The 144,179-nt window shown below is 45.7% G+C and overlaps 2 protein-coding genes across 2 annotated transcripts in view; both read left to right on the forward strand.

Annotated features, from left to right (window-relative positions):
- The window catches only part of HEPHL1 (hephaestin like 1), a 174,248-nt gene extending 158,247 nt beyond the window's left edge, over positions 1 to 16,001 (forward strand). The window contains exons 18-20 of the mRNA XM_068266810.1: positions 2,476 to 2,638; positions 13,007 to 13,033; positions 13,119 to 16,001. Of these exons, the coding sequence (XP_068122911.1) occupies positions 2,476 to 2,638; positions 13,007 to 13,033; positions 13,119 to 13,324 (396 nt within the window). The 3' untranslated portion in view covers positions 13,325 to 16,001. The remainder of the gene's footprint in view (positions 1 to 2,475; positions 2,639 to 13,006; positions 13,034 to 13,118) is intronic.
- A 14,233-nt stretch (positions 16,002 to 30,234) lies between these two features.
- PANX1 (pannexin 1) lies at positions 30,235 to 94,021 on the forward strand. Its single transcript, XM_068266819.1, has 5 exons — positions 30,235 to 30,572; positions 80,136 to 80,275; positions 84,925 to 85,145; positions 88,001 to 88,659; positions 92,002 to 94,021. Exons 1-5 carry the CDS (start codon positions 30,392 to 30,394, stop codon positions 92,079 to 92,081), a joined length of 1,281 nt encoding a protein of 426 aa, XP_068122920.1. The 5' UTR covers positions 30,235 to 30,391; the 3' UTR covers positions 92,082 to 94,021.
- The last annotated feature ends 50,158 nt before the right edge of the window (positions 94,022 to 144,179 follow it).

Genomic DNA, 144,179 nt, shown 5'->3' on the forward strand with positions numbered 1-144,179 from the left:
ATGCTACCCTCTACTGAGCTTTACTGGGGAAGGGAAACTGCAGCCATGCTACCCTCTACTGAGCTTTACCAGGGAAGGGAAGCTGTAGCCATGCTACCCACTGCTGAGCTTTACCAGGGAAGGGAAGCTGTAGCCATGCTACCCTCTACTGAGCTTTACCAGGGAAGGGAAGCTGTAGCCATGCTACCCACTGCTGAGCTTTACCAGGGAAGGGAAACTGCAGCCATGCTATCCTCTACTGAGCTTTACCAGGGAAGGGAAGCTGTAGCCATGCTATCCTCTACTGAGCTTTACTGGGGAAGGGAAACTGTAGCCATGCTACCCTCTACTGAGCTTTGCCAGGGAAGGGAAGCTGTAGCCATGCTACCCTCTACTGAGCTTTACTGGGGAAGGGAAACTGCAGCCATGCTACCCTCTACTGAGCTTTGCCAGGGAAGGGAAGCTGTAGCCATGCTACCCTCTACTGAGCTTTACTGGGGAAGGGAAACTGCAGCCATGCTATCCTCTACTGAGCTTTACCAGGGAAGGGAAGCTGTAGCCATGCTACCCACTGCTGAGCTTTGCCAGGGAAGGGAAGCTGTAGCCATACTACCCTCTACTGAGCTTTACTGGGGAAGGGAAACTGCAGCCATGCTACCCTCTACTGAGCTTTACCAGGGAAGGGAAGCTGTAGCCATGCTACCCTCTACTGAGCTTTACCAGGGAAGGGAAACTTCAGACATGCTACCCTCTTCTGAGCTTTACCAGGGAGAGGAAACTGTAGTCATGCTAACCTCTTCTGACATGGACAGTAATGGAATCCTTAAAGAAGTTCTGTTTCATTTCCGAAACAAAACTACTATGTTGTCAATTCACCAAGCATTACCACATTCGGTAACAATGAATACAGCTGATTTTACCAAGCACTTTGGAAAATGTCAATTCATAAAGGCTGTTACCGCCTGAAAAGCTGAAATTACCAAGCAGTGAGGTATATTACCGACTTGTGCGGTAATTACCTCAACATATGTCAGTAAATGTCAATTCATGAAGGTTACAGCATGCGGTAAAACACAGTTCCATTTCCGACAGTTCTCCTCTGTCGGTGTCAGTGCTGGACTCGCAGAACTAGAGATGATTACCTATGACTGACAGGAGCAGAAGCCAATAGAAACAGCCCCTGTCTCCTGAAAGTCCTTGTGATGCATCTTGATAGGACCCGAAGGCTTCTCCGGTGGGTCTAGATTTTTATACCCCCCAGACAGAGCGATCACAGAACAAAAGAAGAAGATAGGGAAGGAGCTAGTGGGGAAATCACCTAAGCATGACATGTGTAAAGTTTCCTGGAAGCTCTTCTAAGCTGTGACTACTAAATAAAATGTTAAGAAAAACTAATGGACAGATTCAGAGCGAGCAGAGGCAGTATAACAAAACATGTACATCTAAAGGGATGTCATGCCTCTTACTATTGCAATGCTGTCTCTGCACACACTCTTTTGCTGTTACCAACAATGGACTTCGGTAAATTACCGAACTTCTACTGCACCTGTGAAAATATTTATGAATTAGCACACAAAAGTCTAAAATACCGAATGCGAAATTTTCCCGACTTGTCTTTTGTTTATTGAACAGCCTTGATGAATTGACTCCTATGTATATGGGTTCAAGTCTTGGCTCTTCCTGTTCCATAAGCTAGCACCGATTAATTGAGGAGACCTTGGGCAAGACTTTCTAACACTGCTACTGCCTATAGAGCGCACCCTAGTGGCTGCAGCTCTGGGGACTTGAGTCAAACAAGAGAAAAGTGCAATATAAATGTCTGTGTCTTGTCTATAAATATATTTTGGAAGAGCTGTGCTTTAAAGGACCACTATTGCGAAAATTGTAAAATTGAAAATACATGTGAACATATACAAATAAGAAGTACATTTCTTCCAGACTAAAATGAGACATAAATGACTTTTCTCCTATTTTGCTGTCACTTACAGCAAGTAGTAGAAATCTGATATTACCGACAGATTTTGGACTTGCCCATCTCTCCATAGCATGGCCTTTTTTCTTTATAAAGACAGAAAGACAGTCCCTGAAAAAGATTTATACAAATATGCTGGCCAGCCTCCCTGCTCACTGCACACTTTTTTGGGCAGTTGGACGGAGCAACTGCCTTTCGCTAAGTGTTTTTGAAACTAAACCAAACCATGAAAATCCCCCATGAGGAGATGGGCTAGTCCAAAACCTGTCGCTTCTGTCAGATTTCTACTACCTGCTGTAAGTGGCAGCAACATAGGAGAAAAGTAATGTATGGCTCATTTTCCTCTGGAAGAAACGCACTTTTTATTTGCATGTGTTTAAATGCATTTTAAATGTTTACGATTTTTCGTGATAGTGGTCCTTTAAGTGGCCTTTGTGAGTTTGACACACTTGCAATACTTTCTATAGACGGCTGTAAGTTGCCTCTTTTCACTGACTTTGATGTCTTGTCTACTATTCTTGCAGAAGGACAGCGAGCACCGAGCAGACGTGTTTGACCTTTTTCCTGGGACATTCCAGACCATAGAGTTGGTGGCTAGTAACCCTGGAACCTGGCTACTCCACTGTCACGTGAATGATCACATCCACGCAGGAATGGAGACAACCTTCACCGTGAAGGAGAGATCGGGTGAGTATGAAGGCTTAATAATCTTCCCTCCTTCCTCCTGAACTGGGCATGCTCAGTTCAAATGTGCTTTTTCTCCAGGGCTAGTTCTAGACTTTTTGCTGCCTGAGGCAAACTTGTGAGTGTACCCCCCCCCCCCCCCACCCCCCTGAATTGGAATGATCACACAGCACCCGACAATTTGCACCGCATGTTATACCTGTGGCGAGACCCCTAAAAGACACTTTCAGTATAGGTAGGTAGCCAGGTACAGTTGCCCCCAGTGTAGGTTAGCCAGGTGCAGTTGCCCCCAGTATAGGTTAGCCAGGTACAGTTTCCCCCAGTATAGGTTAGCCAGGTACAGTTGTCCCAGTATAGGTTAGCCAGGTACAGTTGTCCCAGTATAGGTTAGCCAGGTACAGCTGCCCCAGTATAGGTTAGCCAGGTACAGCTGCCCCCAGTATAGGTTAGCCAGGTAAAGTTGCCCCAATATAGGTTAGCTAGGTACAGTTGTCCCAGTATAGGTTAGCCAGGTACAGTTGCCCCCAGTACTAGTAGCAAGGTACAGTTGTCCCAGTATAGGTTAGCCAGGTACAGGTGCTCCCGGTACTGGTAGCTAGGTACAGTTGCCCCAGTACAGGTTAGCTAGGTACAGTTGTCCCAGTATAGGTTAGCCAGGTAAAGTTGTCCCCAGTATAGGTTAGCCAGGTACAGGTGTCCCCAGTACTGGTAGCTAGGTACACTTGTCCCAGTATAGGTTAGCCAGGTACAATTGCCCCAGTATAGGTTAGCCAGGTACAGTTGCCCCAGTATAGATTAGCCAGGTACAGTTGCCCCCAGTATAGGTTAGCTAGGTACACTTGTCCCAGTATAGTAGAAAGGTAGACAGAAGTACCGCTACACCGTACTGGGTGGGACAGTGCAGGAACACGAGTGGCCAAACCCAATGAGCAACAATAGTAAAAGAAGGTCCGCACTGATGTCTCCACTCCAATGTAGTTTATTCAGGACATGTCCAGTTCAGGTAAAACACTTAGACTAACATGTTTCGGACTCCAAGTCCTTAATCATAGTCATGTCACAGCATTCTGATTGTGAATTTAAAAGGGAGGGTAGTAAGAGCCGGGGCACAACCCCACCCAAGCGAGGGAGGGAGCAGATTGCCCACCAAAAACTAACACCTCGTTAAAAATGTAGGTAAACATTAATACAATTAAAAACACATACAGATAAGGAGCAAAAATAATGAGAGCAATATATGCAATGTATGCAAGAATCAAAAGGCAATCCAATTCTCAGCCTGTCACCAAAGCCAGGTCCCACCTCGCATTTAAACCCTTAGGTGATCTAGTGCCAAGCCGGAAAATCCAAAGTGCCTCTCTTTTACGGATCAGTGCCTGAAGGTCACCTCCTCGCCTAGGCAAGGAGACCTTCTCTATTCCATGAAAGGAGAAGCCAGACATATCCCCATCATGAACCTGTCGGTAATGTTTGGCAACATTAGAAATATTTTGTACCAAGACAGGGCCACCCCTCCAGACGACTAGAATGTCACACTAGAACAAAAATTGTGGAATCACTCCACAATGGTTCTAGATTCAATATCAGGCATTTTATTAACTGTGGCTCCAAAAACGTGATTTATGTGGTGACATGTCATATCTGTTCTCTCCAGTATGTGGGCTGCACTACCAGACCCCTTAGAGCCAGGATATCGGAACATTTCTTGGGGGCTGGGTGGTCCACACAAAATATTTCTAATGTTGCCAAACATTACCGACAGGTTCATGATGGGGATATGTCTGGCTTCTCCTTTCATGGAATAGAGAAGGTCTCCTTGCCTAGGCGAGGAGGTGACCTTCAGGCACTGATCCGTAAAAGAGAGGCACTTTGGATTTTCCGGCTTGGCACTAGATCACCTAAGGGTTTAAATGCGAGGTGGGACCTGGCTTTGGTGACAGGCTGAGAATTGGATTGCCTTTTGATTCTTGCATACATTGCATATATTGCTCTCATTATTTTTGCTCCTTATCTGTATGTGTTTTTAATTGTATTAATGTTTACCTACATTTTTAACGAGGTGTTAGTTTTTGGTGGGCAATCTGCTCCCTCCCTCGCTTGGGTGGGGTTGTGCCCCGCCTCTTACTACCCTCCCTTTTAAATTCACAATCAGAATGCTGTGACATGACTATGATTAAGGACTTGGAGTCCGAAACATGTTAGTCTAAGTGTTTTACCTGAACTGGACATGTCCTGAATAAACTACATTGGAGTGGAGACATCAGTGCGGACCTTCTTTTACTATTGTCCCAGTATAGGTTAGCCAGGTACAGTTGCCCCAGGTATAGGTTAGCCAGGTACAGTTTCCCCCAGTATAGGTTAGCTAGGTACAGTTGCCTCCAGTATAGGTTAGCCAGGTACAGTTGCCCCCAGTATAGGTTAGCCAGGTACAGTTGCCCCAGTATAGGTTAGCCAGGTACAGTTGCCCCAGTATAGGTTAGCCAGGTACAGTTGCCCCCAGTATAGGTTAGCCAGGTACAGTTGCCCCCAGTATAGGTTAGCCAGGTACAGTTGCCCCAGTATAGGTTAGCCAGGTACAGTTGCCCCAGTATAGGTTAGCCAGGTACAGTTGCCCCCAGTATAGGTTAGCCAGGTACAGTTGCCCCCAGTATAGGTTAGCCAGGTACAGTTGCCCCAGTATAGGTTAGCCAGGTACAGTTGCCCCCAGTATAGGTTAGCCAGGTACAGTTGCCCCGGAATAGGTTAGCCTCACTTGGCATCATAGGCGGACCGGGTCTGATTTTCTCATGTAATAACAATGCAGGCATGTGCTGTTTGGAAACCTGTGCATGCCCAATTCAAAAGATCTCCTTCATGGCAACGTGGGCATGGGTCCCAGTCACAGCATTAAAGCAAACCTGAAGTGAAAAAAAACCTATGACATAATGAATTGTATGTGTAGTACGGATTATGAATAGAACATTAGTAGCTAAGAAAAGAGTCTCATTATTTTCAGTTATATAGCGTTATTTAAAACATTGCTTCATAGTCACAGTTGCAGTTTTAAAACCCCACTTTTTTAAGCTATAAAACAAAGCAGAAATAATGACCCTTTGAACTTTCCTACAGTAAAACCTTATCTCAAGCTGTCTCTCACTGTTTCTTGTCTGTTTAAGTGTTTCAGAAAATAGGACTGTATTTCAACCTAATGGGTTGAATAGCTCAGAGAAGCTGTTTTGCATAGATAACTGAAGTCTTTTTTTTAACTCTTCCTGTACTGGAAAACAATATGAGACTATTCTCTTTGCTACTAATGTTCTATTTCTTAGCTGTACTACACATACAATTCATCATTTCATAAATGTATTTACTCTTCAGGTTTGCTTTAAAGTGAACCAGAGACGAAGCACCCTCATGTATTTCACCATATATATATCAGTGGGAACATTAGAGAAAACACGTACCCTGCTCTCTGTTTCATTCTTCACTGTTTAGCCTGCTTGTTATCAGCCCCGATAAAATCCCAGACTGAGCATTCAGTCTGGCTTTGTTCAGGAATCATTATAGCTGAGTCTGTCTTCTCTGATGTCTTTTCAAGCCCAGGCCTGTCCCCTTCTGGCTCTGCTATAATGACTCAGCTATAATGATTCCTGAGCAAAGCCAGGCTGAATGTTCAGTTGGGGATTTTATCAGGGCTGATATAAAGCAGGCTGAGCAGTGAAGAAAGAAACAGAAAGCAGGGTAAGTGTTTTCTCTAATGTTCCTACTGATATATATGGTAAAATACATGAGGGTGCTTCATCTCTGGTTCACTTTAAAGACTGGAATAATGGGGCAACAGGAGTTTCTGGAGCCACCAAACTTCACTCCAATCTTCTTTGACAAGTAATAAAATGTGGCACTCTTTCTGTTAGATTTTGGGCCCTGATTCAGGTACACGATTCCAGTTAGAGCAGCCTCGGGCCTCCCATGAGGCGGGGTGAGGCAGGTTCCTCAGGCGGCACTCGTGGGAGGGTGCGGTGCTCGTCTAGCCGTGGTTGGGGAATGGACAGCTGAGCTGGAGGGAGTAGCAGCCAGGAAGGGGGGCGGCGAGGAGGGGGGTCGGACCTCCCCCCCCCACCTCACCTGGGTTCCCCTGTCCGCTCTCCCCCTCCAGCTATCAGCTCTGTTTAAAAGCATTAGGCAGCAGCAGGGAAGCGTTGACTCACTCACCTCCCTACATTCGTTCCAGCATTGTGTTCCACCGCTCGTCACTTCCTGCAATGTATGGTGGGCGGCTTTGAAGGAAGTGACGAGCGGTGGAACGTATGCTGGACGTAAGGAGGTGAGCGAGTCATCACTTCCCTGCCGCTGCCTAATGCCTAATAGCTGGAGGGGGAGAGCGGACAGGGGACACAGGTGAGAGGGGGGTCCTTCCTGGCTGCTACCCCCTCCAGCTACCTATACTGGGGGTAATTATACTAACGGGGGGCAGTGGGGGCGGCTTCCTTACAGTTTGCCTCAGGCGGCAAAAAGTCTAGAACCGGCCCTGAGTTAGAGATGTGTTTTAGTGTGGTAAAAATTTAGAACCACTTTACCATTTGTATTGCTGGCCTGTGACCTCATGAGTGGGAAATTCCATGACTTCCTGCTCAGACAGGAAATGTGAAAATCATTTCAAGAATGACACTTAAAGGGAAGGTTCACGGACATGTTTAAAAAAATAAAACTACTAATCCACTTACCTGGGGCTTCCTCCAGACCGTGGCAGGCAGGACGTGCCCTCGACGCCACTCCGGATGCTCACGGCCTTCTCCGGTGGCTCACCTGACCTGGCTAGGCAGGCTTCCAGGTCGGGCTCTTGTGCGCTCCAACATGCATCTCACGTGGTCGCGCTGACGTCATCGGATGTCCTCCAGGCTGTACAGCGCAGTACGTCTGTAGGACGTCCGATGACGTCAGCATGACCGCGTGAGACGCACGTTGCAGCGCAAGGAGAAGCCCGACCAGAAAGCCGGCCTGGCCAGGTCGGGTGAGCCACCAGAGAAGACCGGGAGCCTCCGGAGCGGCGTCGAGGGCACGTCCTGCCTGCCACGGGCTGGAGGAAGCCCCAGGTAAGTGGATTAGTATTTTAATTTTTTTAAACATGTCCGTGAACCTTCCCATTTAACAATAAATAAAAGTAAGACACACTGGTCCTCTGTATCATCATTAGTGCTCCTTAATTTTATCATTTGTAACAAGAAATATATAAATTTAAATGATAGACATAGGGGTTGATTCATCATCCTTGTAGCTAACGGCCGCTCCACTGAACCTGCCCTGAGCCCCAAGGGTCCAGGGGCTTTAATGGACGCGATCCCCGCACTTTGATTGGCCTAATAGGCTGCCTTACAAGTGACAGCTTGATGAATCAACCCCCCTAATGTTTAAAATATATTAACCACTTCGGGACCTGCCGCCTAACCCCCCTTAAGGACCAGGGCAATTTGCATGGAGGGGGGGCGTGTTTGGGGAGGTCGGGCGGCCGGATCCCCCCTGTAGCTAGCAGCCATCACACACCTTCCAGGCTCCAGCGATGAGCCGCAGTAGCCACCTCTTCTCCAGCCAGCATCTCCGCTCCAAATGATGCTCAGGTCCGGGTCGCGGCTTGAGGACGTCATCAAGCCGGGACCCGGCGCTGGCGTCAGACGGAGCCGAGATGCCGGCCAGAGCAGAGGGGGCGCCGATCGTCGCTGGAACGGCAGGGAGGTGAGTGGATCCTCTTCTTTCCCCCCTGCCGCCGCCACTGTCAAAGTGATCACTACGATCCACAAGCAATCGTAGTGATCACATGATCAGCAGCCATACGTGATGGCTGCTGATCACTCGGGGGAGATGCCAGCTGTCATATGACAGCTTAATCTCCCCCCCCGGGTGCGCACGATCGCGTCGGGACGGTTTGTTAGCGCGGACGTTGAATCAACGTCTGGTCAGAACAGTAGCACCACCTGCTGGACGTTGATTCAACGTACCTGGTCCGCAAGTGGTTAAACAAATGTTTCAGTAGCAAAATACATACACTTACATAGATATCTGTATAGAAGTCCTAAAAGAGGTACAAATAAGGAAGAAAGAGGGACAGAGGGATTTACCGTATTTTTCAGAATATAAGACTCACTCCCCCCCCCCCCCCCCATTGGGGGTAAAAAGTAAGTGTGTCTTATATTTCAAAGGTGTGGCTAGTTGTCACCCCTCTGCCTCCTCCATCTGTTTATAGCCGCTGTATACGGGCAATGCTGGGAGTGTAGTGAGAGTAGCTGGCAGTGTAGTCAGTGTAGATTGTAGCTGGGAGAGTTGTCAGTGTAGCTGGGAGAGTAATGAGAATAGCTGGTAGAGTAGTCATTGCAGATGACAGTGTATTCAGTGTACCTGGGAGTGTAGTCAGTGTAGCTGAGAGTGTAGTCAGTGTATCTGAGAGTGTAGTCTGTGTAGCTGGGAGAATAGTCAGTGTAGCTGGGAGTGTAGTTGGTGTAGCTGGAAGTGAAGTCAGGGTAGCTGGGCATGTAATCGTTGTAGATGACAGTGTAGTTAGTATAGCTAGCAGTGTAGTGAGTGTAGCTGGGAGTGTAGTCAGTGTAGCTGGGAGTGTAGTCAGTGTAGCTGGGAGTGTAGTCAGTGTAGCTGGGACTGTAGTCAGTGTAGCTGGGACTGTAGTCAGTGTAGCTGGGAGTTTAGTCAGTGTAGCTGGGAGTGTAGTCAGTGTAGCTGAGAGTGTAGTCAGTGTAGCTGAGAGTGTAGTCAGTGTATCTGAGAGTGTAGTCTGTGTAGCTGGGAGAATAGTCAGTGTAGCTGGGAGTGTAGTTGGTGTAGCTGGGAGTGAAGTCAGGGTAGCTGGGCATGTAATCGTTGTAGATGACAGTGTAGTTAGTATAGCTAGCAGTGTAGTGAGTGTAGCTGGGAGTGTAGTGAGTGTAGCTGGGAGTGTAGTCAGTGTAGCTGGGAGTGTAGTCAGTGTAGCTGGGAGTGTAGTCAGTGTAGCTGGGACTGTAGTCAGTGTAGCTGGGAGTTTAGTCAGTGTAGCTGGGAGTGTAGTCAGTGTAGTTGGGACTGTAGTCAGTGTAGCTGGGAGTTAAGTCAGTGTAGCGGGCAACATAGTTAGTGTAGCTGGGCAGTGTAGTGAGTGTAGCTGGGCAGTGTAGTCAGTGTAGCTGGGAGTGTAATTAGTATAGCTGGTAGTGTAGTGAGTGTAGCTGGGACTGTAGTCAGTTCAGCTGGGAGTGAAGTTAGTGTAGCTGGCAGTGTAGTTAGTGTAGCTGGGCAGTGCAGTGAGTGTAACTGGGCAATGTAGTCAGTGTAGCTGACAGTGTAGTGAGTATAGCTGGCAGTGTAGTGAGCGTAGCTGGTAGTGTAGTCAATGTAGCTGGGCAGTGTAGTGAGTGTAGCTGGGCAGTGTAGTCAGTGTAGCTGACAGTGTAGTTAGTATAGCTGGTAGTGTAGTGAGTGTAGCTGGGACTGTGTAGGTGGGTGTGTAGTCAGTGTAGCTGGCAGTGTAGTTAGTGTAGCTGAGCAGTGTAGTGAGTGCAGCTGGGAGTGTAGTCAGTGTATTAGTTGAGCTATGTAGCTAGGATAGAGACGGTTGGGGGGGGGGGGGGGGCATAAAACACTCCTGCACCATGACGCACCAGGTTTAGTATTTTTCTTTTTTTGCCCTGATTCTAAACCTAAGTGCGTCTTATATGCCAGAGCGTCACATTGTCTGAAAAAATTGTAGTACCCAAAGATGGACTGTCCCTCGGCAAAAGGGACAGTTGGGAGCTATGGAATTGAAAATCAGTTTTGTATAAGGGGCGCTTATTAATGTAAAACATACCGTTTGTTATAATAAAGAACCATACACATCATAATACAGCCTCCATACACGGTTGCAGTACATAGATACAATATTACCTGGCTTTCCCAGCTGAGATAATATCAGTTACACAAACACAAGCCTACATATTGTAAGCAAACCAAAACACAGAAGTCAGACCGCAGACCGGCACACATACTGCAGATAACATCTGCTTCTTTCAACACAGTTCAGGTAATGATTTATTTCATCTGCATTTGTGCCGCAATATATTCCAGAAACACTTTTAGGCTGGATTCGCACCGTACTGGATGAAAAACTGATAATATAAAAACTGATTCATTTTTCGCTTAAAGGACCACTATCACAAAAAAAATGTAAAATTTTAAATACATGTAAACATATACAAATAAGAAGTTTCTTGCAGAACAAAATGAGCCATAAATTATTTTTCTCCTATGTTGCTGTCACTTACAGTAGTTAGCAGAAATCTGACAGAACTGACAGGTTTTTGACTAGTCCATCTCTTCATGGGGGATTCTCAATATTTCATTTATTCCTTACAAAAGCTCTCCCTGGAGAGAATCTGTACAAAGCCCCCACCTCCCCTTCCCTCAGCCCCGAGAATATCCCATGAGAAGATGGGCTAGTCCAAAACCTGTCAGATTTCTACAACCTACTGTAAGTGACATCAACATAAGAGAAAACTAATTTATAGCACATTTTACTCTGGGAAAAATAAACTTTTTAATATATGTGTTTTCATGTATTTTCAATTTTTCGCAATAGTGGTCATTTAAAGGGAACCCAAGGTGAGAGGGATATGGAGGCTGACATGTTAATTTATTTTTAAATAATGCACATTACCTGGCTGTCCTGCTGACCCTCTGCCTTTAATAATTTAAACCGTAGACCCCGAACAAGCATGCAGACCAGATGTCTATGACAAATCTGACAAGATTAGCTGTTTGTTTTAGGTGTGATTTAGACCCTAATGACCAGAAAGATCAGCAGCACCGCCAGGCAACTGGTATTGTTTAAAATAATTAAATGTCAGCTTCCATAGGTCTCACACCTTGGGTTCCTTTCAAATAAATGTGTTTGTTAAATTGGGCATCAGTTTTTCACCCAGTGTTCTCCTGCAGTTTACTGGTGAAACTTGAAAAATTACTATATCATGCAAAAGTCCATTTATTTTAGTAATTCATCTTAAAAGGTGTAACTAATATATGAAATATATTACAGGCAAAGCAAGATAGTTCAAGCCTTTATTTGTTATTATTTTTGATTATGGCGTATAGCTTATGAGAACCCCAAAATCAAATTCTCAGACCATTAGAATATTGTGAAAATGTTCGATATTCTAAGCTCAAAGTGTCAGACTCTAATCAGCTAATTCATTCAAAACACCTGTAAAGGGTTCCTATTTCATGTATTAGTTTCACCTTTTAACCACTTGCCGACCGCGCACTCATAACGCGCGTTGACAAAGCGGCAGCTGCAGGACCAGCGACGCAGATCTGCGTCGCCGGCTGCAGGCTAATTACTCAGGAAGCAGCAGCTCGCGCGAGCGGCTGCTTCCTGTCAATTCACGGCGGGGGGCTCTGTGAATAGCCTGCGGGCCGCCGATCGCGGCTCGCAGGCTAAATGTAAACACAAGCGGAAATAATCCGCTTTGTTTACATTTGTACAATGCTGCTAACAGTAGCAGCGTTGTACCAGATCAGCGATCCCCGGCCAATCAGTGGCCGGGGATCGCTGTCACATGACAGGCAGGAGCATGTTAGAGGCTGCACAGGACAGATAATAATAATAATAATGGCAGTATTTGTATAGCGCCTTTCTCCTGTCGGACTCAAAGCGCTTGCGAGGCAGCCACTACAGCGCACTCAGTAGGCAGTAGCAGTGTTAAGGAGACTTGCCCAAGAAACTCCTTACTGAAATAGGTGCTGGCTTACTGAACAGGCAGAGCCGAGATTTGAACCCAGGTCTCCTGTGTCAGAGGCAGAGCCCTTAACCATTACACTATCCAGCCACTTACACTGTGCAGCCTCGGATCTCCGGGGAAGGGAGGGAGGAGAGGGAGAGGGGGAATCCTGCGGTGGAGGGGGCTTTGAGGTGCCCCCCCCCGCCAGCCACAAGCAGGCAGGAGCGATCAGACCCCCCCAGCACATAATCCCCCTAGTAAGGAAAAAAGGGGGCGATCTGGTCACTCTGCCTGGTGTTTGATCTGTGCTGGGGCTGTAGAGCCCACCCATCACAGATCAGCGAAAACAGCGCTGGTCCTTAAGGGGGGTAAAGGCTAGGTCATCAAGTGGTTAAGTTGAATTACCGAAATGGACTTCTGCACAATATTCAAATTTTTCCAAATTCACCTGTAGTGATGCCACTTCCTGCTACCGGTTTAGTGATGTCACTTCCTACTACTAGTATAGCGATATTACTTCCTGCTACTGCATTTTAGCAATTATCATTGTTGCATTGATTCAAGAGCTATATATTAGAAGTATGTAACAATAAACTGAATGCAATAAAATTCACTAGCGCAAGATACTGTAACTGTTACTCCTTTTTTATTTCAGGTAAAAAAGAAAGTACTCCCTCATCAGGTAGGTGAAGGGGAAAGTTCACATATACTTGGGGTTTTATTATCAGAATTTTCTGCCAATTATTTTTTCCTGATTTGTATTACAGATTCTGTTAACCCGACTGGGGTGCCATTTTTGGGAAAAGTGCTAACAGCGGATCAGGCATACGTAGCTTTGGTCTCTCTGCTGGCCATCGGCTTGGTCCTGTTGGCTCTCCTGGTGGTGGTCCTACTGGGTTTTAGCTGTACAAAGAAGAATAAGAAGCAATACAGTACAATTTATAATGGGTCAGTGCCACTGGATGTCATATGAGAACTCCCATGATGCACTTGGCACTCTACGAAGGGACGTGCTTAAGAACTGTAGCACTACTACTATCATGGAACCCATGGGAGCTCCCTGTGCCCTCCTGACCAAGACTTTTTACACAATATTCATCATGGAAGCATCCCGGGGCATGTGGTCAAATGCTTCATAGTCATCATTTGAGGGTGCCGTGAGGTCTAAACTGGCTGTTATACAAATCTGGCATTTACCAGATCTGTTTGCTCTTCCCAAAAGAATATAAAAAGAATAAGAATATAATGAAGCATCTTCTCTGCACTTGATCTGCACACTGATCTAAATGTAACTTTTGTGCAATTAAATAGCTCTTTAAAGTGACACTGAAGTGGAAACGAAACCTTATGATATAATGAATTATTTCTTATTTTTATTTTCAGTTATATAGCTTTTTTTTTTTTTTTTTATAACATTGCATCATACCGTCACAGTTGCAGTTTTAAAACCACACTCTGGGGTTGATTCACAAAGGTTACTTATTTTTCACCTTAACTGTTAGGAGTGCTAATGCAGGAGATAAACAAATAAGGAGAGATAATTCATGAGATAATAGTTAAGGAGAGCTAAACCATGAGTTATGTCCAATAAGGAGAGCTAAATCATAAGTTATGTCAAATAAGGAGAGCTAAACCATGAGTTATGTCAAATAAGGAGAGCTAAACCATGAGTTATGTCAAATAAGGAGAGCTAAACCATGAGTTATGTCAAATAAGGAAAGATAAACCATGAGTTATGTCAAATAAGGAGAGATAAACTATGAGTTATGTTAGATAAAGAGAGCTAAACCATGAGTTATGTCAAATAAGGAGAGCTAAACCATGAGTTATGTCAAATAAGTAGAGCTAAACCATGAGTTATGTCAAATAAGGAGAGCTAAACCATGATTTATGTAACATAAGGATAGCTAAACCATGAGTTATATCCAATAAGGAGAGCTAAACCATGAGTTATATCCAATAAGGAGAGCTAAACCATGAGTTATATCCAATAAGGAGAACTTAACCATGAGTTAAGTTAGATAAAGAGAGCTAAACCATGAGTTAAGACATTTAAGAAGAGATATAATTGTGAGTTAATAAATATGGTGAGACAATTTAACAGAAAAACTTTGTGAATCAGGCCCTCTGTCTTTTAAGCTGTAAAACAAAGCAGAAATTATGGCTATTTTAACTTTTCTGCAGTAGAACCTTATCTCAAGCTGTCTCCTGCTGTTTCTTGGCTGTATAAGTGCTTTAGAAAACAGGACTGTATTGGACCCAGTGGGTGGAATAGCTCAGAGAACCGCTTTTGCATAGATAACAGAGGTCTTTTTTTTTTTTTTACTCTTTCTGCACTGGAAAACAATATGAGACTCATATCTGTGCTACTAATGTTCTATTTCTTAGCTGTACTTCACATACAATGCATTATCTCATAAGTTTATTTTCACTTCGGGTTTGCTTTAAATATACTTACATATCAGTTCCTGGTTGGCGCTAGAGGGGCCCAATGGAAACTCCCAACAGGTTGGACGTGTCTGAATCTGTTTCCAACACTAAAAACCAGGATTCTCTTAAAGGGAACCTGAGGTGAGAGTGATATGGAGGCTGCCATATTTATGTCCTTTCTAAACAATGCCAGTTGCCTGGTAGCCCTGTTCATCTTCTGTTATAAGTAGTGTCTGAGTCAAAACCCTGGAACAAGCATATGGCTAATCCAGTAAAACCTGAGTCAGCTGAGTCAGAGTACCTGATCTGCTGAATGCTTGTTCAGTGTCTATGGCTAAAAGTATTAAGAGACACAGGATCCGGAGAACTGCCAGGCAACTGGTATTGCTTAAAAAGGAAATACATATGGCAGCCTCTATATCCCTCTCACCTCAGGGTTCCCTTTAAAGGGAAGGTTACTTTGAACAACCTAAAAATAAAAAATCCACTTACCTGGGGCTTTCCCCAGCCCCTGGCAGCCGTCCTGTGCCCTCGCCGCAGCTCCGGTGGCTCCCGGGCCCCTCCAGTGGAGATGCCGACCTCGACAGGTCGGCTTCCGGGTCCGTTTCTTCTGCGCTCCATGCGGCTCACTGGTCGCGCTGACGTCATCAGGACTGTACTGCACAGGCGCAGAACTACTGCACCTGTGCAGTACAGTCTGGATGATGTCAGTGCGGCTCTGAGAGCCTCTCACACATGCGCAGAGAGGATCTTACGCCAGAGGGGACCCTGGGTCACTATCGGTGAGCGGAGCTGCGGTGAGGGCACAGAACGGCTAGCAGGGGCTGGTGGAAGCCCCAGGTAAGTGGATTTTTTATTTTCCTTGTGCTCTGATGTGTCCTTTAAGATGCTGATTTCCCATGATCCTTTGCTCCTGGAAATGTGAAACTGTTGCTGCCCTAACATGTGACACATGGACACTTGCACACCCTGGCACAGGAAGCCCGGCTTCCGCAGAATGTGAAGGATCATGCCAAAAAGGACTATGAACGGAATGGACAAGGTTTAATACTAAAGACAAAAATAATTCGTATTTTTTTTTAGTGTTACTTGCAAGAAGCCGCTGAACAAACTACATATGGATTTTCAAGCTTTCCATTTCATAAGTGCTGACAAGATGTCTTTTGATGGTGTTACTTTTTTTAAGATGACAACATGTTTTATTAAAGAACTGAAATATTTGGACTGGTTTTGTTTCTGGAACATTGTTGGGACTAATGTAATAAACATTTTGGATAGGAAAATATTGTCCATAGTCCAAAGATTGGCAGCTCAAATACCTGGCCTAAGAAGTGCTCAGAACGCTGTGTCTATAACTGCGCAATCTCCCTCCAGCCACTAGAGCTTGCAGTTTTGAGTACAGAGTTTCACGTTCTCATTCAGTATGACAAAGTAGTAAAAAGAATGGTGGATACCACCTGTCACACGCCCCCTAGTGGCCGGACCACTCATTGCCTTCCAATCTATTTCAACACACAAACTATCCAACCTTGTGGATGCAATCAGTGCGCTGAAACCACTGGAATGTGGCAGCAAACAGGCTAGGAGGAAGCGTGTGAGCTACAGCAATACAAAACGACACAATATTTCAGGTATCTGCCGCCACTCTCATGTACTGACTGAGAGAAACCGTCTGACTATTCTAAACCTGCAAATAAAAATTGTTAATACACTCTACTCTGGTAGCAAATCTTCAGAAAGGCTAGGATTCTTTCTGGTTGGCTGAAAGGCAGGGTTGCAGCTGAGACAAAATGGCTCAAGGTGTTTTTTATATAAATTCAATATAAATAATTAATATATACATAAAAAGTATTAAAAGTAACAGTTGGAAGAAATATGTCCTTTGTGGAAACTCCAAGCGACATGGGAAAAGTCCTTTGTTTCAGAATAAAAGTTAAAAGCCAGCTTAATGAACCAGAGACGAAGCACCATCATGTACTTACCATATGTCAGTGGGAACATTAGAGAAAACACCTACCCTGCTCTCTGCTTCATCCTTCACTCCTCAGCCTGCTTGTTAACAGCCCGGATAAAATCCCGACTGAGCATTCAGTCTGGCTTTGCTCAGGAATCATTATAGCCGAGTCTGTCTTCTCTGATGTCTTTTCAAGCCCAAGCCCGCTCTGTGGCTCTGCTTTCCTGTTCTGCATATTTGCAGCATCACAGAGAGCTGTGATGAGATGGGAGGAGCTGCTAATGTAATGGTATATTGAAAAACTTTTTTTTAATATATATTTGTTAGTCATAAGAAGTTTTTAGAAATTGTGATTTCATTTTGCACACAGCCCACTAAATAATATGCTTTGAATAAAACTGTGTTTTGCATGGAGTTGTAGTAAAAAAACTAAAAATAAACAGCACACCAGAGGGGCGAAAATACCAGGTATAGTATTTATTTTGTAAAATCTATCGGGGGATATGTTTATTTTGTGCCAAAGCGTTCATCTCTGGTTTCCTTTAGGTCCTCATGCTTGCTGCTTGCCTCCCTGGAGAACAAATGTCATCACATTAATAGGGTCTTTTACCTGCTAGACCCCAAGATTGCACCTCCTGTCCCCAAATATGCAATCAAAATTGGAAACAATCAGAAAACTGATTGATTGTGTTTCTTCCTGAATCAATTGCGTTTACTCACAGTTCATCCATGACACTGCCCCACACAGTCCATGGACTGTGCTCGACCTAGGTTAGCTAAACCCCGAAACAGCAGTAGAAGAAAGAGGACGGTCCGCACTGGTCCAAAAGAGACTGCTTTATTATTGGACGAATCCAAAATTATTAAGATAGACTGTACAAAAAAACAGTGACCTCTAGTGGCTGGAATAAACAGGACTGGAACCATACCAACATCACTCTACCTGCACGCTTCTGATGCTGAATCTGCTTGTTTTTAAATGCAGGCACTTGGAAGAATAATGTACGTTAGGGGCGAAGGTGAGGATTAAATGGGATAAAACACTTTATAAATACATTTCCTACTTGAAGTGAAGGTCCTCATTTGTTAAAGAAAAAATAATATTTATCTCCAGGTGAACTCTGTAAAGTTATCAGGCTTTTACATGTGTGAAGACCTACTGAAAGGTAATCACTGCAGGTAAGTTGGGTTGGGGGAAGAGAGGTTTTGCCTGCTATGACATAATCAGTTAGGCGGGGGGGGGGGGGTGAGTTGTTTGTTTTCCTTAAATATCAGTTATCATGTACAGGAACTTCTCAAAAAATTAGCATATTGTGATAAAGTTCATTATTTTCTGTAATGTACTGATAAACATTAGACTTTCATATATTTTAGATTCATTACACACAACTGAAGTAGTTCAAGCCTTTTATTGTTTTTCTTATTGATGATTTTGGCATACAGCTCATGAAAATCTAAATTTCCTATCTCAAAAAATTAGCATATTTCATCCGACCAATAAAAGAAAAGTGTTTTTAAAACAAAAAAAGTCAACCTTCAAATAATTATGTTCAGTTATGCACTCAATACTTGGTCGGGAATCCTTTTTCAGAAATGACTGCTTCACTGCGGCGTGTCATGGAGGCAATCAGCCTGTGGCACTGCTCAGGTGTTATGGAGGCCCAGGATGCTTCAATAGCGGCCTTAAAGGGATACTGTAGGGGTTTGGGGGGAAATGAGTTGAAGTTACCCGAGGCTTCTAATGGTCCCCCGCAGACATCCTGTGCCTGCGCAGCCACTCACCGATGCTCCGGCCCCGCCTCCGGTTCACTTCTGGAATTTCTGACTTTAAAGTCTGAAAACCACTGCGCATGCGTTGCCATGTCCTCAATCCCGCTGATGTCACCAGGAGCGTACTGCGCAGGCACAGACCATACTGGGCCTGCGCAGTACGCTCCTTGTGACATCAGCGGGATCGAGGACACGGCAACGCAGGCGCAGTGGTTTTCAGACTTTAACCTATTTTGGTTCCTGGACGTAGTTTCTACGTCCAGGAACCATGCGCGCTACCTTGCGCCCCCGCGGCCGATCATGCGCGTGCACGCGCACTCCCGGCCGCGGATTCGGTAGCCAAGGAATCAATGTATCGGGCTACGGAGCCCGATCATTGATTCCTCTCCCCCGCTGAAAAAGCGACAGCTTCTCTCGGAAGCTGAGCTTTTTCTGGCCGTCTTCTTCCTGATGCGTCACTCTAAGCGCGTGCTACTCTTAGAGTGACGTCATGTAAACAAACTCATGGCCGCCATCTTGTGGCCAAAAAGTAATACTACACCTGAAAAAAACAAACAGAATTAAAGAGAACCCGAGGTGTATTTAAAGAATGTTATCTGCATACAGAGGCTGGATCTGCCTATACAGCCCAGCCTCTGTTGCTATCCCAAACCCCCCTAAGGTCCCCCTGCACTCTGCAATCCCTCATAAATCACAGCCATGCTGCGAGGCTGTGTTTACATCTGTAGTGTCAGTCTCAGCTGCTCCCCCGCCTCCTGCATAGCTCCGGTCCCTGCCCCCGTCCCTTTCCTCCAATCAGCAGGGAGGGAAGGGATGCAGGCGGGGACTGGAGTTCTGCAGGAGGCGGGGAGAGCAGCAGACTGACACTATAGAGATAAACACAGCCAGCTCTGACAAGCTGTTTGTCAGCAGCGTGGCTGTGATTTATGAGGGATTGCAGAGTGCAGGGGGACCTTAGGGGGGTTTGGGATAGCAACAGAGGCTGGGCTGTATAGGCAGATCCAGCCTCTATATGCAGATAATATTCTTCAAACCCACCTCGGGTTCTCTTTAACACACACTTACATTATAAATCTATTGTTTACCTCCCACCCTCCCAAAAGTACCCAAATAAAATGTTTAGTATAAAAAAAAAAAATATTACAATAAAAAAAACAAAAAACATGTAAATATTTACCTAAGGGTCTAAACTTTTTAAATATCAATGTAAAGATGAAATATTTCTATATTTTTTTTATTTTAAACTTGTAAATAGTGATAGATGCAAAATGGAAAAAATGCACCTTTATTTCCAAATAAAATATTGTCGCCATACATTGTGATAGGGACATAATTTTAACGGTGTAATAACCGGGACATATGGACAAATACAATACGCGAGTTTTAATTATGGAGGCATGTATTATTTTAAAAATATAATGGCTGAAAACTGAGAAATAATGAATTTTTCCATTTTTTTCTTGTTCTTCCTGTTAAAATGCATTTACAGTAAAGTGGCTCTTAGCAAAATGTACCCCCCAAAGAAAGCCTAATTGGTGGCGGAAAAAACAAGATATAGATCAGTGCATTGTGATAAGTAGTGATAAAGTTATAGGCTAATGAATGGGAGGTGAACATTTCTCACGTGAAAACGACGGAACCTGAATGGGTTAAAGTCTGAAATTCCAGAAGTGAACTGGAGGCGGGGCCGGAGCATTGGTGAGTGGCTGTGCGGGCACAGGATGTCTGCAGGGGACCATTAGTAGCCCCGGGTAAGTTCAACTCATTTTCCCCAGACCCCCCTACAGTATCCCTTTAAGCTCATCCAGAGTGTTGGGTCTTGCGTCTCAACTTTCTCTTCACAATATCCCACAGATTCTCTATGGGGTTCAGGTCAGGAGAGTTGGCAGGCCAATTGAGCACAGTAATACCATGGTCAGTATACCTTTTACCAGTAGTTTTGGCACTGTGAGCAGGTGCCAGGTCGTGCTGAAAAATGAAATCTTCATCTCCATAAAGCTCAACTCACCTCAATGCACCTCAATGCAGCGCATTAAAGGGGTTCTGTGGGGCTTCTATCGGCCCCCAGCAGCTGTCATGTCCCGCGCCGTCCTCCTACGATCATCCGTTCCCCGCCGCCGGTCCCAGTCTAATTATTCATCTAAGTAGATGGCGGCTGCGCGCACGTCATCGGGAGCTTACTGCGCAGGCGCAGTACGAGAACACCTCCTACTGCGCTGTAAGCTCCCAGAGACGGAAGCGGGAGTGAGCATCATTTGTCTTGTTAGACGAATAATTAGACCAGCGGCAGGGAACGGAGGCTCGTAGGAGGACGGCGCGGGTAGAGTTGAGCCGAAATTTTCGTAATTTCGCATTACTAAAATTACGCATGCGAAATTTGCGATTACGATGCGAAATTACGGTAGCGTAATTGCCATTAAAATCGTAATTGAAAATACCGTAAGCGTAATTTTCAACGCGTAATTTCGCGTTTCGTTCATGCCGTAATTTCGCATTAAACGCTACCGTATTTTCGCGTTAAACCGTAACGCTCCGTATACTATAAAAAAGCCGCCGACTTTAAGGGTTAATAGCAAAGCCCCCTTAAATGCTAAGAGCCTCAAATTTGGAGAATATATTAAGGAGATCAGAAGAAATAAGAGGAAAAATTTTTTTTTCAAAAAGACCTTATAGTCTTTGAGAAAATCGATGTTAAAGTTTCAAAGGAAAAATGTAAACATTTAAAAACCCGCCGACTTTAACGGTTAATAGCAAAGCCTGCTTAAAGTTTAGGAACACCTTTAAATCAGAAGGAACCCCATTGGTCTGCTAAGGACCAATGGGGCTCCTTGGAGCCCAAATACAAAGATGCTTAGAGAGCTCTGAGCTATAGCTCAGAGCTCTGTCGGGTCCTGCAGCACAGACGCGGCGGCGGCGGCAGCGGTGAGTGACGTCGGGTGCGGCGTAGTTACAATGTAACAAAGTTGTTACATTGTAATAACTTTGTTACATTGTAACTGATAGAACATTTCCGAGGATATTGCGAGGGATCATTTATTTAAAGGGACAGGCAAGTATTAATGGTTAATTAAGAATATTAAAGGACTTTTTTCGTGGTTATGTTTTTTGTTCAATTAAAATACTTTTTCTAAGTGTCTGTGTGTTTATTTACTTTAACTCTTAAAGGAAATGGGTAAGGGGAACAAGTACCTCTATACTCATTTCTCCTGGGAGGGGGGGTGGGCATCTGGGGGACCCCTTTTTAAAGGGGACTCCCAGATTCCACCATGAACCTCCCCCCCAGGAAATCGCGGCCTCCACCTCCACCGCCCATCGGAGGTGGAGAAGAGCCCCTTGTCCTTGGATTGGACAACGGCTCGGAGGGGGAGGGGAAAGCTTGGCTGCCCCTCCCCTTCCGAGACCCCCCAATCCATGGACCATGCGGGCTGGTATAGTCAGGGTGCGGAGCCTCACGCGGCCGGTGCTCCGCATTCTGGCTATCCCAGCCTGCATGGGGGACAAGGGGTTAAAGAGGTCTGGGAGGGGGGACCCCACGTCGTTTTTTTTTTTATATTTCCCACACTCAGAACGAAGTAAGTAAAACTCTTCCCACTTGGGGGAATCTATGAAAATAATACACTATTGTTACCTGTGCAAAAAAAACTGACATTTTCCGCATTTAAAAGACATTTTCGCCCTTGAAACTTAAAAATCGATTTTCTCAAAAACTATAAGGTCTTTTTGAAAAAAAATGTTTTCCTCTTATTCCCACTGATCCCCTTAATATACCCTGGGAATTTGGTGTTCCTAAACTTTAAGCAGGCTTTGCTATTAACCGTTAAAGTCGGCGGGTTTTTAAATGTTTACATTTTTCCTTTGAAACTTTAACATCGATTTTCTCAAAAACTATAAGGTCTTTTTGAAAAAAAATTTTTTCCTCTTATTCCTCCTGATCTCCTTAATATATTCTCCAAATTTGAGGCTCTTAGCATTTAAGGGGGCTTTGCTATTAACCCTTAAAGTCGGCGGCTTTTTTATATTATACGGAGCGTTACGGTTTAACGCAAAATTACGGTAGCGTTTAATGCGAAATTACGACATGATACGACTGTAATGCGAAAATTACGCGAAAATTACGCTTACGCGAAATTTCGCGAAATCCTTCTTCATTACGATTATGTACTTACGGCCATAATCGTAATTACACTAATTACGCGAAATTTCGCGAAATCGTAATTAGGTCATTACGCTCATCTCTACCACATGACAGCTGCAGGGGGCTGATTGAAGCCCCAGGTAAGTGTCACTTTTGTCTTTTTTTAAGCCTCCACAGAACCCCTTTAAGTGTAAATAGGGCCTGAATGTCTTTATGCCTGGAGAAGCACTTTAAGTTGCTTCTCAGAAATGTGGCTGTGGGAGGCGGACTTCCCCTCCTGCGCTGGACTCATTTTACAGTAACAGCCGCTGCATTGACTTGCTTTCCTCTACTTCTGTTGATTACGTGAAGGGCCATTAAAGAGTGGAAAATGAAAGTGGAAGGTATTAGCAAGGTCAGAGCTCGATATGGGAATGTGGAAAACAGCTGCTGTCATATACTCAGATGTACTGTATACTTCTCCAAGCTCTGCATGCCACTGTACTTTGTTTATGGCAGTTTGTTATACTGTATTGTCTTAAAGGACACCACAGGTGAAAATAAACAAATGAAATAAATGATTGTATCTATCTTCCTTCTCATAAAAATGACTTTTTAAGATATGCCACAGTTTTATTTTATGTTTAAATCTACTTTTTAAGTTTTAACTGTTTTATTGTTTTTACTAGGAAAGTGTTTTATGGCTGTAATTTCTTATCAGTGAGGGTCACACTGTAGTCACTTCCTGTCTGAGTCAGGACTGAGTCAGCCACTTGCATACCTGATATTTAACTTTTTCAGACATAGAAAGAAAAAAGGAACACAGCATAGCGGTGGCTGGATGGTGTAATGGTTAAAGGCTCTGCCTCTGACACAGGAGACCGGGGTTCAACGCTCGGCTCTGTCTGCTCAGTAAGCCAGCACCTATTCAGTAAGAGACCTTTGGCAAGTCTCCCTAACACTGCTACTGCCTATATAGCGCGCCCTAGTGGCTGCTGCTCTGGTGCTTTGAGTCCGCAGGAGAAAAGCGCGATATAAATGTTATTTGTCTTAGTTGTGTGCTAGGCACTGTACATACACATGTCTATCTCATCATGTCACGTCACCTCAGGTATCCTTTAAAGTGAATCCGAGGTGAACCTTGGGTAAAAAAACATAGCTAAGAAGAGGGAAGCCCCTGAATCTGTATCTTCCTCCTTGCCGCCGCCACTCGGTGGGACACACTAGAAGGTCCGAGCTGTGCTCCTCTTCATACAAAGGACAACTGACATGAGAGGGATATGAAGGCTGCCATATTTATTTCCTTTTAAACAATACCAGTTTCTTGGCTGTCCTGCTGATCCTCTGCCTCTAATACTTGTAGTCACAGACCCTGAACAAGCATACAGCAGATCAGGTGTTTCTGACATTATTGTCAGATCTGACAAGATTAGCTGCATGCTTGATTCAATCTGACATGTCCGATTCATGATTCGATTCAATTTGAATCGAATCATGAATCGGACATGTCAGATTGAATCAAATCAAATCAATGAATCGAATCAAATTGAACCGAATCTGAAAAAGAATCATATGGTGTAGATGGGACTGATTCTGGCTGATTCTCCCAGCAGCTTATGAGTCTTTGCACAAGACTCCCTGCAGGGGTCTGTGTGGTTGCCTGGCAACAATGTAAACACATATTGAGGAGCTGTTACAGCTATAACAGCGATTCCTGCTGGCAGTGGATTATACCACTGAAAACTAGGTAGGCAGGAGTTATGGTTGTGAAATTAAAGTAAAAAAAAAAACACCCCTAACAAATGGAGGAGCCTCCTAGTCCGTCATCCGTCACTGTTTACATTACATGTTGTATTGATTAAACCATTCATTTTTTAAAAAAATGTTTTAAACTATTTTAGAAGGATGTTTAATAGTTTATGCATAAACCACTTTTTATTTTTTTCCTCATTCACGAAAGAACTCCTTTAAAGGATACCCGAAGTGATGTGTGACATGATGAGATAAACATGGGTATGTACAGTGCCAAGCACACTAATAACTATGCTGTGTTCGTTTTTTTCTTTCTCTGCCTGAAAGAGTTAAATATCAGGTATGTAAGTGGCTGACTCAGTCCTGACTCAGAAAGGAAGTGACTACAGTGTGACCCTCACTGATAAGAAATTCCAACTATAAAACACTTTCCGAGCAGAAAATGGCTTCTGAGAGCAGGAAAGAGATAAAAAGGTTCAATAGTTCATAGATTTTAGCTCAATGAATGTGTCATTGAGAAAAAACAATAAAACAGTTAAAACTTAAAAATTAGATTTAAAGAGACACTGTAACAAAAATGTCATCCTGTTTTCTACCATCCTACAAGTTCCTAAACCTATTCTAATGTGCTCTGGCTTACTGCAGCACTTTCTACTATCACCATCTCTGTAATAAATCAATGTATCTTTCCCCTGTCGGACTTGTCGCCCTGTGTCTGGAAGGCTGCCAACTTCAGTGTTGTGGATCTGTGATGCACGCCCCCCTCCAGGCCCCCTCTAGGCACACTCCCGTGTGTGTTATTTACATAAGCCAGCAGCGTCTCTGCTCTCTGATCTTTTACAAGCTAGATAAATCCTCCTCTGTTGTGAAAGGATTCACATACTGAGGAATTACAGACACCGGCAGAGCTGTCTGCAGGAAGAAACAATCAGCCTGTCACTCTTCAGTGGAAGATAGCTGCAGGGGGAATGAAACACACAAATGATCTCTTGAGATTCAAAAGGAATGCTGTAACCATCCTGCTTGTGTATGGATGTATTTTCTATGTGTGGACATACTGTACATCAATCTACATCCTGTTTTGGTGGCCATTTTGTTTGTTTACAAACAAACTTTTTAAAACTGTTTTTGACTACTTTTCATGCGGCGGGGAGCAGCGAAATTGTGACAAAGGTGAATGGGAGATGTCCCCTAACGCACTGGTATGTTTACTTTTGTGCGATTTTAACGATACAGATTCTCTTTAAACATAAGATAAAACTGTGGAATTTCGTAAAACGTCATTTTTAGGAGAAGGAAGATAGATACAATTGTTTATTTCATTAATTTGTTTTCGGTTCGGGTGTCCTTTAAACTGGCGTCAGTACAGAAGTTTCTTTTGAATCCTTTGGTTTTATTTTCTGTTTAAAGGCAAAAAAGTACGGTAAGTTTAATGTTTTATTGTCACAGCTGAATCTGTCTTTTAATGTCTGGGAGCTACAATCTATGAATGAACAACTGATTTTTTTTTAATCTATTCCCTGCACTTAGAAGCTAATCTTTGCTAGGCAAGAGTTTTATTACTGTGATTAGTTATCAGTGAAAGTTACACTGTAGTCAGACTAGGCCCCGACTAGAGAGAAACTATCCTTTGCATACCTGAATGTTTAATCCTTTCAGTGAGAAAAATAAAATAAATGAACACAGCCTAGTTATTTGCTGTAATGGCCCTGTACACACATGTTTATAACATAATGTCACATGTTAGTTCAGGTACCCTTCAAGTTAATTCAATGAATATGACAAGGGTTATGTTTTAGAACAGAGCTGTCTGCAGTACTTTATATTTTGAACTGATATAAATGGTTTAGAAGTTTCATGCCATGCCTTTTAGTCCAGGCTAGGGAATTGTAATTAGTGAGTTGTTTACTGATGTGTAGAGTTTCTCCTATAATTACCTCAGCATTTGCATCCCCTAGGCACCTGAGCTGGTTCTGACATTGTATAAAGTTATATGTTCTCGATTTCCCTCCACTGTAACAACTGCTGATGATCAACATGGCTAAAACTCTGGATCATGTACAGGTGTTTCACTATGTACTTTCAGCAATCAGGTGGGACAGGTCATCTTGTCCAACATCCTGTTGCTGTAGGACTTTCCTTGGTAATTCTAGCAGTAAGTTGGTGCTGCTAACTAGTCCTCCTTTGCGTATATGGAAAAGAGGCGTGTGTTAATTTGGGTGCCAGGATTGTTGTTATAAGCATATCATAAAGATACCTAAAGGTGACGATTCTTCGTATGAACGATCAGAAATGATCGTTTGTGGCCACTAATGGAAATAAAATTACCACTAAAGGAAAAAAAATCTAGCCAATCTGATCAATGAAATCAATCCGATTTTTGGATCAATCCCATCAATCTGATCAGATCGGTTAGGAGATTTTTGTTCATTAGTGGTCCCAAACGTTCATTTCTGATTGCTCATGCGAAGAATCGTTCGTAAACGATCGTTTAGCAAATTTTATCGTTAATGGCTACCTTAAAAGTGGCCACTAATGATACAATTTGCTGAATGATCATTTACGAACGATTCTTCATATGTAAGATCGGAAATTATTGCTTGGGACCACTAATGACAAATATCTCCTAACCAATCCGATCAGATTAATGAAATGGAATCAACCAATCACATGGCAGTTGCTTCAATGCATTTAGGGGTGTGGCTCTGGTCAAGACATTCTCCTAAACTCCAAACTGAATGTCAGAATAAGAAAGAAAGGTGATTTAAAGAGAACCTGAACTGAAAATAAAAAGTAAAAATCCCATTTGTCCACTGTGATCAATGGAATTCTTTGTCCTCCATTTTAAAAATGACCATTACCCCCTAACAGCTTCCTGGTCAGCACACTGTTAAACTGTAATATCACCCACTTCAGCCATAGGGAACCATCGACATTACCTTGCACATTCAGTTGTAACTGACAGCTGCTGATATATAACTGGCAGCAACTGCCATATTTCAGTTCTGACAAAATCTTGTCAGAACTGGAAGGGATCACTGTAAGAAGAAAATGGTGAGCTTCTGAGAGGAAACGACGGTGAGGTTAGTATGTAATATTTATTTTCAGCTACGTCAGGTATTTATTTTAAATAATTTTACTTGTTTCAGGTTCCCTTTAAGCAATTTTGAGTGTGGCATGGTTGTTGGTGCCAGACGGGCCGGTCTGAGTATTTCACAATCTGCTCAGTTACTGGGATTTTCACGCACAACCATTTCTAGGGTTTACAAAGAATGGTGTGAAAAGGGAAAAACATCCAGGATGCGGCAGTCCCGTGGGCGAAAATGCCTTGTTGATGCGAGAGGTCAGAGGAGAATGGGAAGACTGATTCAAGCTGATAGAAGAGCAACGTTGACTGAAATAACCACTCGTTACAACCGAGGTATGCAACAAAGCATTTGTGAAGCCACAACACGCACAACCTTGAGGCAGATGGGCTGCAACAGCAGAAGACCCCACCGGGTACCACTCATCTCCACTACAAATAGGAAAAGAGGCTACAATTTGAACGAGCTCACCAAAATTGGACAATTTAAGATTGGAAAAATGTTGCCTAGTCTGATGAGTCTCGATAGAGTCAGAATTTGGCATAAACAGAATGAGAACATGGATCCATCATGCCTTGTTACCACTGTGCAGGCTGGTGGTGGTGTTGTAATGGTGAGGGGGATGTTTTCTTGGCACACTTTAGGCCCCTTAGTGCCCATTGGGCATCGTTTAAATGCCATGTGCTACCTGAGCATTGTTTCTGACCATGTCCATCCCTTCATGATCACCATGTACCCATCCTCTGATGGCTAGTTCCAGAGGGATAATGCATCATGTCACAAAGCTCAAATCTGTTCAAATTGGTTTCTTGAACATGACAATGAGTTCACTGTACTAAAATGGCCCCCACAGTCACCAGATTTCAGCCCAATAGAGCATCTTTGGGATGTGATGGAATGGGAGCTTCGTGCCCTGGATGTGCATCCCACAAATCTCCATCAACTGCAAGATGCTATCCAATCAATATGGGCCAACATTTCTAAAGAATGCTTTCAGCACCTTGTTTAATCAATGCCACGTATAATTAAGGCAGTTCTGAAGTATTAGTATGGTGTTCCTAATAATCCTTTAGGTGAGTGTATATGCTGCATATATGCAATGTGTTCTGTTGTGTGTGTGTGTGTGTGTGTATGTATAAATATATATATATATATATATATATATATACACATAGAGAGAGAGAGAGAGAATGCTATGTGTATTCAGTGGCGGCGCCAGGGGGGTGCTTTGGGGTGCTGGGGGTGGCGCAACAACCCTAAAGCACCTCCCAGCGTGAACAGACTTTCGGCGTCTAATAGATGCCTTGTCAGTTCACTGGCAGCAGCAGCCCGCAGCTCCATCAGCGGCAGAGCAGGGCTATGGTAAAATGGCGTCCCAAGCCCTGCTCTGAAGACTACGAGTCTGCACTGCAGGGCTCCGGGCGCCATTTTCCCGTAGCCCTGCACTCAGTGCGGGAGTTTTAGTTCAGGAAGTCGGGGACGTTGCTGACTGGCTGCAGAGGATTGTGGGAGCTGTGCGCCGGACGGAGGGCGGGACAGGAAGTCTTCTGCAGGTGAGTAAATGGTTTTTTTTAATTTATTTATTAACATAACAGGTGTATTTTCTGGACAAATCTGCCACATGATTTAAGTGTTTTCTGGTTAAATCTGCCACATGATTGAAGTGATTTCTGGTCAAATCTGCCACATGATCGTACGTGTTTTCTGGTCAAATCTGCCACATGATTGTATGTGTTTTCTGGTCAAATCTGCCACATGATTGTACGTGTTTTTTGGTCAAATCTGCGGACATTATTGAACGTGTTTTCTGGGCAAAACTGCCACATGATTAAATGTGTTTTCTGGTTTAAATCTGCCACGATTGAACGTGTTTCCTGGTTTAAATCTGCCGACACGATTGAACGTATTTTCTGGGCAAATCTGCCAACACGATTGAATGTATTTTCTGGGCAAATCTGCCGACACGATTGAACGTATTTTCTGGGCAAATCTGCCACATGATTGAATGTGTTTTCTGGGCAAATCTACCGACGTGATTGAACATTTTTTCTGGGCCAATCTGCTCACATTACGTGTATTTTCTTGAGAAAACCTGCATAATTATGTGAATTTTCTGGGGAAAGGGTCACCAAAACTTGGGCCCACTGTCTTTGCGTTGCACTTTTAAATTACAGTTATCTCCGCCCTCACCCGGTCATGGCCATGTCCATTTTTTGCCGCTGCGCTTTGCGCGCCGCAGGTTATAGACACACCCATTTTTTGGCGGTTACCAGCTACCCCAGAAGATGGTCCAGCACCTGCATAGCACCCCCCCCCCCCCCCAAACAAAAAATCCTGGAGCTGCCACTGTTGTGTGTATTGTATTTATGATGTGTGTATATGCTATTTGTACTGCAGATATGCTGTATATATGCAATGTACTGTGTGTGTATACTATGTTTACTGTATATATGTGTGTGTATATGCACTGTCTATACCATGTGTATATTCTACGTGTAAATATGGTGTATATGTGTTAGCACTACTGTTTGGTTTGTTGTCACATAAATAAAGTAATCTGATCCTCCTGACAGCTCAGGGCCGCCCCGCCCCTCTCACCTTCCACACACCACGCTAGCCGCCGGCTGGCTCCGCCTCTATATCTTCACTTACCACACCCTCTTACCACAGGGACCGCCCCGTTCCCGCCCTCGCCACACCCTCCCCACACTGCCAAACGGCGCCCTATCCTCTATCTCCTCCCCCCAGCACTCATTCCCCTCCCACTCCTCGCTGGGCGCACTGTCTGGCTGGGTCACGCCTGCGCTCGCCGCCCCGCCCCCTCCTCGGGAGCGCGCACAGTCAGTGCTTGCCAGTCACACGCGGGATTGGGGGTAATGCTGGGGTGACCCGGCTGGTCTTTGTGTCGCCCGATCCTCCTGCCCGGCAGCCGGCATGGCCATCGCTCACATCGCCACTGAGTACGTCTTCTCCGACTTCCTGCTGAAGGATGCGCCGGACACCAAGTACAAGGGGCTGCGGCTGGAGCTGGCGGCGGACAAGATCGTCTCCTGCATCGCGGTGGGGCTGCCACTGCTGCTCATCTCGCTGGCCTTCGCCCAGGAGATCACTATGGGTGAGTGCGGGGGGCGGGGCATAGAGGGGCAGCAGGACTCCTCTGGTATACCTGACATACTAAAGACTGCTGACACAAAGCGGTCCAGGCTCCTCCCCCTCTGTATACCTGACAGACTGCAGACACAAAGCGGTCCAGGCTCCTCCCCCTCTGTATACCTGCCATTCCTAGTGTGTGGTGACAGTCTGCTACACAGAGGTCCAAGCTCCTCCTCCTCTATACCTGCCATACCTTTCCCAATGTGTAGTGACAGTCTGCTACAGAGGTCCAACCTCCTCTCCCTCTCTATATATGCAATTCCTAGTGTGTGGCGACAGTCTGCTACACAGAGGTTCAAGCTCCTCCCTCTCTGTATACCTGCCATGCCATTCCTAGTGTGTAGTGGCAAGTCTATGGACACAGAGGTCCAGGCTCCTTCCACCTTGTATACCTGCCATACTGTGCCATAGTCTGCAGACACAAAGAGGTAGAGGCTCCTCTCTCTCTTTATACCTGCTATACCACTCCATAGTCTGCAGACACAAAGAGGTCCAGGCTCCTCCCCCTCTGTATACCTGCCATGCCATTCCTAGTGTGTAGTGACAAGTCTATGAACACAGAGGTCCAGGCTCCTCCCCCTTTGTATACCTGCCATACTGTGCCATAGTCTGCAGACCCAAAGAGGTAGAGGCTCCTCCCTCTCTGTATACCTGCTATACCACTCCATAGTCTGCAGACACAAAGAGGTCCAGGCTCCTCCCCCTCTGTATACCTGCCATACCTTTCCCAGTGTGTAGACAGTTTGCAGACACTTAGGTCCAAGCTTCTCCCTCTCCATATACCTGCCATACTACTCCATTGTCTGCAGAGGTCCATGCCCCCCCCTCTCTGTTTTACCTGCCATACCATTCCAGAGTCTGCAGACGCAAAGAGGTCTAGGCTCCTCCCCTCTGTATACCTGCCATACTACTCCACAGTCTGCAGATGCTAAGAGGTCCAGGCTCCCCTAATCTGCAAGGGGGCTCCAGATACAGAAGGAGGTGTAGGCTCCACCTGTATAACTGCCATCTACTTCCCGGTATGTAGTAATGGGGGACTCCAGACACAGAGGTGTAGGCACCTCTTCTTCTTTATAGCTGTCATACCATTACTAGTGTAGTGGCAAGAGGATGGCAGAGGCGGGGGATCAATAAGTTGCAAATAATTCTGATTTGATTCAGACTTCAGTTTTAATCTTAGTGACCACTAATGATACAATTTTCTGAATGATCGTTTACAAACGATTGGAAATGTTCAGTTCAGACCACTAATAGACAAAAATATCCACACCAATCAGATTAGCTTAATGAAATCGCATTTACACGGGGGTCCCAGTTCCTACTTCGTGTCTGCACAGCTGGCTTTCTGGGGTTGTATTCACAGACTGCAGGCACACTAATGCCACACACGCTGCAATTCTATGTCAGATTAACGGTCAAATCAATTTTTTCTGATGGGTCCGATCTGATTGCGTGCGGTTTTTATGATCAATTTTGTATAGAATTTATCAGAAAAACGATTGGAAATCAGATCGGACCTAATGGAATTAACAGATTTGATCATCAATCTGATGGAATATCGCATCGTGTGTACCAGGCATAAAGCTGGGTACACACACGGTGCAATTTTCCGCCAGGTCTACGGATCTATCAGATAATTTCTGATCGGATTCCAATCGATAATGTGATTTTGGGTAGTTATCAACACAGAATTGATTGCATTATTGATCAGGAACAATTTTGACGTCTACTCTCGATGCAAGTTCTTAACAGATTACCCGTCAATCTGTTGGAAAATTGTATCATGCGTATAAAGGTCCAATGGTCCAATTTCAAGCGAAAAATTGTTTGAGTGATCAGAAATTCTGATTGGATTGGTTGAAAATAATCTCAGTTGATGGGCACAATCGATTATGAGTGAATATAAAAATAGTTGTCCGATTACATTTTTGTCAAACCAAAAATTGGATTTTCTTGATTGGTTGTGATAGATAGGAAGCAAAGATTGGTTCGTTGATGGTGTAATGAACGATTTTTGTTCCGATAAGAATTTCTGATCACTTGAACAATTTTTCGCTAGAAATAGAACCATTGGACCATTAGTGGCCACCTTTAAGGTGGCCATACATTAGAAGATTATGGGCAGATTCGACCAAGAGAAAAATTTATCTCCAATCGAATCTGATTAGAGATAAATTTGTCTCTTGGTCAAACCTGCCCATACACTACAGGCCGATTCCCGTCCGATTTCAGCATGAAATCATCAGGGTATCGGCTGAGCCGCCGCGTCCACCTGGCTGCTGCCCCCAAAATGTATGCAGTGTGTGCATTTATACATTACCTGTCGTGTAGCAGCTTTCGCACGGTGTCCGTCCATCTCGCCGGGTACATGCTGGCGGCGCATAGTGTCTGGCGTCAGACGCTATGCGCTGCCGGCGTGTATGCGTAACTCGGCGAGATGGACGGAAACCGCGTGGAGGCTGACACCGGACAGGTAATGTATAAATGCACACACTACATATATTTATACATTGCGGCGGCAGGGGTCTCGTCACTCGTTTGCAAATCGGCCGCCGTACCGCTGCACACCTGACCAACCAACTTCGGCCCGACAATCTTCCAGCATGCATCTGTTTGATTAACCTCCAGCAATGTTCTGCAGCATTACACAAGTTAAGTTCTATGGAACAAAAATGTGCTCTTTCTTGTCAGTGCAACAGTTGAACAAATGAGTATTGTGGGCAGTGGGAGTACCAGGGTTCTATTCCCTGTCAGTACACTTCTCATCCCTCCCCAGCATGTACTAGTGACAAGGGTACTCCAGAGATGGGAGTGAGTGATGATGCTCCTCTCTAGAGATGAACAATGAGAAGCTAAGTTTTGCCAAGTTGATGCAAATTGGGCTGCAGTTTGTTTGCAGATTAAAGTTGGACCAATCAAAACCAGGTATTCTGAGTCATGGGAATGTGTGCCTGCTGTCCTAAACTTTGACTGTCGCCCTTTCTGGGGTAGGGTGAGGTCTGCAGCTGAAACCAGGACTAATGCCCAATGTTTCTGTTATCATTGCTCAGCTTGGCATGATAGGGGTACTGCAAGGAAAGCCAGGCATCGCAGACAAAGGAACAGGCTCCTCCCTGTCTGCACAGAACCAGCTGTGCCCAGGACCCTAGGTGCTGTGCCAAGGCAACTCACTGCTGTGCCGCTTTAATGGACAATTAGTTTAATGGGCAGCTCTGCACACACTGCACAGTGTTCCCCGTATTACATTCTTCACTCTGCTAATGGTTCATTGGACTGCTGTAGCTCTACACAGCAAAAATAGCTTTTTTTTTTTTTTTGTGGACCTGAAGCATAGAGAAATGCACCCTGTATGTACTTAGAGAGGTCAGCCTGTCTAATCACAAGTTGCAGTTTGATCTCTTTCCCGTGTCAGCTGGCTGCCACGGCAGATAAGCTAATTTGAAAGCACATGATGTTAACAATATGTCTACTTCCATGAAAGCAGCAAGTAGATACACTGCCTACTTATTTAAAACGTATCACCGTGATGTTGCGCTCAGTCTCCGATATCCTTATTCTCTTTTAATTCCGACTGCTGACTATATATGAGGACATATCAGATAATTTTCAACCAGGTTAGCCGTGCCAGACGTCCATACACAGGCAATCCAAATTGAATGGCCTTAAAAATAAATACACAGCGAGAGGTATTCACTCATAGTGAGTACTGCCTCCAGAGTTCACCCTTGTGCAAACCACACACTGTGCGAGGGAATAACTACCAAGGGTGAACTCTGGAGGCAGTACTCGCTATGAGAGCATACGTCTCGCTGTGTTTTTATTATTAAGGTCATTCAATTTGGATTGCCTGTGTATGGACTTCTGGCGCGGCTAACCTGGTTGAAAACTGCTTATTTATTGCAGGATTTGTATCAGCTGTAACAAAGACATGTTTTTCTGTAAATGTTATTATGCTGTTGTGTATCTTTTAGAGCAGAATGGAAGTTCAGAGTTCAGGTCCACTTTAATAGGTCATACAAACACTCTGTTTTACATGTACCTATTTATGCCTGGAAAATGCCCTTTTCCATTGCAAATTGCAATCACACTGCGATGCAAATATTTTCTCCTTAAACCAAATCCTTTTTCTGTGCGTTTCATGTGACCATTCATTCTCACCGTGTGATTGCTTTTGCATTTTACCGCCGATTTGTTTAAAAAATAAGTAACATGGGGAAAAGTGCATAGCACCACATTTGGTAAGTGATTTTTTTTTTTGTGCTTCTATTCACTCTAATCCAGGGGTCTCAAACTCGCGGCCCGCGGGCCATTAGCGGCCCTCGATACAATATTTTCTGGCCCTCGCCTTCCTTATAGTTCGCTTTAGTGCTCCCAAGTAATCCGCCGCATCCCGCCGCTGAACGAGGGCTGCAGAGCCCCCAAATCGCCCTGGGGGCAATCCGCCGACATTTCCTGGAAGGGGTAGAGCTTTCAGCTTCAGCTCTGCCCCTCCTGACGTCAATCGCCGCCTATCCCCGCCCCTCTCTGTGAAGGAAGAGTGAGAGGGGCGGGCAGAGGCGGCGATGCGCTGCGATTGTGAAATTCCTTATGCGGCCCAGCCTCCTCCTGACTTTGCCTCCTGCGGCCCCCCAGGTAAATTGAGTTTGAGACCCCTGCTCTAATCTAAATGCAAACACAGGGAAAGAACAATGTTTGTGTTTGGGCCTAAATTGGATCTCTTTAATGAATGGAAACGTGTTTCCTCAATTTGCATTGTTGCTGATGTCCTAGTGATTTGAGGATCCGCAAAGTGTGTACAAGCTGAAACTAACAAATGTTTCTTTCTACAATCACAAAAAACCTTCATTCTGCATCCTCAGACTAATTTCTTTCTAAAGGGGCCCATACACCTAACGATTTTTCCGCCGATATACAGCAGATTCGATCACCGTGATCGAATCTGATGTGAAATCGTTGTGCAAACGATTGATTTCCATCCGAAATCAATCGTTCCCGCAAAGCCGTCCATGCGGAAGATTTTGATCGATCGCCGGCGGGTCAGGAGTGCGTCGATAGCGGCGTTCGAATGCCCAACGACCAACACAATACATTACCTGCTCCGGCCGGCACGAGTCCTCGCTGTCACCGCTGCCTTCTCTGCTGGGTTCCGGACCGACAGGCTTCACTTCTTCCTGTCCCGGCAGGAAGTTTAAACAGTAGAGCGCCCTCTACTGTTTAAACTTCCCCGGACAGAAAGAATTTAAGCCTGTCGGTCCGGAACCCGTATCCCAGCGGAGAAGAAGACAGCGGGGACTCGTGCCGGCCGGAGCAGGTAATGTATGCGGGGGAGGGGGGGCAGCGGCAGCACCACCTCAGATTGTGATAGGTTTCATGCTGAAATCGATTCACAATCTGTTTGCAGTAAAGGCAGCCATACAATCCCTCTCTGATTAGATTCGATCAGAGAGGGATTTATCTGATGGCAAATCAACCAGTGTATGGCCACCTTTAGCCTTGTTCACAGGCTATACTGCAGATGTCAGTGGTATATACGGTAAATAATACAAATAATAATATGGTAGGACATTACACTATGACTATGGTAGGATTAAATTGTGAGGACATGACTATGTACTCTGTAAAGTGCTGCAGAAAATATCAGGACTATATAAATACATAATAATAATAATATGGGAGGACATTAGACTATGACTATGGTAGGATTAGATTGTGAGCCCCTCTGAGGACAGTCATTGACATGACTATGTACTCTGTAAAGTGCTGCTGAAGATGTCAGGGCTATAGAAATACATAATAATATTATGGAAGGACATTAGACTATGATTAGACTGTGAGATGGTTTACACATACGGTATATTTGGGGCACTAACTAATTCTAGACAATTTCTTTAATTTCCAATGTTACAAACCCATTTTAAACGACCAATGAGCTAATCTGCATTGATTAATTTTGAGCCTGAACTTAAACTTTAAAACAGAATTGAGGTAAAAATGTCCTCTTCTGCAATAGATTTGCCACAATATTGTCTTATCCCAAAGAAAGTCTTAAAAAGTGCCTGAAATGTTTAATGACATGGCCTCAATTCACTAAGCTTAACTCCTGTCTTTAATAACTCTTCTGAGCTGTTTTACAGTTATCACCATGGTGATATAATTGTGATAACTGTAAAACAGCTCGGAAGAGTTATTAAAGACAGGAGTTAAGCTTAGTGAATTGAGGCCAATTGCGTTCACTTTCCCCTGCCTTGTCATGTGATCGCAGAGACTAGAGTGGAGAGATGAGGTACTGTTTGCTAAGTAAACAAAGCAGGTAGCTTCTCTGTGGTACCTGCAACAGGCTGCACACACATTCCCAACGGATGTTGCCCCTCCGGCATCAGGAGCTTTTCAGTGTTCTCCTCAGAATTTTGTTGCCAGCCGGTTGGCATGAAAAAGTAGCCGGGTGGGGCGCGATGAGAGAATGCAGGACCTGGCGCTTCTCTGCACAGCTCTGCTTACAGCGTAGGAGGAGGTGAGCCAATGACAGCCGGGTGCTCACCAAAACTAGCCGGGGGGAGCACCTGGCTAAGAGATCCTGGGGAGAACACACACGCGTGTCAGCTGTGCGGCTGATGACTGGCTGTGTTTCTATGCAGAAGGACGACAAGTGGCATGCATGTGCCGTCACACGGCAGGCGGGGGAGCGGCGCAAGCAATGGGATCGGCGTTACAGGGGTTGAGTAGATTCGCCCAGCGGATTGCTCACTGGTTGGGCGTCGGGGTTATCGGGAGCCTGAAACACATGCCTGATTGTCAACTGAGTCGGCCGTTATCGTCCGCCTCAGCCGACTTAAAGAGAAACAGTGACCAAGAATTGATCATCCCAATCAGTAGCTGATACCCCCTTTTACATGAGAAATCTATTCCTTTTCACAAACGGATCATCAGGGGGCTCTGTATGGCTGATATTGTGGTGAAACCCCTCCCACAAGAAATTCTGAGGACCGTGGTACTCCTGGCAGTTTCCTGTCTGTGAACCTTGCTGCATTGTGGGAAATTGCTGTTTACAGCTGTTTCCAACTGCCAAAATAGCAAGCAGCAGCTACATCACCTGCCAGCAGTAAAAATGTCACCATGTGAAAAATGTCAGAATGTAAATCAGGAAGAGGAAAGCTTTTACAATAGGCACTGACTAAATCATTTATACATAATTATTGTAAAAGTGAAGCACTTTTTTTTTTTTTTATTACATTATTTTCACTGGATTTCCTCTTTAAGTCCAGCGTGTGTACAAGGCTTCACAGGTACAGATGTCTGCACGTGGAATATGACAGTCCTGCAATATGGCTGTTTACCGTATAGACTGTACGTTGTCCTGCAGGAATAGTACTGTTTTTTTTCTTCAATAACGATAATTTTACTCTTGGACAGTGACTTATTATTTATTTATTTATTGTATTTATAAAGCTCCAACATATTACGCAGCGCTGATGACTTGAAGTTATAATTATACCTATATGGGAAACATGGAGATTGAAGGGCTTGTATTGTTTGCCATGCCAGAATGTAGTCTCACTTCTTAAGGCAAAATTAAAAATTAATTTAACTTACCTGGGGATTCTTGCCGCCCCCTGGAGTCCTCCTGTGACCACGACGTCTGTCTGAGTCCCTCCAGGCCAGCAGCAGCAACCCCCTCAAAGCTGACTGGTCACACGCCTCCTCACCATGCTCCTGCGGTCGGGAGTGCGATCAGGGTGCACACGGCTCGGGGTCGCGCATGTGAAGTAGCAGCTTTGCGGGGGTCCGCTGCTGTTTTTCCTTTAAAGCGGATCCGAGATGAAAAACTAACTATAACAAGTAACTTGTCTATATATCTTATGTAAAGTTTAGATAGTTTACACAGCAATACTAGCTGCAAACAGCTTTAATAGAAAATGATTATTTCTTCCTGTGATACAATGACAGCAGCCATGTTGTTTGTAAACATTACACAGAGGCAGGCTTATCTGTATCTTGAGCAAAAAAAACTAATCCCCTCCTCCTCCTCCCTCCTCCCGTCTGCCTCTGAAATCTCTGGCTAGTAATAACTCCCCCTCCTCCTGCCCAGACTGAGCTCCCATGATCCCTTCAGGGCTGTGGAGTCGGAGTCGGGGCAATTTTGGGCACCTGGAGTCGGAGTTGGAGTCGGAGTCGTGGTTTCATAAACTGAGGAGTCGGGTGATTTTTGTACAAAATCCACAGCCCTGTTAAATATTAGACTAAGGAGCCGGAGTCGGAGTCGGGGCAATTTTGGGCACCCGGAGTCGGAGTTGGAGTCGGAGTCGTGGTTTCATACACAGAGGAGTCTGAGTTGGAGTCGGAAGATTTTTGTACCGACTCCACAGCCCTGGATCCCTTGCTACTGCCTGAAAGTGCCTTGGGTCTCTGAAAACCTGTGGGCGTGGCTTGTTTAGATTATAGAGAATTAGAGTATTAAAACAAAAACAATTGAGGAATGCCCTATAAACAATAGGAAAGGAACACAATTATGCAATGAGTAAAAGTTCATCTCGGATCCACTTTAAAGGTTATTATGCTGTTGCGTATCTTTTAGAGCAGAGAGGAAGTTCTGAGTTGAGGTCCGCTGTAATTAGTGTTTCTCCTCTCAGATGTGCTGTGTTTGCATTCTCCAGTAGGGGAGGGAAGCCATGAGATCTGGGAACCTTTCCATGCACTGTAATGACTTGTTCAGGAATAGTGTTTGGCAGGATTGTGTGTAGCTGACCTGGGATTGGCATGTAGTGTTATGATGAGCAGAGGCTTCTCCTGGCCTGACAATGTAATCTCTGTATTACGCCCACAGATCCTGGATAAGCTGCAGCATGCTGGCAATGCTCTGCGGTAGCGGGTGACAGTGAGAGCTCCGTACCTTATACCCTTTCCAGGAACGCCTGCTGGCATAATACACACGGCTGCTGGATAAGCTGGTTATGCAATGAGAGGCAATGCGGAGACTGTTATGCGTGTCTTTAATAGATGTTCAATGAGTAGCTTGTAATTCCAGGTTGCATGCTTGGAACTGTTAAATGAATGGTCAAGTTGCATACAGTTTGCTGGCAAGCCAGAATTAAAGTGGACCTGAACTCTTGGAAAACCTATAGAAATGCACCCTGTATGTATTTAGAGAGTGACTGACTAATCACAACTGTAATTTTTTTTTTCATTGACCAAAAGGTTTATTGAATCTAAAAAAAGCAGTACAAAATATACAGATGCGAATATGTTAAGATACATTAGGTAAAAATACATAACCAGATTTGTATTAGAGAACCATAAAAGGCAGAGTATAACAGACATCATACAATTTGTCATAAACAGAGTTGATGTATACCGTACCCACGAGTATTGATTGTGAGTTCCATAAGTCGGAAGAGGTGGAGTGTAAATGTAGAGAAGGCAGTTTAAACACAAGTTGGTAAGAGGAGAGGTTTGATGGAGAGGGAAAGAGAGGGGGGGGGGGGTTATCAGATAAGGGGAGGTGGGGATCATATATAGAAAGAAAGGAGAGGAGAGACAGGCCAGTTAACAATCTATACAAAGCTGTAAGGCAACTCAGTTAGCTTTGTCCAGCCACCTGTCCCATATTTTATTGAATTTAGATGGGCATCCCCTGTGTTGGTATACCAGCTTCTTGAGAGGAAGAGAATTTTTAACTTTAGTTTTCCACTCCAAAAAAGTGGGACAAACAGGGGACAGCCATCTAAAAGCAATGCATATTTTAAGCACAAACAAAGTTTCAAGTAGAAAGTATTTGTCAAATTTGTTCATATCTTCGTCATATATGTTGAGAATACAACATTTAACATCCAGGGTGGCCGGAGACCCCATGGTATCATGTATGAAATTGACAACTTGTTTCCATAAGTCGGCTATCGGGGGGCAGAGCCATAGCAAGTGTAAGAAAGTGGGGTTAGGCCATGTGCATTTAGGGCAGGTATTGGAGGTATTGTTGGAGTATTTGGAAATATGTCTAGAGATAAGGTAGCTTTGGTGAATTATGTATAGTTGGGTCAGGCGGACTTTAATACAGGGGGATACCAGGCGGGTGGCAAGCAAGCAATCCTCCCATTCCTCGTCATCAATCTGTATATCATATTGTAGCCATTTATCTTTGGATTTCTCCACCACCGAAGCGGCAGTGTGTTCATTTAGTACATTATATAAGAGTGCCAATATGGTGAGGTAGTGGACCTTCTTTAAGGAATTCCATGAGAGTTAAGTTCTCAAGTAGTGGGAGACCGTTGGGGAATTGTGAGCGTAATGCATGTTGCAGTTGTAGATGCATAAATTGAAACTGGGGGTAGTGAGTAACGAGCTTGCAGGTCAGCATATGCATGGAGTGCTGAATTTGTAATTATCTGACCCATGTAGTGTATACTAACATCAGCCCAGCAAGAGGTGTTGCTAAGTTTGAGTAGCTCGGAGAGATTGGGGTTTTGCCATAGTGGTGTATAGTATTCCCACTTGGAAGTAGACATTAGCCTGTTAGCCGTCCGCCATATTTTAGAGGCCTGCACTAATATGGTGTTGGATTGAGATTTAGTAGTAAGAGTACTTTTAAGTAGAGCGAATGGGAGGTTCTTGGTGCTCTCAGTGGAGGAGAATCCCAACAGATCTGGGGGTTGCAGGGAGTTTGTTACAAACCAGTGCGCTAGATGTTCTAGTTGGTAGGCGATATAATATAGAAGAGGGGACGGCAGAGCCACCCCGCCTAAAGAGGTGGGGCATTGTAGTATTGCATGCCTGAGTTTGGCCCTAGATTTATTCCATACTATAGATAGTATGAGGTATCTAAGTTTATTAAAGAACAGTACTGGGATATATACAGGTGAATTATGAAGAATATAAAGAATTTTGGGCATAAGGACCATTTTTATTAAGTTTATACGACCCATAACTGAGAGTGGTAGTTTTGTCCAGGAGGTCAGTTTATTTTGGGTAAAGGAAAGTAGATGAGCTACGTTGTCTTCATAATAGCAGGTTGGAGAGGCCCGGACCGTCACCCCCCAAATATTTAAAAGAGGTAACTGCTTGGAGAGGGCATGGTAGTGAGGAAGCCGAGATCTTCAAACCATCCAGGGGGAGGATTGCAGATTTACTCCAATTTATTGACAGGCCTGAGTATTCACCCATTTCTGTAATTAAGTCGAAGGCGGTAGTGAGGGAAGTGTGGGGGTCTGCGAGGTACAGGATAGTGTCATCAGCGTATTGGCTGATTTTTTTCCTCAATGGTGCCGATTTTTAAACCTGTAATCCGTGAGTCTGCGCGAATTTTACAGGCGAGTGGCTCTGCTGAGAGTGCGTATAATAGGGGGGAGAGGGGGCAGCCTTGCCTGGTACCTCTGCCTATTAGAAAGGGATCTGAAATGTTAGAGATAGTGCATACTTGAGCCATAGGGTCGTTGTATAGAATTTGTACCCATCTAATAAAGTTGTCACCGAACCCAAACCTGGAAAGTGTTGCGAGTAGAAATGGCCATTCCACAGCATCAAATGCCTTGGCGGCATCAAGGGAAATAATAACTCTACAACCTCTATTGTAATGATTAGCTTGCAAATTCGCAAACAACCTTCTAATGTTAAGTGAGTTTTTTTTTTACCAGGCATAAAGCCTGTTTGGTCGTTATGTATGAGGGATAGTATAACTTTGCTTAATCGTAAGGCAAGTATTTTAGCTAAAATCTTAACATCTGTTGGAAGTAAAGAGATTGAGAGAGTCACATAGTGATAAATCTTTTCCAGGTTTGGGTACCAGAACTATAAGAGCAGTGCGCATAGATTCGGGAAGGGAGCCCTGCTCAAATGCAGATTGAAAGGTTTGGAGAAGAGGGGATGAGACAATCTCAGAGAATCTTTTTAAGACTTCGCTGGGGATACCATCGAGTCCAGGGGCTTTTTTGTTGGGTAGTGAGTGTATGGCTGATTCGAGTTCATCTAAGCTAATGGGAGCGTCAAGTAACTCAACGTGATCCGGGGAGAGACAGGGGAGGGAAATCTCAGACAGGAAAATCTCGGCCTCCTCCCGGGAAAAGGTAGATTTGGCAGTGTATAGGTCCTGAAAATATGAAGCAAATCTTTTGTAATCACAACTGTAATTTAATCGCTCAGTTGCGTCAGCTCAGGAATCTCAATAGTCCTGGCAGAGCAGCTAATTTGTGAACACAGAATTTTAACCTCATGTCTTCTTCCATGAAAGCAATAAGTAGACACACTGCAGCTTTATTGCAGGATTTGTATCAGCTGTAACAAAAACATTTTACTATAAAGGTTATTATGCTGTTGCTTATCTTTTAGAGCAGACAGGAAGTTCTGAGTTCAGGTTAACATCATCTTATTGAGCAGCTTTAGGCTTCAAGCCAAACTGTAAGCAGAGTTGTAAATCTACACATCTACAGGCCTGGGTACACTTACACGTTGCTGAGCGGATTTCACACACGCGTATCAGCGTGTGATCTGCAGGGATACCTGACAGTGTGCAGACAGCATGCTAATGAGCTGCACAAGGGGCTTCTGGCAGTGCATTGCTGCATGCATTTGTGTATATCATTCTGTATAGCTGAACAGGGTCAGCACCGCAGCACTGAGCATTGCGTTTCTGTGAGTTGCACCGCCAACACGAGAGTGTGCCTGGGGGCTTAGTGTACCAGAGATCAAAAAAATATGCATACCTGGGGCTTCCTCCAGCCCCATCCGCTCCGGATCGCTCCCACGCCGCCGTCCTCTGCTGCCCGCGGCGGTAAGAACCGGGTCCCGTCACTGACGTCAGTCGGAGCCAGTCTAGCGTAAGAGAATTGCGCTGTTTGCGTATCTCTCCAGCAGCTGCTGAGAGATACATAGAGGGCGCACTTCTCCTGCGTAGGCTGGCTCCGATGACGTCAGTGACGGGACCCGGTTCTTACAGCCGCGGGCAGCAGAGGACGGCGGCGTGGGAGCGATCCGGAGCGGATGGGGCTGGAGGAAGCCCCAGGTATGTGTAATTTTATTTATTTGATCTCTGAGTCCCTTTAAGATGCCCACACATTTGTTTGATATTTCCAGTAGATTCGTACTGGAATATAATTTAATTCAATCGATTTTAGCTTCAAATCTGATTTGTAACGGATAAAAGATATCGATTGGCAGCAAGTCGGGAGCGTTGGAGGCTCTCGTTCCGCCCCCGATCTACCTAAATTTTCTGTCCTGTCCGATTATCGCTTCTGTTAAATTTTTGGGGGGTTAAAATCGATTAATCTGACATTATTGCAGGATTTGTAGTAGCTGTAACATAGAAATATTATGCTGTTGCTTATTTTTTTTAGAGCAGAGAGGAAGTACAACAGGTCCACTTTAAAGAGAATCTGAAGTCAAATTCAGTCACTGCCACATGTACTCTGCAGGAGCACAGGGGAGCACTATAACAATTACATAATGCCGTGCCCCTGCCCCCTTTTGACAAAAACATACCATCCGGACAAATCCATCATTTCGGGGCATGGATCTCCAGCAGATTCAATCACAGTGGACAAATCTGCTGGAGATCTTAGTACTACATAAACGTATAATAATGATAATTATTTGAGATACTTGTCGAAATTTTACTCACTTCCTGTCTACTTCAGGAATGTCACAAATGACAGGAAGTGAAAGTATTGGTTGGTGACTTTAAAGTGGACCAGTCACTAAACTGACACAGTTGTAAGCTAACATTGCCAAATCACATTATTATTGGAGAAGTCCCTCTTTTTTGACAGGAAATTAAAATACACAAAATGCGTTTTCCAAGAGAGGACACGACTTGTCACAACGTCTATGGACATCACACTTCCTCTCATTTCCAAGAGCATTGTGGGTATTTTCTTAGAAATCTTCCCACTGATCTCTTACAGTTTGCTGATGGAAAGCACCACTGTAAGCAGCAATAAAGCCTTTTCCTCAAGCAGACAGCAGAGGAATCCATAACCTCACAGTTCCTTGGGGCAGTACTGAGCAAGTATCCGCTGAGATCTAATCCATGAGGCAATGTGTGCAATGAATGCTACTCACAGCTCAATAGTTAGAGAATCGGTTGTCTGCAAAATCAAGCTGCTTGCTAAACCATGAAGGTGCCCCATGCACTACCATGTGGCCAAAAGATAGATCCCTCTGAAATCAGAGCCTGATCAGAGAGGGGTCTTTTTTAGGCCTGGAACCCACTAAAGTGTTTTTTTTTTTTTTGAGCGTTTAGGGATCGCTTTCAATCGTTAGCAATTTCCCTAAAAGCTCTGCCAATGTAAATGGATGGGACAGATTCCACTAGAGCGAATGCGATTAAGCAAAGCGCAGGACATGCAGCATTTTGGGACAGTTTCCATTCTAAGGAATTGTATAGGAGCAGGGAAATCGCTCTCAGAATCGCTTGCAAAACGCTATCACAAGTCGCTACCGATTGTGATAGCGTTTTGCGCTTGTTAGTGGATTCCAGACCTTAAAGAGATTTTTTTTGCTTTTTTCTGGGGTTTTTCTGCCCTTTTTAAGGGCAAAAGAACACAAACTGCTTAAACGAAGCAGTGTAATACTGCATGTGTGGTTTCCCAGTTGCAGCACATAGAACACACTCAGCTCATAAAACCACAACACAGAGCAGCACGGTTCACTCATACGCGGATTTGCTTGTCTACGCAGGCCCTGAGGTTTTACAACCTACGTATATCTGCATGTAGTAGCCTATATCTGCCAGCTGAAACTAGGCTATAGCACACAGACTTCACTAGACTTCTCTCTGACAAGATAGTACCTAGAGACATGTCTCAGGGCCAGTGCACAGCAAAAAGTGCTCGTGTAATTGCAAACACTCAGCACTTTTTTGAAGTGATTTTTCTAGGCATGCCTAGCGATTTTTAGACCATTTTGGTATATAGTTTTTTTTATTTTTTGTTACAGTAGAGCTGTACCTGAACAGCTTCTGTAACAAAAAACGCTTGGAAAATCGCTCTGATCTAGCGCTTTTCAGAGCGATTTTTCACTTACCTATGCTTAAAGCGGATCCGAGATGAAAAACAAACTATAACAAGTAACTTGTCTATATATCTTATCTAAAGTTTAGATAGTTTACACAGCAAATCTAGCTGCAAACAGCTTCAATAGAATATGATTATTTATTCCTGGGATACAATGACAGCAGCCATGTTGTTTGTAAACATTACACAGAGGCAGGCTTATCTGCATCTTGAGCAAAAAAACCAAATCCCCTCTCCTCCTCCCCTCTGCCTCTGAAATCTCTGGCTAGTAACACCTCCTCCTCCTCCTGCCCAGACTGAGCTCCCGTGGGCCCTTGCTACTGTCTGAAAATGCCAAGGCTCTCTGAAAAGCTGTGGGCGTGGCTTGTTTAGTTTATAGGGAATTAGAGTATTAAAACAAAAACAAAAAAGTATTTGGCTTGAGGAATGCCCTATAAACAATAGGAAAGGAACACAATTATGCAATGTGTAAAAGTTCATCTCGGATCCACTTTAGCATTGAGGCAGAATCGCCTCAGAAATCAGCAGAAATGCTGCAGGACCCGCGTTTGCTTTTGGGAGAAAATCACATCGCTCTGGTGTGATCCATCGCATTCAAATACATTGGCCAAGCACTTTTCAAAGCGCAAGCATTTTAAAAAGCGCTCAGAAGCGCTCTTGGTGTGCACCAGCCTTGAGTGAGTGATTGGTGACCCAGAGGCAACACTGCAGCGAGTCGGCTCGGTTCCCACTTGTGTAGACAGCGTATGCGTTTGGTACGTTTTCTACACGTCTCACTTAGGAAGCGGATCCTCCTGTTAAAATTAGAATCCACTTTTGCTTTAGAAAAAAAGAAGAAAAAAAAGTGGATGCCGAGTCCTGATTTCTGGACAAGCAGATGCGTTGCCTGTGGTGGTGTGGTGCAACACATCCGCCCCGATTGCGATGTTTAAACGGAGCCGACACTGAACTGGTCTGGACCGCTCTGTGTCGAACAGACCTGTTTTTAATTAGAACCAAGCCTAAGCACTATTCAGTGGAAGGTGATGTTTTTATAGAGAGAGTCATTGAGCTTTAGGGCCCTGGCACATCTTAGAGCATTTGTGGGTTGGTTTTGTTTAAAAAAAAAAAAGAAAAAAGTTTCCATTGATTTGCATTAAAACCATGGCAAAATAGCCTGATTGCGATTTTTATAAAAATCACAATCACAGCAATTTTACTGTGATTTTACAGAGATTTAATTGTTATTCAATAGAAGTGTTTGTTTTTTCTCAAACGAAAACGAATCGCAAAACGCTTTCCGGTGTGTCGGGCTCTATGCGTGTTTTTTTTTCCCACTGCTAATCTGATTGCGATTTACATGTGTTTTCATGCAAACTATTATTAACCCTTGGCACTCCAGACTCTCAGAGCAAGCTGCAAAACTAGTTACGATAACAACAACTAGGTTGCAAATTGTATTTGGTTGCAGAAGTAGAGGATATTAGCTTCCAAAATGGACTGCATGCAACAGCATTCTGTAATAGACCTTTTCACCAGCATTGAGGGTTTTTTTTATGCAGAAAGGGTCCCTGCTCTACTGATACCAGCCAGAAAGCTGGCAAACATTTCATTCACACTGAAGTCTGTTTGTATCAGTCTAGGGAGCACAAGCATGCACATAAATTAGTCTAAGATCTCCAGGGAGCAACAAACTGCACTACTACATACAGTCTTCAGCTAGACCACAATGGCTACACACACGCACGCACGCGCACACATGCACACACACCTATGCTTATCCTGCTTAGAGACTTTAAAGGGGAACTGAAGTAAGAGGTATATGGAGGCTGCCATGTTTATTTCCTATTAATCAATACCAGTTGCCTGGCAGCCCTGCTGGTCTATTTCTCTGCAGTAGTATCTGAATAACACCAGAAACAAGCATGCAGCTAGTCTTGTCAGGTCTGACTTTAAAGTCAGAAACAACTGATCTGCTGCATGCTTGTTCAGGGGCTATGGCTAATAGTATTAGAGGCAGAGGATCAGCAGGGCTTCCAGGCAACTGGTATTGCTTAAAAGTAAATAAACATAGCAGCCTCCATATACCTCTCTTCAGTTCCCCTTTAAGGGGGAAAGCAGGTGCTGAGGGGAGTGGTCATAGGTAGAATAGTGACTTTTTCTATAGAGGAAACCTGAACACTGGTGAAGGGGTCTAATACAGAATGCTGTTGCATGCTATCCGTTTTGAAGCTGTTGTCCTCCATTTCTGCAACCAGATATCATTTGCAACCTAGTTGTGTTTATCGCTACTGGTGTTCCAACTTGTTGTGTGTGTCTTGCGTGAAGAGCGTTAATGTTCGTTAGTATGAAAATGTGGGTAATATCAATCAAAATACCAGCCATTGTTCCATATGTATGTCCTTTTGATTGCCATCCAATCTGACATGAACAAAATTGTTTAAAAATTGAAAAGGTATGTAACTAGCTTTTTTCTGTATCTGATTGATGTCAGAACTGAATATTGACCGGATTTCTTGCTCCAACAGTATCTGAAGTGACAATTGCATGTACCATGTCAGTGTTCTCCCCAGAATTCTTTTCCAGCCGGGTGGCATGAAATAGTAGCCGGGTGGCATGAAAAAGTAGCCGGGTGGGTCGAGATGAAAATGCAGGGCAACTCTGCTTACAGCATAGGAGGAGGTGAGCAGATGACAGCCGGGTGGTCACCAAATCTAGCCAGGTGGAGCACCCTGCTAAAAGAGCCTGGAGGAGAGCACTGCATGTGTTTTTCCATATGCAAATTTTCATGTGATTTTATGCCATTTTTTTATGCAAATGTTCCCATGCGTCTAGTGTAATTGACAATCATTAATGTTAACAGACCAATGGGGAGCCTTGGAGCTAAAATGTAAAGATGCTTTAGCTCTAGCTATACAGAGAATAGCTACAGCTGCGCGGTGGTGTGTGTGGGGTAGGGTGCACTGAGATCTTTAATCAACGTAATGAAGCTTGCAAGATTAGAGGATATTGGCGTGGAAACATTTTTTTTAAAGGTGCAGGTAAGTAGTTCTGGTTAATTAAGAAAAATGAAATACTTTACTCGTGTTTTTATTTCACTTAACCCTTTGTGGAAATGGATAAGGGGTACTATGTGCCCCTATTCCCATCACTCCTGTGAGGGGGCGGTCATCTGGGGGTCCCCTTCTTAAAGAGTAACTGTCAGGCTGCAAAAGCTAATTTAAACCTCTATTCTCCTGTGTTAAACAGTTTAGAAGGAAGCCAAAAAGACAATACTGCAGTTAAAAATCTCTCTTACTTTAGATGTTTGCTGACAGCAAGGCTCCGTATTCCCAGGCTCCTAAGGAGGACGCAAGCCGAATAACAGATACTGCAAAGCATTCTGGGGCCCTCCCCTGGCTGCTAGTGAGGCTCAAGTTTCAACAGCATGTAACAGTCTAGCTCACAGCACTAATAAATCTAGGGCAGAGTACACTGCAGGAGTCCGCTATTGTTCCTAGCCACATGGCTAATTAATATTCACTGCACAGTAGTGTTATTCATTGCCAGCGTTTGTGAGAGTGGAATCATCAGGAAGCAGGCAGGACATGAGGACACATTTGGCTTCATAGGAGACAGACAAACATGGAACCTGCCATGAGCTGTCAGGAGCATCATTCTCTGCAAATACTATATAAAAATTATGTGAAGTACAAACGTGGACAGTGAAATGCATATGTAATGTAAGTACAGCCAATCTTTAGCTACTGATATATGTGTTTATTTTCTCTGAGACCTTATACCTAACAGCTCCTCTTTAAAGGGGAGTCCTAGATGCCACCATGAATCCCCCTGAGTGTCATCGGGCCCCACCTCCTCCTGGGGCACTGCAGGTAGAGAAGAAGGGCTCCGGGAGGGGGGGGGGGGGAAAGGCTTTGCTGCCCCTCCCCCGGTGCCCCCCATACCATACACCATGCGGGCTGGTATAGCTCAGAATGCGAAGCCCCGTGTGGCTGGGGCCCCGCCTTCAGGCTATCCCAGTCTGCATGGGGGACAAGGGGTTAAAGAGGCTCAGGAAGGGGGACCCCACAGCATTTTTTTTTATTTCCTACACTCTGAACATAAAAACTATTTTTAATTTTCACAAAAACAATAGGGTCTTTTTGCAAATGTTTTCCCTCTTGTTCCCAGTGTTCTTCTTAACATACCCTGCAAATTTGGTGTCTCTAGCACATACGGCGGCTTTGCTATTAACCGCTAAAGTCGATGGCTGCTGAAACATTTCCCACACTCAGAATGAGAACTTTAAAATCGATTTTCTCAAACTGTATGGTCTTTTTGAATGGTTTCCCTTGTTCCCATTGTTCTTCGTAACATACCCTGCACATTTAGTGTTTCTAGCATGGAGGAGGACTTTGCTATTAACTGTTAAAGTAATCACGGCTTCCGACTCATTATTACGTCTCGTAAACCAAGATTACAGATGAAATTATTACGGATGAAATTATGGATGCATTCGAAATTGCCATCCGTGATCGTGGCTGATCAGGGATTCCGATTTCGAGCCGGTAATTGCTCAAAGCGGCCCGGGTTACCCGTGATTCCGAGGTTGTGATGAGCACCGTTGCCTTTGTGCTGTGTGCACAGAAAACAAGAAAGCTGTAATAATGTTTGCCGATAATCCTTATATATAGAACTGAGATGAAAGGACTGTTTCTTCCCCCCAGGAAGTGGAGTTTCTCTGTTTGTGGCTGCTAGGAACAGGCTTGTGCAGACATTTCTGCTGTGCTAATAATATCGTATGACAGACAATTGCCTGGAATGTGCCTCTCCTCAGGTGATATCGGTGGCTCTGAGGAATTTGCCTGTGAGATGTGGCAGGTGTGATTTCAGCATTACAGACCTGCTTGTATGAGTTCCGCCCCTCAGTGTCACGTGTGGCGATATTTGTGCTGAGGTGTCTGATGATTTGGGAATCCTGAGCTCTTCCTATTTGGGCTTGTTATGCTATTGCTTTCTGACAGAAGGTACGGTGTTTATCTGACTTCTCTTTTTGAAGCACACCTGAAGTGAGAGGACTATGTGGCACTGAACCTTCTCTCCTTCATTCTCTTGTGTTTGGCATTCAGAGGCAGTTGTGGGTTATTTCCCTGGGGCCCCCACCTATCAAGTGCACCAATGTTTGTGCTAAGGGATTGGGAGACAGCCGTATTCATTTCCTTTTTGCTGGTCCTCTGCCTCTAATAATCCCCCGAACAGGCATGCAGATCAAGTACTCTGACTGAAGTCTGACTGGATTAGCTACATGCATGTTTCAGGTGTTTGATTCAGACACAACTGCAGCCAAAGAGATCAGGACAGCCAGGCAACTGGTAATGTTTAAAAGGAAATAGATATGGCATCCATCATATCCCTCTTACTTTATGTTCCCTCTAATTTGCAGATCCATCGTATGATGCATAGTCTACACTGTAAAGTTGTCAGGCAACTGGTATTGTTTAAAAGGAAACAAAAATGGCAGCCTCCATGTACTTCTCGCTTCAGGTTCCCTTTAAAGTAACCCAGACGTGAACCTCTGGTCCAAAATCAGATACTTGCCTAAGAAGAGGGAAGCCCCTGCATCGTCCAGATGCTTCCTGTGTCTCCACTACCACCGCTCTCTGGAAGCGCCGGGCTGCGCTCCTCCTCATGCATGATTGTGGGTGCGCCTGCGCAGTAGCACATTGTGCCTGCGCAAGTATAGCAGCGCTTGTGCATGAAGAGGTGAGCGGCCCAGATCGGAAATCCAACAAGCTCTTGTCTTTTTTTTGGGATCTGCGAGAGCCAATAGTGGTCTGGAGGACAGCGTGGGAAGCCTCTACTGGATCCAGAGGCTTCCTTCTTCTAAGGTAAGTATCCATTTTTGGACCCGAGGTTTGCATCGATTACTTTTTAACCTTGTGGGGACTGGTGGTAGCACATCCTACACCGCACTTGTGGATGTCTAAGCCTGATGGGCGGCATAGGATTTACACCACCTACCATTTCCGTTCCCGACACGATCGTGCGCACCCCTGTCATATGACAGCTGACATCTCCCCTAAGTGATCAGCAGCCATCGCGATTGGCTGCTGATCACGTGATCACTACGATCGCTGGCCAATAATAGTGATCACTATTGGCAGCGGCTGTCTGAGGGAAAGAAGAAGACGGGGACTCCCCTTCCTGACGTGCGATCGGCGCTCCCCTCTTGCTGAAATCTCCGCTTGCTGTGACTTAAGTGTCGGGTCCCGGCTTGATGACACCATCCAGCCGCGACCCGGAACTTAGCGGCAGTACGAGCGGGGATGCCGGCCAGAGCGGAGGGGGCTAGAGCTGCTCATCGCTGGAGCTTAGGAGGCGAATAAAGGCTGCGAGGAATACGGGGGACACCTGACTACACTTGGGACACCATGCCTAGCTAACTATACTGGGGATCCGGCTGCCCTGCCCCCCCCCCCTCCCCCGCATGTAAAATTGCCTGGTCCTTAAGGGGGGTTAGGCAGCTGGTCCCCAAAAGGTTAAAGTGTACCTGAGATGTGTTAAAATAAGATATGTATACATACTTGGGGCTCTAGGCTGATTGGTCCCTCAACCACCTCCTCCACCATCTGGATCCTCCGCAAAGGGTCCCAGTAATTCTGTCAATCGGCACAGGTGCAGTCCAGCTGTGCGCTCCCTTGAAGCATTCTGCGCCTGTGCGCACTTCATTCCAACTGTCTGAATTACTGTGGCCCTACAGCGGAGGATCCAGGCGACGGAGGATGACAGCGGTGAGGGACCAATCACCCTAAAGGGGGCTGGAGGAAGCAGGTTTCCTTTAATCACTTAACTCTATCTGGACGGATATTTCCATCCAGATATAGACTGTGCAGCCCCCGGACCAGTGAATGGGAATATAATTCCCATTCACCGATCTTAGTCCCCCGCAGAAAAACTGACGCTCTCTAATCAGAGACCGCGGTATTTCTGCAAAAAAAAAAAAGTTTTACAGCCTCCTTGTAGTTCCTGGTAGCGTGATCGTACGCCAAATAGTAAACTACACCCACATACATTTTTTACATTACATTAGTTTACATTTATAATTATCTGTTTCCCTCCCACATCAAAAATTATCCAAATACATTTTTTAATAAAAAAAAAAAATTTACAATTTAAAAAAAAAAAAAAAACTTAAATAGTTACCTGAGGGTCTGAACTTTTTATAAATATATGTCAAGAGAATATCTTATTATATTTTTTTTTTTAAATTATAAGCTTGTAAAGAGTGATAGATGCAAATTGAAAAAATGCACCTTTATTTCTAAATAAAATATCGGCGCCTTAATTTGTGATCGGGACATAATTTGAACGGTGTAATATCCAGGACAAATGGGCAAATAAAATACATGAGTTTTAATTACGGTAGCATGTATTCATTTTAAACTATAATGGCCAAAAACTGAGAAATAATGAATTTTTTCCATTTCTTTCTTAATCTTCCTGTTAAAATGGATTTAGAAAAAAATAATTCTTAGCAAAATGTACTACCCAAAGAAAGCCTAATTAGTGGCGGAAAAAACAAGATATAGATCAATTAATTGTGATAAGTAGCAATAAAGTTATTGGCGAATGAATGGAAGGTAAACGTTTGCTCGCATGCATACGATTTTCGACACTGTAGGCTGAAGTGGTTAACTTCTTGTCATTTTCTCTTTAATGTCTGAGCTCAGAAAACTAAGGCCGGGTTTCCACTGCTGCGAATCCCGGCCGATTCCCCGCCCACGAATTCGGATGGATTTCAGCAGCCTACAGAAGTCTATGAGAGCCATCCGAATTCGTGGCCGAGGAAAAATCTGAGGCCCTGCAGCATAATTTCGTCCGTAGCTGTCCGAATCCCATAGCCGTGCATAGCGCGGCTAGAGGGATTTGGCTGCAAGAGGCAGCAGTTGTGCCGGCATCGCGTCTCGCAAGACGCATGCCGCCGCACAAATGGAAAAGTAGCCTTAGTATATTTCCCTAAAGCTTTCCTTCGCACATTTCTCAGTGTGACAGAAATAGTTCCCTTGTGGAGAGTAATTGCCTAACTTTCGTGTAGACAGATGCGTCTGTAGAGCAACCACAACAGACCTCTCTCTGGTTCTACTGGCAGGTTGGGGTCTGGCCGCACCGTCATGCTGCTGAGCTGGTTTCAGTAATGTGTCTGTGTGCACTAAGCAGGGAGATTAGATAGTGTATAGACAGTGCTGTCTGATGTTTGGTACACACCATGCAATTTCCTGTCAGAAGAACAGGATGAATCCATTTCAGGCAGGTTCGATATAATTTCCGATCGTTTTTGTGATCGATTTTCTCATCACTTCTATACAAAATTGAAAAAACAATCAGAAATCAGATCGGACCTTTTGGAAATAATTGTTTTGACTCGTAGCTCTGACAGGAAATTGCATGGTGTTTGCCGGGCCTAATGGGCTCTTTCAGTCACCTCTCTGTATGTGCTCTGCAAAAAGACTTCCAGTGTTCTCCCCAGGCTCATTCAGCCGGGTGCTCCACCCGGCTAGATTTGGTGACCACCCGGCTGTCATCGGCTCACCTCTTCACCTCCTCCTATGCTGTAAGCAGAGTTGCCCTGCATTTTCACCTCGCCCCACCCGGCTACTTTTTCATGCCACCCGGCTACTTTTTCATGCCACCCGGCTGGAAAAAAATTCTGGGGAGAACACTGACTTCATTACTTATTAATTGATTTGTGTAACATCACACAACTGTGCTTTTAGGTTTTTTATATATCAATGTTTATATCGAACTAGTTTCATAACGGGTGCTAGTAGGCCTGAACGATTTTAGGAAAAAATTGAATTGAGCGATTTCTGTCTGAAATTGCGATTTTTATTTGATTCACGATTTCCTTCAAATCAAACTTTGTTCCCCTCTGTGCCTGTTTGTTCCCCCTCTGTCTCTCTTTGTGCCCCTTTGTGTCTCTCTTTGTCTCTCTCTGTGCCTCCCCTGTGTCTCTCTTTGTGCCCCTTTGTGTCTCTCTGTGTCTCTCTCTGTGCCTCCCCTGTGTCTCTCTTTGTGCCCCCTCTGTCTCTGTGCCTCCTCTGTCCCCCAAGCTGCATCAGTTCTGCACATAGCTTCAAGCACGAGTCCAGCGATGCCTGTCTATCCACTTCACCTCCTGCAGGCTCTAATGCACGGAATAGTTCCTGTATGTCATGTGACATACTTCCTGTAGGTCATATGACTTACAGGAATCTGGAGTTTTGCCAAGCACAAGAGCCGGCAGACGGCGATAGAGGACGGATAGCGTTGGACTTGTGCGGAAGGTATGTCCAACGCTGCGGGCCGCACGGACTTGGACTTTGGGGAAGTTTGAAGCCACTTCTTCAAACTTCCCCATGTGGAAATGAAGTGATCGCGATAATTGCCGCTTTGACGATTCGAAAATTGTGATCTTGGTGATCACGATTTCGGTTTAAATCCGATTTATCTTTCAGGCCTAGGTGCTAGGGAACTCTGTGCGCGGCCGCAACCACTAATTGACCTACCGCACACACCTGAGTGCAACAGCTCCGCACGTATGCACTTGGCTGACATGGGAGAAGACGATGGACGTAAGATACTTAGGGGAATTATTAGGTAAGATTAGTTAAGAGCAGCAGCAGCGCCGTATGATGTAAACAGCGGGGATTTCTTCCCCACCTGTTTACATTTTGCCGGCGTGAACTGACATGGAAAGGCCGTTTCCATGGTAACCCGCAGACGACCAGTTTACGCCAATCGGCGTTAGCTGGTCGTCAAGAGGTTAAAACCCTGACATAACATTCAATAAAAACATGTTTTCCTACTTTTTATATGCCATACGGTTATCATATCTGCATTTGTACATAAGTATTATTATTCATTTAGAAGTTATAGGTTCCCAAAAGTACAGTTGCGATCTAAGGCAGCGCTGTACTGGGGACAGCTGAGCTTTCGGCTGTCATAGGCAGCCTGTGACAGTTGATTGCTGTCATTGGCTGTTGGAGGGAATTAAAAAAATATATAAACAAACAAAAAAATAAACAAACATGCTGGCAGCAATCAGAGCCCACCAACAGAAATCACAAACATGCTGGCAGCAATCAGAGCCCACCAACAGAAATCACAAACATGCTGGCAGCAATCAGAGCCCACCAACAGAAATTTCAAACATGCTGGCAGCAATCAGAGCCCACCAACAGAAATCACAAACATGCTGGCAGCAATCAGAGCCCACCAACAGAAATTTCAAACATGCTGGCAGCAATCAGAGCCCACCAACAGAAATCACAAACATGCTGGCAGCAATCAGAGCCCACCAACAGAAATCACAAACATGCTGGCAGCAATCAGAGCCCACCAACAGAAATCACAAACATGCTGGCAGCAATCAGAGCCCACCAACAGAAATAAGCATCACACCAACAGGGTGTGATGTTGTGACCATGGCCCTGACCGTTATCTGTCTGTGAACCTCACTGCATTGTGGGAAATAACTTCTCTTTTACAACTGCCAAGCAAGCCGCATCTCTCTCTGTGCATAGAACTCTCAGTAAACAAACATTCTGTACAGATCACCTGGCAGAACTAAAGATGTCGCCACCTGTGATGAATTTCAAAACGTAAATTGGGGAGAGGAAAGATTTTACAATGGGCAAACAATAACTAATTTGTAAATTAATGTTGTAAAAAAAAAAAAAAAAAGCAATTTTATTACGTTATTTTCACTACAGTTCCTCTTTGAAGTGGGCCTGAACTCAGAACTTCCTCTCTGCTCTAAAGATAAGCAACAGCATAACATATTAATCTTTAAAGAAAAACATTTATTTGTTACAGCTGATACATATCCTGTAATAAATCTGCAGTGTGTCTACTTCCTGCTTTCATGGAAGCAGACATTGGGTTAACACCCAGTGTTTACAGATTAGCTGATCTGCCAAGGCAGCCAGCTGACCCAGCTGAGAGATCTAGTTACAGTTATGTTTTTAGTCACAAATGAGGGGGAATTAGACATGCTAAACTCTCTAAATACATACAGGGTGCATTTCTCTCTGTTTTCTTTGTGTCCTGTGCAAGAGTTCAGGTCCCTTTTACCTGCGGTTCTCCATTCTTGAAGAATGCTAGTAAATCAGGTCCTATGTGTTACATTTTGAAAGTGAAGGCTCTGTACACTGTTAGTGCAATTAGCCAGCACCTTAGCTTCAGAATAGCCTGTGACAGAATAGACAGTTTTTGGCGGGATTAGCTGGACAGCACGAGGGGATTTTCTAGCCTGTGACAGAATAGACAGTTTTTGGCGGGAAGCTGGACAGCATGAGGGGATTTTCTAGCCTGTGACAGAATATACAGTTTTTGGCGGGAAGCTGGACAGCATGATGGGATTTCCCCAAAATCTGGAAACTCCCCGTTGCACATAAAGAATGAGAGATGTGGATTGAACATGTTGGGGAAGCTCTTCTGTTGAGCCGTGTGGAGAGTGACTCAGCTGCCTGCGAGGTCACTTCATACCACAGTCTGTAATATTACATCACACCTCGCGCAGCTTCCAATATCCCAGAAGCCTCTCTGGTTTATTGTCAGCAGGCAGGAGCTTTCATTTCCCTAAGTGAGATGTGTGCGATTATCTCCTGTGTGCTCGGGAGCAGCGGGACGGGAGGCTGGGGCAGAGGAGGCGTGGGTGAAACCAAATGAATGAACAGGCATTTCAGACAATAAGAATAATAATATGAACAATTTGTTCCTATTAGTTCTAATTGTGGTAGTATAACACACAAGTGATTCCACCTGCTCATTCCGTACAATTAGGAGGCGGAACCATGGTAAAAATACTTCTGCGGCGTCTGGTTACATAACTGCCCGACAGCTGAGAATTCGCAGCATGCAGAACAGCAATAAAGAGAAATTAAAGTTATGATTTAAAAGGGAACTCCACTTTCATTAAATTGCGGTTTAATGTTAAAGTGACACTAAAGCGAAATAACCCTTATGATATGATTTGTATGTGTAGTACGGATAACTAATAAAACATTAGTAGCAAAGAAAGGAGTCTCATGTTTTTATTTTCAGGTATATAGCTTTTTTTTTTATTATATAACATTTACAAACCACACTGTATTTTAAACTATGAAACAGAGCAGGGCTAATTACCCTTTCTACTTCCCTGCAGTCAAAAGCTTATCTGAAGCTGCCTGTCACTGTTTCTTTGCAGTATAAGTGCCTCAGAATACAGCACTGTAGCTGACTTAACTGGTTGGAGAGCTCAGAGAAGCTCTTTTGCATAGATAACTGAAGTTTCTTAACTCTTCCTGTGCTGTAAACAATGTGAGACTGATTTCTTTGCTAATAATGTTCTATTTCTTAGCTGTACTACATATACATTTCATTATCTCATATGTTTATTTTCACTTCAGATAACAAGTGTTATATAAGTCATTTTGTCATCCATTGCAAACAAACACAGAACTAATATAGTATCCTCTCTGATAAGCCAACCACAGTATTTTCTTGCCAAATTATATCAAGTGACCCCTTTATATGTACCGTATATACTTATGAACACCCTACTAACTAAGGGCCCTTTTCCACTAGCAATCGCTAGCGTTCACGCTGAACGCTAGCGATTGCTGAATCGCAATTACCGGTGATTCCCCGACGTTCGCGGCCGCGATTTTGCTATGCTATGCACTGCATAGCAAAATCGCGGCAATTATCGCTCCGCCGCGCGTTCGCGTTCCCGGCAAAAACGAATCGCGGTAGTGGAAATGACCTACCGCGATTCCTATGTTAAAAAGCAAACCGTAGCGATTGTAAAATCGCTAGCGGTTTGCGTTTTTGCGATTCAGCAAGCGCAAACGCGCTGGTGGAAAAGGGCCCTAACAGCCGGTTTTAGTCATTTATTGTGTGTATAGATTATTTTTGGGCTACAAATAGACTTAAATTAATTAATCTGAGATGCTGTCAATTAGTCAGATGTTTGGGGGAGACTTCTCTTTTACTATTACACTTGGGTCTGTACAGGTGCAGATCCAATATTGTTACATGGAGCCGATAGTAAAATCTCGATAATATAGTATTACTGATATCTTAACTATCTGGATGAAACGGCACCCACATTACCAGCTGCCGAGGCAACACGAAGGCGCATAAACCACCCATCAGCTGTCAGGGAAAGGTGTCAGAAGGTAATCTACTGAGGAGGGGCTTTTCAGAGCAGTCTGTGCTGTGGCTGGTTGAGTTATGAAGCCTGGTGCAGCTGTCTCTCTGCAGCAGTATAGGCAGAAGGTATAGATGAGACTGTCACAGGCTCACTGGAGTGGGAAGAGGGACATGTGGGGGTGGACAGTGTGAGAAGGGCTTGGAGGGAAGCCAAGCAGTGTATTTCTCATATTGGCTGCTACTCTGGTCAGGCACACGGGACTGCACAGGCCATGAACAGCTCCCCCCCCCCCCCCAACATAAACTTTAAGATCTGGGTGGATTTGATTTAAATTAAACTGATTTCAGTGAGTCAGTGAGGCTTGATTTAAATCATAGTTTTCCACGTAAAGACTTAATTCTTGCTGGTATAACTTTATAAAAACGGGCTGTATTTATACTTACCTGGGGCTTCCTCCAGCCCCATGAGGTTCGTGGCATCCCTCGTCCTCTTCAGGCACACAGTCCTGCTGATATCTCACACGGTAATCTGTCCGGCCGCGTTCTTCTGCACATGCGCTGCTTGACCGCACGCTCCACGTCCTGCTCCCACAGCCAGGAACCTTCTGTGCAGGTACGTGTGCAGCTGACCCGCCCATGCACTGAAGAGGACGATTGGCCAGATTACCGGGTGAGGGAGGGGCCGAAGAAGACGGCTGGGGAGCCCATGCACCTCATGGGGCTGATGAAGCCCCCAGAAAACGTATAAATACAGCCCATTCATTTATCTTAGTGCCTTTAAAGGGAAGGTTCAGGGACACCTTGAAAAAAATAAAAAATCCCTATCCACTTACCTGGGGCTTCCTCCAGCCCATGGCAGGCAGGAGGTGCCCTCGCCGCCGCTCCAGAGGCTTCCGGTCGTCTTCGGTGGCCGACCCGACCTGGCCAGGCCGGCTGCCAGGTCGGGCTCTTCTGCGCTCCAAGGACGGGCTCTTCTGCGTCCCACGCGGGCGCGCTGACGTCATCGGACGTCCGCCGGGCTGTACTGCGCAGGCGCAGAACTACTGCGCCTGCGCAGTACAGCCCGGCGGACGTCCGATGACGTCAGTGCGCCGGCGTGGGACGCAGAAGTGCCGGGCCTTGGAGCGCAGAAGAGCCCGACCTGGCAGCCGGCCAGGTCGGGTCGGCCACCGAAGACGACCGGAAGCCTCTGGAGCGGCGGCGAGGGCACCTCCTGCCTGCCACGGGCTGGAGGAAGCCCCAGGTAAGTGGATATCGATTTTTATTTTTTTCAAGGTGTCCCTGAACCTTCCCTTTAAACAACACTTGGACCATTTTTCACCTTATTAGTATTTGGAAATTAAAGATGCAAGAGGAAAATAAAAGAAAACTTTTAGGCGAGGGAGTAGTGGTCGCGAGGGGGCCGGGGCAGGCTTATGCGACCGGCACGCTATACCCTTACCGGTCAGGATATAATCTGGGCTTTATTCCAAGTGTAGAATCCAGCATTGCATCCACCGTCTTTTCTGTGCTGAACGTTCATTTTTCATAGAGGATCGTTGTGAGAAAAGTGTCCCATTTATCTTACTTACTGTCCTGTTCAGAACAATATGATTTGAGCCTTATTTCAAGTGACCGGGACAAATGGCCCTGCTGTCTCTGCGTTCATATTTTAGGAGCAGCGATCTGTCATTACCTGGCGAGACATTGTGCGGATCAGCCCAGAAAAATGGCTTAGGACAAAAGCTAGAACTGGTTTATAGCAACAGCATGGATTTCTGGAAAACTGCTGTGTTGTCTGTCATCCAATCTCCCATCAATCGTTCCACAGACAAAGTCGTGCTTTTATTTTATATTTTCTCCCCAGCACTTACGCCCGTCACAAGTACAAAGTGTTCATTTAAAAAAAATGTTATTTTAGAAAGGAGACACCGCAGTCTTAAAGGATACCACAACTGACATGTGGCAAATTGAGATAGACATGGGTATGTACAGTGCCTAGCACACAAATAACTATGCTGTGTTCCTTTTTTTCTTTCTCTGCCAGAAAGAGGTAAATATCTGGTATGTAAGTGGCTGACTCAGTCTTGACTCAGACAGGAAGTGACTACAGTGTGACCTTCACTGATAAGAAATTCCAACTATAAAACACTTTCCTAGCAGAAAATGTCTTCTGAGAGCAAGACAGAGATAAAAAAGGGGGAATTTCTTATCAGTGAGGGTCACACTGTAGTCACTTCCTGTCTGAGTCAGGACTGAGTCAGCCACTTACATACCTGATATTTACCTCTTTCAGGCAGAGAAAGAAAAAAAGGAACACAGCATAGTTATTTGTGTGCTAGGCACTGTACATACCCATGTCTATCTCATTATGCCACATGTCAGTTGTGGTATCCTTTAAGTGATACTGAAGCCAGGAGATGAAAAAAGTCACATCTGAGAGGGAAGGGTCTGTATCCTATAGTAATGGTTAGGATGGAGGCCCCCAATGTATGTTCTATTTTAGGGTTTCAAAATATAAATAAAAAAAAAATAGAGGTACCGTAATTGCTTACCTCTCCAGAAGATAAAAACACCAGTTCAACTGGGAAAAAAGTTTTTATGTAAATAAGCAATGTGACAACGCGTTTCACAGGTACTGGCCCGCTTCCTCTGGTCAATAGAAAATGCCTTGATAGCATAGGGCATAGTGTAGGCGCCTCTAATCCTACACCTTTATTATTTTTTTATTTATATTTTAAAACCCAAAATAAAACACACATTGGGTGCCTCCATCCTACCCACTACCAGTCAGACCTCCTTTGGAGGTAATAGCTTTGCAGTTTTTTTGGAAAGTCATCGTACTACAGGAGAGCGACCATCCAGCAGGACCTGGAGTACTGAGCAGGGACGGTTTATTCCCTGCAGGCCTATACGGTGGTTGCAGGAACTGCAACCCACCTTTCTGAGTATATATTTATATACTTTTATCCTCCCTACATCTGACTATACTGCACCATTGGGCTCCTGGTCTCTCCCTGCGTCTCATCTAGGTATTCTTGGCCCTAACAAGAATCCCCAAAGAAAACCCCCCTATAGCTGAATCCTGCCCCTCATTCCAGCACTGTCACCTCCGTTGCACGTATTTGATCAAGTGGTTGAATACACCGCCTGGGATCCTCGGAAGCACTTGCATCCCCGAGTGCTTACAAAGACATGCATAGGCGCACACTCGCGTATGCGGAGCACTTAGCCCCGAGGGCTCCTGGTGGTTGCAGATTCAAACGGGACATCGCTGGGACTAGGACACCGTGAGAGCATCAGGAAGGTTCTACAAGATCCAGAGCCTTCCTTTTCCATAGTGAGTAGGTGACTTTTTGTTTTTCCCCTCACTACAGATTTGCTCTTCGCCTCACGCACTACGGTATATGAAACTCAGCCGAGGGGGGCAATAACTACCGCCTCTGCTAAGAATCTAGCCTATGTACAGCAGCCAGCGATTATCCTGGCAGTCTGATTTGGCTGAGCGCCGGCTGAGAGCGTTGTTCTCCCTACCCGCCGCGGAACGTCCCTTCCGCACCACTCTGTAGGCCCTCCTACTTCCTGCCCCCACCCCTGCATAGCAACAGAACACATTACCAGCTCACAGGCTAGCAATAATTCTGTGCAGTGTCAGCCTTGCAATGTCACCTGGAGGACCAAGTCCCGATCCCTGTCGGACCACATGCCTTATACTTGTTTACGAAGCTTAAAAGGAACCCGAGGCAAATGGAGGCTGCCGTATTTATTTCCTTTTATACAATGCACTTTGTATGGCTGTCCTGCTGATCTCATTCGCTGCATTAGTTTCTGAATCACACACCAAAAACAAGCATGCAGCTAATCCAGTCAGACTTCATTCAGAAACCCCTGATCTGCACGCTTGCTCAGGGTATATGGCAAAAAGCGTCACAGGCAGGTTCCCTTTGTGCAGCATCAACCCTAGATTGGGCAATTTCTGACACAGGCCCTGCAGGAGGCTGGTCCATTAGTGGACATATCTGCAGCGCACACTCAATGGCAAACCTAAAGATAAGCAAGCATTGCTTATCTGGCATTAACACAATAGTTTAAAAATGTTGGTTTCGCTAATGGTCAAAGATAATGATATGTGGTCTTCCATGTGCGTGAAATAGCCAAACAAACATCCAGCAAGCAAAGAGTTGATCTGATCTGCGTGTCGACAGCGCGGCTGTGATTTATGGGGGCATAGCAGAGCGCAGGGGGAACTTAGGGGGGATTGAGATAGCAAGAGAGGCTAGGCAATATAAGCAGACCCAGCCTCTGTGTGCAGATAGCATTGTCAGAACCCACCTCGGGTTCTCTTTAAAAAGACCGTAATTAAAGTAAAATGCACATAAGCCCTTATGTTCAATTCACTTTTTCTCCTAGGTGACATTTTTACACCTTATCAGTAAAATACCTTTTAAGCCGCCAGCAAGAGGGAAAATACTCCGACTTTTGACAGCACTTTTCCTCCTACTTTTTGTTACTTTTTCATTCGCAGAGTGCTGAAAAGCTACTTTAAACAGAAAATGGAAAAATGATCTCTTAGGAGAAAAGGTGAATTTAATTCAGGCTATGTTGTCTTCCTCTGATCTTCTTCTAAAAGGGCTTTGTTTCTCAGCCTTGTTACAGGATGTATCTGTTTCTAAAAGATGTTTGCCAAGGACCCTCCTTTTGTGAATATCAGTGACTCAAGTAACCTCTGACACATACGGTATATATTTCTAAGGACCAATTCACAGGGAAGGTCTACACCTTGATAAATGACAGCGGCGCTTATTGATTAAAGGATACCCGAGCTAAACCATACAGTAGAATGGGAGGAGCAGGCAAGTGTATGAAGTAGCCCTCATGTCCACTGCTTCCTCCGTTCTCTTCCGTCACCCTCCTTTTGCTCGCAAATGCCCCACATAACCACTTCCTGGCCGGATGGGTTGGGCATTAGTGCACTGGCCCGGCTGTGCGCATCCTTTATCACGGCCAGAACGCAAAGTACTCCCGACCAGTGCCTGTGTGCTGAAGGGCCGACCAGGAAGTGGGGGTGCGGAGGGTTACAGGCAAAAGGAGGCTGACTGAGGGGAGCAGTGGGCATGACGGCTTCTACATGCACATGCCTGTCCCAACCCCCCCCCCCCCCCCCCCCCCTTCATTTTTTTCTGTATGCTTCATACGTAATTAACGTTTTCTCCTGAGTTTTCTCCTAGGTGATATTTTCAAACTTGTCAATTAAACGTCTTTTAAACCACCAGCAAGCAAAAGAATACTCGAAAAATTATCTCCTAGGCGAGAACTCGGGAGAAAAAGTCAATTGCATATGGCCCCTGGCGTCTGTGAGGAGAGTGTGTAAGTCAGAAGCAGCAGCATTCACCTCAATGCACTGACCGTTATAAATAGTACCATTACTTCAGCAGAAATAACAGCACTTTTATGGTATTATTTACTGCCATTTTCGTTAGGAAAGGCTATTCTGAATCACTACAATGGCTTTTATTTATTTATTTTGGCCAAAGTGGTTTTGTTAGTTGAAGGTGAGGAGAGGTGAGATGTGAAAAACAACAAATTGATGATGTGGAATTTCAACACCGCCTTATAAATAAGCTTGTTAGAGATTTCAAGATGTAACAATAAGAGGGCTTGGCCAAGAGTGTGCTGATAACTGAAATGGAAGGATCGTTTTTAACCTCCTCCCAACCGCCTCATGCCGACGGGCGGTGGGAAGGTGGCGCCGCCAGGACTGCCTAACAGCGAATGGCATCAAGTTGTGGAGGCGGAGATTACCAGGGAATGCGTGCGCATTTCCTGCTGAGTTACGGAGCCAGGGATCTGTTAGCCTGCCAGCCGTGATCGGAGCTGGCGGGCTGTTAGTTTAAAAAAAAAAATAAACATTTGTACAGTGCTGCGATCTAGCACAGCGATGTACAGGGGACAGCCCTGTCACTTAATTGTCCCTCTGATTGTCTCACAATGTAATCCTTCGCATAGGCTGATGCCTATGCAAGGGTAGTGTAGTGGATGCAGTCAGGGCCAATTTAGGGGAGAGGTCGGGAAATGGGGAAAAAAAGGATTACATTTTTTTTTTTAATGATTTAATAAAATAAAATTCGCAGCAGCAATCGGAAACCACCAAAAAATGCTGCATTAGTGGCAAAAAAATTAGGTAAAATTCATTTGGGTGGTAAGTTGTATGGCTAAACAATAAATTGTTAAAATGGTGCTAAATTGAAAAAAAAATCTCCTGATCACTAGGGGGGTATAAACCTGTGGCCCTCAAGTTTTAATACAACCTAATCATAAAAGGCTTTGGTTGTTGTCTTCCCCATTGTACCTTCATGCCACATGCAATGATGCACAGGGTACCACATCAAACCTGAGGAGATACACATGGGCCCTGGTGGGCAGAACCAGTGAAGGAACCTCACTTAGCTGAATACATGTTCAAGTCTTTGAAGAAAAGGATACATAAGTCTTCATGCAAATCTAAAAATGGGGGAGGGGGTTCTCCTCTGCCCCCCTCCATTATGATGCACCGACCCTCCCGAGCTACTTCCTAGTCGGGAGGGTCGAGGAAATTTAAAACATTTTACACTTGGGAGGTGGCAGAGTCTATTGGGAATCGGTCTGCGGTGTATGGACAAGCAACAGATCCGAGAGAGGGATCTGTCTCATAGTCGGTGCACCTTTACAATTTAACTTTGCCTCATGAGGTAACATGAGCCTAATTGTTTTAAGTTGCAAGCTTCTACCCCACAAACGCTAACAGTAAACACTTCTCCACTTAGCAATCCCATTTTAGATGTTCTGAAGGAAATTAATTTGGAACATCGTCTCGTAGCTGTTCTGTCAGATGTCTGGGACACAGTCGTATCACGAGCTTGCTTTCATGCTGATGCTTCTCGTCTGAACAGTTTATGTAGAACATATTTTTAATTACCTCAGCTCAGAGACACACTGCTGCTTTGTCTCCGCAACCAGATTCAGCCTGACGGGTTTGTCAGACGCCGTCTGTTCTGTCAGAAAATCCAATTGTTCCGTATTAAGCTCTCAACCAAATGCTTATCTTGTGATGGCTGACTAATAGGAACTGATTAAATATTAACAAAGAGAACATATTGTTTTTAAAAATGAAGATGTCATTTTGGAACTGTGTGTTTTACCTCTCAAGTGTACCGCCACCTGCTATGAATTCTGGGTGACAGCTGTCCAACGGAAGACCTTATTTCTTATTTATGAATGTTGGTTCCTCTGTTCGGCTCTGTCTGAACATTATATGATCTCGGGTTTTAGTGTAATTCTGAAGTGCCATGGGAATAACAAGACCAAGGCCTTTTTATTGACAACCCAAGTACATCGCAGTGTAGCAAGTATGTGGGCCCAGACCTGAGTTCAACAGAAAATATGTTTTTCAACTTACTTGCAAAATTCCCATCTTTCTGCAGGAACCCTCAGGGCTCGTTTCCACTATCGCGAATCCGCATGCGTCCAACGCATGCGGATTCACACATGTAATGTAAGTGGATGGGCCTGTTTCCACTCTTGCGTTGGGGATGTGCGTTTTTTCAAGCGGTGAAAAAACGCACAAAAGAGCCAACGAATTCGCCTGCGAGTGGAATGCAGGCGAATCGCACACAACGTATTTAATAGTAAAAACGCATGCGTTTTTTACATGCGTTTTTACCCGCGATTTCGCGTGCGATTTCGCTCCTTTTTAATGTTATTTTGCCCTGGCAGTGTCATGGTTAATTTCGCATGGCACCCTGCCATGCGAAATCGCACGCGAAATCGCGGGTAAAAACGCATGCGGAAACGCATCCGCATGCGTTTTTACAAGCGTCGGAATGCTTAGAAATCGCGTCGCAACAGTGGAAACGAGCCCTCAGGGGTGGACCTACTATTAAGCCATCTGAATCACATGATTCAGGCTGCAAAATCTAGAGGGCAGCGTTTGGACAAACAGTTTAACCACCCTGGCGTTCTATTAAGATCGCCAGGGAGGCTGCGGGAGGGTTTTTTTTAATAAAAAAAAAACATTTCATGCAGCCAACTGAAAGTTGGCTGCATGAAAGCCCACTAGAGGGCGCTCCGGAGGCGTTCTTCCGATCGCCTCCGGCGCCCAGAATAAACAAGGAAGACCGCAATGAGCAGCCTTCCTTGTTTTGCTTACATCGTCGCCATAGCGACGAGCGGAGTGACGTCATGGACGTCAGCCGACGTCCTGACGTCAGCCGCCTCCGATCCAGCCCTTAGCGCTGGCCGGAACTTTTTGTTCCGGCTACGCTGGGCTCAGGCGGCTGGGGGGACCCTCTTTCGCCGCTGCTCGCGGCGGATCGCCGCAGAGCGGCGGCGATCAGGCAGCACACGCGGCTGGCAAAGTGCCGGCTGCGTGTGCTGCTTTTTATTTGAGCCAAATCGGCCCAGCAGGGCCTGAGCGGCAGGCTCCGGCGGTACTGGACGAGCTGAGCTCGTCCAGACTGCTCAGCAGGTTAAGCCACCTGGTTCCTGCCTGCTCGCAGCTCTCCCGCCTGCCCTCCTGGAACACAAACCACCTTCCTCACCTGTGCATCCCAGAATCCCCGTCCTTATTCATAAGCAGGTTTGGTGTTGAGGCATGCTACGGTAAAAACCCAGGTCACTGCTACTGTTTGACTGCAGTGATTGGACCAATGAGGGGTGCCATGGTCCCGCCTGCGAGACCATCAGCACCAATTAACAAAAAGAATAGTGTAGCGGCTGTGAATGGCTGGTCTGGTGCTGGAGATAATTACCGAACACTAGCTGAAATTAATGAATGCTTTAATCTTTGTGAATTGCAGTGTCTTGAGTGATTTACCTCACTAGTCGGTAATTTTACTTGTTAAGTGAATTGGCATTTGGCAAGGTGATCGGTAAAATCAGCTGTTTTCTGCATTACTGAATGCGGTGATGCTAGTGAATTGAGGGCATTGTAAATGATAACACTGTCCAGAGGTATCTGATCTGGCCAATAGAGTTTTCTTCCAGCGGAGGCACCCGAGGACACGGGCTGCATGACTATGAGCAGTATATTGTGGAATTCTGATTGGTTAGCTGTGGACCTTGGCTTCACCACTCACATGGTGCCACACGTTCTCCTTCCCCTGTTTATTGGAAGGCCAGGCATAGCTAATCTCACACTAGTACGGAATGCTGTAAATAATATTCAAGCAGTGCCAATCTATTACTGCACTGAAAGAGGCTTCTGTCCTGAACGCAAGTCATACGACCGTCACAATTCTCCTCTGTTGTCCTGATTATCATATGGTCGTTCCCTAGCAAGCGGGCTGTTTGTTTTCTGTCATTTACATGCTGGGGATGCATACATACTGGAGGCAGTACAGGGTAAGAGCAGAGAGCTATACTTTGTAAAGTAACTTCTGTGAAGAAAACTGCTAGATCTGGTTAGGGATGTAGAGTCCATACAAAAATCAACTGACACCGACTCCTCTGTTTATGAAACCTCCGACTCCAGGTACCCCAAAATGGCTCAGACTCCACAGCCCTGCATCTGGGCGATATCATATCTTGTTTTCCTAGTCTGATTTTAAATATAAGTAGGTTTTTATTACATACCTGAAGGTCAATATCAAAAATATTTTTTTTTTTATAGAGTGGGGAAGTGTTAAAGTATACCGAGCACCTGTGTGGCCAGGAAGCTAAGCACCCTCGTGAAGATGCATCGGCCAATCATCCGCGATGAACGATCGTTCCCAGACGCAAAGAGAGAGCAACATTTTAGGCTGTTGCATTTTTAGGGGGCGTGGTTATAGATAATGGCAGCTGGTGCTGTCTAGTTTTCTTTGTCTGCCAGTAGTAAAAATTATGACGTCCAGACTCATTGTGGGTCAAAGTATATGAAAAAAATACATGGCCAATATCAATCATTACTTGATGTAACCCTAAGCAATACTTACCTTCTGTTGCCACCATTCCCAGCTATATGGCTCTTGGTCTATACAAGGGGTGTCAAACTCAAATACAAAGTGGGCCGAAATTGTACACTGGGACCAAGTCGAGGGCCAATCTCAATGTCTACTGGCCACCATCCTCCATTATAAAGTTCCCAGGTTTCTAGTGGCCCCCCTCCAACCCCTATACAGTTCCCTGTTATCTAGTGGTCCCCTCCCTCCCCTATACAGTTCCCTGGTGTCTGCTTGCTCTCCTCCCTCCACTATACAGTTCCCTGGTGTCTAGTGGTCCTCCCTCCCCTGGTGGTCTAGAGTGAGCCAAACATAATGCAAAGTGGGGAAACCACTTGAGGGCCAAATTTAATGGCTCTAAGGGCCAGATTTGGCCCACGGGCCAGAGTTTGATATGTATGGTGTATGTATACAATCTGAAGTTGGAAACAGTGATCTCTATATTCAAATGTGTGAAAATCTATATTCAGTTGTGCTACGTTCCTAGTCATCTGTTTAATCTCAGGATTCTAAATGTGAAGCTGCTGGTGTGGAGAGTCGCACGGTAACATGGCAGTGTGAAGACTGCGACCGCGAGGTGTCAGAATGTGCTGTGTGGTGGTTACAAGTTGGCTGCCGGAATAAAAAGTATCCTCTTCTCAGCAACACACATAAGTAGCTCTTTTCCCAACAACTTTGGGTATTTTTTGCTTATAATAAAAATTTACCTAAAGCCTGGCTTTTCTGAGGTTTTGAATATTTCACATTTGCCATCCAGCAGATGGATCTAGAAACGTGTATTTGCTTTAAACATAATTTCCATTATCCTCTTTCCTCTGTTCCTTTTTTTTTTTTTTTTTTTTTTTTTTTTCACAACTACTTGACAATTTTCTGTGCCTTTTTTTTTTTTTTTTTTTTTTTTTTTACCACCAGTGGTGGTTTTTTACCATAAGGCACAGTAGGCTTGTGCCTACAGGCGCCTGATGATGTAAAGGTTGCTCACTCCTCTCCCCAAGTGCCTCCCTATCTCCTTCCATATGTAGAGTCCCAAAAGGAGTGTAAAGGTTAGAGGTTAGTCACCTGACTCTCAGCATTCCACTGATGAGATCTCCCGTCAACTGGGGGAACCTCTAGCTACCTAATACTATGGGTCACCTCTAGCTACTTAATACTACTACTGACCACCTAATACTAAATGGCATCTGTAGCAACCTACCCTGGTCATGGGAAGTAAGGGAGAAGTGACAGCTGGGCCAGCCTGCACACTTGCGGTGCAGTTCGGTGGGGGTTTGTAGGTTCATGGAGGGCGGAGTCTGGGGTGCCAGAACATCTGTGCCTATAGGCTCCTGTGATGTAAATCCAGGCTTGATCAGTGGCGTTTCCTCTTGACATGTTGGAATGCATGATTTTGTTTCACATAATTTTTCAGGATTCATTGTTGGAAAATGGATCTTTGTAGGTTTAAATGTCATAAACTGTGCTCGACCCACCCAAAAAAAGGCACCCCCCCACCACCACGACCACCACTTTAAAATAGTATCCTCAGCGTACCTAATTCCCAAATGTGCTTTATTCACTGATGTGGCTGGATAGTGTGCTGAACTCAGAACTTCCCCTCTGCTCTAAAATATAAGCAACAGCATAATAACCTTTAATACTAAATAATAATAATAATAATAAAAGAAAAACATTTCTTTGTTACAGCTGATACAAATCCTGCAATAAATCTGCAGTGTTTATACTTCCTGCTTTCATGGAAGCAGACATATTGTTAACATCCTGTGCTTTCAAATAAGCTTATCTGCCGTGGCAGTCAGCTGACACGGGAGAGATCAAAATACAACTTGTGGTTAGTCACAGATGAGGGGGAATTAGACAGGGTAAACTCTATACATAAACTAAATACATACAGGGTGCATTTCTCTTATGTTTTACTTTGGTCCAGTGCAAGAGTACAGGTCCTCTTTATGGGCTCTGACACAGGAGACCAGGGTTTGAATCTCAGCTCCTCCTGTTTGGTAAGCCAGTAAGCGAACCTTGGGCAATGCTCCCTAACAATGCTACTGCCTATAGAGTGTGCCCTAGTGGCTGCAGCTCTGGTGCTTTGTCTTGTCTGTGTCTTGATACAATGTACAGCACCTCAGAGAACACTGCTGGGCTTCTGTCTTGTGGAGTGCCAGTCACTGCTGCAACCCATCTCCCCATCACCAGCTCCCCAACGAGGACTTGTAAATTAACATACTAATCAAAATTGCCTGACATCATGGTTAGATCTGGACAGGCAGGGATTGGTGTACAAATTGTATGGCTGCCACCTACTGGTAATTAGTTGCTATAACAAGTAATTTAATTTTACCAGTTTACAAATTTTGCAGCGTTTGAACCTAGTGCAACAATCTTTTTCTTTTACCCAAAGGAGCCTGCAATTTAAAGTAGAGCTGGACTCTTGCAGAGGACAGCAAGGAAAGCATAGATGAATGAATGAATCCCTGTATGTATTTAGAGAGTATAGCTTGTCTAATTCCCCCTCATTTGTGACTAAGCACAAGTTGTAATTTGATCCCTCAGCTCTGTCAGCTGGCTGCCTCAGCAGAGCGGCTAATTTGTAAGCACAGAATGTTAACCCTATGTCTGCTTCCACGAATGCAGGACGTAGACACACTGCAGATTTATTGCAGGAGTTCTGCAAGCTGTAATAAAAATGTTTTTCTTTATATACTATTATGCTGTTTCTTATCTTTTAGAGCAGAGCTGAAGTTCTGAGTTTAGGTCCACGTTCGTCTTCCTGCCATGCTCAGACAAGCACAAAAATGATTAAAATTACGTTGGTTTCTAACTAGCTAATACCCCTTAGAGTATTTATTTAAAATGTGGTAAGAAGCCAGTTGGGCCAATCAGTCAGAGCAGGTACTTGGGGCGCAATTGGCGGGCCAGAAATTGGGCACTGCCATAGCGGCCAATGTCAGTTTTTATAAATGGCGGGTAATTGAGGTGCAGGAGTAGTTATACTATAGCCAAACTCTGGGAGTGGCTGTAGCGCCAATCTCTGGTTAGTGGGCGGGGATTAGTGCTGGAGCGCCAGAGATTGGCTGCTGTGTAGCCAAACCCCAGATAGTGGCAGCGAGTCCTGTTAGCGGCAATGAATAGCGGTGATGTTGGGTATATAGGTAGGGGTTAGATTAGTGTTAAGGCTCATACACACGTCCAGCATGCACACAACCACATGACAAACCAAGCCTGACAAACCACATGACCTGTACGTATACACCCCTAGACTGCTAAACGACTAACTCAATTAACTGCACACGCAAGAGGACTGATGGACTACACATTCAAAATAGTCTTTCAAACACCTTGTACACACACACCAACTGCGCACCAACTGCATGATATCAAACCAACATAGATCCAACAGTTGTATGGATCAAACTGCCTGTTATCAGTTACTCGTAAAGTTGTTTGCACGCATACACATGCTTGATTATCATCTTACAGACTAAAGTCATGCCCTATACACACGCTCAACAGCGGTCTTTTATGCTTTCACGACTTTTGTTGTGAAACAAGTTGAACACCTAAAAAAAGTTGTTTGCTATTGTTCAAAGAGCTGATAAGAAGTCAACACAACTGTTGTATTGACTTCTTATCAGTCTTATCAGCTCTTTGAAAAATAGCAAAATACATTTTTTTAGGTGTTTCAACTTGTTTCACAACAAAAGTCATGAAAGCATAAAAGACCGCTGTTGAGCGTGTGTATCAGATGATATTCAGGCTGCAGGTTGGTCCGTGTGTACTTAGCTTTAAGTGTGAGGATAGGATAAGATAGGCCGATGGTAGAATCTATGTTTGCCCCAGAAATGTTTTCCAGCCGGGTGGCATGAAAAAGTGGCCAAGTGGAGCAAACCAGGTGAATGCAGCAGGGCTGTGTAGTCTGTACAAAATTCACTCAACTTCAACTCCTCAGTTTATGAAACCACCAACTCCGACTCCAAGTACCCAAAAATTGCTCCGACTCTTTCGTCTAAGTTTTACAAAGGCTTGGTTTAAAAATCATCCGACTCTGACTCTTCAGTTTATTGAAACCGACTCTGGGTACTCAAAATTGCTCAGACTCTGACTGACTGCACAGCCCTGGAGTGTTTGGAATGAAATTTTTCTGCGGAACTCTGCTTACAGCATAGGAAGAGGATGGGGAGGTGAGCCGATGACAGCCAGGCGCTCACCAAAATTAGCTGGGTGGAGCACTTGGCTAAGAGAGCCTGGGGAGAATACTGGGTAGAATATCTGTACCATTTCCGATATTCTGCTATCGTCAATATCTTGCCCCCAACTTAACGCTCATGTACGCCTGTCCGTAGGGATGATCACTGAGATTTTCCAGCTTGTATACAGAATTGTATGCAGCTTTGAATTAGGCCAATCAAATGCATTTCCTGCAGATTTTTCTTGGCCCAACACTGCATACAGTTTGTTGAGCCCGGCGGGGGGCGGCTCCACATATTTATAGATTTTATGCTGAAATCTATTGAAAATTGATTGCAAATCTGCGTTACAGCGTGTGGCAGTAACAGATGCCTCTCTGATCAGAGAATCTATCTGGTGGTCACCTATAAGCGTATGGCCACCTGATCGTGTCCTGAGTTCTCTCCAGTTCTGTGTAATATTTCATACAACTAAACCTAAATCCCCCCTTCCTGATGCCTAACCCTAAAAAACCCTTCCTGATGCCTAACCCTAAAGTCCCCCTTCTTTATGCCTCACCCTAAAGTCCCACTTCCTGACACCTAATCCTAAAGCCCCCCTTCCTGATGCCTAACTTTAAAATCCCCCTACCTGGCGTTGCATAACCCTAAAACCCCTCTTCCTGACACCTAAGCCCCCCTTCCTGACGCCTAACCCTAAAATCCCCCTTCCTGATGCCTAACTTTAACTCCCCCCTCTCCTTACCTTATTATTTTAAAAAGGGTAAATTTAAAAATGTTAATTTCAAAATCAAAGTAAGTTCAAACACTATAACTTTCTAATTTTCAAAACTGTATTTATCGTGCACGCAAATTTCTGCTTTCAGCACCCAATATCCGATATGTGCCGATATTAGCACCTGTGCTGGTGCCCAAATTGTCCATTAGCCGTGGGCGCCAACATTTCCTGCTTCCCCAGGTTCAGGCAAAGGGAGAGAAAGTGATGCCTAATGATGAGCTGTTTTGTCTTTCAGGGTGGCCACATAAAAAGTAATGATGTCTAATTTCCGTGATTAGTAATGCACTTTAATAAAAAGCCATTTGATCAGACAGGGATCCTCTGTACACTGTGTGTGTGTAATGTATACTTGTAGACAGTAGAGGGTGCTGCAGGATAATAAAATATTTGCAAGTGCTCCATATTTTAGTACAGTCCACGTGCTGCAATTTAATTTGATCTGCTGTTTGCTTTGTGAGGCGATTATCAAGGCTTCTAGGCAGGTTTTATGAACCAACTGCGTTAGTGATTTCTGATGGCCTGCTGAGGAAAACACCAACATGAAAAATACAACACTCCTGTGTTAAGCGTACGAGAGGTATCGCCACCAGGAGACTTGGGCTCAGGATACAGCCGGTATATGGCTGATCCTGCTGCTGCACAAGTCCCGGCCGTGTTAAATACTATTTCCCCCTCCAGGCCGCCATGGATGGTGGGGAATGAAATAGTTCAACTTCCAGCAATCGTTGGAAGCCGAATTATTGTGTTTTAAAAGCAACTTCAGCTCCATCTTCTGACGGCGCGAAGTTACTCCCTGTGCACTGCTATAGCTGTAATTCCTATTACGGCCTATGGTGGCGCCGGCTGCGCCCAAGTCTCCTGCGCTGGATTCAGCATGTTCGTGTGTTAATGTTTGGGTGAAATTCAATTTGCACAAATGGAGGAAGCTACGATTACAGTTACGGCGCTCTTCCAATCGAAGTTGTGCTCGATCTCAAAATCATAGGCGTGGCAAGTGGAAAAGGTCCCTTAGGGGGGTTTTATCCTGAGTTTTATGTGCTCCTGCTGCTCCTCTGCCTCTTATACTTTTAGTAATAGAGCCTGAACGAGCCTGCAGATTAGAGGTTTCTGACAAGACTAGCTGCATGCTTGTTTCAGGGGTGTGATTCAGACACTACTGTCTAGAAAGATCAGCAGTACTGCCAGGCAACTGGTATTGTTAAAGTGTACCCGAGGCGACATGAGATAAGCATGTGTATGTACAGTACAAAACATTAATAACCAGGCTGTTTGACTTGTTTTATTTTGCTGCCTGAGAGAGTTAATTTCTAGGCATGGAAGTGACAGCTTCTGTCTCGTCGGGAGTATAGTGTAGTAAACATCACTGAAAAGATGAAATTACAGCCATAAAAGTTTTTCTGGCAGAATTCAACATCTGAGGAGAGGGAGAGATGAAATACATGAACTATTGACCTATTTCTAACTCTGGGATACTTAATAGGCTGCCACTGATAAGACACAGTAAAACTTTCAACCTACTTTGTAAATGTTTAAATATAGAAGAAAACCATGGGATACTTAAAAAAGGGTCAATTTTAGGAATAGGAGGATAAATACAATTATTTAACTCATCAGTTTATTTTCACCTCAAGTACACTTTTTAAAAAAGAAATAAATATGGCAGCCTCCATAACCTTCTCACTTTAGTTTTTTTTTTAGTTCCAAAATAGAGAGCTATGGTGTGTGGTGTCTGAAGAATTTGTAGCATTGTATTAGCTGTAGATATAAATAGTTGCCACTAGATGGCAGTGTTAGCTCTTGTACTGTAGTAAAGGTTTAAATTGTCAGTGCAAGCGTTCTAGTCATGTTTTGGACTAGTGACAAGCACTTGTCACATCAGTGGACTGCAAATAATTTGCGAGTCAGTCTTTCCAAATTAGTTTTTGAAAGGCAGATCAGATGTCTCTAAAGCAGATCTTTATAGCTATTTTTTCCCCTTGCAATTGAAACCAACTAACGAAAACTTAAAGAGAACCCGAGGTGTGTTTAAAGAATTTTATCTGCATACAGAGGCTGGATCTGCCTATACAGCCCATCCTCTGTTGCTATCCCAAACCCCACTAAGGTCCCCCTGCACTCTGCAATCCCTCATAAATCACAGCCGTGCTGTGAGGCTGTGTTTACATCTGTAGTGTCAGTCTCAGCTGCTCCCCCGCCTCCTGCATAGCTCCGGTCCCTGCCCCCGTACCTTCCCTCCAATCAGCAGGGAGGGAAGGGATGCAGGCGGGGACTGGAGTTCTGCAGGAGGCGGGGAGAGCAGCAGACTGACACTATAGAGATAAACACAGCCAGCTCTGACAAGCTGTTTGTCAGCAGCTTGGCTGTGATTTATGAGGGATTGCAGAGTGCAGGGGGACCTTAGTGGGGTTTGGGATAGCAACAGAGGATGGGCTGTATAGGCAGATCCAGCCTCTGTATGCAGATAATATTCTTCAAACCCACCTCGGGTTCTCTTTAACCACTTCCGGATTCTCGGAGCGTATATACACGCCCCTGAATCCAGAAGTGTATACCATGGAAACGGCCGCTCGTATGAGCGGCCGTTCCATGTCAGTTCCCGGAGGGTGTCTCCGTGAACACCCTGCGAGCCGATCGGCGGCTCGCAGGGTAAATGTAAACACACGGGGAAGATCTTCCCCGGTGTTTACATGTATACGGCGCTGCTGTGCAGCAGCGCCGTAGAGGAGATCGGCGATCCCCGGCCTCTGATTGGCCGGGGATCACCGGCATCTGATAGGCTAAAGCCTATCCCATCAGGCGCAGGACGGAAATCCGTCCTGCGCCGCTCACAGGGGGAGGGAGGGAAGGGGAAGGAGGCCAGGAAGCGCTGCGGAGGGGGGCTTTGAAGAGCCCCCGCAAGCGCAAGCAGCCGGCGGCGATCAGACCCCCCCAGCAGGACATCCCCCTAGTGGGGAAAAAAGGGGGGGAAGTCTGATCGGCCTGGCTGCTAGCTGATCGGTGCTGCGGGCTGGAGAGCCCACGCAGCACCGATCAGCAAAACATAGCGTGGTAGGGAAGTGGTTAAAGGGGAACTGAAGATAGAGGTATATGGAGGCTGTCATGTTTATTTCCTTTTAATCAATACCAGTTGCCTGGCAGCCCTGCTGATCCTCTGCCTCTAATACTATTCACCATAGCCCCTGAACAAGCATTCAGCAGATCAGGTGTTTCAGTTGTTCAGACTTTAAAGTCAGATCTGACAAGACTAGCTGCATGCTTGTTTCTGGTTTTATTCAGATACTACTGCAGAGAAATAGACCAGCAGGGCTGCCAGGCAACTGGTATTGATTAAAAGGAAATAAACATGACAGCCTCCATATACCTCTATCTTCAGTTCCCCTTTAAGGCCTGTTGTATCTCTGAGGAGGGTCACGTGATCAGCCAAGCAGCCAATGAAAACATAAAGAAGGCAGGGCCTTAGTTCAGAAGACTATAGCAAATGAATTAGTCATTTTTTGGAATGAAATGATGTGTTTGGATTACCCATTGACATTGTGGCCTTCTAGTGAGGTTCAGAGTAGCGAGACCTTTTATACCCATAGTTCAGCTACACATATAGAGGCGCCTACATTCTACTCCTTATGCTGCTAAGGCCTTTTTGTATTGACCTGAGGAAGCGGGCCATGACCTGCAAAATGCATTGTCAATTTTTTTATAAATATTTTTTTCCAGTTCAACTGGTGTCTGGGTAGATTAGGTAGCTGCCCCCCCCCCCCAGTATAGGTTAGGTAGGTGCTCCCCAGTATAGGTTAGATTAGGTAGCTGCCCCCCAGTATAGGTTAGATTAGGTAGCTGCCCCCCAGTGTAGGTTAGATAGGTAGCTGCCCCCCCCCCCCCAGTGTAGGTTAGATAGGTAGCTGCCCCCAGTGTAGGTTAGATAGGTAGCTGCCCCCCAGTGTAGGTTAGATTAGGTAGGTGCCCCCCAGTATAGGTTAGATAGGTAGCTGCCCCCCAGTGTAGGTTAGATTAGGTAGCTGCCCCCCAGTATAGGTTAGTTAGGTAGGTGCCCCCCAGTATAGGTTAGATAGGTAGCTGCCCCCCAGTGTATGTTAGATTAGGTAACTGCCGCACAGTGTAGGTTAGATTAGGTAGGTGCCCCCCAGTATAGGTTAGATAGGTAGGTGCCCCCCAGTATAGGTTAGATAGGTAGCTGCCCCCCAGTGTATGTTACATTAGGTAGCTGCCGCCCAGTGTAGGTTAGATTAGGTAGGTGCCCCCCATTATAGGTTAGATAGGTAGCTGCCCCCAGTATAGGTTAGATAGGTAGCTGCCCCCAGTATAGGTTAGATTAGGTAACTGCCCCCCAGTGTAGGCTAGATAGGTAGCTGCCCCCCAGTGTAGGTTAGATTAGGTAGCTGCCCCTCAGTGTAGGTTAGATAGGTAGCTGCCCCCCAGTGTAGGTTAGATAGGTAGCTGCCCCCCAGTGTATGTTAGATTAGGTAGGTGCACCCCAGTATAGGTTAGATTAGGTAGCTGTCCCCTATAATGGAGGGGGGAGCCGGAGCCACGGGGAGGGCAGCCCGACCCCTCTCTCCCTCTCCTCTCCTGGGCCGCCCTCCGTGCTCCCCCCTCAGATGCAGAGCGAGCAGCCAGGAAGCGCTGTTTACAACTCACCTCCCTGGCTCCAAGCGCTGCTCTCTCGCCGCCGGTCTTCTCCTATCTGCCTACATGCTGATGCACACGCTGCTTCTGGCTAAACAGGAAGCAGCGTGTGTATAAGTGTGTATACAGAGAGGAGACAGGCGGCGAGAGAGCAGCGCTTGGAGCCAGCGAGGTGAGTTGTAAACAGCGCTCCCTGCCTGCTAGCTCTGCATCTGAGGGAGGAGCACGGAGGGCAGCCCAGGAGAGGGAGGGAGAGGTCGGGCTGCCCTCCCCGCGGCTCCGGCTCCCCCCTCCATTACAGCGCCCCCTCCCAACAGCGCCCCGGGCGGCGACACACCCCGCACGGCCCTAGAAATGGGCCTGCCGTGCGCACTCGTCCGTTCCTCCGGATGTGGTCTGCGGTCTTTTCCAACATGCTCCAATTTTCCGGACGGCTCCTCCGTCCACCGGGCTTGGAGCAAGACAGACTGGCTGGGGGAGAGCATTTCAAAGGAGAGATGATGCTCGTGAGAAGTCCTGAATGTGTGTGTGAGAGGAGGAATGTGATTTTTTATTTTTTATTATTTGAGAATATAAAGACATACAAAAAATGGACAACATTGTCCGTACATCATACACTGATGACTAGTATCTTCTTGCAAAAGATAAACATAAAATCAAAGTAAAACTGATGCCGAGGAACCATTCGATCATGGCATATAATCTTTATGCAAATGTTATCTCTTTTGATTGGGTTACCTCAGCGCACAAAAATTAAACCTCAACTTTTAACCCTTTGGAGCAGTGGTTGGAGCATTTTTGGGGGCCTGGAGTCTGGTTTCAATAAACTGAGGAGTCGGAGTCGGATGATTTTTGAACCAAATCCATAGCCTTTGTAAAAATTAGACTAAGGAGTCGAGGAGTGGGAGCAATTTTGGGTACCTGGAGTCAGTGTTTTCATAAACTGAGGAGTCTTGAGTCGGATGATTTTTGTACCGACTCCATAGCCCTGTTTTGGAGTAAAAGAAGAAAGTAGAAGAAAGTTAAAGGAAGGAGGAAAGTAGGAAAAGAAAGAGAGGAAAGATGAAGTACAGTTAGAGAGAAGTCAGGCCTGCTTGGAATATATAGTAGAAAACGGGTCATAATAATAATAATCCTGTCATGGCTGATCACAACATCTTTAAAGTTGATCCGAGAAAAACTTTTACTCATTGCATAGTTGTGTTCCTTTCATATAGTTTATGGTACATTCCTCAAGCCAAATACTAAAGAAGCCTCGTCCACAGCTCCTCCAGTGCCTAGGCATTCTGAGAGCCATGTAGCAAGGGCTTATGGGAGCTCAGTCTGGGCAGGAGGAGGAGGTGTTACTAGCCAGAGATTTCAGAGGCAGAGGGGAGGAGGAGAGGGGAGTGAAGTTTTCACAGGCTGAGAGGGTGGAGATGCAGATCAGCTTGCCTGTGTGTAATGATCACAAGCAGAACATGGCTGCTCTCATTGTATCAAAGGAACAAATAATCATATACGGTACTGTTTGCAGCTAGATTTGCTGTGCAAAGTATCTAAACTTTAGATACGATACTTGTTATAGTTAGTTCTGCTTTAAGATGAGGTGAATGAGACAGTATCCCAGACTTTAAAGAACCTTAGCATGTTATGAGAAATACCATTTTTTATCACTAACAATCTCTCTGCAATGGCTTGTCCATGCTGGTTCCACCAGGCAGTATTATTAATTTGGTCATGTTTGTGACGAGACAAGTTTGATTTTAATGTCAATCTTGCTCCGTTTGTCTGGGCATTGAAACGCCTGCGTTTTGAATGAATAGTGTATGGACGGCCTCTTGAGACTTAGCACTGATGACTATCCGTCTCTTTGTTCTATGACAGGTGCTCAGATCAGCTGCTTCGCCCCCAGCACCTTCTCCTGGAGACAGGCCGCCTACGTGGACTCCTTCTGTTGGGCCGCCGTCCAGCAGAAGCACTTGTCACACAGCGACTCCGGAAACATCCCTCTGTGGCTTCACAAGGTAAGAGCCATCAAGAATAACCTTTCAGAGCTCAGCCGTGACAGTGACTAATCCAGGTCCAGCAATCGCTGGCAGGCACTCAGGCCTCCGAGGCTGCCTGTGCTGATAGAAGACGAGCTAATCCTCTGTAAGGATGGGCTGAGGGTCTTTATATAAATGGCTGACTGGGGACCAATTAAAGTAAGAACCAGTCACATAAAAGCAAGCAATAACAGAGTGGTCTGCCTCTCATTCCTTGTTATTTCTTGCTTCAGCCAGAGTTTCGTATTGTCATCCTGCAATGTGCTCTCATTTGTCAGCCAACATTACTGCTTTAAGTGTAATTCAGATTTTCTTTAACCGGTTCCTGACCGTGCCCTGTTTGGAACCTGTTAACCCTGCCAGGGCATAGATTGCACTGCTCTCCTGCTGTTACAGCCCACTCGCTCTGCAGTCACTATGACAGCAGAGCTCTGTGAGCCGGTCAGGAGCTATTTTCATTGGCTTCTGACTCCGTGATCGATGTGAGCCAATCTCATTGGCTCACAGTGATCACAGGGTCAGGAGCCAATGAATCGGCTCCTGACCGGCTCAGAGAGCTCTGCTGTCATAGTGACGGCAGAACGAGTGAGCTTCAGTGACGAGAGAGTGGCGTGATCAACAGTAGTGGTGGGTTTGTGTGGCATGACGTCGGTAGGCCCCAATTTTTTTAATTAAAGGGCCGGGGACCGCTGGTACCGAAGTGGTTCCATTTTGCATTGGATATCTTATTGGTACACAAGCCTTCGTTTTTTTTTTTTTTTTCTAATAATAAAATTAATGTTCATTTGAGCTCACCGGTAGGCATAGGTCACAGACGCCCCTTGTTAGGGCTGGAGCACACTCAGATGGTAATCTCCACGCAATTTTGCATTACGAGGGAAGCCATGGTGCCCGGGAGGCTGGAGGAAGCCCCAGGTAAGTATAAATAAAGCCAGCGTACCATCTCAGGTATGCTTTAACCCTTCCAAGGAGAAAAATACAAATATGAACACAGCCTTCCTATATGCTAAAATGACACTATACATACATGTTTATCTCCTCATGTTCCATGTTAATTCAGGTACCCTTTAACCCCTTCCCGACTGCCTGCTGCCAAAAGGAGATTAGCGGAGATCGCATGCTACTGATGCTTATGAGAGCGATCACTGTAATTGGATCTGGGGGGGGGGGGGGGGGGGAGTAAAAAAACGACAGCGGCAATCAGATGTCACCAGCAGAAAGCTCTGTTGGTGACAAGAAAAGGGGGTCAATTTCATTTGTGTGCTGCATCGTATGGCTTTGCAGCCATTTTAGGACCACAGGGTTACACCTCCCTAGTGGCCAGGTTATTTTTCTACAAATTAGTGCTCTGTAGCTTTAATAGCTCACTGCAGAGCCACAGAACATTAGAAGCAAAGAAAATAGTATATAAAAAATATAAGGTGCAATGGTTAAGGGCTCTGCCTCTGACGCAGGAGACCAGGGATCGAACCTCGGCTCTGCCTGTTCAGTAAGCCAGCACCTATTCAGTAGGAGACCTTAGGCAAGTCTCCCTAACACTGCTACTGCCTATAGAGCGCGCCCTAGTGGCTGCTGCTCTGGCGCTTTGAGTCCGCCAGGAGAAAAGCGCGATATAAATGTTATTTGTCTATTTGTCTCGTCTTTGTCATATATGATTTTTTATTTTTTTTTATAACATTTCATCATTCTCTAATAATTGCAGTTTCCACAATACACTCGGCATTTTAAATGATTTCACAGAGCAAACTAGTGACTCTAAACTTTTCTTTGCAGAAAAACCATAAACAAAAAAGAAACAATGAGACAGTTGAGATTAGTACTTCAAACGACAGTGCTGTCCACAACCTTTACTAAGGCCTAGTGCACACCGAGCGGTTTTTGGAGCGATCCGCCGACCGCATCCGCCTGGAAAAACGCTTGGCTAATGTATTGCAATGGGATGGTGCACACCGGCGGTTTAAGGTTTTTGCCAAGCCGCAAACGCGCCTCCTGCTGCGCGTTTGCGGTTTTTGGAAGCGTTTCGTCCTCAATGTAAAGTATAGGAAAAACGCAAACCGCTCTGAAAAACGCTACTTCAGAGCGGTTTGCCAGGCATTTTTGTTACAGAAGCTGTTCAGTAACAGCTTTTACTGTAACAATATGTGTAATCTGCTACACAAAAACGCACGCAAAACCGCTAGGTATGTTTAGAAAACCTCTCTAAACATACCTAGAATCGCTCTGAAATCAGCTCCCAAACCCCGCTAGCGTATTGCGGATCTGCTAGCGGTTTTGGTGTGCACTGGGCCTAAGTCGCAGAGCTCAAAGAAGCTCTTTGCATAGATAACTGAAGTTTCTTAACTCTTCCTGTGCTGGAAACAATATGAGACTCATATCTGTGCAAATAATGTTTTATTTCTTAGCTGTACTACACATACAAATCATTATATCATAAGTTTGTTTTCACTTCAGATTCCCTTTAAAGATAGATTTACCCAATAAAGTAAAATTCCACTTTAGTGAAAATTTCATAGTACTGTATACAATGACAGGCAAAATACATTCATAACAGAAGTTGGCTAACTGTCCCTCTTTCTGGTAACCAGGAGTCTATGTTGACTAACAGCTACATAGTTACATAGTTATTTTTGTTGAAAAAAGACATACGTCCATCGAGTTCAACCAGTACAAAGTACAACACCAGCCTGCTCCCTTATATATCCCTGCTGATCCAGAGGAAGGCGAAAAAACCCTTACAAGGCATGGTCCAATTAGCCCCAAAAGGGAAAAATTCCTTCCCGATTCCAGATGGCAATCAGATAAAATCCCTGGATCAACATCATTAGGCATTACCTAGTAATTGTAGCCATGGATGTCTTTCAACGCAAGGAAAGCATCTAAGCCCCCTTTAAGTGCAGGTTTAGAATTTGCCATAACGACCTCCTGTGGCAATGCATTCCACATCTTAATCACTCTTACTGTAAAGAACCCTTTCCTAAATAAATGGCTAAAACGTTTTTCCTCCATGCGCAGATCATGTCCTCTAGTCCTTTGAGAAGGCCTGCAACTCCACCTCAAGGAATTGGTGTACAAATGTTTGTTCTGCCCACGATGCCACATGAAGTACAAAGATGCTCAGTAGGTTATCTGGCCACCTGATAGGCTGGGTACCAAAATTTGCAGGAAGATTGTTAATGAGCTCACAATTCTTATAGACGCATTTGCTGTTTTCTAGCCACACCCCCTTCAGCACCTCCCTTTCCTTAACTTATTTAATGTCCTAACTAGATGTGATGTGCCTGGATATATGTATTTTGTTCTTGTTACTGACCCCTGTGGCTAGGGTCTAATTCAGTGCACTCCCTCCTTCCCCTGTATGTGTTTGTCAGCATGCACACAGCTTATGCTGGTGTATGTGCATGGTGCACATGGATACATAACGTTAGCTCCCTTGTGCGATTGGTAAGATGCACTATCTGTCCCAGGAGAGGACGTCAGGATGTGTGCTCCTAATCCATTGATAGGTTTGATGCAATGAATGTGTTTGCATGTCTGCACTATGCATGTTACAGGGCCAGAGTTAGGACACCTATGTTTACCTGGGTACTTCTACGCAGTATAGGTGACTAAGCATAAGAATGCATTCTTCTGTGAACTAAGACCCCGGCTTTTAACTTAGCTGTAGGGATAACAGTTGTGCCTGGTTGAGTGAATCTGTGAATGCATTTGTTTGAACATTTGCATGCGAGAGTGCGAAGGGTTAATAGATTTTTTTCACGATGCCACATGAAGTACAAAGATGCTCAGTAGGTTATCTGGCCACCTGATAGGCTGGGTACCAAAATTTGCAGGAAGATTGTTAATGAGCTCACAATTCTTATGGACGCATTATGAGGTACCTGTGTATTAGCGTGGACCTCATCGGACTGTGCTTTTTCCGCCTGAGCGGGTCCGTGCTTCTGCACAGGCGCAGTGCGGCTGCGCTTTTAGGGCTCGTTTCCACTATCGCGAATCTGCATGCGTCCAACGCATGCAGATCCGCACATGTAATACAAGTGGATGGGCCTGTTTCCACTGTAGCGTTGTTGAGGTGCGTTTTTTTCAGCGTGAAAAAAACGCACAAAAGAGCCAACGATTTCGCCTGTGTCGGGAATCCGTGCGAATCGCCGCTAATGTATTTAATAGTAAAAACGCATGCGTTTGTTACATGCGTTTTTACCCGCGATTTCGCGTGCGATTTCGCACCTTTTTCAATTTTATTTAGCCCTGGCAGTGTCATGGTTAATTTCGCATGGCACCCTGCCATGCGAAATCGCATGCGAAATCGCGGGTAAAAACGCATGTGGAAACGCATCCGCATGCGTTTTTACAAGCGTCGGAATGCGGCCGAAATCGCGTCGCAACAGTGGGAACGAGCCCTTAGGGTCCCATCTCTGGATCGGCCTGGCTGCAGAGAACAGGGGAAGCCTTGTGAGGATCCAGAGGCTCACCCTCCTGAGGTAATTATTCCAATATGCCTGTAGCAAGCCTCACAGGTTTGCTTTAATGCTGTGCAGACATGTTGATCCCAGTTATGATGTCCCTTCCTTACAGCTTCGTCACAGACATGGCAGCTGAGTGATGGAGCTTTTCTTCCTTCCTCTCTGCAGTTTTTTCCATACATCCTCCTCCTTGTGGCAATACTGCTCTACCTGCCGTCCTTATTCTGGAGGTTCACAGCCGCCCCTCATCTCTGCTCAGACCTGAAGTTCATCATGGAAGAACTGGACAAGTCGTACAACAGAGCCATCAAAGCGGCCAACAGCAAATCCAGCAACAAGAAAGAGGGCACCAGCTCCCCTATCTCCCTGAACGATGGCGTGGCCCAAAGGTGAATGCCGTCATCTCATTTCATCTAGTTTAAATAGAACCTAGGCAGGCAATGGGCATTTAAAGACACTCTGAAGCCAATTTAAAATCTCGTTTTTTTCCTTCCAGGTATTTTAAAGTGACTCTGTAACAAAAATTACAACGTTTTTTCTACCATGCTACAAGTTCCTAAACCTATTCTAATCTGTTCTGGCTCACTGCAGCACTTTGTACTATCAAGGTCTATGTAATAAATCAATGTATCTTTCCCCTGTCAGACTTGTTGGCCTGTGTCTGGAAGGCTGCCAACTCTTCTGTGCTGGTCTGTTCCTCTATGCACACTCCAGTGTGTGTTTTATTTACATAAGCCAGCAGCTTCTCTGCTATCTTATCAGTGATAGAAGAGAGCTGGATAAAAATCCTCCTCTGGAGGCTGTGAAAGTAGCTGGTCTGTCACATACTGAGGAATTACAAACACAGGCACAGGCAGAGCTGTCTGCAGGAAGCCTGTAATGTTCAGTGCATGAGAGAAGAAGGGGACAGAAGGTAAACACACAAATGATCTTTTGAGATTCAAAAGGAAAGATGTATACAGCCTGCTTGTGTATGGATGTATTTTCTGTGTGTGGACATATTGTACATCAATCTACTTCCTGTTTTGGTGGCCATTTTGTTTGTTTATAAACAAACTTTTTAAAACTGTTTTTGACTACTTTTAATGCGGCGGGGAGCGGCGAAATTGTGACAGAGGGTAATAGGAGATGTCCCCTAACGCACTGGTATGTTTACTTTTGTGCGATTTTAACAATACAGATTCTCTTTAAGGAGTCTCAGTAAACCTAAAATGCTGCATTCCCGCGGCAGAACGAGGGGTTCCAAATCCCGGGGTAAACATCCACGACTTTCTTGGTCATGGGTTTTGCTGCTCGGGGAGGCAAAGCTTCGAGCTGTAGCTCTGCCTCACGGACGTCAATTTGCCAGCGGATCTTCGCCTCTCCCCGAGAGGGGCGTGGAGAGGCGGCGATCGGCGCAGATTGACTACAGTAGAGGCAGAGCTTCAGAGCTAAGCTTTGCCTCAACACGGAAGCGCTGCCTGAAATTTGCCAGGAGGATTTGGGGGTCTAAACCCCTCGTTTTGCCACAGGAATGCAGCGTTTTCGGTCTACTGATACTTCTTAACATACAAGGAAGGTAAAAACAAGATTTTAATTGGCTTCAGAGTCTCTTTAAGAAATACTAGTTGCCAGGTTGCCCTGCTGATCCTCTGCTTCTAATACTTTTAGCCATAGACCCTGAACAAGCATGCAGATCAAACGTTTCTGACAAAAATCTGATAAGATTAACTGCATGCTTGTGTGATCCAGACACTACTGATGCTAAAAAGATCAGCAGGACAGCCAGGCAACTGGTATTGTTTTAAAGAAAATAAATATGGCAGTCTCCATAACTTTCACCTCCGGTTCCATTTAAAGGGTACCTGAGATGAGTTAAAATGTATACATTCCTGGGGCTTCCTCCAGCCCCTTTCAGGCTGATTGGTCCCTCCCTTTTCATCCTACGCCATCTAGATCCTCCGCTATGGGTCCTGCCTGCATCCTCCGCTATGGGTTCTGCCTGCGCAGAACTCTCCCGGCGACTGGAAGGCAATGGGGGCCAGGCCATGCATGGGAACTACGTTCCAACTGGCTGAAATACCAGGACCCATAGCGGAGGATCCTGGAGGTGGAGCAGGATGGCGAAGGACCTATCAGCCTGAAGGGGGCTGGAGAATTTCGGGGGTTTCAGACAATAAATACTACACTGTAAATTAAATAATGTTTAGATATATCGGGGCCATGTAAAATGTCTCACCAAGAAAAGAATCTGTACTCGCAGTGCACTTCATTGCTAAATGTTGTTTTGCATTTATCGCCAGACTGAATTCTAAGTTCCTTAGAACCCAGACTGACCCAGCCAAATGAATTGTGGGAAATGCACCTAGTGTGTTGAACAGTACCCAGCAGGTATCCATGCACCTCCCCCATTCCCTCCTTCTCTGACTGATTGCCAGTGAAAACGGAGAAGGAGATTGAAGGCGAAAAGCCACACTATACCAGAGCATCATGCGAATTTATCAGCATGCACAGTGCATCATGGGAGAAGGAATATTGGGGTGGAGGCACTGGGCTCTGCTGTCCCCGCTGAAAAATAGCGCCAGGCTAGCGACTTCCAGGTCCCGGCTTAGCTTCCGATTGGAGGAAGCTTATGGAGGCGGGGAGCGAGGGGACAGAGGCGGGAGCCATGTAATGGAGGAGGTAGAGGCACACAGTGATTGACAAATACAAGGTAAACAGAAGGCTAGCGAAAAGCAGATTGTCGCTAGCCTGACGCTATTTTTCGGGGGGGACAGCAGAGCCCGGGGGACTGGCGGCGGCACCAGAAGGACACAGAGGCATGTCATTGTGCACAGAACAGGCCTCTGTGTCCTAAGTTTTACAAAATCCGCCTCGGGTTCTCTTTAATACAGTACTATACACCACTCTATATAAATACTATGAACTCTGTATAAAATGTTAAAATACAGTAATTGAAAGTATATTAATCCTGGGAGAGACATGGAACCCAGTGTTTAACCCAGCAGAGTCTACAAAAAGACCAACAAGTCGGCCTTCACCACTGTGAGTACTGCCAGCGATTTGTTCTGGTTGGTTGAACCTTTTGGTTAGTTGAGTTCTGGTTAACTGGGACTCTACTGTAGTGTTTCTGCCTGGAAAACGACTACAAATTTAAAATCTGCGTAGTCTCAAAAACATCCAGTTTTTTGTTTCTCAACAAGACCATTGTCTCTTAAATATGTCATTTCTCCTGGTTTAAAACCATGCATTTTTCTCCTCACAGTGCGTTTGACATGTCCGAGAGCCACTTCAAATACCCATTTGTGGAGCAGTATCTGAAGACGAAGAACAACTCTCTAAATCTCATAATCAAGTACCTCATTTGCCGCTCTCTAACATTCTTGATTGTATTCCTGACTTGTATCTACCTCGGATACTACATCAGCCTGTTCTCTCTCACCGATGAATTTAGCTGCAACATCCGTACGGGGATATTAAAGAATGACACTACGCTGCCAGAACTAGTACAGTGTAAGCTGATTGCTGTGGGGGTCTTCCGGATACTCAGCTACATCAACCTGATTATCTACGTTCTACTGATGCCAGTTGTACTGTACACCATGCTGGTGCCGTTTAGGAAACGGTCCGACGTTCTCAAAGTTTACGAGCTTCTCCCTGTTTGTAGCATTCACCAGTGCCCCTCCAAAAACTACGACGACCTCAGCCTCTTCCTTCTGTTCTTGGAGGAGAACGTGAGCGAGCTGAAGTCCTATAAGTTTCTCAAAGTGCTGGAAAATCTGAAAATGACTGGAGAAGACTTTGACACGATACAGCTTCTGACATCGTTAGGAACGGTAAAAACGGACACGGTCGATGGCAAAATAACTGCATTTAAAGCTGGAGCATCGCCTCCTACAGGAAATAACTCTACTGAGCTTAAAGGTAATGCCCTTCTTCCTTTTCATCTTTTTTTTTTTTTTTTTTTCATTTTAATTAAAACCTTCAACATTACCACATTAGGAAAAATGTTATGCTAGATTCGGCAACAAGAGCAAGCAAAACGCTAGCCAGGGCCACCAAACCCTCACCTGACAGCTGAGTTTATCCTAACCCTCAGCTGAAGCCTGATACTCACCTTACGCTCATCCAAAGATTAATTCCAATGTCAACCCTCACCTAATGTCTGACTCAGTCCTAACCATCTCCTGACTTCTAGCTCTCTCCTAATCCTCACTTGATGTCTGACTCTATACTAACCATCTCCTGACTGCTAGCTGTATACTAGCCCTTACCTGACTCTTAGCTCTATCCTAACCCCCACCTGACTCTTAGCTCTATCCTAACCCCCACCTGACTCCTAGCTCTATCTTAACCCTCTCCTGACACCTGACTCTGTCCTAACTCTCACCTGACTCTTAGTTCTATCCTAACCCTCACCTGACTCCTAGCACTATCCTAACCCTCACCTGACTCCTAGCTCTATCCTATCCCTCACCTAACTCCTAGCACTATCCTAACCCTCACCTGACTCCTAGCACTATCCTAACCCTCACCTGACACCTAGCTCTATCCTAACCCTCACCTGATGTCTGACTCTATTCTCACCTTACTCCTAGCACTATTCCATCCCTCACCTGACTCCTAGCTCTATACTAACCCTCACCTGACTCCTAGCTCTATACTAACCCTCACCTGACTCCTAGCTCTATACTAACCCTCACCTGACTCCTAGCTCTATACTAACCCTCACCTGACTCCTAGTTCTATCCTAACCCTCACCTGACTCTTAGCTCTATCCTAACCCCCACCTGACTCCTAGCTCGATCTTAACCCTCTCCTGACACCTGACTCTGTCCTAACTCTCACCTAACTCCTAGCTCTATCTTAACCCTCACCTGACTCCTAGCACTATCCTAACCCTCACCTGACTCCTAGCTCTATCCTAACCCTCACCTGATGTCTGACTCTATTCTCACCTTACTCCTAGCACTATTCCATCCCTCACCTGACTCCTAGCTCTATCCTAACCCTCACCTGACTCCTAGTTCTATTCCAACCCTCACCTGACTCCTAGCACTATCCTAACCCTCACCTGACTCCTAGCTCTATCCTAACCCTCACCTGATGTCTGACTCTATTCTCACCTTACTCCTAGCACTATTCCATCCCTCACCTGACTCCTAGCTCTATCCTAACCCTCACCTGACTCCTAGCTCTATCCTAACCCTCTCCTGACTCCTAGCTCTATCCTAACCCTCACCTAACTCCTAGCTCTATACTAACCTTCACCTGACTCCTAGTTCTATCCCAACCCTCACCTGACTCCTAGCTCTGTCCTAACCCTCACCTGACTCCTAGCACTATCCTAACCCTCACCTGACTCCTAGCTCTATCCTAACCCTCACCTGATGTCTGACTCTATTCTCACCTTACTCCTAGCACTATTCCATCCCTCACCTGACTCCTAGCTCTATCCTAACCCTCACCTGACTCCTAGCTCTATCCTAACCCTCTCCTGACTCCTAGCTCTATCCTAACCCTCACCTGACTCCTAGCTCTGTCCTAACCCTCACCTGACTCCTAGCTCTATCCTAACCCTCACCTGACTCCTAGCACTATCCTAACCCTCACCTGACTCCTAGCTCTATCCTATCCCTCACCTAACTCCTAGCTCTATCCTATCCCTCACCTGACTCCTAGCTCTATACTAACCCTCACTTGACTCCTAGCTCTATCCTAACCCTCACCTGACTCCTAGCACTATCCTAACCCTCACCTGACTCCTAGCTCTATCCTAACCCTCACCTGATGTCTGACTCTATTCTCACCTTACTCCTAGCACTATTCCATCCCTCACCTGACTCCTAGCTCTATCCTAACCCTCACCTGACTCCTAGCTCTATCCTAACCCTCACCTGACTCCTAGCTCTATCCTAACCCTCACCTGACTCCTAGCTCTATCCTAACCCTCACCTGACTCCTAGCTCTATCCTAACCCTCACCTGACTCCTAGCTCTATACTAACCCTCACCTGACTCCTAGCTCTGTCCTAACCCTTACCTGACTCCTAGCTCTATCCTAACCGTCACCTGACTCCTAGCTTTATCCAAACCCTCGCCTGACTCTACCCCAACCCTCATCTGATGCTTGACTCTTACCTTATCATACATGTGACCCTAACCCTCAACCAATGCCTGACACTAACCTGACTCATATTACTAATTCTAACCAAAGTCTCACCCCAAATCTGAATTTTTTCCTAATCCTTCCTGGAAGCCTTATACTAACATATCCCTTACCTAAAGCCTGACTCTTATCTAATCCATGCCTAACATTAACCTAACCCCCAATATTGCCACTAACCTGACCCTCATACAATCCAATGCACCACCTTAACCCTTCTCTGAAACCTGCCACCTAAATTGTGTCCCGGTCGAAGCTCTGGTACATAATCAGATACTTACCTAAAGAGAAGGCAGCCTCAGGATCCTATTGAAGCTCCCCTCGCTGGTCTGATTTCCCTCGTCGCTGTACAAGGCCCCAATATGATTAGCGACAATGCCTTGTTGCTAATGTTTGGGGAGGCCGCGCTCAGCCATGTCTTCCTGCTTCGTGGCCGTCTGCCCATGCAGCTGGAGCCGCGGACTCCGTGCTACTGCGCGACGGGATCGCATGGCTACTGCACGTTAATGATACAGGAAGACGAGCTGCACGGCCCCGGCATATTTGCTGCATCATTAAATGAGCTTTCTTCCAAAAGGAATTTGCTCTGCAATGATGGGAGCACATTAAAGGAACCTGAAGCGAGTAAAATTATTTAAAATAAACACATGATGTACCTGCAAATGAATATGACATACTTACCTCGCCGTCAGTTCCTCTCAGAAGCTCACCATTTTCTTCTTACGATTCCTTCCAGTTCTGACAAGATTTAGCTAGAACTGAAATATCAGTTGCCATCAGTTATAACTGAAAGGACAACTGATGTTCAAGGTTGTGTCCATGTTTCCCTATGGCTCAAGTGGGCAATATTACAGTTTAAAAGTGTACTGACCAGGAAGCTGTTATGGGGTAATGGCCATTTTCAAAATGGAGGATGGAGAATTTCATTGATCACAGTGGACAATCAGGTTGATGAGTAGATTTCGCGGAAGATAAGTATGACGTGTATGTTTCTTTTGACTTAATTTTCGGTTCAGGTTTGCTTTGAACATTGATATCCTTTATGAGGAACTGTTGTGTGCGTCCTTCTGTTTAATCTCATGGTGTGTTGTTTCCTCTCAGAGGTGTCCAAGTCTGATGGTGTGAAGACCACTGCAGAAGATCCAAAACTTCGACAGAGGCTTCTGGATTCGTCTTGCTGATTGCTGCCTCTTACCACACAGCAATGTTTACAGTCTTCCGCCATTTTAACAAAACCACTGGAAGTATTTATCTCTGGACACAGTGACACTGGAATATCCTCGCTGCACAGTGACAGTGCAATATCATCACTGGACAGAGTGACACTGGAATACGCTCACTGCACGCAGTGACACTGGAATATCATCACTGGACTCAGTGACACTGGAATATCCTTGCTGCACGCAGTGACACTGGAATATCATCACTGGACTCAGTGACACTGGAATACGCTCACTGCACGCAGTGACACTGGAATATCATCACTGGACACAGTGACACTGGAATATCCTCGCTGCACAGTGACGGCTCCACTCAGGGATTTGGTCAGCGCTGCCAATTCTTTGTGAGAGTTTGACGGCAAGTGCGAGAGCAATACATGGACAAAACGCCTATGCTGGAGCTGGGGCTTGCACAAGCCACCGTTTTAGGATCCCACACCGGAGATGTACACTGTTTGCTGGTGGTGCTATGAATTATGGATCAAACGGACAGCATGTGGTGACTTATTGTTGTCTTAGTGATGGAATGCCTTGTCGTAGAAAGACGTCAACAGAAACGCTACATCTCTACTATAACATTTTTATCGGCTTAAAGAGACTCAGAGATGATGAAAGGGGCGTTTTATTACTTACCCGGGGCTTTCTTCAGCCCCATAAACATGGATGCGTCCCTCGCTGTCCTCCCATGTGCCTCCGTTAAGCCGCAATCTTCTCCGGTATTCAGCTCAGTGACATCAGCGGGGGGGGGGGGCTTCTGCACATGCACAGATATTCTGTGCAAGCGCAGAAGACCCCGGCTGACATCACTCAGTCAGACTGTGCCGGGGGTTGACTGCGGCTGAGTGGAGGATTGCGGGAGGCCGGCGAGGGACGCATCAATGCTTAAGCCCTGGGTAAGAAAACGGCCCTTTTCGTCATCTGAGTCTCTTTAAAGCTAATGAAAATCGGGGGAAAAAAACCCCCCAAAAAACAGATACTTATCTGAGAGGGAAGACTCTGGGTCCTTTAGAGCCTACTCGTTACTCTCACGGTCCTCAAGTTCCAACGATCTCACCCCAGTTTGAATTCCCCGCCATGGGAGGCTTTAGAAGTCTTCAGGAGCACTTGGGCAGCTCCATACTGCGATTACATGAGCACACTAACGCAGGCGCAGTACGGAGCCGCCCGTCTTCGGGAGCATTCGAGCTCCTGAAGCTTCCCGCAGCGGCACAGAGCAGTATTCAACCAATCGAGGGAGACAGGGCTGGAACGAGGGGATAGGTAAGTATCTGTTGATTTTTTTTTGTTGTTTTTTCAGTTCACATCTACCTTAAGGACTTCCCGTGAAGGAACGCGATGGTACTTCTGTTTTTATAATAACGCTAAATGTAACTTTCTCCAAACTCTTTAGTTTCTTTTACATGCTATTTATTTATTTAAACGTTTAACTGGGCTAATGCATTGTAACTTGCGTCATCTGTTAAAATGATACCGTTAATAGAAACAGAATGAAATCCTTGTGAGATTCGGTGTCTGATGCTGGTAATTGTAGCCTGCGGTTTGCCATGAGGTTACAACGGCTGCCTGGGCTGCAGATGGCCTTTCTGATTGCTCATTACAGTAGTGATGGGTATATTAATAATAATATGTTTTATTAATTTATAGAACACCAAGACCTTTTCTGCAATGCTTTACTGTATACATTGTATCAATTGTTTCACTTTCTGTGCCTCAGAAGGGAACATAATCAAATTCCCTGCCATGATCTAGGGTAGGTGTGTCAAACTTAAATACACAATGGGATGAAATTGAAAACTGGGACCAAGTTGCAGGCCAACCTCGAAGTCTTATGGCCTCCTCCATCCCATATATAGTTCCCTGGTGTCTACTGCCCCCTCCCCTATACAGTTACCTGGTGTCCAGAGGCCCTACTTCCTCCCCTATACAGTTTCCTGGTGTCTATTGGCTCCCCCTCCCTCCCCTATACAGTTCCCTGGTGTCTATTGGCTCCCCCTCCCTCCCCTATACAGTTCCCTGGTGTCTATTGGCTCCCCTCCCTGCCCTATACAGTTCCCTGGTGTCTATTGGCTCCCCTATACAGTTCCCTGGTGTCTATTGGCTCCCCCTCCCTCCCCTATACAGTTCCCTGGCTTCTATTGGCTCCCCCTCCCTTATACAGTTCCTTGGTGTCTACTGGCCCCCTCTCTCCCTTATACAGTTCCTTGGTGTCTACTGACCCTCTCTCCCTTATACATTTCCCTGTTATCTGTTGGACCTTTTGAAATTCCTCCTGTGTTCTATATTGGAGGTGTCTTCTGCTGCTTTCTGGTCACCATGGTCGTCTTTACAGGGAGCAGAGCAGTTGTACCTCTCTTGTCTGATGATATAAACTAATTGTCATCGGCAAAAGAGAATCCAGCATCATATTGGCGATGTGGTCATCTTCTTATAACATTTCAGTGAGATAGCGGATCTAATGGTATTCTGCACATGAGGGGATTAGGAAATATCAGCTCTATGCATTTTCAATATATTATTTAATTGCAATAAAAGATCTTACATCAGAGGTCAGATTAAAGCAAACAGGCCTCAGGCTACGAGATTCAAAATTGCCATGATCTTTATCTTATTTTCTGACCTCTTTCAAGTTGGTCAGTTCCATACGGCCGGCATAACTAGACCTGTAAGCCTCAGTAAATAGGTAATAGCCGGCACCATAATATATAAACAAGCTCTTTTATTGATTAGAAAGACACAGGACAGTATACAGCAACGTTTCGGAGGGATAACCTCCTTTCTCAAGCTCTATCAGTGTCTGAAAGAGGAGCTGTTAGGTATAAGGTCTGAGAGACAAAAAACCCATATATCAGTAGATAAATACTGGCTGTACTTACATTACATATGCATTTCACTGTCCACGTTTTGATTTCAGTCCATTTTTATATAGTATATACAGAGATTTATGTTCCTGACAGTTCCTGGCAGGTTCCATCTTTGACTGTCTGTGTCTGAAGCCAATTGTGATGTAATATCTTCCCTTACCCTGCTTCCACTCTTCCCCCTGATTTAGTATGCATTAGCCCCAACTCCCAGCCCTCAGATACTCCCACCAAGCTCTGTTGTCTATAACGTACCCCCCCAACCCCCACCAAATAAGTGCGTAGTCTGCCTGACCCCCGCAGGAACAGGCGCAGTCTGTAACGCCCCCCCCCCCCCCCCGCGCTCCCCCCCCTCCAAACATGTGCGGATGTCTGCCCTACCACCCGCAAAAACAGGCGCAGATGGCAATAAGGTACCCCCCGCCCCCCTCCAAACATGTGCGGATGTCTGCCCTACCACCCGCAGAAACAGGCGCAGATGGCAATAAGGTACCCCCCGCCCCCCTCCAAACATGTGCGGATGTCTGCCCGACCTCAAAAAGCTAGCACCAAGAGAACGAGCGGGAGCAGAGTACATGTCCACACTTCCAGCGCCGCCACCGCAGTTTCCTCTGGCGCCGTACATCTTTGTCTCTCCTGCTCGTGATTCTCTCACATGATTTGCCGGAAAGTTACTGGCGAGTCACATGTGAGAGAATCTCGAGGGGATTTGGAAATATTTTAGCTTTTTGGGGTCGGGCAGACATCCGCACATGTTTGGAGGGGGGGCACATTATTGCCATCTGCGCCTGTTTCTGTGGGAGATCGGAAGGGGGGTCGGGCAGTCATGGGAGCCTGTTTCTGCGGGGGGGTTGAGCAGACATCTGCACCTGGGGGAGAATATTGCACAGGCTCCTGCGGGGGGCGATGAGAGCTGACAGAGGACAGCATCTGGGGTCGATCTCCCTGGGGGTGCGAGCTGCGGAGGTGAATATAATCATAATAAAAAGATACATTACCTCAAGTCGCTCTGGGGTATTCCCTCGGCAGGGTCTTCTGTCACGATCTACGCCTGGGGGCTTCTCTACTCTCCAAGCTGCAAGTCCTCTCCTACACTCTGGCAGCTATAGATGACGGCTGTCATTTTGACCAATGACAGATGAACAAGAAGCGTGGGTGGGGAAACCAGGAGGGAGAGAGGAAGCAGCCAATCAGGCTGCAGTAAAGAATTAGGGAGGGATAGGGAAATGAAGGGGGAGGACCAGGGAGGGTAGTAGAGAGAAAAAAAAACCCTCCTAGCATGCTCTGCAGTATCTGTTATGTGGCCTGCGGCCTCCTCAGGAGCTTGGGGAAAAAGAGGACTGCTATTCAGTCAACAACAAAGTAAGGCCCTGTTCACACTTGCGTTTTGGCAAGTAAACGGACCGGATCCTGATCGGATCCTGACCTGATCCTGATCAGAACCGTACGGTTCCGATCCGGATCCGGTCCGTTTGTATCAGGCATGCATCGGGCTGCCATCCGGATCCGTGGGCAAAAAATAGTGAAAATTAAATAAAAAAATGTTGTAGTCAGCAGAAGGTGCACCTGGTGCACCTGGTGCACCTGTAGAATCAGGTTCCTCCGCTGTAGGCCTCACCTCTCCACCTCCGACATTCTGCCAAACAGCTCCAGCACGTCTGTCACTGCTGCTCCACTCCAGACATGCTTGGCCCATGTGTCCCCATCCGAAATGGCCGCTTGGATACGCATAGGAAGTGGGGTAGAACGTCAGGTTTTTGTAGGCAGTGGGCTTGATTCACAAAGCGGTGCTAACCTACTTAGCGCGTCTAAAGTCTTTAGACGTGCTAACCAGGGTGCTAAGTAGGTTAGCACCGGATTTCTCAATCAGATCGCGCGCTAACTTTGCGCGCGCAAAGTTTTACGCGCGCAAAGTTTTACGCGCGGTAAGTCCCATAGGCTTTAATGGGCACTTCGCGCGGAGCGCCCTGCGCTCTGTGCAGTACGCGCGTAAAGTTTTACGCGCATAAAGTTTTGCGCGCGTAAAGTTTTATGCGCGAAAAGCTTGTTTAGACGTGCTAAGGGGGTTTTCACAGGCGTGCTAACAGTTAGCACCGCTTTGTGAATCAAGCCCAGTGTGTTCTGTGCCTTCCGTTTCCCATTGGTTTCTGTGTTCCGGATGGTGCTGTCAGGCTCAGGTCCGGCTCCGGTCCGGGTGCATGGGCCGGAGAGCCGGACCCAAAAAATAGCGCATGTTGGAAAAGTGTCCGGATCCGGTCCGGCTCCGTACTGTACGGAACGGACACGTGTGAACGTCCGCATAGACTTTGCATTGCTATGCGGAACGTACGTTCCGTTTGTACAGTATACGGTCCAGATCAGATCAGGAAAATCCGGAAAGGGAACGCTAATGTGAACCAGGCCTAAGAGAGATTTTTAACTTCATGATTGCCTTTTTGGCTACCTTCAAAACTGTGTAACACGGGAGAACAGAGATTTAAATTAGCTTTTTTTGCCTAACAGTTACTCTTGAACATAATGCATAGCTCTAACACCTTTTATATATACACAATGATGGAGGTTCAACCAATCGCATGTTTGTGGCGACCAATCCCCTGCTGTCTCGTCCTCCGGACCTGATGGGGAGCTGCTTATCAATATGCATAAGACATGCACACAAATGGAAGCATCATACTACGCGATGGGGTGGAGGCACACTCGCCGGACATACTAAACCGCCGACCAGTCATAGGGAGGCAGCCGAAGACATCACCCGCTGGTAATGCCTACTGAATGCGGCAGACCAGATGGGGAACTGAAACTCCCGCGGCCTCTCAAAGAGCCACCCACTGGTATGATGTTAGGCATTATTTTATTATGCTATATTGGATTTAGAGATTTAAATGCGGTTGACATTTAAGAATTTATATATAATCTATGTGTTTATGTATATTGCTAGGCAATGGTTCGCTCTGTCCCTGCGTGATGGGGCGGAAGGCGTGCCCTGGATGCCGGTGTTTACACTAGCGGTCACGTGAGCGGCTTACATCTGCGCTCACGTGACTGCCTAAAGTCATACCAGTGGGCGGCTCTTTGAGAGGCAGCGGGAGTGTCAGTTCCCCATCTGGTCCGCCGAGTTCAGTAGGCGTGACCAGTGGGTGATGTCATTGGCTGCCTCCCTGTGACTGGTCGGCGGTTTAGTGCGAGTGTGCCTCCACCCCATTGCGTAGGATGATGCAACCATTTGTGGGCATGTCTTATGCATATTAATAAGCAGCTCCCCATCAGGTCCGGAGGACGAGACAGCAGGGGATTGGTCGCCACAAAGTGGCACAAACATGCGATTAGTTGAACCTCCATCATTGAGTGCATAAAAGGTGTGAGAGCTATGCATTATGTTCAGACACTGATAGAGCTTGAGAAAGGAGGTTATCCCTCCGAAACGTTGCTGTATACTGTCCTGTGTCTTTCTAATCCATAAAAGAGCTTGTTTATATAGATGGTGCTGGCTATTACCTACTTACTGAGGCTTACAGGTCTAGTTATGCCGGCCGTATGGAACTGACCAACTTGAAAGAGAACAGAAACTAAGATAAAGATCATAGCAATTTTGAATCTCGTAGCCTGAGGCCTGTTTGCTTTCATCTGACCTCTGATGTAAGATCTTTTATTGCAATTGTACGCTGTATTGAAAACGCATAGTGCTGATATTTCCTAATCCCCTAGAGCGCAGAATACCATTAAATCAGCTATATCACTGAAATGTTGTAAGATGACCACATCGCCAATATGATGCTGGATTCTTTTTTGCTGATGACAATCAGTTTCTCTCATCAGACAAGAGAGGTACATCTGCTCTGCTCCCTGTAAAGAGGACCATGGTGACCAGAAATCAGCAAAAGACACCTCCGATATAGAATGCAGGAGGAATTTCAAAAGGTCCAATAGATAACAGTATGGGGGGGGGGGGGCAGGCAGTAGACACCAGGGATCTGTAAAGAGGAAAACTGATTCTATGCCTTGAGGTCCTGGTGGAGATGAACCGAAATCTCTGGCCCAATGGGAGAAAACTGAAGAAGAGGTAGCCTTGGTGTGAGGGATCGTTGGCAATCCTCAGTGCTCTGGAGTTCAGTCTGAAGTCAGTGTTCTCCCCAGAATTTTTTCCCAGCCGGGTGGTATGAAAAAGTAGCCGGGTGGGGGGGGGGGGTGGGGGGCAGGCAGTAGACACCAGGGATCTGTAAAGAGGAAAACTGATTCTATGCCTTGAGGTCCTGGTGGAGATGAACCGAAATCTCTGGCCCAATGGGAGAAAACTGAAGAAGAGGTAGCCTTGGTGTGAGGGATCGTTGGCAATCCTCAGTGCTCTGGAGTTCAGTCTGAAGTCAGTGTTCTCCCCAGAATTTTTTCCCAGCCGGGTGGTATGAAAAAGTAGCCGGGTGGGGTTGGATTTCATAAGGAGGGGGGGGGGGGGGGAATAGTTTGTGTGGTGAAAAATGAGTGTGGCCATAACATCACATGGGTGGATAGAATGATAAATATGCAGAAACTGCATGATTCGATTTATTAGCATACCATTTTGCAATGCCAAATGCTGCAACAATCACCCCCAATTACCTAATGCAGCCATTATGACTATCAGATAAATACAGCAACAGTTACCTCCAACAACTGTCTAAGCCCCAGCACATGCATGTGAAATGACCAGCAGTACTCACACATATCACCCTTAACAAATGCCTGTATAATGACCAGCAGAAGTGACCTAGCACCCACAACATATGCTTCTATAATGACCAGCAGTAATCAACTTTGTTAACTCCCTGCAGCCTGTTCCCAGCACAGGCAAACTGAACTGCTGCAGTTTACAGATTATACTGACCACTCTCCTGTAATACAACATGCAGACACTCACCTCGCTGGACAGGGCAACGGGGGTCCAGCAAGAAGCCGCACGGCAAAGTTTCCAGCTCTGAGTTAGTAAATGTAGCTGCAAGACTCCTGTTGCTGTGCTCCCTTCCTCACCTCCTCCAGAACTAGCCATAGTTGTTTGTTATGAAGATGCAGGACTTCTCGGGAGGAGGGGGGGGGGGGTGCAGAGAGAGAGAGAAGAGAGAAACTTGAAGCTGCCGCCTAGGGAAGAAAGAGTTCACAAACGCAGAGTATGCCGGGAGATGTAGTTCCCAGACTCAGCTCTGCATTAGTGAGAACAGAGAAGAGTCTACAACTCCCGAGATCCGTCACCAACAGCGCATACAAAAGATAGGGCGGCAGGATTGGTGGCTCTTGTACAACACACCACCCAGTGGGCGGAATGGGAACTACATCGGTGATAAGTCCCACGGCCAGGATGTTAATTTGTACGTTTTCCCGGTACAAATATGAGCACAGGACAAGCGATCCAGCACCTGGGCGGTGCTTCAAAACAGCCGGGCGGCCCGCCCACTTAAACAGCCCTGGGGAGAACACTGGAAGTAGTAGAGGAGGTCCAAAGGGTGAAGGAGTTTTCCAGTGATCCTATCCTCTGATTAATGACCCTTTGTAGGTTGTATCTGTTGCTGGTCAGAGGAGCCAGCGTACCAGACCAGGATGGAAGAACAGAGGACAGATTCAATAGTGCGGAGTAGAAGCTCGTCAGAAGCTCCTTGGACCATGGCCATACATTCTTCAATTCTCTGAAGTTCAATACTGGTTGAAGTTATCCTAAGCTTCTCTTAGGATAACTTCAAACAGTATGAAGTTATCCTAAGAGAAGATACTGTATATAGAGGAATATAGTGCAGAATATAATTTCGCATTATAAATCGTGTTACTAATGATAGGTCTTCTCTGACCAAACATACTCAACTTTTATGAAGAGATGAATGCCTCTAGATCTTGGGAAAGCAATAGATCTAGTGCAGTGTTCCCCAACCCTGTCCTCAAGGCCCACCAAACCGTGCATGTTTTTTGGAATTCCACAGAGGTAGTTAAACAGCTCTGCTGAGACACTAATTACCCCACCTGCACATGTTTGTGGTTTCCTGCAAAACATGTACTGTCGATGGGCCTTGAGGATAGGGTTAGGGAACTCTGGTCTAGTGTACAGTACTTGCACTAGGCTATTGTGAGAAATGGTCTACAGCTCTTGCAATGAGCTGTTGACCATTTCCCACAATAGCCTAGTGCAGAAGCCAAGGATGCACTGACAAGAGGGAAAATTGTGTATGTGAATCTAGAACTGGCAAAGTGACTGACGAAAAGAGTTGTAGTAATCAGACCATACTTCAAATGGGAAGCTGTTGGCAGTGGGCTCCCTCAACTGTCAGTACTGGCCCAGTTCTCTTTTAATTTGATTATCAATGAACCTCGTACAGATAAGTCCCCAGTATCTGGCAGCGGGGGGAATCACCTGATGCCAGATACATGTCATTGGTGGTTACTTGAGCAAGCAGCTGAAAAAGCACAAACGTCCATCCCCCGTTCCCCCTCAGCATAGAATACTCACAGAGCTTCTAGGCTGAGACTTCTAACCTCCCTGTTGCTCCTAGTGGCTTTCAGGCGTCCGCTGTGTACGGCTCCCGGTGTGTCACATGACTCACGTTGGGTCATGTGACACATCGGGAGCTGTGCATTGATGCCAGAAAGCGGCTAGAAGCTACAGGAAGGCTAGAAGATGCCGCTGGATGCTTGGTGAGTATTTTATGCATTAAAACCCCCATCCAAAAAAAAAAAAAAAACAAAGCACAGTCCCTGTCATCCCTCAGGCATGCTGGTTAGTCAAGACTTCCGGTTGCCTGAGTTCCAGGTAATGGGACCTTTGCTATTCATAGAATGGAATACAGAGAGTTATTGCCATTCTCACAGAGGATACAAAATTATGGGAAGCTATGAACACTTGGCAGGATATTGTAATACTAAAAGACTGGCTATATGGCATTTTGAAATTAAATATCGATAAATGGAAGGTTTGGCATCTTGAAAGTGCCAGTGGCTGAGCGCCATATAAATGGCATCCGGGAACATCAGACTTGGAGAAGGACTTGGGAATACTGGTTGATGACAAGTTATAGAACCATATTCAATGCCAGGCAGCAGCAGCAAAAGCAGATCAAAATTCTGGGATGCATAAAAAGGGGAAATATCACAAGATGCTAGTAAAAAATATCTTGTGAGGTCCCAGCTGGAGTATGGGATACAGTTTTTGTAAAAAGTCCTTTTTACAGCAGGTTTTTGGAATATTGGAACAAACACAAAAATGTGCAACTAAATGAATCAAATGGATAATGGAAGGGCTTATCAAGAAATATTCGACAAACCGGGCTTCTTAAGCTTGTAACACAGACAAGGCTATAAGGTATAGCCAAGGGCTAACGAAAGGCTTAGCAAAGAGAGTCTTGTTCCTAGGTCTATACAATGTACTAAAACAAGTGAACTACCGTATATTCTATATAAGACGACTGGGCATATAAGACGACCCCCCAACTTTTCCAGTTAAAATATAGAGTTTGGGATATACTCGCCGTATAAGACTACCCCTCTTCCAATGCACACCGAATTAAAATTAAAAAATCGTGTAGTGGTGCTGTATATGAACAGATAGTGGTGCTGTACTGTATGTGTTACCCAGTATATAGTCAATTGACTTGTTGCATTGGTCAACTCTCCTTAAGTAGACTGGTCAGCTCTCCTTGTCTACCTGTTTATCAGAACGGTATGGAAGAATAGTTTGCGCTCCCTCAGAAGGGAGATCTGAGAGGAGGTAACAGGATAGAGCGTATCACCCGGCATTAATGACACCCGGCATATAAGACGACCCCCAACTTTTCAAGGGTTAAAAAGTAGTCGTATACGCAGGAATATACAGTATGTATGGAGGCAAGAAGATTTTGGCACTTGTTTAGAAAGGGGTTCATCACAGTAAGGAACCCACTAGGAGCACTTTTCTGAGCACTTTCTGATTTGAAAAGCTCTTGCTAATCTATTGCTATTGGTGTGATTACACTAGAGGGATGTGATTTTATAAAAATCCCCTGTAGCATTGAATTAGCAAGTGCTTTTCAAATAGCTAGCGCTTAAAAAGGCTGCTAGTGGGTTTGAGCCCCAAGAGTGGTTAAGATGTGATTTTATCACAAAAAGTAGTTACGGAAAATTCTGTATAATGCATTTAAAAAGGGGCTTTGATGGTTTCCTTATCTTGAAGGGCATCCGCAACTATGATTGCTAGGTGTGGGAAGGTGATAGCTTGATCTAATATCAGGGAGATAGTTTCTGCACCTGCAAGTTTCCTTTGCTCTGGATTTAGGAGCCCTCTACAATGCTTTCAGCAGTGATTCATGCTTTCTAGATATCACGGTGTCTCCTAAAAGCGCTTACCTACGCAAATGCTATGGGAGTGAGCCGACAGCAGCGATACGATCAGGAGGCCAATCTAAAACATTTTGCACTGCGATTGATCTAGAGCGATTGCATTAAAGAGACTCTGTAACAAAATTTTCAGGCTTATTTCTTCTATCCTATAAGTTCCTATACCTGTTCTAATGTGGTCTGTCTTACAGCAGCCTTTCCTAGTTGCACAGCGGCTGTATTATTTCTGTTATATAATCTAATCTTCTTTCCTCTGACGGCTTTGTCGGACTCAGGCAGGAATGTGCTGCTCTGCTGGTGATAGGATAGAAGCTATACACACCCTCTCCAGGCCCCTTGCAGGCTCTGTATGAGTCTCAGACTGAGCTTATCTCAGCCTATCACATACTGGTTAGCAGCCATGCCTTTTGTTTGTAAACACTGCCTAAAACTGGCAATTACAATCCAGGATTGCAGCAGGGAGTGGCAGAAACAGCACAGAGGGGCCCAGGAGAACATAATGAATAGAATGGTATGCTTTTTATTGTAAGAATTTTAGAGTACAGATTCTTATTAAGGCCAATAAGGGCCATTTTGTGATCACTCTGGAATCGTGGCAAAAAATGGTGGTACTTTGGTGATTCGGAAATTGCTCGTAATTTCAGAAACGCTGGGTATTGCTGAACACTGCTGCAAGTGGGCTTCCAGCCTAAAGTTTGAAGTGAGAAGAATATGGAGGCTGCCCTATTTCCTGTTAAACAATACCAGTTGCCTGGCTGATCTGTCTGCAGTAGTGTCTGAATCACACCTGAAACGAGCATGCAGCTAATCTTGTCATATCTGACGATAATGTCAGAAACACCTGATCGGCTGCATGCTTGTTCAGGGGCTATGGCTAATAGTATTAGAGGCAGAGGATCAGCAGGACAGCCAGGCAACTGGTATTGCTTAACCTCCTTGGCGGTTAATTTTTTTTTTCCTAATTAAAAAAATCCTTTTTTTAAAAAAAAAAAAAATGTTGTTTCATGTAAAGCTACCAGAGTGGTATCTACATGAAACACCACTAGAGGGCGCATGTGGCCCTCTAGTCCGATCGTCGCCGGCATCTATAGCAAACAGGGGAACGCGTATATAACGCGTTCCCCTGTTTGGCTTCTCCTGTCGCCATGGCGACGATCGGGATGACGTCATGGACGTCAGCCGACGTCCTGACGTCAGGCACACCCGATCCAGCCCATAGCGCTGCCTGGAACTCATTGATCCGGGCAGCGCAGGGCTCTGGCGGGGGGGGGGGCCCTCTTCAGCCGCTGCGTGCGGCCGATCAAGCTGTGCGCGCGGCTAGCAAAGTGCTGGCTGCGCGCACAGCAATTTACAGTATAAAAATCGCCCCACCAGGGGCTGAGATCTCCCCCTGCGCGGCATAGCCCGAGCTCAGCTCGGGCTTACCGCCAGGGAGGTTAAAAGGAAATACAGATAGCAGCCACCATATCGCTCTTGCTTCAGTTGTCCTTGAAGTCTAGTTTTTTTTTTTTAAGTTTTACAAATGGCAGTGCACACAAGATGAACGAACGGGGGCTGCCACTACGTCAGAATGCGTTTGGACGCATATTGTTAGGCCACTGCAGACTGAACGGCGCTATGCACAGTACAGGAGGAGGTGGGCAGTGGTAAAAAGTATCATTGCAGATATATGGAATCGAGGAAGCTGAGATGCTAGCAGCTGAGGCAGAGATGGAGATGTCAGTCGGATAAATGAAAGTTTTTCAGAGGCCAACCCTGCTGTGGAAAAGAGCAAGATTTCCGATATTAGTAAAAAAAATGTTTAAAAGACTAAAAAACTGACTGCACAAACCATAACCCACATTGCTGGTTTTCTTTCCCAAGGAGGTGCTCTCATAATGAAGAGTACCGCTTGTATCTTCATAAAAATATAATTCGTGCGCACGGGCCTCAGAGGACGCTCAGGAGAGCAAAACCATCATCGGGCATTCCACCGCTCCCACTTTACCCCACAGCTATCTATGATCGGGTAGGATTCTACTTCTCTGAAGATGCAAGATGTATGTTTTGTTACATAAGCCGGATTCATTAAAGTGCATGTGTACCAGTTTAAAAATAAAAAAGTCAGATACTCACCTAAGGAGAGGGAAGGCTCGGTCCTAATGAGCCTCCCCTCTCCTCTCATGGTGTCCGGTCCCGCGCAGGATCCCGTGTAGCAGTATTCGACCAGTTCGGTCAAATACTGCCACTTCCGCCACTGAAGGGAGGTTTTTGGGAGCACTCGGGCTCCCGAGGACGGGCCGCTCCATACTACGCATGCGCGAGTGCCCTCTATGACGCATACACGCGTGCGTAGTATGGAGTGGCCCGAGTGCTCCCGAAGACCTCCGAAGTCCCTGCGGCGGCGGACGCGTACGGGGAGCCAGCGCAGCACCGGGAGAGGCGAGGGAAGGCTCATTAGGACCCAGAGCCTTCCCTCTCCTTAGGTGAGTATCTGACTTTTTTATTTTTAAACTGGTACCCATTGGCTTTAAAGCTATGTTAACCACGTGAGCTGCAAATGCCAACCTGCTTTATTTCTTGCTACCATTTATCAAAGTGTTTGTCTCTTTGGATTTCAGCACACAACTGTATGTGATAAACTTCCCAATCTGGTCTTCTGATAATATCCACGTGTGAACTTCGTTTGCAGTGCACTAGCGACTGTAGTGCCTGTTGCTGTTACTACTGATACATTTTATATTGAAGAGTACCATGCTGTTGGTGATCCTAGGTTGCCATTTTGTCCTAGGAGACTGAGTAGAGGAGATTCTCATGGACAATGAGGGGTTAATGAAAACACAAGGCCCGAGCAAGTTCATGTTTGGAGAAAAAGGTACTGATCCTTTTGCACTTTCCTCTGACTGGGCTGAATGGAACGAGTCGGGAAGGAGGAAAGGCTTACTGGTTTCCGAAGGAAACAAATTTCACAGCACAATGTCGGTGAAAGGTATGGAGGGTCAGGTGTGCGGGAAGTGTCTGCGAGATGGTGCCGAACGGTGTGTAACCCCTAGCAACCACCAATCATGTTTTAACAAGAGGTATGCACATTTCCTCTTCACCAGGTCATAGTTGCATAGTTATTTGAGTTGAAAAAAGACATACGTCCATTGAGTTCAACCGGAAAACCAAGTACAACACCAGCCTGCTCCCTCGCATATCCCTGTTGATCCAGAGGAAGGTGAAAAACCCTTACAAGGCATGGTCCAATTAGCCCCAAAAGGGAAAAAATTCCTCACTGACTCCAGATGGCAATCAGATAAAATCCCTGGATCAACATCATTGGGCATTACCTAGTAATTGTAGCCATGGATGTCTTTCAACGAAAGGAAAGCATCTAAGCCCCCTTTAAATGCAGGTATAGAATTTGCCATAACTACTCCCTGTGGCAATACATTCCACATCTTAATCACTCTTACTGTAAAGAACCCTTTCCTAAATAAATGGCTAAAACGTTTTTCCTCCATGCGCAGATCATGTCCTCTAGTCCTTTGAGAAGGCCTAGGGACAAAAAGCTCATCTGCCAACTTTTTATATTGCCCTCTGATGTATTTATACATGTTACACTGTACAGCGGTGCGTAATATGTCGGCGCTATATATAAATACTAAATAATAATAATGTTACCGTAATTAGATCTCCTCTAAGGCGTCTTTTCTCTAGACTAAATAAACCCAGTTTATCTAACCTTTCTTGGTAAGTGAGACCTTCCATCCCACGTATCAATTTTGTTGCTAGTCTCTGCACCTGCTCTAAAACTGCAATATCTTTCCTGTAATGTGGTGCCCAGAACTTTTTGTGCCATGTTTGGCACAAAGAGACTCAATACTGATTTTATCCAAGCAGCAGTTTTATTATCTTCAGCCCTATGCAAAAGCTTTACCCACTGGTGGAAAAAACACTGTAAGTATGCTTTCAAAAAATCAATTAACTAGCTGCAAAAGGCATGAAGTAGAGGAACATCAGGTGTGACCGCCGTTTGAAATTAAAATGGTAAGAATTCTCCTTGGTGCATCTGTATGGCTGGAAAGTGTAATGGTGAAGGGCTCTGCCTCTGACACAGGAGACCAGGGTTTGAATCTCGGCTCTGCCTGTTCAGTAAGCCAGCACCTATTCAGTAGGAGACCTTAGGCAAGACTCCCTAACACTGCTACTGCCTATAGAGCGCATCCTAGTGGCTGCAGCTCTGGTGCTTTGACTCTGCCAGGAGAAAAGCGCAATATAAATGTTCTGTGTCTTGTATGTATCTTACTGTACATTGCATTATCATCCGCTGCGTTTTTGGACTGTATTAGAAGATTTTTTACTGTCATTCTCTAAAGACTTCAACACCCCCCATCCCCCTCAATTCTTGTATTAATCATTTTATTAAAATGTACCTAAGACAATGCAAGCAAAAGGATTTATACTCTCCTGCGGCTTCCTGCAGCCCCCTGTAGTCTGTTTGCTCTCTCACCATCTTCCCAGTCCCCTCCGTTGTGCCACTGTCCGCCCTGGTATAGATTACTGTATTTATTGGACTATAAGACTCACTTTTTCTCCCCCAAAAGTGGAGGAAAAGTCACTGCGTCTTACAGTCCAAATGCAGGAAGTTCCTGACTTGTGAACGCCTGCCAATACGAACCTCCAACCCGCTACAATGTCGGGGACTCCCTGTACTGTGCCCATGCAGAGGAGGACACTGGGGGACACAAAGGGGCATAGAAAAGGAAACCAGGTGGAAAGAGGAGGACAAAGGGAGACACAAGAGGTACAAGGGGGCATAATCCACAAGGTTCCCCTTCATCATGGATGCACCAGGTTTAGTATATACAGGATCTTCTCAAAAAATTAGCATATTGTGTTAAAGTTCATTATTTTCTGTAATGTACTGATAAACATTAAACTTTTATATATTTTAGATTCAAATACACACGACTGAAGTAGTTCAAGCCTTTTATTGTTTTAATATTGATGATTTTGGCATACAGCTCATGAAACCCCAAATTCCTATCTCAAAAAATTAGCATATTTCATCCGACCAATAAAAGAAAAGTGTTTTTAAAACAAAAAAAGTCAATCTTCAAATAATTATGTTCAGTTATGCACTCAATACTTGGTCGGGAATCCTTTTGCAGAAATGACTGCTTCAATGCGGCGTGGCATGGAGGCAATCAGCCTGTGGCACTGCTCAGGTGTTATGGAGGCCCAGGATGCTTCGCTAGCGGCCTTAAGCTCATCCAGAGTGTTGGGTCTTGCGTCTCTCAACTTTCTCTTCACAGTATCCCACAGATTCTCTATGGGGTTCAGGTCAGGAGAGTTGGCAGGCCAATTGAGCACAGTAATACCATGGTCAGTAAACCATTTACCAGTGGTTTTGGCACTGTGATTGCCTCCATGCCACGCCACATTGAAGCAGTCATTTCTGCAAAAGGATTCCCCACCAAGTATTGAGTACATAACTGAACATAATTATTTGAAGGTTGACTTTTTTTGTTTTAAAAACACTTTTCTTTTATTGGTCGGATGAAATATGCAAATTTTTTGAGATAGGAAATTTGGGTTTTCATGAGCTGTATGCCAAAATCATCAATATTAAAACAATAAAAGGCTTGAACTACTTCAGTTGCGTGTAATGAATCTAAAATATATGAAAGTCTAATGTTTATCAGTACATTACAGAAAATAATGAACTTTAACACAATATGCTAATTTTTTGAGAAGATCCTGTATATATTTTTTTTCCTCTGGTTTTGTCCTCTAAACCTGGGTGCATATTGTGGTCAAGAGCGTCTTATAGTCCGAAAAACACGGTATATAGATTCCAGGGAGTGCTTTTATGAATGTGGAGATGGACTAGTCTAAAATCTGTCTGATGTTTTTTCTGCCTGTCAGCAACACAGGGAAAATGTAATTCATTGTGCCTTTTACTCGTATGTATTTATTTTAAATCTTGCAATTTTTCCTGATAGTGGTCCTTTAACTCCATTGGGCAATTTGTCATGCTCTGGAAGGACTGCTTTTCCACTTACGCTTTGTATTACTTTCGAATTACACTTCTGTCAGCTACGAGGAAAAAAAGTGCTGGAGATCTCTGTCTGGTTGTATCAAGGCGCTGATAATGGGAAGACGATGCGATTGGGGGGAGGGATAAAGCTGTTCATGGAATAAGGTTACAAAGGAAGGTAAAAAAAATCCTCTTCTGCATTGCTGCACTCTCTCACTGTTGTCAAGTGCTCCCTCTCTCTGAGATTTAAAGGGACCCTGAGCAGAGGCATAGAATTAAAATCTGGACTTACCTGGGGCAGCCAATTTATCTTGGGGCTTGCAAGTACTCCAGGCCAATTTTATTTTACCACATTTTTTTATTTGTTACATTTTCTTGCTTCTAGTAATTATCACTCCTGTAATGTGTATTTATGGCCACTTGTCACTAGGGGGCAGTGTGAGAAAATAACAGAAGACTTATGCTTTGTCTCTATTTTCTGCTAGCAGAAAGAGATTAAAGCATTCCAAGAATTTACAGCACAATGGGCTCGATTCATCAGCTGTTAATGTTGTGTAGTGCACACTATACATGCCTTACATAGCAGTGCTATGCCATGTAAGGAGCATACCTTCCTTAGCTATGCGCATTGCTTCCTAAGCAATGCGTGTAACATTAACTGCAGGCGGTTCTGCTCCAGTGAATTATCGCTACCGAGATACTTCACTTGCACCCGCTACTGTGTTAATTTATGTAACAATAATTCACTGGAGCAGGACCACTCACAGTTAATGTTACGAGCATTGCTAAGGAAGCAATGCGCGTAACTAAGAAAGGCATGCTCCTTACATGGCTATGTAAGGCGTGCATAGCTCGCACTACCAAAATAAAACACTTGTTAGAAAAAAGAGCCAAAGTGGCATCATTAAACAAAATTTACAGTAGCACTTTTTATTTTCGAGGTATAATGGCTGAAAACTAAGAAATTCTTTTTATTTTTTCTTATTATTCCTTTTGAACTGAATAGGAAATAAAATAATTCTTAGCAAAAATGACCACCTGAAGAAAGCCCAGTTTGTCCTGCAAAAAACAATATATAGCTCATTTAGGTGTGATAAGTAGCAATAAAGTTATTGCTGAATGAATGGTAGAAACATGAAATGTAAAAATTGCTCTAGTTTTTAAGGGAAAATAACCTGTCGATAGGAAGTGGTTAAGAATGAGGTGGACAGACTGTACACAAAGGCTCGGCTGAAGCTCGGTAGTTATACCATGTACTGCTGGTGTGGCAGCATCACAAAACACCCCAGCACAATACAACAAAAGCAAAACAGTGCCTAGTGGTTTCCTGATGGTTACCTTATCCAACTCCTATTGAATGGTTACTGAGCCTTTACATGTTTTTGCAGCAGTGTGTGCTGTGTGACAGTCAGGTAGATGTGTACATTCAATGCCCTGGCTAATATCAGAGTTATCCAGTGTTTCGGAGCGGCTATGCCTTGCTGGGCGCACAGCGGCTTATAAAGTATAATAGATTGCTGACTGCTGTGTGTAGGAAGGTGTTGGTAGCTTTCAGTCCCCTCCTCTGTGAAGTGATAAGTAAGCATATGGCACTGTCAGCATGTAGCACGACTTCACGCAGGGCTAACCCTTCAAGAGACAAGCCAATTTTAAAATCTGAGCCGTTGTGGTTTCGCTAGGCATGCATTCTGTGCTGGAACTATCTAATGTGCACAGAAAGGGATTACAAAAGTGGCATTAATTAACGCAGAAGGCCAGCTAATTACATGCGTTGGATTATAGGGTGGCTGATTAGGGAGACACATTTGCTCTGGACTATGAATTGCTGCTTTACATCAACCCTGGAATACATCAGAAGCGCTTGTTTTAAACACAGCTAAGCTTTCCAAATCGATGCAGGGTTAGGGTAGGTAGAGAAAAAGGACGGGAAGAGAACCGGGAGCCCAATTTGGTGTAGTATTGTGTGTTAGAGTTGGAATTTAATAAAGTAGTTCATAAGTTGTTATGCTCACAAAATTAGGTTGCAAGCCAGGCAACCATGTAGTGCGCATGCGGGGAAGTACCGTCCCCGCTCGGCCTTGTCTGCCAGTGGTCGCTGCTCCTTCAAAAGCCAAGCCTGGGGTGATTTGTCAGTAGGGTGGGAGAGGAGGCGCCTGAAGTGTGTGTATCTGATATGACTAATGGTACGGTATAGTATTTTGATTAGAGAGTATTGGCTGGTCCTACCTTACAAAAGTAGTCCATTCACTCGGTTTAGAAAAAGAAATAAATACTTTATTCTGCACTTTTAAATGACAATGGCCTCAATTCACTAAGCTTAACTCCTGTCTTTAATAACTCTTCTGAGCTGTTTTACAGTTATCACAATTATATCACCATGGTGATAACTGTAAAACAGGTCAGAAGAGTTATTAAAGACAGGAGTTAAGCTTAGTGAATTAAGGCCAATGGCCTCAATTCACTAAGCTTAACTCCTGTCTTTAATAACTCTTCTGAGCTCTTTTACAGTTATCACCATGGTGATATAATTGTGATAACTGTAAAACAGCTCAGAGGAGTTATTAAAGACAGGAGTTAAGTTTAGTGAATTGAGGCCAATGCGTTTCACGGAACAACCGCTTCCTCAGGTCGAATGCTGTGCCTTAAAGAAACAGACAGGGCACTTAGAACAATGCAAGAACTCTACTGCCTCTGAGTTCAAAATACAATATACAAAGCAATAAAAGAATGGTACAAAATATATACAATATTATAAAATCAACATCAGTGAAGCATACAAAGTGAAGCATGCTAAATTTAACAGGGCTCAAAGCATAGCAAAAAGGGCTTCAAAGTGAGTAAGTAAAGGGATGGCTAAAATGTGTACACCTAGGAGACACTATTAAGTATAGGGTTGTATTCTCATTTAAAAGGCTATATATTATGTGCATATGAACAGCTTGGGGGCTGAACCAGTATTAAAGTTTGGGGACCTCTTATAGGTCTAATCAAATTGGATACCAGTGATTGAGGGATTATGTATAATGGGGGGAAAAAACGAGATAAATGCCTCCTTGCTATAATTAAATATAGGTATAATAAATAATAGGGTTCAATAAGCAACGGTGCCTGCATCCTATAGTTGGTTATCGGTGGAGTTTATGGGAACCCGCTGCGGGAGGTATGGGAGGGAACTCAGAAGCACAGGAGGTCACCATGCTTACTAATATAAAGATTGCATGTGGGTGGGCGACAACAAGTAATTTTAGACTCATCGCTCGGCGGACTTCAGCAATCCTAGGTGCCTGTAGGTCTGGCGCTCTCCCCATTTGGATGAAATATGAGGGGGGAGTGGCGCAAGCTACGTCACCGCACTACGCGCAGCGCGTGACGTCACGCTGTGTGGTCCTCACGCGATATTAGATTCAATAGTGGAGAGGGACGGAGGTTGTAAACGTCGCTGCGCTGTACGCAGTGCGTGACGTAAGGGGATAGTTATTAGGTGGCTGGGCAAGGGAGGGTTAATGCACTCCGTGTAGTGTGATGCTACGTGGTGAAACCTGATGAGATGCTAAACTGGTCTTGTAAAATTTGCATCGTTGCCCACAGTTCCTTAGCTACGCCACTGTCCTCCTCTTCCATTTATTTCCCTGCCTATCTGAAACACGATCCTTTGCTCACTTGTGTTTACAAGCAAGGCTGAGGTGTCTCAGCGATTGGAGGAGAAAAGAAAAAAAAGTTAAAGGCAAAAATGACATCAGGATTTAGCCTCAAACTGTGGGCAAAAGACATGGTTCCCACCAGGAACAGAATTCTCTTCATTTACTAAAATTCACTGAAATCAAAACGTGGACGGTACAATACATGTGTTATGTAAGTAGCTCAAGTATTTATCTACGTATATATGTGTTTTTTTCCCCTGGCATAGTATGGGCTAATCCTACTGCTTTAACAAATGTCACCTTGGATTATGCAAACTCCATGCATGTTATTACCATGAGGAGGATTTTCTCAGAACTGCAAAATGTGACCTTTGCAAACTTATCACAGACCTTAGTCTCCTCCCTGAGAGGACATTTCAAGGCTCAAGCAATCATGTGACATTATTGTCTGATGCAGCTCTGATGCCTATAATAGCTGCTGAGATGTTTTGTATTCATCTGCATGGTGAGAAAGGCATGAAAGATGTGGTTGCTATGGCACAATACTTACTTTAGACAAGTTCTTGCCATGTAGCTTTGTAACATGCAGATCTCTCACTAGCAGTTTGTAGCTTGTTGTAGTACATGTACAGTGGTGTAACTAAGAAGCTTGGGGCCCCAGTGAGAGTTTTACATTGATATACGGCCCCAATACCTACCAAGCACAGGTGCAGTGTCCGGGAAGTGTAATCAGAGAAGGAAAAGGTTATTTAAAGTGAACCAGAGACGAAAAACCATCATGTATTTTACCATATATATCAGTGGGAACATTAGAGAAAGAAAACACCTACCCTGCTCTCTGTTTCATTCTTCACTGCTCAGCTTGCTTGTTAACAGCCCTGATAAATTCCCCGACTAGGCATTCAGTCTGGCTTTGCTCAGAAATTATTATAGCTGGGTCATTATAGCGGAGCCAGAAGGGGGCAGGCTTGGGCCTTAAAAGACATCAGAGAAGACAGACTCTGCTATAAAAATTCCTGAACAAATCCAGACTGAATGCTCAGTTGGGGATTTTATTAGGGCTGATAACAAGCAGACTGAGCAGTGAAGCATGAAACAGAGAGCAGGGTAGGTGTTTTCTCTAATGTTCTCACTGATATATATGGTGAAATACATGAGGGTGCTTCGTCTCTGGTTCACTTTAAGGATTACTATGCAATGCACATCTAGTTGTGTTCATTACCAGCACAGCACCATTGACAAGCTAATGAAATGGATGGAGGGGCCCTAGTGGGCCCCTCTTTGTCATTGATAACTAAAGACTTAAGCCACATCCTTTACCAGGAAATGTATTATACAGCTGTTCAATCTGCCTAGGCAAACCTGTACAATAGAATGGGCATACATACAATAAAGGCACAAGGAAAAATGGGCGCCAGGTAATACCGATGGAATATCTGTAGTAGGATAACGATAACTGTGATCAGAAGGAAATTATACTGATCTTCTACTATCCCCCACTGTAACACTATTCTTGCACTAACCGCTCCCTCACAATGCCGAACACTATCCCTCCATCTACTGCTCACACTAACCTCCCCCACCTACTCCTACTACTCCTAACACTTTCCTCACCCACCTACTACTAACACTAACCTCCCCCATATATGTCTTGCACTAACCTCCCCCACCTACTCCTAACACTAACCTCCCCCCATATATGCCTTACACTAACCTCCCCAATATATGCCTTACACTAACCTCCCCCACCTACTCCTAACACTAACCCACCCATATATGTCTTACACTAGCCTCCCCCACCTACTCCTAACACTAACCTCCCCCATATATGCCTTACACTAACCTCCCCCACCTACTCCTAACACTAACCTCCCCCCATATATGCCTTACACTAACCTCCCCAATATATGCCTTACACTAACCTCCCCCACCTACTCCTAACACTAACCTCCCCCATATATGTCTTACACTAGCCTCCCCCACCTACTCCTAACACTAACCTCCCCCATATATGCCTTACACTAACCTCCCCCACCTACTCCTAACACTAACCTCCCCCCATATATGCCTTACACTAACCTCCCCCATATATGCCTTACACTAACCTCCCCCACCTACTCCTAACACTAACCTCCCTCATATATGCCTTACACTAACCTCCCCCCACCTACTCCTAACACTAACCTCCCCCATATATGTCTTACACTAACCTCCCCCACCTACTCCTAACACTAACCTCCCCCATATATGCCTTACACTAACCTCCCCCACCTACTCCTAACACTAACCTCCCCCATATTACACTAACCCCCCACCAGGGGCGTAACTAGGTCCCACCGGGCCCCCCTGCAGAAATTCTGAGTGCCTCCCCCGGGGCCCGCTTAGGGCCGTTTGGGGGGGGGGGCTGGAGGGGTCGCAGCATGAGGGGAAAGCCATGCTGCACTTCGGCGGGGCGGGGCTCTGCACTCCCCTTCAGCATCAATACGATTGTGTGTGCAGCGGCAGATACATACCTTCCGTGCGCTCCAGCGTGGACGGTTCTCCCTCTAGTGTCTGACGCAACTTCCTGTTTATACAGGAAGTCGCGTCAGAGGCTAGAGAGAGAGGAACGTCCACGCTGGAGCGCTCGGAAGGTATGTATCTGCCACTGCCCACCGCTGCACACACAATCGTATTGATGCTGGGGGGGAGCACAGAGGGGATAGCCCGAGGAGAGGGAGGGGGGGAACCGTCCCCCCTCCCCGCAGCATGGCTTTCCCCTCATGCTTCAACCCTTCCAGCCCCCCCAAAATGGCGCCGAGCGCGGGCAGGGGCTGCAGGTCCTATTGTTACGCCAGTGCCCCCCACCTACTCCTAACACTAACCTCTCCCAATATATGCCTTACACTAACCTCCTCTCTCCTAACACTAACCTCCGTCCTACGTATGCCTTACACTAGCCTCCTCCACTTACTTCTAACACTTACCTCCCCCCATATATGTGTTATACTAACCTCCCCCCACCTACTCCTAATACTAACCTCCCCCCATGTACGCCTTACACTAACCTCCCCCACCTGCTCCTAACACTAACCTACCCCCCATATGTGCCTTACACTAACCTCCTCCCACCTATTCCTAACACTAAACTACCCCTACATATGCCTTACACCAACCTCCCCCCATATATGCCTTACACTAACCTCCCCCCCCCACCTACTCCTAACACTAACCTTCCCCCATATATGCCTTACACTAACCTCCCCCCACCTTCTCCTAACACTAACATATTCCCTACATATGCCTTACACTAACCTCCTTCCACCTACTAACACTAACCTCCGCCTATACATGCCCAACCCTGACCTCCCCCACCTACTCCTAACACTAACCTACCCCCTTTCATTTGACTTACACTAACCTCCCCCACCTACTCCTAACACTAACCTACCCCCCATATGTGCCTTACACTAACCTCCTCCCACCTATTCCTAACACTAAACTACCCCTACATATGCCTTACACCAACCTCCCCCCATATATGCCTTACACTAACCTTCCCCCCCCCCACCTACTCCTAACACTAACCTCCCCCCATATATGCCTTACACTAACCTCCTCCCACCTTCTCCTAACACTAACATATTCCCTACATATGCCTTACACTAACCTCCTTCCACCTACTAACACTAACCTCCGCCTATACATGCCCAACCCTGACCTCCCCCACCTACTCCTAACACTAACCTACCCCCTTTCATTTGCCTTACAATAACTTCCCCCACCTACTCCTAGCACTAACCTCCCTCCATTTATGCCTTACAGGCTTACACTAGCCTCCCCCACGTACTCCTAACACTAACCTCCTCTCTATATATACACACTAAACCACCTTACCTGCATATACTCGCTCTTCTGCCTCTCCACCAATAACTCTGTGTCTATTATTAATCCCTGGCAATCAGCTGTAGCACCTATAACCATTGTGCCGATACCTGGAGTTCACCTATACTATACTCACTTATACCCTGATGCCCAAATTACTCACTGAGCTTTGCTATAGTCACAAATTACATAGCAGTCTATACTGGTGCCCAAGGGCGGTTCTTCCATAAAGCAATGTGATTCACGTGCTTCAGGGTAGCAACAAATAGAGTGCGGTAAGAAGTGGCTTCCCTCCCCAAATGTCCCCCTACTCACATTGCCCCTTCCTAGATGTGCGGTGTCACTTCACTCACCTGCTCTCAGCGTTACAGCGTTGGGATCTCCATCCGCCCATCCAGCATCCTATTAGTGTTGGGCGAACATCTAGATGTTCGGGTTCGGGCCGAACAGGCCGAACATGGCCGCGATGTTCGGGTGTTCGACCCGAACTCCGAACATAATGGAAGTCAATGGGGACCCGAACTTTTGTGGTTTGTAAAGCCTCCTTACATGCTACATACCCCAAATTTACAGGGTATGTGCACCTTGGGAGTGGGTACAAGAGGGAAAAAAAAATTAGCAAAAAGAGCTTATAGTTTTTGAGAAAATCGATTTTAAAGTTTCAACGGGAAAACTGTCTTTTAAATGCGGGAAATGTCTGTTTTCTTTGCACAGGTAACATGCTTTTTGTCGGCATGCAGTCATAAATGTAATACATATAAGAGGTTCCAGGAAAAGGGACCGGTAATGCTAACCCAGCAGCAGCACACGTGATGGAACAGGAGGAGGGTGGCGCAGGAGGAGAAGGCCACGCTTTGAGACACAACAACCCAGGCCTTGCATGAGGACAAGAAGCGTGCGGATAGCATGCTTTGTACCACCATGCAGTCATAAATGTAATAAAGATAAGTGGTTCAATAAACAGGGACCACGCGGCAACGCTAACCCAGCAGCAGCACAAGTGATGGAACAGGAGGAGGCGCAGGAGGAGAAGGCCACGCTTTGTGAGACACAACAACCCAGGCCTTGCATGAGGACAAAAAGCGTGCGGATAGCATGCTTTGTACCGCCATGTAGTCATAAATGTAATAAAGATAAGAGGTTCCATAAACAGGGACCGGCAACGGTAACCCAGCAGCAGCAGCAGCAGCACACGTGATGGAACAGGAGGAGGCGCAGGAGGAGAAGGCCACGCTTTGTGAGACACAACAACCCAGGCCTTGCATGAGGACAAAAAGCGTGCGGATAGCATGCTTTGTACCGCCATGTAGTCATAAATGTAATAAAGATAAGAGGTTCCATAAACAGGGACCGGCAACGGTAACCCAGCAGCAGCAGCAGCAGCACACGTGATGGAACAGGAGGAGGCGCAGGAGGAGAAGGCCACGCTTTGTGAGACACAACAACCCAGGCCTTGCATGAGGACAAAAAGCGTGCGGATATAGCAGCAATGCTTTTTGCCGCCATGCAGTCATAAATGTAATACAGATGAGAGGTTCAATAAACAGGGACCGGAAACGCTAAACCATCCCAGATGTTCATCGGTCATGTTACTTGGTTGGGGTCCAGGAGTGTTGCGTAGTCGTTTCCAATCCAGGATTGATTCATTTTAATTTGAGTCAGACGGTCTGCATTTTCTGTGGAGAGGCGGATACGCCGATCTGTGATGATGCCTCCGGCAGCACTGAAACAGCGTTCCGACATAACGCTGGCTGCCGGGCAAGCCAGCACCTCTATTGCGTACATTGCCAGTTCGTGCCAGGTGTCTAGCTTCATGCCCGGTTTCAGGTCCAGCGGTGCCAGCCACAAATCCGTCTGTTCCTTTATTCCCCTCCAAATTTCCTCCCCTGTGTGCTGCTTATCCCCAAGGCAGATCAGCTTCAGCAACGCTTGCTGACGCATGCCAACAGCTGTGCTGCACTGCTTCCACGATCCTACTGCTGCTGGTGCTGGGTTAGCATTTCCGGATGAGGTACAGCTTTGAGATGCGTTGGAGGAGAAGGAGTCAGAGAGGTAGGTGCTGCTGTTGTTATCCAGCTGTTTGCGGCGTGGGCAACACCCGCGCCGTAGCAGGTGAGGAATCGCTGCCAGGCTCCACAAGGTTCACCCAGTGCGCGGTAAGGGAGATGTATCGACCCTGGCCGAACGCACTCGTCCAGGTGTCAGTGGTGAGGTGAACCTTGCAGGCAACGGCATTCTTCAAGCTTCGGGTTATTTAGCTGACCACGTGCTCATGCAACTCAGGCACTGCAGAGCGCGCAAAGTGGTAGCGGCTGGGAACCACGTAACGTGGGATGGCCACTGACATCATGCCCTTGAAGCTGTTTGTCTCCACCACTCGATATGGCAGCATTTCGCAGGCCAGAAGCTTGGCTATGCTGGCTGGCTGTTACTGCCACGGCCCGGGGGTCATTTGCTGGCAATTTCCTCTTGTGCTCAAACATCTCAGAGACAGACAACTCAACCGTAGCGCTGCACACCGAAGGGCTGTTGGTTGTTGTGTTTGATGAACACTGGGAGACCTCAAGAGCACTAGTCCGGAAAGTGACAGTGTCAGCATCGTCTGATGTTTGTGAATGTTGTGAACCACGCAATGGCTGGGCTACTGCTGCTGCTGAGGCGGGTCTGGTGGTGAGTCTGGTGAACCCAAGGGAGGCAGTGTTGCTGGTGGTACCCTGTCCTGCCGCGTTTGCCCACAGAGTGGGATGTTTGGATAGAATGTGGCGGCTCATGCTGGTGGTGGAGAGGTTGTTAATACTTTTCCCCCTGCTCAGGCGGGTCTTGCACACCTTGCAAATCGCCATGGTAACATCCTCAGTGCAGTCTTCAAAGAAAGCCCAGACTTTAACTGGCTGAGGACTCGGACCTCGTGCGTGATGTGCTGGTGCTGCTTAACCCACTGCTGGACGCTTGAGAGGTCATCCAAGTAATTATCTGGTCCTGTTCTTTTGGATCTGTGAGGGTTGTTGTCCTGGACAACATGGGCAGTATTGAGTGGGTTTTCTTGGGTGCTCCCCTGTGGCCTGTACGTGAACCGTCAGGGGAAACACCTCTTCCCTTGCCCCTCCCTCTTTCACCGGATTTCTTCCTCATTTCACTTATCCTTAAAGTACACGCTGACTGGCAGCAGTACAGTGGCAGTACAGAAATGCTATACAGTGGTGGGTGAGCGGTGTACCACTATTGTCAGCAGTGACACAGAGCACAATGCTATACAGTGGCGGGTGAGCGGTGTACTACTGTTCCCAGCAGACACAGAGTGGAAGTAAACACAATGCTATATAGTGTGGCTGAGCCGTGTACACAGAGTGGCATTAAACACAATGCTATATAGTCTGCTATATAGTCACCCCGAACAGGGTGATGTTCTGCAGAACCCGAACAGTGGCAAACACTGTTCGCCCAACACTACTGGGAGGGAACGCAGATTTTAGTACCTAAACACACGATACAACATGTTTTCCGGGGTCGGACTCTGAGGCACATACAGATGGTCCCGATCATCATCCTCATCATACAACTCTTCTCCTGAGTCTGACCCACCCACCACCTCTGCCACCCCAACATCCCCAGACACAGACCCCTCATCGTCCTCAACATTAACTTGGGATGCTGGCCTGAGCCAGACCTCCTCCTCCACATCAGGCCCCATCATCTCCTCAATGGCAGCCCTCATTAATCGCTCTGGCGACGGACTGATGGACACAACGTTCTCCTCCGGGGAGGGCTGCTGCTGACCACTGGCTGCTGGGGTGGATGTTATAGCTTGCGTGGGGCGTTGGCTGTTGCTGTTGTTGGGAGTGCTGCTCACAGCGGAGGTCTCTGGGGAACTCATGTTGAGCTCATATAGTGGTTGACGGTGAGTGGAGTATTACTGATCCCAGCAATATACACACTGACTGGCAGAGTACGCAATGCTATATAGTGTGGCTGAGCGGTGTACACAGAGTGGCAGTAAACACAATGCTATATAGTCTGGCTGAGCGAGCGGTGTACTACTGTTCCCAGCAGAATCAGAGTGGCAGTAAACAATGGTATATAGTCTGGCTGAGCGGTGTACACAGAGTGTCAGTAAACAATGGTATATAGTCTGGCTGAGCGAGCGGTGTACTACTGTTCCCAGCAGAATCAGAGTGGCAGTAAACAATGGTATATAGTCTGGCTGAGCGGTGTACACAGAGTGTCAGTAAACAATGGTATATAGTCTGGCTGAGCGGTGTACACACAATGCTATATAGTCTGCTATATAGTGTCAGTAAACAATGGTATATAGTCTGGCTGAGCGAGCGGTGTACTACTGTTCCCAGCAGAATCAGAGTGGCAGTAAACAATGGTATATAGTCTGGCTGAGCGGTGTACACAGAGTGTCAGTAAACAATGGTATATAGTCTGGCTGAGCGAGCGGTGTACTACTGTTCCCAGCAGAATCAGAGTGGCAGTAAACAATGGTATATAGTCTGGCTGAGCGGTGTACACAGAGTGTCAGTAAACAATGGTATATAGTCTGGCTGAGCGGTGTACACACAATGCTATATAGTCTGCTATATAGTGTCAGTAAACAATGGTATATAGTCTGGCTGAGCGAGCGGTGTACTACTGTTCCCAGCAGAATCAGAGTGGCAGTAAACAATGGTATATAGTCTGGCTGAGCGGTGTACACAGAGTGTCAGTAAACAATGGTATATAGTCTGGCTGAGCGAGCGGTGTACTACTGTTCCCAGCAGAATCAGAGTGGCAGTAAACAATGGTATATAGTCTGGCTGAGCGGTGTACACAGAGTGTCAGTAAACAATGGTATATAGTCTGGCTGAGCGGTGTACACAGAGTGTCAGTAAACAATGGTATATAGTCTGGCTGAGCGGTGTACACAGAGTGGCAGTAAACACAATGCTATATACTCTGGCTGAGCGAGCGGTGTACTACTGTTCCCAGCAGACACAGAACAGTAAACAGAATGCTATATAGTGTGGCTGAGCGAGCGGTGTACCACTATTCCCAGCAGACACAGAACAGTAAACAGAATGCTATATAGTGTGGCTGAGCGAGCGGTGTACCACTATTCCCAGCAGACACAGAACAGTAAACAGAATGCTATATAGTGTGGCTGAGCGAGCGGTGTACCACTATTCCCAGCAGACACAGAACAGTGAACAGAATGCTATATAGTGTGGCTGAGCGAGCGGTGTACCACTATTCCCAGCAGACACAGAACAGTGAACAGAATGCTATATAGTGTGGCTGAGCGAGCGGTGTACCACTATTCCCAGCAGACACAGAACAGTGAACAGAATGCTATATAGTGTGGATGAGCGAGCGGTGTACCACTATTCCCAGCAGACACAGAACAGTAAACAGAATGCTATATAGTGTGGCTGAGCGAGCGGTGTACCACTATTCCCAGCAGACACAGAACAGTGAACAGAATGCTATATAGTGTGGCTGAGCGAGCGGTGTACCACTATTCCCAGCAGACACAGAACAGTGAACAGAATGCTATATAGTGTGGCTGAGCGAGCGGTGTACCACTATTCCCAGCAGACACAGAACAGTAAACAGAATGCTATATAGTGTGGCTGAGCGAGCGGTGTACCACTATTCCCAGCAGACACAGAACAGTAAACAGAATGCTATATAGTGTGGCTGAGCGAGCGGTGTACCACTATTCCAAGCAGACACAGAACAGTGAACAGAATGCTATATAGTGTGGCTGAGCGAGCGGTGTACCACTATTCCCAGCAGACACAGAGTGGCAGTAAACAGAATGCTATATAGTGTGGCTGAGCGAGGTACACAGAGTGGCAGTAAACAGAATGCTATATAGTGTGGCTGAGCAAGCGGTGTACTACTATTCCCAGCAGACACAGAGTGGCAGTAAACAGAATGCTATATAGTGTGGCTGAGCGAGGTACACAGAGTGGCAGTAAACAGAATGCTATATAGTGTGGCTGAGCAAGCGGTGTACTACTGTTCCCAGCAGTGACACAATGACAGGGGGGACCCTGGCTAGCGTGGCTGGAGCGCGAACTACCCTGCCTGCCTACCCAAAGCTAAACCCACAGACAAATGGCGGAGATATGACGTGGTTCGGGTATTTATTTACCCGAACCACGTGACAGTTCGGCCAATCAGAGCGCGTTCGGGTCCGAACCACGTGACCCGTTCGGCCAATCACAGCGCTAGCCGAACGTTCGGGGAACGTTCGGCCATGCGCTCTTAGTTCGGCCATATGGCCGAACGGTTTGGCCGAGCACCGTCAGGTGTTCGGCCGAACTCGAACATCACCCGAACAGGGTGATGTTCTGCAGAACCTGAACAGTGGCGAACACTGTTCGCCCAACACTACATCCTATATCTACGGCTACAGCGGTGCCTCATGTGACCTGTTACGTGCTGCCGGGTCACATGAGTTGCCGCTGTAGTCAGAGAGGAAACAGGACTCCAAGTGTGGCTGGTGCTCCCATTGCCAATCTGCTGAGAGCGGGTGAGTGATGCGGCAATGGTGCAGCGCATACCCGGCATCCAGGGGATCAGATGCTGTCTTGGAGGAAGCAGTGGGAGGTAATCGTAGTGCCAGTGCCTTCAAAGCACAGCCCGATGTGCCTCTCCTCTCTAGTCTGGCTTTGAACCCACATATGGGGGGGAAGGGGGGGCATCCTCATAATTGAAAGCTTCAGGCGGCAAAAAGTCTAGAACCGACACTGTGGGTGCCCAAACTTCCGTGGCACGCCTTGCGCCCGTGTGAACTGATTTGCACTTCTGGGCCATTTTAAAACTTAGTTGCTTTATTAAAAAAAACCAAAACTTTTTTTGTAAACTCCATATGCTGGTTTGTGATGAAAATATTGGCAGCTCCTAATGCATCTGCTTTCCTTACAACAAGTGTGTTTCCACGTCTGTAGATGAGAGCGGCGATATCCCGGAGAGCGGACAAGCTGCGAGTTCTGTTCTCCGGGAACAGCGGCTCACGCTGAGTTAGCGAGACGGCGCCGGGCATTTCGGAGATCTGGTGTTCAGGATTTTCGAGCCAGGTTTAATACAACGGCTCCTGGCTATATTTAATATTCATATCCCTGATGCATATTTCATGCTGGAGATATGACATAAGAGAGCGAGACTTATGAAATTCAGGTTTTGTAATATTATCACAATAATAAATATCCTTAGCGGAGCTAAAGCCAGCTTCTGGGCTCAGCAGAGGCGCACTCGAGCTGTTTGGTGTCGTTGGGTGAGCCTTGCACAATGCATATGTATTAGGGTGGAATGTAGGCACAAGGGATGATCAATTAGATGCAAATATTTCCAGGTTCATGCAGAATTACATACATTTTTATGCAAATACTGTAAATGCAGCTTGAAAATTGACCAATAAACTCCCATCCAGGTTTAAAGAGGAGCTGTCAGCCATACTATCTCAGAAAAACAACAACACATATATAAGTAGATAAATACTTGCTCTACTTAATGAGAGCCAGAGGTGGGCTCATAAAATTAAAAAAAATATAGGCTACTTCATCCCTGGGGATGAGCGGATTAAGACGTCTCAAAAACCGCCGCCCCTGTGCATGGCCCACTTTCACTTTCATGACCTCTGGGTCACGACGCTGGAATGAGAGATTAATTCTCTCACCAGCGCGCAGGGAGGGGGGGAGTGGCAAGAGGCGTGGCCAGGGAGAGCTTCCCAATGGCAGCTCTGGAGTCCCGATAGGAATGCCCCTGGCTGGCATTTTTAACACGGAATCACTCTGCTCAATGTTTACCTCTGATTTAGCAACACATATTGTCGCTAATCTCGGGGGGCTATAGCGCGGCGGTGGGGAGACAGAGAGTGGCGGTGTGGGGACACAGAGTCATGTCATGAGGCAGAGAACATGCCTCTGTGTCCTATCTGCCCCCCCCCCAAGAACCACCTCGGGTTCTCTTTAAAGGACACCCAAAGCAAAAATACACTAATGAAATAAAATTATTGGAGACAAATAAGAAGTAAGTTTTTTCCAGAGTAAAATGAGCTATAAATTACTTTTCTCCTCTGTTGCTGTCACTTACAGTAGGTAGTAGAAATCTGACAGAAGTGACAGGTTTTGGACAAGTCCATCTCTCCATAGGGGATTCTCAGCAAGGCTTTTATTTTTTATAAATATATTCCTAGAGATGAGCGTAATGACTTAATTACGTTTTCGCGAAATTTCGCGTTATTAGTGTAAGTACGATTATGGCCGTAAGTACATAATCGTAATGAAGAAGGATTTTGCGAAATTCTGCGTAAGCATACTTTTCGCATTACAGTGGGTATCGCGAAATTACGTTTGCCTTGCATGAAACCATTTGTAAGCGTAGTTACATAATGTAATTTCGCGATAGTTCATATTACTGTAAGCGTTAATTTTCAAGTAGTTTTCGCGTTACGGAATGCTGAGTTGTTTTTCCTCCACGAATAATGCCCTTTGTTATGCCCAAATAATATAACAACAGTTCCCTCACAAAAGGATAAAACTTAACATTTATTATTACATTAAAAAACTAGGATTACTGTCATATTAGTATCTACATAAAAGGTTGCCAACGTTGGCTGCTGTCATAAGCCTATACGCTATGCTACTATTGATAATGCTTTTAATAACTTTGTAATGCATCCTAACACTATATGCACTTAATGCACTGCACTTTTCCCTTGAGAAAGCTTCCAATTAGGAAGTGAAACATGTTGGGTTTTTCATGTATGGTGGGGGGTTTTTTGTAACAGTTATTATCTGGTTGACAGTGGGAGGAGTATTTGACTCTTTATATTATTACCTACTGTGTCAACCTTTTATGTAGATACTAATATGACAGTAATCCTAGTTTTTTAATGTAATAATAAATGTTAAGTTTTATCCTTTTGTGAGGGAACTGTTGTTATATGCTGATAATTCAGGTTTTGTGTTGTTTACAATTTATGCCCAAATAACTCAATTTTAGTTTCATCAGTCCACAGCACCTTATTCCAAAATTAAGCTAGCTTGTCCAAATGTGCTTTAGCATACCTTAACCCGCTCTGTTTTTGCTGTGGGCAGAGAAAAGGCTTCCTTCTTTTTATAGCTAACAAGTAATTACGAAATTCGCGAAATTACAAAGAAATGCGAAATTACGTTATGGTTTAACGCGAAATTACGTTATGGTTTAACACGAAATTACGTTGTGAACAAAGCGCGAAATTACGCGTTGAAAATTACGCTTACGGTATTATCAATTACGATTTTAATGGCAATTAGGCTACCACAATTTCGCGCCGTAATAGAAAATTTTGCATGCGTAATTAAAGTAACGCGAAATTTCGAAAATTTCGGCTCAACCCTATATATTCCCGAAAAAGGATTTAAACAATGATGCTGGCCAGCTTCCCTACTCACTACACAGTTTTTGGCAGTTGGACAGAGCAACTGCCATTCACTAAATGCTTTTGAAAATAAATAAATCCCTGAGAATCCCCTATGAAGAGAGACTAGAACCTGTCGCTTCTGTCAGATTTCTACTACCTACTGTAAGTGACAGCAACATAGGAGAAAAGTAATTTATGGCTCATTTTACTCTGGAAAAAAAGTTACTTATTTGTATATGTTTGCACATATTTTAAATTGTACAATTTTTCGCCATAGTGCCCCTTTAAGTTTTTACCGTTTTATTGTTTTGACACATTCATTGAAGTATGCCAGAGCTAAAATCTATGAACTGTTGACTCTTTTTTTTTATCTCTTTCCTGCTCTCAAAAACCATTGTCTGCTAGGAAAGTGTTTTATAATTGGAATTTCTTATCAGTGAGGGTCACACTCCAGTCACTTCCTGTCTGAGTCAGGACTGAGTCAGCCATTTACATACCTGATATTTAACTCTTCCAGGCAGAGAAAGAATAGTTATTTGTGTTCTAGGCACTGTACATACCCATGTCTATCTCATCATGTCACATGTCACTTTGGGTATCCTTTAAATAACATATGTAATGCACTGTCCACATTTTGATTTTAATGATCTTTCTTAGGATTTTCCATTTTGACTGTCTATCTTGAAGTCACTCCTGACATAATTTCCTCCCTTACTCTGTGTATAATTGCCCGCCCTCCTCCCAGTCTTCAGGCACTCCCACCCAGCTCTGCAGTAGAAAGTGCATTGTCTCAGGATGAGAAATATTGGCCAATCAGAGAGGAACAGAGATGTGGGAGGGGAAATTGGCTTCCGTCAATCAGGCTGCGTTAGTTATGTCTGAAGGGAAAGTAAAGAAGAAAAAAAGGAAAACCCAGCATGCCCTGCAACTTCCTTTGTGCAGCAGATGTACCAATTAGGCAGGGGAATGATTCTTTATGGAGAAGAAAAACTAATAGTGATTTTAACTTTTGGATTGCCTGGTTAGCATCCTTATTACTTGTTTTCCAGATAAAAATTGATAAGAATTGATTGTATGCCTGACAGTTAAATTTTTAATTGATTGGTCCATTTTCAAGCTGCATATACAGTATTTGCATAAAAATTTACATCATTCTGTATGAACTGGAAAATATTTGCATCTTACTGATCATGCCCAGTAGGCACCCAGGGGGAAAGGGGGTGGTGGGTGACAATATTAATAAGGAGGGTAAGTTGAGCATTTACCTCCTATTGAGAAGCATTGGAATACTAAGTTGAATACTTAATTGTGTGCCGTGTGCGCGCTGGCGATGCGGTGGCGAAAGGGGCAGGGGTTGTGAGGGGCCAAGGCCTACTGCCTGTTTTTGTAACGGGCCTAAGGTCTAGTATATGATAATAATAATATTGCAGGGACATTAGACTATGACTATGATAGGATTAGATTGTTAGCTCTTCTGAGGACAGTCATGACTATGTACTATGTAAAGTGCTGCAGAAGACGTCACTGCTATATAAATACATAATAATAATATGATTGCATAGCTCCCAACAGTCCTTCTTTTGGTGATCTCTGCAGAATGTTCATGCAATGGGAGTGTTAAGCACAAAGGGGGTTATTGCTTGCTTGGCAGTTGGAAAAAGCCATTATTTCCCACAATGCAGCAAGGTTCACAGACAGGAAACATCAGGACCTTGGTCATGGCATCACACTGTGGGTGGGGTTTCAGCACAATATCAGTCACACAGACCCCTCCTGGTGATCTATTCAAGAAAAGGGAGTATCCGCTTCTGATTTGAATGATGTTCAATCTTTGGTTAAAGTTCCTCTTTAGGAAATACTTCTAAAATGCGAAGGCAATAAATTTGCACCTGTGTGTTTCCTGCAGCGGGCCTCAGTCAGTACAGCCTGAGCAGCGATGGTTCGCTCTGCTCCCCTCTCCATGGCTTACACCTCATAGCTTCCATTGTGACTAATGATGTTGTTCGGCTGGTTAGTGCGCAGTGAGTGGTCACGGCTGGAGGATGGGAGATTCGGCATTTCCTGCTTCCAGCGGCCCAGAGTCACAAAGCGTGCACTATGAGAAGCAAAGCTGGAGAAGTGCCTGCGATGCCTTCCCTGCCAGATGTCTCTACAAATCCAGCCTTGGCTGAAGATTAACTAGAACGGGCTAATTTCCATTGTGTTACGCTAATCAAGGCAGAATTGAATTTGCAGTCGGCACATAATTTTGGAGGACCATATGCGTTGGATTAATGTAAACCTGTTGCTGATTTTGCAATCAGCAGAGAGATGAATAGCTAATGATTCTGGGTAAGGACTCATTTCCATTGTTTCCCGCAGTACAGGGCCAGTTCTAGACTTTCTGCTGCCTGAAGCAAACTGCCACCCGCACCACCCCTCTCCTCCCCCCCCCCATCATATTTACAGTACCAGTGCTGCTCAGCAAGATTTCGGATGTCCAGATTACCCAGATAATACAAACTTTTTCAGATATCCGACTGGATTCGGATTCCGGATACCTGGGCCCAAATCCGGATAGCAATCTGCGGATAGTTGTGAGGCAATCCGGATATCCGCGGATATCCACAGAAATCCGACTATTGAGATACTGTAACTAAGAAGATGACGTCCATGACGTCATTAAACCAATCAGAGGGCTCCCAGGGGCTCCCAGCAGAAGCCCTAGCAACCAATCACAGAAGGGAACCCTGGCCAGCCCCACCTGACCTCATTGAGCTAATCAGAGGGCTCCCAGGGGCTCCCAGCAGAAGCCTTGGCACCCAATCACAGAAAGGAACCCTGGCCAGGCCCCCCTGTATAATAAGGAGTGCTGCCATGATGAGAAATACCGCCCTTGCTTGTGACTGCTCACTGAGAGACATGCTCCAGTGCTGCTGACCTAGCAAGAGCTCTATACAGTGATAAATCTAAAGCTGTTCAGTAATTAACCCCTTCACTATCACTACACTATTGTATTGTTAATTAGGTAGCTAGCCAGCTAAATTTCATTCAGTGACAGTCAGAGTGTGTGCTGCATGGCTGCTGCAGGCAGCTGCTATGTGTCTCTGTGTGTGCTGTGCACAGACCAGGCAAGCTGCTGCCTGCTGGCCAGCTAGCCTTAGTTACAGTATAGGTTAGGTTAGGGAATAATAGGATTACAGTGTTATTGTGTAGTTAGTACTGTATTACTGCAGTCAATTCTAGTTAGTTGTTAGAGTAGTAGTACTACTGTGTTAGCTTGCTACAGAACTGATCTGCTGAGCAGTGCCAGTTTGACAGTTAGTGTGCACTAGTGTTTTCTCTGCTGACTGACTGTCACTTGGCACTTTCAACTTGGCACTTTGTACGTGGCACTTGGCACGTGGCAGATGTGTCACATGTCACGTGACACGTGACACATGTCATGTGCAAAGTGCCACATGCCAAGTGCCACGTCCGGCATGCTCCTGGCAGACGTTACACCTGCTGCCTCATTGCCATGCTCCTGCTGCCTTTGCCATACCTCCCAACTTTTTGAGATGAGACAGCAGGACACTTAAGCCACACCCCCAACCACACCCCCTGACACACCCCTAGTCAATCATAATTAATATATATATATTATATATATATATATATATATATATATATATATATATATATATACATATGTATATATATCCTTTATTAAAAAAATAATTGTGGGTCGGGAGAAGGGTGAGGGTGCCCATGGGTGAGGAGGTAAAAAAATGATCGAGGCCTCAGCCGGCGGATGCAGTGTGTGGGATGCGGGTCTGGGATAATATTGACCCTCCCTCCGAATGTGCCCCCCAGTGTCCCCCTGTATGTTGAGATTAGGAGCGGCCAGTCTTACCATTCCTCCTCGCGTACCAGGCATCTGGTCTTCTCCGCTTCCTGTGACGTCACAGGAAGTAGATGGAAGCTAGAGCCCGGTACGCGAGGAGGAATGGTAAGACTGCCCGCTCCGCTGCACTCCTAATCTCTACATACAGGGGGACACTGGGGGGCACATTCGGAGGGAGGGACAATATTATCCCAGACCCGCATCCCACACAGCGCATCCGCCGGCTGGGGCCTCGATCATTTTTTTTGCACATCTGACCCCCCAGCCGCCCGGGACACTGGGGGGTCATAATGGGATAGTGGGACAGCCCCCCCAAATCGGGACTGTCCTGCCGAAAACGGGACGGTTGGGGGCTATGCCTTTGCTGCTCCCACCGACAGGGTGCCACAGGCCACTGCTGCTGTGCTGATACCACCTATATTTAACCCAAAACACAATTGCTGCGTAATTTTTTGGAGGTGTTCTGGGCTGAAAACTGCCATGTGCCAGTTGTGCGGTTGGACTTTGGACACAATGTGGGCTGCACAACCACTGTCTGGAACCTAGGCCTGATGTTAATTGACAGCCATTTTTTGGGGGAGGTGGGTGTGTGGAATTTTAAGTCCCCACATCATCAATTAGTGTTTCCCTTAAAAAAAATGATGCTACATGCCTCATTTACCCTAAAAAAAACGTTTTAGAAGCAATTTAAAGGCCACTTCCGGTTTATCTATCCAGATATCCGAATCCGGCTGGTTATCTGGGATATTGGATTCGGATATCTGATTCGGATTCCAAAATTTCAAACTCGGATATCCGATTCAGATCGGATATCTGGGTATCCGGATCCGAATTTAATCTGGATTTTGAAAAGGGGTATCCGAGCAGCACTGTACAGTACCTCATTTTAAATATTTCCCCCATATAAACCCCATCACCGGGGACAAATCACCATGGCTAGTCAGAGGTGGAAGCTTTTGCGCGTGACCAATCAGCTGGGGTACTGGTACCAGATTGGCCAATCACAGCAGCCCGCTGCTTTCTTTGCTAACCGGTGCCAATGGTCTTGCGGGTGGGACCATGACACTGTCATTGGGCCAATCACTGCATTCGATCAGTAGCCTTGACCTATCAGATGTCACTGCTACTGATCGAGTGCGGATTGAGTGATACCATTGGCTGTTACCAACACAACAGATGCCTGGGAGGAAAGAGATTGAGAAGGTGAGGCTTGAGGAAGGTGAGTTGTTAAGCGATATGCCCGCTCTCCTCCGCCGTTGTATTCCTCCCCCCTCCCTCCTTGCCCGGCGCTCAGTGAGGTCACTTGGTCTGACGGCCCTGCAAATGGGCCTTTGTATTAAAAAAAAAAGTCCCCTACTCCCTCATGGAAACCATACCCGGCCATCTCCTTCCACCATGCAGAGTAGTGCAGGGTGTGGTGTAATGTTTACCTTTTCCAGTGCTGTGGGTCTCCTCCATGCCTCCCAGCAGCACACTCTCTGCTGCCATCCTCTGGATCACGTGACTCACATCGGTCATGTGATCGGGAGCCGGCAAATGGCAGCAGGAAGTGTGCGGCTGTAAAGTATGTGGGAGACCCGCAGCACTAGAGCTGGTAAATATTACACTCTACATGCAGGTGTGGAGAGAGAGGAGGAGGAATTGTTATGCCCCTGGTCTCTGAGTATCTTCTGCTTTTTGTTAGTAATTTGTTTTGCTAGAATTAACATTAACTGAAGCGAAGTACGGAGGGTGTATAAAAATAGCAAATACATCAGACTGCAGGCAATGCAAGTGCTTTATTGGAGCTGGAAAACAGCCCTGTATACTGAGGGAAACATAAACCTCATGTTCTATTCAGTTTTATTACAGTTAAAGGGCACATTTTTTTAAATTAAAAAATTATTACTGCTTTGATCTTTGAATGTCAGAGTACATATTTTGCACTTTGTACGTAGTTTTTTTTGCTGCACCAAATATATGAGAATTGAAATTCTGCTTGTTATTGTAGAATTTTTACTTTTTTATTCTGTTCTCTTAAAGCAAACCCAAGCAAACCTTGGGTGGAAAAATCCTTACCTAAGGCAGACCAGCCAAGTGTCACGGTTTCTCCGTGGCACTAATGATTTGCAGCCTCTATCACGGCATCACGGGGCACTGGCCAAATGTCCCGACCTCTGCACAGAGCAGGAGAGTTTACAGTTAACTGTTTCACTGCCAAGGGTCTTTGCAGAGAACACAAATACATGCATCACATCACACTCTGCAGCTTTGCCTCACGCTGAACTTCATCAGCAGCACAACAACATAAAACTACAACCTGAACAAGGAATGTCTTTCAAGTTGAGAGAGAATGAGACAGGGATCTCTACCCTGGCTATCTGGTTACAGAGCATCTGAAAAGTGAGGTGGCTATCTTATCTTTCAATAAGCTTGTGAAGTGCTAGAAATCCTGTATGGATCAATCATATTGGTTGCATTTTTCTGTGCTATTGCTCTTATTAATAACCCATATCGAGGCACAAGATCCTTAATTAGGGATAACTGTGTGATTTTATGCATACAGTCCTGGGACTAGAGTTATGCACTTGTAGGCACTGTGTTAACATTTCTGATATGTGACTTTTTTTGCCAGAAATAAAGAATTTCATATTTTGCACATTTCAGTCTTTATTTTCTTATTTAATATATTCATAACTCGTCATGTAGAGCTGTTTACTCTAATTTATATCCTTTAATACGTATGTGTGCTGTTATTATTCTTTAAATAACTTCTCTATCATTACTCCATGCGGCAATCGCTGCATAGGATGGAGGGGTAAACTGTATAGGGGAGGGGCGTGGTTTTGAAAAACAAATGGGGCGTGGTTAAATGTGTGGCAGAGGCGTGTCTTAGTGTCTCTTTTCCTGTCTCCAAAGGTTGGGAGGTACGACCTAAGGAGAGGGAAGCTTCTGGCGCCTCCACAGGCTTCCCACGCTGCCCTCCAGTCATCCACCACTGCCTGGGAACCTCCTGAACATCAGGGGGCGCTCCTCTTCTGGCATGTGCTGAACCTGCAGGAGCACAGGCGCGCCTGCGGAGTAGCCCTGAGCTTCTCAGGTGCAGCCGTACTCACGCAAAAGCAGTGCGGACATACTCGCATCTGAAGACGGAACAGATAAAAATGGCGCACAGCACTGAAGGTATAAAAATGGCGCCGCATTGAATTACATTATGAAACAATATTTAGCGACATTGGGGTTTAAAAATGGCGCATGGCCCGCACCAACGCTTATCCGTAAAAAAATACGCCTAACCATGTTAAAATGTTAAAAATAGTTTTATAACGCGTACGGGTGAACAGCGGTAGTGTATGGTCTGTCATAGCACTCTGGTTACACCATACAGCACAAAGCAGCTGCATACCATACAGAGCAGAGGAGCCTCTCCTCCAGCTCCTGCAGCGCTGCCCGAGTGAGGCTCCATTCCCCCAGCTGCTTGGCCATAATAGCGGAGTCCCTACACCCCTGAGGAAGGCCATGATTGGTCGAAACATAAAGGTGGGTGGAGCTACAGTATGCCGGACCTATCCGCAGCTGCGTCCCACGCTGATCTCCGCCGAGCAACCACGGAGGTGCAGGTAGAACGCGGGACGAAGGCGGCCGTCCATAGGGGATCCCCTTTACTTCATACGTCCAGCCGGGGCGTCCACAAAGTGTGAGTACCCACAGGTGGCTGCTTGAGCTTGTAGTGAGTGGAGCAAAGCAAGGCGATGGTGCCCATCCAAGCAATCACAGCCTGCCTTGTTACATCTATGCTGCCCATACTGTTGTCGCTGCTCTACCCTGCTATGCTGGGCAAAGTTTGCTAGCCACACTCAGTGTTACCAACTCATGCCTTTAAATACGGATGCTTATGAATTATACATGTCCTAATCGCGATCGCTCCAAAACCGCTGCAGTGTCCAGTTATTGTTTCGTGTTAATCGCAGGAAAATCACTCCCGCAAATCGCCGGCGTTTCGCGATTATAAGTGTGAACGGGCCCTAAATGCTCAAAACGAGATAAACAGAGGAACACCAAGAGCCCCAATAGTGTAGTATGTATTGACAAAGGGGGTAATGACAAAGAGTAATAGTTGTTATACTCACAAACATGGGTCACCAATAGGCAACCACTGTAAAGGCAGGTGGGGAGATTATCCTGACCCCACTCAGGAATAAGAAGTCGCTCTCTGTAGATAGTAGAAAGGGTCGCAACCCTCCACCAAGGGTGGATACAATATTATATAAGAGAGAACAGAGGCGCCAAAAGGATAAAAGGGGTTTTAAAGGAGCTTAAAAGCCAAAACTTGGTAATTAGAGGAGGCAGTGGTGGACTTACCCCCTCCAAGCAGACACAACACGACTGTACATTCAGTCTATTTATTAACGAACTCCAGATAAAGCAAAGCAACACGTTTCACGGGTCAGCGCCCGCTTCCTCAGGCAATAGAAAAAGGAGTTACAGCTGCAAATGACAGAGATCAGAGGGTATATTGTTTCTGCTATAATACATCCTACATTTAAAACTTCACTTTATACCAATATCCCCCATCAATTTGGTTTATCTGCAATAAAACACTTTCTAAACACTCTTCCATCCATGCCCTCAATACAGCAACAATTCATCCTACAGTGTACCGAATTCATTCTGAACAATAATATATTCTCATTCAACAATAATTACTATCACCAGACCAGTGGAACTGCAATGGGCAGTTCCTTTGCGCCCTCTTATGCAAACCTCACCATGGGCCTCATAGAACTTCAATTACTATACATCAATCACCCATTCCATAACAACATCATTTTGTATAAACGATATATTGACGATTTATTTTTTATATGGAAAGGCGATATCTCACTAATCCCATCCTTCATTCAATATCTTAATACCAATAAAGCGGGCCTTCAGTTTACATCTCAACACCACCCAATCTCTATAGACTACCTCGATCTTACCGTCTTCATTGAACAGGGCTCCATCAAAACAAAAACATATTTTAAATCCGTTGATTCTAACAATTTTATACACTTTAATAGTTTCCACTATCGACCTTGGACACAGAATACACCATATTGCCAGTTTAGACGGATCTACAGAAACTGCACAGACAACCAAGATTACCACGTTCAATCTGATATACTCACTAAGAAATTTTCCGCGAGGAAATACCCAAAAAAAGTATCCGGGACGCACGTCATAAAACACAACTACCATACAACCCCAAACCATCAACCGCAGAAAGCAATAACCCACCCCCCAGATTCATCACTCAATATTGTAGAGAACACCAAACTATCAGGAAAATTATGAACAAGCGTTGGGAAATTCTACTCCAGGACCCATTCTTGAGACCCCTCCTCCCCACCAAGCCACTTATCACCTATCGCAGAGCCCCCAGTCTCCGCAATTTACTAGCCCCCAGTAAACTTCGCTGCTCCAAGACTGAACTTACACACAGTTTAGTTCCTTTGACACCTGGTTCACGACCCATTTAATACTAAATGCTCAAAAAATCGCTCTAGTGGGTTCTAGCCCTTAGGCCTGGAACCCACTACAAAGCTCTATTGCTAATCACAATCGCTAACATTTTTAATGAGCATTTTGTAAGCGATTTCATGAGCGTTTTCTGGCAAATTTGGTAGCATTTTGCCAGCGATTGTGTAGCGGTTTGCGATTAGCGTTTTTAATTCTGATTGGTCCTTTCAATTAGTTTTAATTCTTTTACAGTGTGCAGTAATTTAAAAACGCTAGCAAAATCGCTCTGTATAGCGATTCATGAGCGATTAAGCCAGAGTTTATATACTTTACATTGCAGAAACGCTAAAGCTCAAAAATGCTGCATGTCCTGCGTTTGCGATTTTAGTAATCGCAATCACTCCAGTCAGTGGAATTTGGCCCATCCATTAACATTAGCTGAGCGTTTAGGGAAATCTCTAAAGTTTTGAAAACCTCCCTAAACACTCAAAAAATCGCTCTAGTGGGTTCCAGCCCTTATAGACATTTTGACCTGTTTGGCCAAATAGCCCTGGAAGCAAGCAGAGGCTTATCTCAGCACCGGTCATCGGGGTGTGAGTGCTGCAGCTTCCCATATCTCTGCAGACATTTGTACCAGGGGTGTAACTCCATCTGTACAGATCTGTCGTCTCAAACCCTCACGCCCCTTCCCATCACAATATTTACCTAACCTCCCTGATGGGGTCGGCAGAGGGTGGGGGCTGCTCCTGTACGTATTACACAGAAACAGCAGAGTGTCACCTCTTTCTGGCGGTGGGACAGGTCCTCTTCAAACCCCTTCAGTGTACAAGCACCTTACAGCCAATCACCATGCAGCTTTCATCCCTGCATATCATGTGACAGAGATGGAAGCCACATGGTGATTGGCTGTACGGGACTTGTACATAGGGGTACTCGGATACCCCTTTTCAAAATCCAAATTTATCCGGATACCCAGATATCCGGATCGGATATCCGAATCCGAACTTTGCAGTATCAGAATAGAATCGGATATCCGACCCCGGTATCCGGGACATCCGGGCGGATTCAGATATCCGGATAGAAAAACCGGAAGTGGCCTTTAAATTGCTTTTAAAACGTTTTTAGGGTAAATGAGGCATGTAGCATTATGTTTTTTTAAAGGGAAAGACTAATTAATGTGGGGATTTAACCACTTAACGACTAGCTAACGCCCATAGATAACGATCGAGCGGCCTTTCCATGTCAGTTCACGGAGGGTGTCTCCGTGAACAGCCGGAGAGCCGCGATCGGCGGCTTTCCGGCATAATGTTAACACGCGGGGAAGACATCCCCGCTGTTTACATCATACGGCGCTGCTGCGCAGCAGCGCCGTAAGGCAGATCGCAGATCCCCGGCCTCTGATTGGCCGGGGATCGCCGGCATATGACAGGCTGAAGCCTATCCTACAATGCGCAGGACGGATATCCGTCCTGCGCCGCTCACCCCCTGTGAGGGAGATGGAGGGAGAGGGACGAAGCACCGAAAACGCTGCGGAGGGGGGCTTTGAAGAGCCCCCCCCCTGCAAAGCGCAGCAAGCCGGTGGCGATCAGACCCCCCCAGGAGGACATCCCCCTAGAGGGGAAAAAAGGGGGTAAGTCTGATCGCCCCGGCTCTATCCTGATCTGTGCTGCGGGCTGGAGAGTCCACGCAGCACAGATCAGGCAAACCACCCCTGGTCCTTAAGTGATTCCCCCCCCCCCCCAAAAAAAAAATGGCTGTCAATTAACATCCAGACTAGGTTCTAGACCGGATTAGGTTGCAGACAGCGGTTGTGCAGCCCACATTGTGTCCAAAGTCCAACCGCACATCTGGGACATGACAGTTTTCAGCCCAGACACCTCCCAAAAATTATGCAGCAATTGTGTTTTGACTTAAATATAGGTGGTATCAGCACAGCAGCAGTGGCCTGTGGCACCGTGGCGGTGGGAGCTGCACAGGCAGCAGGAGCAGGGCAATGCAGCAGCAGGTGTAACGTCTGCCAGGAGCATGCCGGAGGTTGCACTTGGCAGTGGCACGTGGCACATGGTACATGGCACATGGCACTTTGCATGTGGCACTTTGCATTTGGCACATGGCACTTGGCACTTTTAATTTGGCACGTGGCACTTGGCATTTGGCACATGGCACTTGGCACGTGGCACGTGTCACTTTGCATGTGGCACTTTGCACGTAGCACTTGGCAGGTGGCACTTTGCACGTGGCACTTGTCACGTGGCACTTGTCACGTGACACGTGCCAAGTGCAAAGTGCCACGTGCCAAGTGCCACGTGCCAAGTGCCGAGTGACAGTCAGACAGCAGAGGAGAAGACACTAGTGCACACTAACTGTCAAACTACTCGTCTCTAACAACTAACTAGCACTGACTACAGTACTACAGTACTAACTACACAATAACACAGTAATCCTATTCCCTAACCTAACTTATACTGTAGCTAAGGCTAATAACAAGCCAGCAGGCAGCAGCTGGCCTGGTCTGTGCACAGCACACACACAAACACATAACAGCTGCCTACAGCAGCCCTGCAGCACACACTCTGGCTGTCACTGAATGAAATCAAGCTAGCTACCTAATTAACAATATAACAATAGTGTAGTGATAGTGAAGGGGTTAATCACGGAACTTTAGGTTTATCATTGTATACAGCACTTGCTAGGCCAGCAGCACTGGAGCATGTCTCTCAGTGAGCATTCACAAGAAAGGACGATATTTCTCATCATGGCAGTCCTCCTTATTATACAGGGGGGCCTGGCCAGGGTTCCTTTCTGTGATTGGGTGCCAGGGCTTAGGCTGGGAGCCCTCTGATTGGCTCAATGAGGTCAGGTTGGGCTGGCCAGGGTTCCCTTCTGTGATTGGTTGCTAGGGCTTCTGCTGGGAGCCCTCTGATTGGCTCAATGATGTCATCTCCTTAGTTACAGTATTCGGATTCGGATATCCGTCTAATATCCGCGGATATCCGGGTATGCTACCAAATATCCGCATAGTGCTATCCGGATTTGGGCCCAGGTATCAGGAATCCGAATCCGGTCGGATGGCTGAAAAAAGTTTGGATATCCGGGTTACCCGGATATCCGGATGAGCACCACTGCTTGTACAGAGAAGAGGAGTGAAGAAGAGCTGTCCCGCCGCCAAAAGTCCTGTATAATACTCTGCTGCTCTGCATAACATACAGTAGTGGGCCTTGCTTCCTGGCCCCTGGGCCTCCCCCACCAAAGCAGGAAATTTGGGTGCTGCCATAGGCGCCCAATGAAATAGCGGTGCTCAGGTGAAATTTATAGGCATTCCATATAAAAAGTGGGCACCCAAATGTATCCCTCAATGCCGCTATTTCTTCAATAGGCGCCTATGAAATTTTTTTGTTTTTTGTTTTGGTGGCAGGGGGCAGTGATTTGGGGCGGGGAGGGTGGTTAAAGTTAGGCTCAGGTAGGGTGTTTGTGCGGGGGGGGGGAGGACGATTTGGATTATGCGTCAGGCATGGTGTTTGTGCAGGGGAGGGGGGCAGTTAGGGTTAGGCGTCAGGAAGGATGTACAGGATCTTCTCAAAAAATTAGCATATTGTGATAAAGTTCATTATTTTCTGTAATGTACTGATAAACATTAGACTTTCATATATTTTAGATACATTACACACAACTGAAGTAGTTCAAGCCTTTTATTGTTTTAATATTGATGATTTTGGCATTCAGCTCACGAAAACCCAAAATTCCTATCTCAAAAAATTAGCATATTTCATCCGACCAATAAAAGAAAAGTGTTTTTAAAACAAAAAAGTCAACCTTCAAATAATTATGTTCAGTTATGCACTCAATACTTGGTCGGGAATCCTTTTGCAGAAATGACTGCTTCAATGCGGCGTGGCATGGAGGCAATCAGCCTGTGGCACTGCTCAGGTGTTATGGAGGCCCAGGATGCTTCGATAGCGGCCTTAAGCTCATCCAGAGTGTTGGGTCTTGCGTCTCTCAACTTTCTCTTCACAATATCCCACAGATTCTCTATGGGGTTCAGGTCAGGAGAGTTGGCAAGCCAATTGAACACAGTAATACCATGGTCAGTAAACCATTTACCAGTGGTTTTGGCACTGTGAGCAGGTACCAGGTCGTGCTGTAACATGAAATCTTCATCTCCATAAAGCTTTTTTCAGCAGATAGAAGCATGAACCCACTTTTGAACCAGAAACAGCGGCAGAGGCGCCTGACCTGGGCTACAGAGAAGCAGCACTGGACTGTTGCTCAGTGGTCCAAAGTACTTTTTTTTTCAGATGAAAGCAACTTTTACATGTCATTCAGAAATCAAGGTGCCAGAGTCTGGAGGAAGAGGGAAATGCCAAAATGCCTGAATTCCAGTGTCAAGTACCCACAGTCAGTGATGGTCTGGGGTGCCATGTCAGCTGCTGGTGTTGGTCCACTGTGTTTTATCAAGGGCAGGGTCAATGCAGCTAGCTATCAGGAGATTTTGGAGCACTTCATGCTTCCATCTGCTGAAAAGCTTTATGGAAATGAAGATTTCATTTTTCAGCACGACTTGGCACCTGCTCACAGTGCCAAAACCACTGGTAAATGGTTTACTGACCATGGTATTACTGTGCTCAATTGGCCTGCCAACTCTCCTGACCTGAATCAGAATCAGAATCATTTTATTTCGCCAAGTACAGCGGGGGTTGTACCCGGAATTATTTTTGGCTCATACAACGTCAGAGATGGTACAAACACATGCATGCAATCCAACACATACAATCAGGTACAGTATGGAACAAAGTAAGCATATACCTATATATACATACAGCGCATAACTGGGAGTCTGGAGTGCTGTGTGAGGGGAGCAGCCTGCCAACTATCGACGGTGCTCGCTCAGCTCCGTAGCAGAACCAGCTGCCCCACAGTGTGTCCTGGAAAAGAGTGGATAGAGAAAGAAAGAGAGATAGAGAGAAGGGATAGTTACTGGGTCCGACAATCAGTCGAGAAGTGTCCATGGCTGTGATCTGGTACCCCGATATCGACAGATGGGCAGCTGATCTTCAGGGCTTGGTGGTGGTGCAGGCTAGCACGGTCCTCAGCAGTGGCAGAGTTAGAGCAGGTTGGAGGCTGCGGATGGTGGAGACCCTCTCTCTGGAGCGTAGCTGAGGATCTCCTCCACGTGGGAGGTCCTGCAGGAAGCGGCGACTATGCGACCCATACCACGTGGACGCCGAGCTCAGGGTCAGCAGCTCGCCCGTGAGCCTACCCAGGTGTGGGGTCTCTGAGACCCCCTGTTGTGTCGGTGGCCGGAGGGGCTGGCTCGGGGCAGCAATCAGGGATCAGTGGCCCACTGTGTCTGTGTGAAAGGCAGACTCGGATCCAGGACCCGGCAGCAGTGGTGGAGAAACTGCCAGTGTGGTCCTGCTCGCACACAACATGAGGCTCCAGCAGCAACAGGCTCCACAAAAGCTAAGAACAGTCCAGGCAGCGGTGGTGGAGTACCGATCAGGGCACGTGGGCCCCAAACAGCTGTCCGCTCGATCAGCTGGCATGCCGCCAATCAGGCATGTAAAGAGCGAGGAGCAGTGAGGAGAGTGGATCAGCGCCGGTGGGACAGAGCGGCGGCCCTGCAGCAGGCAGCGAGGTGGACTTGGAGGATGCCCTAGCAGAGATGGTGGTCTGGCGTGGGGGAGCAGCAATGCCATGAGCAGCAATGAGCGAGGCAGCCCGACAGGGGATTGCAGCAATCCGCCCTGCAGAATGGTGGGGGCGTCCCTTCTCTCTGCTCTCCTTCCGGCCTGGTCAGATGAGGGCGAAGCATCCCACGTGTGCCCGAGGTGGCTCCCTGGCAGCAGCGGCTGATCACGATGCCGAGTTCCCTGCCTGAGGCAGGATGAAGCAGCGCAGTGCCTGGGCCCGCGGCCGCACCACGTGGGTGGCGGCGGATGCCGCTCAGCTGGTCCGTCTCGGATGTTCCGACGCTCTGGCAGACCCGCGCTGCGGCGTGTGCATGCAGAGAGCGGAGTCCCGGCTGAGATGCGGCTCTGCAGGGATCGGGGAGGAAAGGTCCACAGCTGGTGAGCGCATGCTGCTCCGGACTTCGGGCTTCCCCAAGGTACTTGTCCTGGTTTCTCCTCGTGGCAGAGCAGACAGAGTAGCCTGCAGTGCAAACCCCATAAAGAATCTGTGGGATATTGTGAAGAGAAAGTTGAGAGATGCAAGACCCAACTGTAAAGCATAGCGGAGATGCCGCCGCAACAGGAAGCGGCATGGCGGCTATCTCCGCATCTCAGCTGGCGGTTTCCGCCGTGCGGGTACATGATGGAGTTGTGCCTGAGACTATGGTGAATGCGGGGGAGGCCGCCGCAGCGCTGAGCGGCATGGCGGCTGTCCCCGCGTCTCAGCCAGCGGCCTCCGCCGCGCTGTTACATGATGGAACTTTGCCTGGTCCCTCAGTCGCACATAGACTGAGGTCTACACATGCGCGCACAGACAGGGCCTTTATGCAAGCAGAAGGGGAGTCAGCTGATCAGCCGGTCAGCTGACTCCAACACTGATCCTGATTGGCTGAGTGACTGGGGCGGCGTTAAGGAGCGCTCCCAGTATATATAGGACATGTCTGTCAGTTGTTCCTCGTCTGCTGTTGCATATGCTACGTGTTAGCACTCAGACCCTTAGTCAGATCCGAAAGTGTGCTAGAACCAGCAGGAACTGGGGATCCACACTTAGCCAGATTCTGTTGATAGCTTAAAGTACTAATTGAATTGTATTATTTGTTATGACCCTCTGCTAGCCTTGACTACTCTTCTGTCTTTTGATTCTGTGCCTTTGCCTATCTGATCTAGTTGCCGACTTAGCTTATACCTCACTCTGATTCAGTCTTCTGCCTTTGTACTGTATCTGTCCGTGTGTTGCTGAACCTGCTTGTCTGACTCTTCTGCCCTCACCAGTGAGCTTAGTCCTGGTGAGGGATTCTCAGTTTAGTAATTACCTGCTCCTCAGGTAGATAGCTGCAGTATAGTCTGAATCACCTGCTCCTAAGGTTGATAGCTGCAGTACAGTCTGAATTACCTGTTTCTCAGGTAGATAGCTGCAGTACAGTCTTAATAACCTGCTCCTCAGGTAGATAGCTGCAATACAGTCTTAATCACCTGCTCCTCAGGTGGCTAGCTACTACGGTACTGTCTGGATCTCCTGCCCCTCAGGTGATCACCTTCTGCAGTACAGTCTGAATCACTCGCTCCACGAGTGATCAGTACACATTGTCTTACTGTGCATCACCCGCTCCTCGGGTGAACCTATCACTAACTCATCTGTGTCTCCAGCCTGCTGAAGTACTGATTACAGTGTTCTTTAGAGATACCTCCTTCTACCAGCTCCTCTGGGATAGTGGGTATCTCTATCTATATTTACTGTTGCACCAAACACTTATCTTACACCTGGGTGTCCTGTGTCTTGCTATACTTGCATTATTGGTGATTCTGCAGATCACCACATAATCAGGTATAACATCTGTATAATTGGTGATACTGCAGATCACCAATAATCAGAATATCTGTTCTTGCTGACACCAATCGTTACAGAACAGCGGGCCAAACAATATGGACGCACTACGTAGTCAAGTTGAAGTCCTGATCACTGCGGTAAACGATCTTACCAGAGTTATCAATACCCAACAGACTCTGATCACCCAACTGTCTGGGACGGTTCAGGTACTTCAAACGACTATTGATGCAGTGCGATCCCCTCCAGTAACGGACCTTCGCATGCCCGTACCAGAGAAGTTTTCGGGACATAGATCTGACTTTCAGAATTTTAGAAATCGTGTGGTATCCTATTTTGAGTTAAGGCCTAATCTGTCAGGATCTGAGAACCAGAGGGTAATATTTATAAAGACTCTTTTGTCAGGAGATTCACAAACATGGGCATATGGTCTGCATGCAGAGCATGAGGCTTTATCCTCAGTTCAGGAGTTTTTTAAGGCCATAGCCATTATTTACGATGATCCGGACGTGGCTATTACGGCTGAGAGGAAGCTAAAGACTCTCAGGCAGGGTCGTAATCCGGTGGAGAGTTATGCCGCAGAGTTTAGGAGGTGGGCTGTGTCAGCTAGATGGGGAACATATGCCTTATTAGATTGTTTCGTGTCAGGGTTGTCCAATGCAGTTTCTGATTTGATGCTAGGGCATCCTAAGCCTAAATCCCTGGACGAGGCAATTTCATTGGCCATGCGGATTGATCAGGGCCGGATTTACCATAAGGCACACTAGGCACGTGCCTACAGGCGCCTGATTGGGCAAAGGCGGCTTTTTAATTGTCCCTTTCAAGTTTAAAAACCTTTTTAGTGCATCCTCCATGACCGCGCCACTCGCCCCGCCCACTTTTTCATGTTCCAGCGGCCGCCTCGTTCTCCGCACATACAGTGATGTGTGCAGAACAGGCTAAGGGCGGCTCAGGGCAGCTTTGCACGCACAGTCCCGCTCCCTGTCTCCGCCCACCGCCGTATTCATGCCCGCCCCGCACGCAGCGCTGCAATTTACAAGCCTAGAGCAGCAGCTGCGTGCATACTGCATAGGCAATCTCTGCTGCCCCTGGGCAAGGACTCGGAGAAACCATGTGGGCGGGGCAGGCATCGCTTA

The sequence above is a fragment of the Hyperolius riggenbachi genome, chromosome 2, assembly GCF_040937935.1.
Source record: "Hyperolius riggenbachi isolate aHypRig1 chromosome 2, aHypRig1.pri, whole genome shotgun sequence".
NCBI lineage: Eukaryota > Metazoa > Chordata > Amphibia > Anura > Hyperoliidae > Hyperolius > Hyperolius riggenbachi.

What these genes read in the sequence shown, in the direction of transcription:
- PANX1 (XM_068266819.1), top strand. Translation starts at nt 30,392, where the DNA reads ATGGCCATCGCTCACATCGCCACTGAGTACGTCTTCTCCGACTTCCTG. An exon ending in TCCCTCTGTGGCTTCACAAG is followed by an intron (nt 80,276 to 84,924) that starts GTAAGAGCCATC and finishes TCCTCTCTGCAG; the next exon opens with TTTTTTCCATACATCCTCCT. An exon ending in AACGATGGCGTGGCCCAAAG is followed by an intron (nt 85,146 to 88,000) that starts GTGAATGCCGTC and finishes TTCTCCTCACAG; the next exon opens with TGCGTTTGACATGTCCGAGA.